Consider the following 126,709-nt stretch of genomic DNA (forward strand, 5'->3'; position numbering starts at 1 on the left):
ATCCGGATGCTATGCAATCATCGTCAAGTACTCCAATCCATCTGCATGTCTGAATATGGATGGGGATGCTCTGCACTGTCCCCATCGGCCGCTGGGTCCTCCACTCTCTCTCTGCTCTGGATCTCTGGATCTCATCTTTCTACTTCCTCTGCAGGTGGCATCATGGGGACTGTCTGGTGACTCCCCTAAGCAACCAGCATCAGACACTAGAAACTTCCAGTCAAGTCTCCTGGTCCCTGATTCCAACCAGACGACCACATCTTCACCCCAGGATGGACTTTAGACCTCAGCAGCAGAGACAGCCATACTTCCTGTGTGACACTGGGGCAACCACGTTTCTCACAGGCCCCCAGGTGGGGCTGAGATGAGAGCAGGCCATCTGAAGGTGCACAAAATAGGCAGGATGGGATGGAGGCCAAGAACATCCCAGTGAAATGGGTGCTCCCAATTTGCATTTGGGAAAGAAGGGCTCCCACCTTTCCCAAGCCCTGCATTTCACATATTTTGCCCCTATTCTACTCTACACTCAACCCCCAACTCTCTGAGTTCCACTCCACATGACCCCGCCCCCATCTTAACTTGCTGTGTCCTCACCCTACTCCACAGATCCCTGCCTCCCGTGCCTTTGCTCCAGGTGAGGCCATACACTTGGCGGAGGCCTATTTGCTGTGGCCATTTTGACCCAGGGAATGTCTGATGTGACCATTTGAAAACACTCTCCACAAAATTGCTCGAAACACTGTTTTATATTAAAAATTCAAAGCAGGCCTAAGTGAAAAAGACAAACAAGGGACAAGGGATGTGGGCCTGATGACTACTGAATGTACTACTTAGTAACAATAATTAAAAACTAAATATTTAATAGTTTGGCTTTCCCCCCAGCTACCTAAAAAAAAGCAAACAAACAAAAAAACTGCCTCTCAGACTAAAATAGCTGCTTCAAGAGCGCCACATCAACATGTGATAAGTTTGCTCACATTGTTACCTTCATCTTCCTACTCCCTGTGTCAATTACAAATGGCTTATGATGCAACTAATGGCCATTATCAAAGGCATAAGGAAAGACATTTAAGACTTCACATCACAAGAAGTCTCCAGACAGATGATTCCCAGCATTGACTCAACTGCTCAACGGGGCTCACAGAGACCCAGCTCCTGTCCGGCTTTCTTCTGCCATCCTTAGCTGCTTGGCTTTTAGTTCTCATTCTCATCACTTCATGGTTGCAAGATGGCTGCCACGGTTCCACGCATCACATCTTCACACAAGGCAGGAAAAAAGGGAAAGGGGCAGTAGTTAAAAGGCTGTTAGAGTGCTAGGTTTCCTGTTTAAGATAGCGTCCCCCATGGCAGCGCAGGCCTGGAAGCTTCTGCAAGCCCTAGCGCTGCTGCCCCGCTTCCTGGTGGCCAGGTCCCGGGCAGTTCAATTAACCTCCAGAAGATGGCTGAGCCTGCAGGAATGCCAGAGCAAGAAACTGATGTCTGATAACAGAGTGACAGTTCAAAGATTCTTTGTAGCAGACACTGCGAATGAAGCTCTTGAGGCCGCTAAGAGACTAAATGCAAAAGAAATTGTTTTAAAAGCCCAGATCTTAGCTGGAGGAAGAGGAAAAGGTGTCTTCAATAGTGGTTTGAAAAGAGGTGTTCATTTAACAAAAGACCCTAATGTTGTGGGACAGCTGGCTAAACAGATGATTGGGTACAATCTAGCGACAAAACAAACTCCAAAAGAAGGTGTGAAAGTTAACAAGGTGATGGTTGCTGAAGCCTTGGACATTTCCAGAGAAACCTACCTGGCAATTCTGATGGACCAGTCCTGCAATGGCCCCATGCTGGTGGGCAGCCCCCAGGAGGGCATCGACATTGAAGAGGTGGCTGCTTCAAACCCAGAGCTCATTTTTAAGGAGCAAATTGACATTTTTGAAGGAATAAAGGACAGCCAAGCTCAGCGGATGGCAGAAAATCTAGGCTTCGTTGGGCCTTTGAAAAGCCAGGCTGCAGATCAAATTACGAAGCTGTATAATCTCTTCCTGAAAATTGATGCTACTCAGGTGGAAGTGAATCCCTTTGGTGAAACTCCAGAAGGACAAGTTGTCTGTTTTGATGCCAAGATAAACTTTGATGACAATGCAGAATTCCAACAAAAAGACATATTTGCTATGGACGACAAATCAGAGAATGAGCCCATTGAAAATGAAGCTGCCAAATATGATCTAAAATACATAGGACTAGATGGGAACATTGCCTGCTTTGTGAATGGTGCTGGGCTCGCCATGGCTACTTGTGATATCATTTTCCTTAATGGTAGGAAGCCAGCCAGCTTCTTGGATCTTGGAGGTGGTGTAAAGGAAGCTCAAGTATATCAAGCATTCACATTGCCCACAGCTGATCCTAAGGTTGAAGCCATCCTTGTCAATATTTTTGGTGGTATCGTCAACTGTGCCATCATTGCCAATGGGATCACCAAAGCCTGCCAGGAGCTAGAACTCAAGGTGCCCCTTGTGGTTTGGCTTGAAGGAACCAACGTCCAAGAGGCCCAGGAAATACTCAACAGCAGACTCCCCATTACTTCAGCCGTTGACCTGGAGGATGCAGCCAAGAAGGCTGTGGCCAGTGTGGCCAAGAAGTGATGTCTTTGTCCTGATCCGATGGAGAAACAAAGCCATTTTTCCATAAAAAGGGATGGTTCATCATTGTGAAAGAAATGGTTATCTCGTTGGGGAGGAAAAGGGGGGGTGAAGGCAAGAATCACTGAAAAATCTTAAATCTGTGTTTTCTGGAATAAGCTATCTAGACAGCCTAAATCTGATTTTAGTCTTTATAAAAATAATATCTCGTATTCTCATACTTTTCTGTCACTGTAAGCCTGCCCAGTAGGCAGTGTTTTGCAGACTTTGGGGAGCGGTCTATGTGACCAAATATTGTGTGTATAGACAGAATTTGAAATCGGGTCCTGCTTCATTTACAAGAATTTTGGTGGGCATCTAATCCTACATAATGAAAAAGAAGAACAGACCATTTAAAAACTCAGACAAGATTATATTTAATATATTAATTACTAAAAAGGCACAAGATTACACTGAACATTAGCTACTAAAAAGGCACTGCCAAGACATTCAAACAAATAGCTATTACACACTGCAGCAGATTTTACAGGTTTCTAATTCCAACATATGTTTGAAAAATCCATGAGTGTTCCAAAATATACTTAATAATGGAAGGTCTGCATTAATATACCATCCATGTGTTTTTACCATTTGGTTTAATATTGAATATACTGTTTACCTCACACTAAAAATAAAACCAGAAACCTTATTTGTGACTTTGGAGTGGAAGCTTCCATTTTTGGGTCAAAAATGAATCCTGATTCTTATGGAAATCTCTGTTATTAAGTCATTTCAAGATGAGACAACACTGAAGATCAAATTGTGTTGGGTATCAGTATCTTCTCTCCTCGTTTATCTCTTACACCTCATCCTCCCAGGATCTACCAGTTGATGGTAGAAAGATGGGAACCTTATCTGAATGTTTTTTTTTTCCATGATGTCCAATTTTGTTGTGGGAAAGGATTTGGATAAAGTTTTTGTTTAAATTTTGGTAGATTTTTATCTATACAAGTTTAAATAAAATTATGTTTTGTAAGTTGTAAAAGAAAAAAAAAAGGCTGTTAGAACTGTCCTGGGAAGAACTGGACCAGAACTAGTGCAGCTGCGGTTGAGATGGAGAGATGATGATTTTGAGATGTATTTAGAAGGTAGAATTGACATGGGTTGATGGTGGTAATGACAAGGAAGATGGTTCTGAGGTTTCTAGCTTGGGTGGTGGTGGTGCCTTTTAATGGAAATAAAGAGTACAGAAAGAGCAGACTTGGTGTAAGGGAAAAAACAATGACCTTGGTGTTTTCGTTTGAGGTTCTCTAGGAACATCCTGAACCAATATTATATAAGAAATTTAAAATATAGATCCACTGCTTATAAAAGAGGTAGATGCTACTAGCTATGTAACTGTAGTAGTATTTGCCACACAGGCGGCAGCTGGGTCCACAGAGGGTGTGTAGGAAGGACGGGGAGCCACAGAACCCTGAAGAGTGGTGGAGAGGTACACGGAGACCTGGAGAGAAAACACCCTAAGGGATTAAGCTTCAAAGAACAGGAAGAGGTCTCCAGTGTTGACCAATCTAGAAACCAAGTAAGGCCAGGCTGTGAAATGCATGCACTGGTTTTGGCAATTAGGTGGTCGATGACCTCATTGGATGCAATTCTTGGGAGGGAGGTACTGATTCTAGTTTACAGTGGTTTGAGGAAACTTAGGCAGTAAGGAAGTGGAGACGTTCAGGAAATGTGCTGGAGGGATGGACATGTGACCAAGTTCTGGCTCAAGAGTCATAAAGTTGGTCTTTCGGGGGCACTTCTAGAAGAGATTTTCCTCTCTGTAAAAGGGAAGGAGAGCCTGTCTAGCATGTTTTTCTGTGTGAGGATGTGATGCCTGGATCCAGGGCAGCCATCTTGTGGCCAGGAGGGGAGACATTACTGATAGACGGAGGCCAGTAGAGCAAGAGCAAGAGGACGGCTGAGCATGGTCCTTGGCCTTCACTGAGCTAATAAATCAACCCTGCAGCCACCTGCCTCCCAACTTCTTTTTAGGTGAGAAAAATAAACCCTCGGCCGGGTGCGGTGGCTCATGCCTATAATCCCAGCACTGTGGGAGGCCGAGGTGGGTGGATTACCTGAGGTCAGGAGTTCGAGACCAGCCTGGCCAACATGGTGAAACCCCGTCTCTACTGAAAATACAAAAATTAGCCGGGTGTGGTGGTGGGCACCTGTAATCCCAGCTACTCGGGAGCCTGAGGCAGGAGAATTGCTTGAACCCGGGAGGTGGAGGTTGCAGTGATCTGAGATCGTGCCACTGCACTCCAGCCTGGGCGACAAGAGTGAAACTCCGTCTCAAAAAATAAAAATAAAAATAAACCTCTGTTGCTTCAGCCACTTTAGCTCTGCTTGTAACTGGAATGTCAAGGACACAGCTCATTAGGTGTGATGAAAATGAACTCTACTGTTGCTCCCATTGGCCCTGGAAACTCTTCAGTGGGGTGATATTCCCCTACTGGATGAAAACTCTGGCAGGTCCATGACTTTTGTCCTCACCCTCAGGTAACAGATAACCCAAAGTCACTTTCCCTAGCCAACAGATTTGCAGTTGTGGAATCAGAATAGTACAAGATGAATAAAAGCCTGAATCTGATTTTGCATCGTGTCTCCGTTCCATCACCAGGCCTGTCTCAGGCCCACAGCCTGAAGTGTAAAGAGGCCATGGCTGGTGTTTCTTTCTTTTTCTGCCTCATGCTTCTTCTCCTTCCACCCAACGCTCACCCCTACGAGGCTGCTAGGGTGTGCTTGATCCCTTAGGGCCAGGGCGTGGGAAAGACAACCGGTAGAGTCTTTCCTAAGTGGGTACTGCTAAAAGCCAGCTGGGGTCTCTGTTGTGACCCAACTGATTTTTTTCTCACGGATACTTCTGCAGGCTCTTAGGAGATTGCTACTCCGGGATTCCCTGCAGGTCTCTTGAGGGGATGCATCTGTCCTGGGGTCTCCTCCCTCAGCCTCACAGGGGTGCTGTGCCCACTTCCCACTTTCTTCTGAGGGGATCCCCTGCCCTCATTGGACTAGCAGCATTTCTCTCCTGAGTGCTGCATGCCAGAGCCGGAGAAGCACTCAGCATCACAGTGGCTGCCTCCAGCATAGGCCTCCTGTCTGGCAGCCACAGGTCTCGATAGCTCTCTCACTTGTCAGTCAAGAAGTAGGTCTCAATGCTCTGTCTGAGACCTGCCTTAAGTTGAGGGCAGTAAAACCTCCATCCTGGGCACCTCAGAAGAAATCTGAAGAAAAAAAACAGTTGAAGAATCTTCTCTTTCCCCTCTCTCAATCCTGAAAAGGGTGAGGAGTTCAGGAACACAGGGAGAGGCCCTCAAACCTGCGCTTTGGAAATTCTACCTATAGTGACTTGGCTTTGAAATGTTATCTTCTGTGTTTTAGCATCTTGGGCAAAACTGGTTTAATCACCCACCTCTGGAATGCTTTTTTTTTTTTTTTTTTTTTTTTTTTTTTTTGAGACAGAGTCTCATTCTGTCCCCCAGGTTGGAGCACAGTGGCACGATCTCAACACATTGCAACCTCTGCCTCCCGGGTTCTAGCAATTTTTGTGCCTCAACCTCCCAAGTATCTGGAATTATAGGCATGAGCCACCATGCCTGGCTAATTTTTTTTTTTTTTTTTTTTTTTGGTAGAGACGGTGTTTCAACATGTTGGCCAGCCCGGTCTTGAACTCCTGACCTCAGATGATTCACCAGCCTCAGCCTCCGAAAGTGCTGGGATTACAGGCGTGAGCCAGCGCACCCGGCCTTGGAATGCTTATTATTGAGAAAAATAAACCTCTATTGTTTTAGCCAGTTTTGGCTCAACATTCTATTACTAGCCACCAAAAGCAGCTGAACTGCTTCACTGTGCTGGGTTGGCTTCATGACTCCCCTGGCACAATAAAGACAAAGCCCATCATTTATGATAGTAAAAAACTGCAGATACCCAACAACAGGAGATGAAACCAATGAAACACATACATGATGGAAAATTGTGCAGGCACTTCAAGTGACAACTTATAGGAAAAAGTTCATATTTTGCTAGATTATATACATGCAGAGCAAAAAGACTAAGAGGAAATATGTAAGAAAGGTAAAATTCAATTTGGTTGAGAAATGGAGTAAACATATATTATATATGCATAGAAAATAGCTGGAAGAATACACAATACACAGATATCAACAGTTGCATCTGGGGAGGGGTCTTGGGGATCTGGGTGGGAAGGAAGGTTACTTCTGAATTTTTCAACCATGTGCACATATTCTTTTTTTTTTTTTTTTTTTTTTTTTTTTTTTTTTGAGATGGAGTCTCACTCTGTCGCCCAGGCTGGAGTGCAATGGTGCAATCTCAGCTCACTGCAAACTCCGCCTCCTGGGTTAAAGCAATTCTCAAGCCTCAGCCTCCCCGAGCAGCTGGGATTACAGGTGCGGGCCACCATGCCTGGCCAATTTTTATATTTTTAGCAGAGACAAGGTTTCGCCACGTTGGCCAGGCTGTTCTCAAACTCCTGACCTCGTGATTCGCCTGCCTCGGCCTCACAAAGTGCCGGGATTCCAGGCGTGAGCCACCGTGCCCGGCATGTGCATATATTCTTTTCTCAACTGAGGAAAGTAGTAGTTTCGTGGGTAGGGTTGGGTGGTGAAGGTTGTTTTTGTTTAAGTTCAACGTTTTTGGAGGGAAAGGGATAATAATGGTTTTCTCTAGGTGGAAGAATTAATGCGGATTTTTATCTTTCTCTGTCTCTTCTATATTTCCCCAAATGTCTCCAAGTCATTTTGTATTACTAAAATAATCAGGAAAAAACCCACAATAAAATGCTCTTCCTTTCCTTGTTCCCTTTCCTTCCAGAATAATTCAGTTTTAAAGCCATTAGCAGTTAGTTGAACAGAGTAAGGCAGGGACCCATGGTGGGAGGGGCTGGTAGCCTAGAGCAGGGTGGCCGAGCTCAGGCATGGGGAGGAGGACACAGGGGAGGGGGTACCCGGCAGAGTCATCAATCCAGAAGGGTGGAAGAGGGCTTCCTTGAATGGGCAGCCTGGAGCATGTGTCAAAGCCAGAGAGGGTGGCAGGGAGGTACATGCACTGGGGCCACCAGCAAGGTTGTCTTAGATCCAAGTAGGGCGAGGCAGTCAGCACTGTTAGTACCCAACCATCACCCACATGGTGGAGATGTGGGCAGCAGAGATGGGAAATTTGTTATACAGAGGGAGTGGAGAAAATGAGTAAATATGTTAGAGACAATGGAAGTCCGTGCTTTCACTGTAGGAGAAAGAAGTTACAAATATGGAAAGGAGAGCTTGAATAAACCCAGAGGTGTTGATTGGTATTGGAGGTATTAGTGCGCACTCATGATTTTCAATATAGACATAGATGCAGAAATCAGCAGAGATTTAAATTTTTATATAAATGCATATAAGTATATAAATAAATACAGACATTGTCTTAGTCAGCTCAGGTTACTATCACAAAATACACTAGATTGGGTGGCTTACACAACAGACATGTATTGCCCATAGTTCTGGAGACTGGGAAGTCCGAGATCAAGATGCTGGCTAGGGCCCTCTTCCTGGCTTGCTCCCTACCTTCACACTGTGTCCTTACATCATGGGACAGAAAGAGAGAATGAGAAAGAGAGACTGCTGCTCTTTTTTTTTTTTTTTTTTTGAGACGAAGTCTTGCTCTGTTGCCCAGGCTGGAGTGCAGTGGTGCAATCTTGGCTCACAGCAATTTCTGCCTCCCAGGTTCAAGCGATTCTCCTGTCTCAGCCTCCCGAGTAGCTGGGATTATAGGCATGTGCCATCATGCCCAGCTAATTTTTTGTATTTTTAGTAGAGACGCGGTTTCACCATTTGGCCAGGCTGGTCTTGAACTCCTGACCTCAAGTGATCCACTTGCCTTGGTCTCCCAGAGTGTTGGGATTACAGGTGTGAGCCACCTCGCCCAGCCATGCCCTCTCTTCTTATAAGGCCACTAATGCCATCATGAAGACCCCACCCTAATAACCTAATTTAACCTTGATTACCTTCCACAAGCCCCATTTCTAAATACTATCACAATTGGGACTAGGGCTTCAACATATGAATTTTGGGGGACTCAAAGATTCAGTCCATAACAGATGTCTATGTATGTACCTGTATCATTACATACTATACACACATACATATATCCATATACAAAATGTATTCCCTACCCTGTCTACTATGACGACCTGGGAGTGGTGATGCCCTAATAGCAGAGCAAACCTAGAATCCAGATCTTGGCTTTAAAATGCAGTTTTCCACCAAATGCAACCCAGGCTCCTTACAAGAACGGTCAGTTCTAGGTCTAGGGCAAGGAAAGTACAACATGAGCCTGGAGCACGTGCTTGCTCAAAGAATAATGAGGACATGGCAAAAGGACACAAAACATTGCTTAAATGAGTTCCCACAGCTGTACAGGGTTCAACTTGTTATTAAAATGAATAATAATCATGGATTACAACCCTTTGAATAAAATAGGAAACAGTGATTCCATACTAATATTAGCAAATAGATGAATAAATTGAAAGTTTGGTGAGAAATGGGAGGTACAACATACTTCTCCACTAAATCCTCATTAATTACTCATGGGGACAAAACATCTTTACAGTGAAGGGGCCTAGAAGACACCTTAATTATCAAAGCAAAATCATCAATAATGGGACAAATGGAAACTGAGCTCTATGTGACAGGATGCAATGAGAACAGTATCATTTCTGTGATGTTCTGGCCAAAGATGGATAACTTGAGTTTAATCACAAAGAAACACCAGATTGTGGGACATTATACAAAATGACTGGCCTATAATCTTCAAAAGTGCCATGATCATGAAAGTCAAGGAAAGATGGGAGGAATTCTTTCATTCAGGAGACAAAAGAGATAACTAAAGGTAACCTGTAATTCTGAACTAGGTCATTTTGCTGCAAAGGCAATTATTGGGACAATTGGTGAAACTTGAGTGGGGTCTAAGGACTGGATGTCAGTAAGACATCTATTTACCTTCCTGATTCTGACAGCTGTATTATGGTTTTGAAGGAGAGCGTCTTTATCTGTAGGAATTACACGTTAGAGTAACTGCATGTGACCGGATATCAGGTTGGCAACTGATGGTTACTCTCAGGTGGTTCAGGAAAAATATAATTCTTTGTACAGAACATCCAACTTTTCACTAAGTTTATGATCAGTTCAAAATTTTTAAAAATTTAAACAAATAAATTGATTTACATATAGAACTGAACATCTCTAAATATATAGTAAACGTTATTACATATTATATTTTTATTTATGCATTAATAATGTATAAATATAAAGTACTAAAACCTGGGAGCAGATCTCAACTTCCTTATGCCCAATGGGAATCTTCAAGCCCCTGAAGTTCCAAAGAGGTTCCAAAGAGAGCGAGCCAGGCCTTGGGAGGCTGCATAACTATAACTGAAGGCTGGGTCCCTCTCTATACCTTCTGACCATCCTATTCTGAGAAGATGGCTTTCAAACATCCTAGAAAACTCAAAATCAGAAATTCTAAATTTCTAATATTCTGTCCCTGGGCTCTCTATTCTGTTCCATTGGTCTATCTGTCTGTTGTTACGGAAGGATCATGCTGTTTTGTTTACCACAGTTTTATATATATTTTGAAATCAGGTAATGTGATACCTCCAGCTTTCTTCTTTCTGTTCAAGATTGCTTTGACTATTTGTGGTCTTTTGGGATCCCATATATATTTCATAAGTGTTTTTTTATTTATGTGAAGAATGTCATAGATATTTTGATTGGTATTTCATTGAATCTGTAGATTGCTTTGAGTAGTATGGACATTTTAACAATAATAATTATTCCAATCCATGAACATGGGATATCTTTCCACTTATTTGTGTCTTGTTCAATCTCATTCATCAGTGGTTTCTAGTTTTCAGTGTACAGATCTTTCACCTCCTTAAGTTTATTCCCAAGTATTTTAATTTTTGGTAGCTATTGTAAATGGAATTTTCTTAATTTCTGTTTCAGATAATTTGCTGTTAGTGTACAGAAACACTGCTAATTGTATAGTGTTCTCATAAATCACTGAAATCCCAGAAATTCTGCTAATTCAGGATCCCAAAGGCATGCCACAGATTGTTTCATGTCCCTGGAAGTGACTTGATGGTTTGGCATCAGACAGAGGAGGGTTTGATTTCCAATTCTACCATTTCTGTACCATTTCTCACCCTTTCAGCACCATTGCCTCTTGTTCCTTCATGTGTCAAGTAAGAAGATGACAGTAGCTTCTTCTTAGGGCTGCAGTGTAGATGAAGTGAGATAATATGTAAAGCCCCTTAGCCCTCTGCCTGGAAAATGACATATTCCATGAAGAGGAACTTGTTCCCTTTATCATTTAGAAGTTCTTTGTAAGTCATATTTCCCTGTTTTGACTCCAGAAATGTGGTCATAATTTCAATAAAAGTGGAAAGTACCTAAAGTCAGCCTGGGCTGGGCTCTGAGGTGTGCTCTTTTTTTAGCCAGGGTGGACTTCAGACTCCAGCAAATTTTATGAGATTAGCTTTATAGCCCAGAGTTCCTCCTAGTGTGGGGTGAGGAGAGAATGGGAAGGGCATGGTGAGGTAAAGGTCAGTATCAGGGAAACTGAAGTCAAAGAAAGCTGTTCAGAAGTGGCAGCATTCTAGTTAGATATCTTTATCCCTTTGCATCGGGGGGGTTTTTGGAAGGTTGTAGTAAACCCAACCATAATCAACACTATTTATTGAACACCAGCTGTCTAGGTACGGCAGATAAGAAAAAGACACACTCCCAGTCCACCAAGTGCTCACAATCTAGGGGCAAAGGAAAATAGCCCCAGTAGATATCTTTTTTTTTTTTTTTTCTTTTTGAGATGGAGTCTCACAGTGTTGTCCAGGCTGGAGTGCAGTGGCACCATCCCAGCTCACTGCAACCTCTGTCTCCCAGGTTCAAGCGATTCTCCTGCCTCAGCCTCAAGAGTAGCTTGGATTATAGGTGCCTGCCACCACACCTGGCTAATTTTTTTTTTAAATAGAGATGGGGTTTCACCATGTTGGCCAGGTTGATCTCAAACTCCTGACCTCAAGTGATCCACTCGCCTTGGCCTCCCAAAGTGCTAGGATTACAGGTGTGAGCCACTGTGCCCAGCCAGATATTTCATTCTCACAGTACCTGGGCTGCTTTGCTCATTGCATTGATTAAACACCACCTACATATGTGCCTGACACTTGGCAAGGTCCTGTGGGAGGACGAGATGAGTGAAAGAGCAAGGGCATGCTCTGGTCACAAGGAACTCACTGTTTACTTCAGGAGCAGACATAAAAGAAACACTTCTCAATAACTAGGAAAAAGGTATTTAGACAGCATTTCTTTACAGAATACAGAGTCAGGAGGAGAAGAACATGAGGGCTTTGCAGAGCTGACATCTGAAAGGGTCTTGAAGGAGAAGAAATGTGATTGCAGGCAGAGGAGGTGTTTGTGTGTCACCTAAGGGCATGAAATAGCAAGGTGGGCTCAGGGCTTGAGGCGTAGAGCATGCAATGGGGGTGGGGGGTGGGAGATGAGGCTGGGGCATTGCATGGACTTCAGTACACTGGGAACCTAGTGGGCTTCACTCAGAAATTCAGACACGACCCTCTGGGCAAGAGAAGCCACTGAAAATTTTAAGAAGTGGAATAAGATGATCTGATTTGCATTTTAGATCACACAGGTAGTTTACATGGTGGATGCATTGGGTATGGGCAAAACTGAAGACCCGGGACCACATAGGAGACTGTTACAACTCTCCTGGGGGGAAATAATGGTGCCCTGAACCAAGGTAGGAAAGAGTAAGGTGGACAAGTTTTGGGTGTCTTTAGAAGGTAGAGTTTGACACGATTAGATGGCACTGGTTAGAAAGAGGGGGAATGGCTTTAAGATTTCTAGCTTGGGTGGGTGAATAAATGGATGGTGTTGGTGCCTTTATGGAATGAGGTAGTGTAGATAGAGCAGATTTGAAGTAAGGGCAAAAAAATGAGGTTGGTTTTATATTTTGAGGTGCTCTAAGGATGTCTATGTAGAGATGAAGGGGAAATAGAAATATGGTCTGTGGCTCAGAAAAGAGGCAGGTACTCACTACATAGAGGCAGTGGAATTAGTCTTAGAGATGATGGCTGAATCACGGGGAGTCTGTGCAAAGGGGGTGAGATGGAGATAATGCAGCCAAAGAAGACTAGAGGGTGGTCAAGAGGTGGCAAGAGAACCAGAGAGCGGCATCAAGGAAATACCCAACAGGCTGGGCGCAGTGACTCACGCCTGTAATCCCAGCACTTTGGGAGGCTGAGGTGGACAGATCACTTGAGGTCAGGAGTTCAAGACCAGCCTGGCCAACATGGCAAAACCCCATCTCTACTAAAAATACAGAAATTAGCGGGGCGTGGTGGCGCGCCTATAATCCCAGCCACTTGGGAGGCTGAGGCAGGAGAATTGTTTGAACCAGGGAGGCAGAGGCTGCAGTGAGCCCCACTGTACTCCAGCCTGGGTGACAGAGTTAGACTCCATCAAAAAAAAAAAAAAAAAGAGAGAGAAAGAAAGAGAGAAAGAGGGAGGGAGAGAGAGAGACAGAGAGAGAGAGAGACAGAGAGAAAGAAAGAAAGAGAGAGAAAGAAAGAAAGAAAGAAAGAAAGAAAGAAAGAAAGAAAGAAAGAAAGAAAGAAAGAAGAGAGAGAGAAAGAAAAAGAGAGAGAGAAAGAAAGGGAGAAAAGAAAGAAGATATCCAAGGGAAGCAAAATGTTTCAGATGGGAGGGAGCACCGCAAAGGGAAATGACTAGAAGTTTAGTAAAAACACAGGCTGTGAAGCATGCACCAGAAGTGCAAATGGGTCCTCGGTGACCCCATTGAGAGAAGTTTTAGGGGAGTGCTGGGGGCTGACACTAGTTTTTAGTGGATTAAGAAATCCTGGGAGAGAGGAGTAGAGACTATTCTTTTAAGAAACGTGATAGTGACAGGGAAGAGAAGGAATAGTGAGCTGAGGAAATGCAGGATCATAAAAGTGGGTTTAGGACAGCAGCAGCTGGACATCTGTGTATGCTGAAATGAACCCACTGGAAAACAGGTGCTGATGAAGGAGGTGCCGGCTCTCAGAAGAGGCAGGAGGCCCAGGTGGGAGTCTGTCTTGGACAGAGGCCTGGAGTGGTATGAAGGAGGGGTGAGCCGAGGGGAGAGCTGAGGCCTGATGAAGTGGGGACCCTAGCCCTCTGCAGAAGGGAAGCTATTCGGCAAGGGGGTGCCAGGGAAGGCAGCGGCTTCCTCAGCACTTGCTGCGGGAAGAAACACTGAAGTCCCAGGCTTCCAGGTAATGCTGTTTTCATCAGCAGAGCCCCGCTGGCCTGAGCTGGAATTCTGACTGAGCAGGTGACATGGGCAAGGGCCGGGGGTGAGGCACAGAGTCTGCTGCGGAAGCATCTGCGGGGTGCAGTAGCCAGTAGAGGCGGCCCCGTGTATGCCTCGGGGCTGGGCGTCCCGCAGAGGGGGTTACTCACTGCTGACTCAGCCCCAGGTGCTCATTTGCATGTTACTCATTTCAAGCCAAAAACACTGGAGCAGGAGTACAGGAGCATCTCATCCCCTTTCCAAACAGAACCACCCCAGGTCTTCCCAGCGCTCCTGCTGCTGTGCCGAGTCTCTCTGACCCAGAAATATTTCTACTTTGGAAGAGTCTACTAAGCTGTGCTGTATAGCTATCTGTGAAATTGAGCTGAAAAATTCAAAGAAACACTCAGAAAATTCATTTTCTCTGTAAGGATATCAAGGTAAGTTTAACATGCCAAGAGCCTGGGCCTTCCCCCTTCCAAATATTATCTTATTTTCACCTGACTTCTCCCCCACCAGAATGTAACCTCCAAGAGGATAGTAACATTGTTTTGTACTCTGTGCCCAGAACAGTGCACGGCATGTAGCAGGTGCTCAATAAATGGATTAAATTCTGTAATCCCAGCACTTTGGGAGGCCGAGGTGGGCAGATCACTTGAGGCCAGGAGTTTGAGACCAGCCTGGCCAACGTGGTGCAACCTCGTCTTTATTAAAAATACAAAAAATTAGCCGGGCATGGTGGTGCCTGCCTGTGGTCCCAGCTACTCAGGAGGCTGAGGCAGGAGAATAGCTTGAACCTGGGAGGCGGAGGTTGCATGAGCAGAGATTGTGCCACTGCACTCCAGCCTGGGCAACAGAGCGAGACTCTGTCTCACATAAATAAACTAATTAATTAATGCATTAAATTATTGAAGGCCCTTGGGCACCCCAGGCCTTCAATAATTTAATGCATTTATTGAGCATCTACGATCTCATCTAACCCCTATAATCCTAGGCAGTTAACAGTTTAGGAAGGGGAGATTCTCAGAGGTGAAACACCACCCCTCCCATCCCCTCATCCTCATTTAATCAAATTGCCAGTAAGGGGAAAGCCCCCGAGTTTCGAGCTGGGCTTCCCACATGTCATGGAGTTCAGAAATGCCTCTATCAGTTTATCAGGTGCTCACTCCTGTGAAACTGATTCATGCTAACGGATTCACTCTGACAAGAATATCCCCGAGAAGAGAAAGCGAATGTAGTGATTTACATTCAAGCATATACAGCTGCCAAGGAGCTGAAACGTTCTGCCCTGTCGGACAGCTCAGTCTGTCCCCAGTAGAAAGAGTTCACTGAGGCTGCCAAGCAGTCGCCAGCTTGGCTTGGAGCCTGCACAGAGTCGATAGCCTCAGGGAGGCCATGAACAAGCTCTGTGAACCAGAAACCCAGAAGACCGAGTGCAGCTGGCCAGGCAGGATCCCCGCCTGCTCTAGGGACACAGCTGCCACTCTCCAGCTCACCCAGAGAGCCAGCCACCGGCCCCCTGCAACCCTCTACCTTCTCTTTTGAGAATGATTGCTTATTGACTGAATGGGTCACCTCCATTCCCTCTCATTCATGGTTTCCATGGACTTTCCTTTTTCTTTTCTTTTTTTTTTTTTTTTTTTGAGACAGAGTCTCACTCTGTTGCCCAGGCTGGAGTGTAGTGGCGTGATCTTGGCTCACTGCAACCTCTTCCTCCCGGGTTCAAGCGATTCCCCCGCCTCAGCCTCTGGAGTAGCTGGGAATACAGGTGCGCGCCACCATGCCCAGTAATTTTTTGTTGTTGTTGTATATTTATTAGAGATGGAGTTTCATCATGTTGGCCAGGCTGGTCTCGAACTCCTGACCTCAAGTGATCCACCCGCCTCGGCCTCCCAAAGTGTTGGGATTACAGGCGTGAGCCACTGTGCCCGGCCTCCATGGATTTTCTTAGTCAATTGTTTGTTGTTGACAAGGCATAGCAGGAAGTCACCTTGCAATTCTGACCATGTTTGGGGACAGCCACCTTTCTGAATCCAAGCATGTCTTTGGGTCTCTGCTTGCTTAAGCCACTGTGTGTGGGGATGTATAAACTTCTACCTGTGGCCTAAGTTTTGGGGTCTTACAGTTCACTGTTCCCGGGAGCTACAAGACCTGGGCATCAAAACACAGAATAAATATGATGAAGGAAGAGAATTCAAAACCACTTTGGGAGGAAACCCCTGGTAGAAGGCTAGGCTAGCACTGTTGCTTGTGACATTGACAGTCCAAGAATCAGAGAAGGATCCAGGCCTCCAAGAGCTTCTTTGGCAAATGGGGTCCCTTACTGCTAGTACAGACCAGAAAGTACATGACTTTATTTTATTTCTACTACTCAGTGGCTTATTTTAAAGCACAACGGGAAAAAAAAAAAAAAGGAAAAGAGAAAAAAAGAAATCCAATTCTCAATGCCTAAGCCAGAGCGGAGTAACCACCAACAAAACAGCTGTTAACATGGCTGACGCATGTTCCTGTTAACTGCTTTAGTCAAGTTAAAGGCCTGGCAAGGGAGAGATTCTGGCTGGCTTAGCAAGGAGAGAGATTTCTGAGGTAGCCACCACAGATGGTAGCAGATGTCACGCAGCCTCAGAGCAGAAGCCACCAGAGACTTCACTGTCTTGGAGCTGAGCAAAAAAGCTGAGAAACACTCAGCCACGTCAACAGCCAATTACACACCTCAAGAATCTCAGGAAGCCAGGGAGTGTGTAAAAGTTTCTATAATTAATTGCTTTCCATTCTCTTTATCCACAAATCTGTCAGCTCATGGCTCTTCAAAAATCAAGGATGCTAGCTTCAGGTATCTCTGCCCTCACCTTGTATGGCCAGCAGCATGAAGATGGAAATGCACAATTTGTAACCACATTATTGATTGCTATAGTCCTAGGATTAAAAGTGATCCCTGACTGACAAGAAGCCAGTTGTTCAATTCCTTCTATTATAGTGTAGGGTAGCGGTCACCCGTAAAGGCTAGAGTCACACAAGCTTGGGGATCCCCCAGTACCTGCTGCCTGATGCTGCTCACTATTTTCCCTCTCTGAACCTCAGTTTCTTCATCTACGAAGCAGAAATAATAGTGCCTGTCTTGTTGGGTGTTGGAATGATTATATTTGATAGTGCAAGTAAAGCACCTGGCACAGTACATTGTACACAGTAAATGTCAAAGAATGCCAGGTATCATCCCAAATCTATGAATGCCCAGAAAGGTGCTGTTTGGTATTGCCATGTTCCTTACATGACCCACAAATTTCTACATCTCATAATCATACCTATTTAGAAAATAACTCTGTATGTGGGGCTGCAGATATTCATAGATTTAATTGCAAATTTTAAAAGGCTATTATTGTTATTAAGACTTTAAGTTACTTTGTCAAATGGTGACTATGGACCTCCTCAAATGTACAAGATAACTTCTTTTTTTTTTAATTCTTTTTTTTTTTTTTTTTTTTTTGAGATGGCAGGGGGGTTCTCACTATGTTGCCTAGGCTGGTCTTGAACTCCTGGGCTCAAGCAATCCTCCCACCTTGGCCTCCCAAAGTGCTGGGATTACAGGCATGAGCCACAGCACCCGGCCCAAAATAATTTCTTACATTAGAAATCCGGTGGGGCATGGCTGCTCATGCCTGTAATCCCAAAACTTTGGGAGGCCAAGGTGGGAGAATCACTTGAGCCCAGGAGTTCAAGACCAGCCTGCACAACAAAGTGAGATCCTGTCTATACAAAAAATAAAATAATTAGCTGGGTATGGTAGCACTCGCCTGTAGTCCCAGCTATTTGGGAGGCTGAGGCGGGAGGATCACTTGAGCCTGGGAGATGAAGGCTGCAATGAGCTATAATGGCACCACTGCACTCCAACCTGGGTAACAAAATGAGACCCTGTCTCAAAAAAGAAAAAATCCATACATTACTCAAAACTGGTAAATACTGCTTTATTCTATAGCACTATGCTTAATGAAGCTTGAAACCAACTAACATAACTTTTCCCCATTTCTTTTTTTTTTTTTTTTTTTTTTTCAGGGAAACACAGAATTGGTAAGGTGTTTTCCCTAATGCAACATTTAGGAATATGCTGGGCTGGACACATATTTCATTCAATCACTTCCATTGTCTGTATTCATCCTCAGACATCAAATGACAAAAGTGTGCAAAATAACAGTTGTTCCCCATAAGATTTCCAAATATTCAGCTATGCTCCATTTTCCAGGGCACAGAATGGGCTACTGTAGTTAAGAATTTTTCTATCATCTGAGAGTTCTAGTTAGTCTGTCTGTACAGGGTGAGTGACCAAAGTAGAAAACTGGTCAGGACATGAAGTGAAGAGGGCTAAAAAGGCAAGATGAGAAAAACAGAGTCGTGAATTCTTCACCAGCCAAGACCTCACGAAAGGCTCGTGTGTCTGGGCTTCCATCCCACCCGCTGATAGAGGCAGTCCCCTCTCAGCCGCGGCGCTGCTTCTGTGGTTTCAGTTACCCGCAGCCCACCAAGATCCAAATATAGCAAATGAAAAATTCCAGAAATAGGCCGGGCGCAGTGGCTCATGCCTGTAATCCCAGCACTTTGGGAGGCCAAGTCGGGTGGATCACCTGAGGTCAGGAGTTCAAGAGCAGCCTGGACAACATGGTGAAACCCCGTCTCTACTAAAAATACAAAAACTAGCCAGACGGAGAGGTGCATGCCAGTAATCCCAGCTACTTGGGAGGCTGAGGCAGGGGAACCGCTTGAACCCGGGACGCGGAGTTTGTAGTGAGCTGAAATCGCACCACTGCACTCCAGCCTGGGTGACAGAGTTGTCTCAAAAAAAAAAGAAAAGAAAAGAAAGGAAAAATTCCAGAAATAAACAATTGGTAAGTTTTCAACTGTGCGCCATTCTGATCTGGCAGTATCCTGTACTGTCGCAACTGGGACCTGAATCCTCCCTTTGTCCAGTGTATTTATACTGTAGACCAAGCTTGTCCAACCCACAGCCCATGGGATGCATGCGGCCCAGGACGGCTCTGAATGCAGCCCAATGCAAATTTGTAAACTTTCTTAACACATTATGAGGTTTTTTGTGATTTTGTTTTAGCTTATCAGCTGTCGTGTTAGTGTATTTTATGCGTGGCCCAAGACAATTCTTCTTCCAATATGGCCCCGGGAAGCCAAAGAATTGGACACCCCTGTAGACGCTTCCCGACTGTGAGTCACTTAGCAGCTGTCTTGGTTATAAGATCAACTGCTTCTGCTCAAGTAATTTTTATTTTACTTTACTACAGTACATGGTCATAATCACTCTATTTTATTATTAGTCATTAATCTCTTACTGTGCCTCATTTATAAACTTTATCATATGTATGTATAAGAAAAATGGTGTATACAGGGCTCAGTTCTATCTGAGGTTTCAGGCATCCCCTGAGGATAAAGGGGGAATATTGTAGGAATAGCGTTGGTATCTGTACTACTGGACTGGTTCATAGGAGTTCACACACTGTGAAATCAAGTGCATTGTAGACACCAAAGCCCCAGACAAACTGGAGACAGTGCACTAAACCGACTGCTGGAGTCAGGCGTCTGCTCCCTCCTGTGCTGCTGCCCTGTGCCCCCCCCGGATTGGCATTGCCCTTGGTGTCTCATTCCAGCTTATGAAGGCTGTGCTTTGTCCTCGCCATCACTTCCCCTTTTTCAACACAAGGACATGTTTGCTAGCATCTTAGCATGACTGTGAATAAACTACTCTTCCTTCTGCCGGGGCTCAAGCAATGGGCCACACATCACCAACTTCCTACGATATATAGAAGACTTGAGATTCATTTAAAAATTGACTACAGCGGGAGAGGAGGATGAATAGATGGAGCACAGGGGATTTTTAGGGAAGGGCAACTATTCTGTGTGATACTGTAATGGGGGATACATGTAGTCATACATTTGTCCAAACCCACAGAATGACAACACCATGAACCCTAAACTATGAACTTTGGATAATGATGTGTGTCAATGCAGGTTTATCAACTGTAACAAGTGCACCATTCTGGTGGGAAATATCGCTAATGTGGAGGGGAAGCTATGCCTGTCTAGGGGCAGGGGTTATAAGGGAAATCTCTGTACCTTCTGCTCAATTTTGCTGTGAACCTGAAAGTGCCCTAAAAAATAAAATCTATTAAAAAAATTGGTCACACACACACATTTGCTACTGAGATGGGCTCCAACAAATGTGAAAATTTAAGAAATCTACCTCTTTATTTAACACCAAAGCTAACATCAAGTGTTTATTTAAAAAAATAATGGCACCTGCTTTGGATTCATTGATGACACCACAATGGGGTGAAGATCTACAGGGAATTTACAATTTTAGGCTGACATGAAACTAAGTAGTAACTCACAAAATGGAAATTCTGCAACAAGCCTCACAATAAACATTTCCAGTTTCTACTTTCAGAGTTGCTAACTACTGCCTAAACATATCTTAAACACAGAGCACGTTTTGTTGAAATATTTCTCTTAGGACAAACACAGTAGACATGCTTTAAATAAATTAAAATTGCAACACATAAATCATTCCTAAAACAATCAAGGTGCATTACTTTCTAGCTTCTTATAAATTAAACTGTACTGATTTCAGGAAACTATAGGTTAGTTCTGTTTCATATCTTTTTTTTTTAGCATCTTATCTAGTTTTGATGTGAATAAGCCAATTTCATTCTTTGCAGTGATTTATCTTTTTAAACCAACTCGTTCCTTTGTGCATGTGCTAACCTTAAAACACCTCTTCATATAAGCCCTGAATTTTAAGTGGTGCCATTTCTTCCTACCCCCAGCCCACTCCTCAGAATTACAGAAATATGTAAAATAGGTTGTTTAATCACACATGTTCATATGAATAAATATATTTAAATGTTTTTCCAAACCAATACAACTATATCTGGATTCACTGCAAAAACATTCCCATTCAATGCAAAATAATTTGGTACAATCCGACCAAAAAAGACAAAAGTAATTAGTTGCCTGAGGGAAGCTAGTTCCTCATTATTACTGAGCCCATAATTAAACCTGATATGCTAGAGAAATGGCAAGGCAATAAACACAGAGTGGGGCAATATTTAAATGAAAACAAGAGTGACAGAGCTGGAAAGAGCGAAAACCACATGAATGCTAATTGACAGAGAAGGATAACAGCCTCACCGGCTGAAATGAAAGACGGAGTTTCGGAAGATTTCCTTCTGTGAATAGCTGACAAGGATCACGCAGGCAAAAATGCTACCGTTCCAAGCTACAAACTTGGGACTAATCCCATGTTCATTGTCCAAACCCAGCAACGGAGTACTTTTTTGCTGTTTCATTATGGATTTCCATTTTTTTTTTTTTTTTTTGGCAGTTGGGGGTGGGGTGTTCTGGTTTAATCATATTCAGAGTTTGAGCTTGAAATAACCAACTCAAGACCCACAGGAGACTATGTCACCAGATAAACCCAGTGCTAGAATCCAATGTCCAGCATCTTCAACCACTCAGGAGTGTTTGCTGAGAGACCAGGTGGTGCTTACCCACCCAACAAGCACTTTCCATCTTTGGGTTTGCCCAAGATGTTTACCATAAATGAAAGGGGTGGGGAAAGGATTATAGTTGACACAAACATAAATTAAATATCCAATTCCAGCATATGTTACAGCTACATCACTATTTTTAATTGTAATATTTCTAAAATGTCATTTAATCTCCTTACACATTGAAGAGAACAAACAGTGGGAGTGTTTATTCCTTAAGAGAGAATAAACTGCAGAGATTAAAAGTTTCCTTCGAGTGTATCATCTTATTAAAAAGTACAAAGTTTCATGAACTTTCAACAAGACTGCAAAATAAATATGCCAGGTAGGTTGAGCCTATCCAAGTGAAAACAAGGTTATTTGACATTTAGTGAGAGTCAATGAAAATATGAATTATTTCAAAGGAATTCATGATCCAGGTAGGAGGATTTAGATCCTACGGTATGTTAGAATAAAGCTAGTTTCTAGCAGATTCTGTTAACAGCTCCAGACTAGAGGGGACGGAGTGTGCTGCTTTCCATTCTCTTCTCTACTTCTGTCACTGGGGAGAAGATACACGGATCACAGGTCTGAGAAGTGTGCATTAAAGCACATTTGCTAGGCTGAGCACTGGAATGGTGTGGGCTGGTGTGAAAATGAAGCCTACGTCTTCTTGGACCCTCCCAGAGCCCTTCACCTCAAGGGTTAGACATCTCTCCTTCTCTAAACTAACAGCAGCACTCAATCCCTGGTGTGTCCGAAGTGGTGCTTGGAAAGATTCACAGATACCAAGAGGGGCCCACCCAGGCCCCAGCTTGATTTAGGAGTGTAAGTTACACTCAGCACTCAGCCCACGCTGAGTCTGATGCCCACAGGTAAAGGGTAATGCTGGCCATCGAAATACAAAAGCTAAAGGAAGCACAACATTCTCTCTGCCTCCCTGCCTTGCACCTGGCCTCCTTATCTGTCTCCCAGACTTGAAAGATCAGTGTATACACATCAACGCGGTAGACCAGGGGGAGTCTGACAATGAAAGGAGAGACAGCCATGAGATCAGGGTGGGACTGGTAAGGGAGCTCTTCTCTGAATCCAAAATACTTTATCACCAAAGATTTCATGAAATGACATTTATTGTTTAAAAAAGCGTGAGTCTGGAATTAGATAGTGGTGATGGTTGAACAAGTTTGTGAATTTACTAAAACCACTCAATTGTACGCTTAAAAAAAAAAGCAAGCTTGAGCTGCCTAAGTCCCGCTCACACACACTGGACTTGTACTAAATGCTCAACGATTCCATTCTCTCAGACTATGGAACATTCTGTCACATTTTTTTCCTTCAGGAGATTTCCCTAAGAAGAGCTGTTTGCAAAATATTGCACTTAATTTGAATCCAGGGGGACCTGATGTCTCCTGGAAGAAAACGTACACTCACATGCCTTCCTGCCTGCAGCAGATGGCGGGAGTGGTGGGACAAGGGGCTCAACAGCAGTTTCCATGAACATTGTTTCCATCTTCCTCTTTGTTATACACACAGAGACACAGATTTAAAGGAAAGTATCATCTGGGCTGAAGGCGGTGAATGGTATCCCCCAAACAGGGATGTGAACTTTTGAATGTTTTCAGCTCAGAGGCAGTATGGTCGTCCTAATACCTCAGGACTTATGTTCAGTGAGATGTTAAGAGACAGGTGGCAACCTTGGCTCAAACACTGGACTTAATTTATTTTATTCTTGCTAGTCTTTCACTTCTCAAAGACGATGCTCTCAATCTTCATCCAGGTGAACTGCTCCCACTAATCTAGCCACCATTCAGTCACACCCTACGTCCTCGTTTCCTCATGCTTTCAGCGTTCCGACACCTCAGTGCACTTGAACTTTAGAGGCTATGGTTCGGTTGTCCTTCAAGGAAAAAACTGCAACATGACCATCATTTGTTTTCATTTCCTGAGTAAGCTTTGCAGTCCCTCACAGACCTGTGAATAAGATGAATCACATAAAGTGAATCATATCCTCCAGGGGGGCTTATCACAATCAAGATTTGCCAAAAAACAGCCAGGCATGGTGGCTTGTGCCTGCAGTCCCGGCTGCTTGGGAGGCTGAGGTGGGAGGATCCCTTGAAGCAAGGAGTTTGCAACCAGCCTGAGCAATATTTAGCAGAGCCCTGTCTCAAAAAAGAAAAAAGATTTGCCAAAACACAAACCTTCAGAGTAGTGCTCACAGGATTCCAAATTAATGTTAAAGTCACAGTCTGATGAGGGATTTGAAAACATTCCTGCACACTCTGAAGGCTGGGCATTTGCTAGCCAGTTGAGACAAAATCAGGTGTTGGTTGCCTGGGTATGAGAAGGTGAAAGCCCCATTCATAAATCCCTATGCCTTCCCATTTAAAGTGTAACAAAACCCCTCAGGTAGACTTGTTGGATAACAGGTGTGTGATAAGATTTCCACGTTACAGGGTCATACACGACTGACTGCTGTGGACACTGAGTACATGACGGGACCTATGGTCCCCTGGAGAGAAGCAGGGTGGATCACACGGGGACCATAGGCCACAGTGTTTAACACTGCCCAAGCCTGTGATTCTTCATTCCCTGAATCATGCATATCCTTGCTTTTTATAGGACTCACAGAAAACAACCATTAGCAATTGTGAAGCTCAATTCTGACAGAGACTTAGGAGAGAGACCTCTTTCTTCAGGATCACCAATTATGCCAAGGTCTCAATATACAGAGGTTTACCACGCTGGGCTGGTCAGGTGGGCAGGAAATCGGTCTGATTAAGGCAGTGAGCAAGGTAGGAGAGCTCTGAAACAGATTCGTGTTAACGAAGTACAAGGACTGAGTTGGCAACTGCTACGGAGTTAAGAGAATTGTAGTTATTTACACCACACAGTCCTAGTTTTTCTTACACACGAGTCCGCACAATCATTCACTGTAAAATTTGGTAGTATGCACAGAGTTTTCTTTAAAATAAAAACTTGAAAGAACTTGAAGGCAGGAACCAGTGGCTTCATCTTGGTATTATCATCCTTTCTATGGCACACAGGATATGGTCCCAGTTTTTACAAAATATAGCAAGAAGAGTCACGGCAAAGAAGGTGCCAAGAATGTGGCAGCGACTCTTCATCATGGGTGAGACGAACTTCGCGATGGTGGACACACACACTAAGATGACAGTCATGAAGGCCAGGATCACGTTGATGCACCTCCCCAGGAGAACTTTAGCATTCACGGTGTCTGTCTGCAGAGCTTGCTGCTCTTGCTGGTGGAGCTCCAGCTTAGAAATGCGAGTCTGGCAGGATTCCAAGGCTTCCTGTGAGCAAGAGGGAGAGCAAGGGTCAAACGGTGTTGGGATGGTGAGCAACACGTGAGTGCTCGCTCAGCTGTACACAAAAGCCCCAGCTCAGAAAGCCCAATGCCCAGGCGGCTGCAAATCCCCAAACCGATGATGATGGTGATAGACAAAGATGTGGAACAAGAATCCCAGGCTCATTTTCTCCTGTTGTTCACGAGTAGAAGAGCATGTGGATACAACCACAAAATACCATAAATGAGGAAGTATGGCTAAGTTTTTTGACTTTACCTGTTTTTTTTGAGATGTAGTCTTGCTCTGTCGCCAGGCTGGAGTGCAGTGGTGCGATCTCAGCTCACTGCAACCTCCGCCTCCTGGGTTCAAGCAACTCTCCTGCCTCAGCCCCCCAAGTAGCTGGGACTACAGGTGCGCACCACCATGTCTGGCTAATTTTTGTATTTTTAGTAGAGATGGGGTTTCGCCATATTGGCAAGGAAGGTCTCGATCTCCTGACCTCGTGATCGGCCCACCTCGGCCTCCCAGAATGCTGGGATTATAGGTGTGAGCCACCATGCCCAGCCGACTTCATCTTTTTTTTTTTTTTTTTTTTTTGAGACAGAGTTTCACTCTGTCACCCAGGCTGGAGTGCAGTGGCGTGATCTCGGCTCACTGCAACCTCTGCCTTCTGGGTTTAAGCAATTCTCCTGCCTCAGCCTCCTGAGTAGCTGGGATTACAGGTGCACGCCACCACGCTTGGCTAATTTTTGTATTTTTAGTAGAGACAGGGTTTTACCATGTTGGCCAGGCTGGTCTCAAACTCCTGACCTCAAGTGATCTGCCTGCCATGGCCTCCCACAGTGGTGGAATTACAGGCGTGAGCCACCATGCCCAGCCTGACTTTACCTATTTTTGAAATAAAGTGATATAAAATATTGGTGCCTGTTGGTGCCATCAGGGACAAAGCAGAGAAGGAGGGAGGTTCCACTTTGTGACTACTCCACCTTTCAGCCAAGGAGTGTGTGGGATCTCCAATGGTCAGTCCTTATTTCCACCGCTCAAAGATTTTTGTCCATCAGTTAGAGATTGGCGGAGGAAGGCGAGAGAAGGGAGGGGAAGGGACTGGGGCTGACTGTGGGGCAACTGTGCTTTCACCTGCTCTCTGAACGCGGTGTTACTCAGGACACCATCCGAGGCTATCTCCCTGGATCTCGTCCATGCCAAGTCTTCAATTACTAAGACACAGATGGCTACAAGTGTATCTCTAGGCCAGTTCTTCTTCTGAGATTGACTCACAGATCTCCATGCCTCTTTGACATCTCCATCAGAGCTTCCTGAAAGCACCTCAAATGCAACACGTACAAATGTGGCTTCATGTATTGCAGCTACCCAACACCTGCAGTCAACCCTCTTCCCTTCCAGTGTCCTTCTTCTCAGAGTACAGCACCATGATCCACCCAGTTCCTCATACCAGAAGCCTAACGGGCATACCCTGATACCCTTCTCATCCAACCCGTCGCCCAGCCACGGAGGCAACATCCAGTTTCTAGCTCAATTGGTCCGGTTCTCTCTCCACCCGGTCAGCACCCCAATCTAAGTCACCGGGATCTCCTGCCTGCAATAACCTTACACGAATTTCCCTATACACTCTTTTGTTCCCCACCCTTACGAATCCATTTTCCACACAGCCACCCAAGCGGTCTTTTAAGGATGCATATTTGGTATCACTCCTTTTCATAAAACCTTTACAATCTTTAATATGGCCTTCTGAGGCCTTGCAAGGCCAGGTTCAGCTCCCTCTCCTCCCTCACTTAATGACTTCATGCCAGCCGCTTGCCCTGTCACAGTACTCTGGCCTTTTCTAAGTTCTTTTTTTCTTTTAAGAGACAGGGTCTCACTCTGTTGCCCAGGCTAGGGTGCAATGGCACAGTCAGAGCTCACTTCAACCTCAACCTCTGGTCTCCTGCCTCCATTCCTCCTGAATGACTGGAATTACAAGTGCGAGCCACCACACACAGCTTTATTCTAAGTTCTGAAAAGGAGCACAGACTCACCTCAGGGCTTCTGCATATTCAGTACACTCTGCCTGAGACATGTGCCTCCCCCACTCCATCCCTTCTTCACCCGTGGATCTCCCACTCATTTTTTAGGTCTCGCCTTGATTGCCACATCCCTGGGGAAGCCTTTCCTGATCCATGAGATGAGATCAAGTCTCCCTTCAGCTCTCCTCCCCAACCACAAGACATACGCTGCCTGAGGACAGGAACTAGCCCATCTTGCATTTGCTGTCCTCTCCAGCACAGAGCCAGCGCCAGGCATGCAGCACGTGCCACACACTGGCTGAATATGAAAGAGACAGCTAGGTGCCAGTAAGAGAATGTGAGGCTTGATGGGTACAGTGGCGCATGCCTGTAATCCCAGCATTCTGGGAGGCCGAGGCGGGTGGATCACTTGAGATCAGGAGTTCAAGACCAGCCTGGCCAATATGGTGAAACCCCCTCTTTACTAAAAAAAAAATACAAAAATTAGCTGGGCATGGTGGCATGCACCTGTAATACCAGCTACTCAGGAGGTTGAGGCAGGAGAATCACTTGAACCCAGGAGGCGGAGGTTGCAGTGAGCCGAGATCACGCCACTACACTCCAGCCCAGGCAACACAGTAAGACGGTCTCAAAAAACAAAAAAAAAAAACAGAATGTGAGGCTTGAGAGAGAAACCTTCAGGCCTGCTGGGTGAAAAGGATCTAACTAGAGGTAGTACAATGTGCCCCTCTCTGTTCTAACTCATTTGCCCATCTGTGTTTGCTCAATTAAAATATAGTCACCTTTTCAGGTTTTAAACAAGAATAATGGCTCCAAGATTGATTTGCTTTTCTTCTGCTGAATAACTCTATGGGCCAAAGAACAGGTTCTCTGTTACTATAGTAACTTCTATTATACTAGGCTACCAACGAAAAGGATAAAACTTCTTCAGATCTTACATTCTAGAAAGTGCTGGCTTTCAGCAATAACAGGCATGTACTAGAAATCATGTGTTCTTTTCAACTACTTGGGTCCAAGGTTTCCTCTATTTTAGGCATAACACAGAAAAGGTGATGGAACAAGACAAAAGACCAACCTTTTAGGAAAATCCATGAATCTTTGATTATAAAATGAATTACGTGTACAAATAGACCGATCTTAGAATTGTCTTACAACTGCTGTCAATTTTTTTTAACCAAAAGAAAAATCCAAGAAAATTAAGGGTGAATTCCAAGGAATTTGAGTCACAGCAGCCAGAGTATTCAGCCCCACAATTTTTGGTACTTCCTTGGGTCCAGTAATTAACTTATTGGGGATGATGACCATAAAAAGGGGTTATCTTGAAACATTTCTAACTGGGAATTCAGGGTTTAAAAAACCACTCAGTTGTTTAAAACAACAAAACCCTGACATCCCTGCAGGCAACAGCCTCCCTGTCTCTGGCAGCCCATTCCCTTTGTGTAACCGTGCCTGTAAGAACAAAACAAATAAGAAAAAATGATGAAGTCAAAAGGCCCAACTGCTAGAAGCCCTGAGGATTGTGGCTACTCCCGGATGTAATAAAAAGAATGGACAGTATTTATTTTTTGACTGTTTACTATGTGCCAGGCAAAGATTTCAATACTTTACATGATTATTCCATTTAATCTTCCTTGACAACCTTTTGAGGTAGAGCTCATTAATATTTCCATTTTATTAAGGAGGAAACTGAGGCACAGAGCACTAACTCATCCAGGGTCACACAGCATAGGTGAGGAGGGCCAGGATTCTAACCAACGTGACAGGGAAGACACTCCAGTCATTCACACAGATGTCCTCTTTACACTTCTGAGTGAGAGATGAAACCAGAAAACGTCGAAATGAACCTCTCTGGATTTTTAAGTTCCCTTTGTGTGGTCCCTCCTTCACCACTAAAATATGTTTGTTAAAACACAGAAGAACAATATTAACCCAAACTATCCCCTAAATAAGAAAACCATGCATTCAGATACCACCCAGTGACACCCGAAACATGCTCTAAAATAGAACGACTTCGTGAAGCAATTGTACTGTTCACTTGGCAACATTTTTATTTGTTTTTTGGAGACAAGGTCTTGCTCTGTCGCCCAGACTGGAGTGCAGTGGTGTGATCACAGCTCACTGCAGCCACAAACTCCTCCCTCGTCGGCCTCTCAAGTAGCTAAGTTTATAGGCATGCCACCATGTCCAGCTATAATAATTAAAAAAAAAATTTTTTTCTAATTATGTTGGCCAGGATGGTCTTGAACTCCTGGCTTCAGATGATCCTTCTACCTCAGCCTCCCAAAGTGCTGCGATTATAGGCATGAGCCACTGCACTCGGCCCACTTGGCAACAATTAACGTTTAAATGGGTTCAAGTTTCTCGAATAAGCCAGTGGTGAAGCAAAGTCTCTTAATCCAGAACAGGGCCAGAAACCTCCCAAGTGTCTTTTGAGATGCGGTCTCTGGGGGCAGAATTTCCCATCAGCTCTGATGTGTTGGTTCCCAGAACTGTCCCAAGTAGGCATCTGGGATTAGCACAGGCTCAGCCCTCAGCAGAGTGGAATAAAAACGTGGCCAGTTGAAACTCCAGGTCACACATTGCAGGATAAAGCACTATCTTTATGTTTAATTTTCTCCCTTGTAAAGTGGGGCTTGGACTTACAGCCTTCAGCCTTCCTAGAGCTGGAGAAAATGACTACTGTCCACAGAGAAAATTCATAAAAATGAAGCTGGGCATTGCTTGAAGAGTACTTTTTTAAGAGACACAGGGCCTCACTCTGTCACCCCCCAGGCTGGAGTGCATTGGCACAATCACTGTAACCTTGAACTCCTGGGCTCAAGCCATCCTCCTACCTCAGACTCCTGAGTTTCTGGGACTACAGGTACACACTGCCACACCCAGCTAATTTAAAAAAAAGTTGTTTTTAGAGATAGAGGGGTCTCACTATGTTGCCCAGGCTGGTCTCAAACTCCTGGCTTCAAGTGATCCTCCTGCCTCAACCTACCAAAGTGCTGGGATTACAGGTGTGAGCCACCAGCCCTGGGCAATTTTTTTTTAAAGGCAATCAAGGAGCCTGGGGTTGTTTCACTACGTGCTAGGATCACATTAGGAAATACTGGAGCACAACTTTGTTTATATTGATCCCATTATCCTTTCCTTCCATCCACCCAGATCCTACCCATTCCTTCCAGTCCCGCCTTCTCTAGGACATTCAATTACATTCCTTCCTTAAGAATGACTTGCAAGACCTTGTTTAGGCCACTTAACCTCTCTGTGCCTCGGTCTCCATATCTGAGAAGTGGGGATAATAACAGAAACTACCTTAAAGTGTTGCTGAGAAGTAAATGGGAAAAAAAGAAACCTGTGAAGTGTTTTGCTAGTATTGAGCACACAGTATGTATCGAAGTGCTTTAATTTCTTACAAATACGAATGCTATTATTAATTAATTAATTAATTTATTCATTTTTTGAGACAGACTCTCACTGTGTCGTCCAGGCTGGAGTGCAATGGCGCGATCTCGGCTCATTGCAACCTCTGCCTCCCGGATTCAAGCAATTCTCCCGCCTCAGCCTCCCGAGTAGCTGGGACTACAGGTGTGTGCCATCACGCCTGGCTAATTTTTTGTATTTTTAGTAGAGACGGGGTTTCACCTTGTTAGCCAGGATGGTCTCAATCTCCTGACCTCGTGACCCAACCGCCTTGGCCTCCCAAAGTGCTGTGAGCCACCGCGCCTGGCCATGTGAATGCTATTATTTTACAGATGAGTGAATAGGCTCAAGTCTTACTCAGGGCCACACAACTGATATGACAGACGTGGGACTGAACGTGGAAATGTTTTGCTACTACATGACTGACTGCTCCCATGGTCCACAGCTTGCTAGACACCACATGGCTAAATTTCTGTGGCTCACAGAGTCCGTGTCGTGTAAATTGGCCAATGTTTGTGCTGTCTTGAGTTCTTTGGCAGTTGCGCTATCCCACACTCTCCACCTAGGCAGTGAGCTGCTTGAAGCCAGAGATTGTCTCCTATTTTTACATTTTACAGTTTTGGTGGTGATGGGCTTGAGGTGGATAATAAATACTTGTTCATTGATTTAGGCATAAAGTATAAAGAATATTGTCTCTTAGCCAGGCACGGTGGCTCACACCTGTAATCCCAGCACTTTGGGAGGCTAAGGTGGGCAGATCACTTGAGGTCAGGAGTTTGAGACCAGCCTGGCCAACATGGTGAAACCCCGTCTCTACTAAAAATACAAAAAAATTAGCCAGGCATGGTGGCATGTGCCTATAGCCCCAGCTACTCAGGAGGCTGAGGCAGAAGAATCGTTTGAACTCGGGAGGCAGAGGTCGCAGTGAGCTGAGATCACCCACTGCACTCCAGCCTGGGCCACAGAGCGAGACTCACCTCAAAAAAAAAAAAAAAAAAAAAAGAAAAAGAAAAAGAAAAAAAAAAGAATATTGTCTTTTTACTTAGTAATGTCTATAACATGAACTAGTGGGGTTAACGTGGTACAGATAAAATGTTTGTGCAGAGAAAACATTTTGTGCCATGTGCCAGAAACCCTCTAGGACTTAGGCATAAACATTTAGACTGTTAAATGAATTAAGGCTCGGGAAGAGCCCAGGCCTGTGTCTAATCACAAAGGGAAAGGTACCTGGATGTCCCGCGAGCGCTCGTAGGCCTGGTAGGCCACCTTCTCCTCAATGCTGGCCAGCTCCTGCTTCAGGTTGGCTGTCTCATGCTGATGCAGGTCCGTCAGGTCATGCAGCTGGTCCTCCAGTCGCTCATACCTTTAAAAGAGAGGAGCCGATTCCCAGTGTGACCTTTCACAGCACATTGTGGAACGATGTCCTTTTTATCTTCCTGCGCCAGTACCTTTTGGCTTGCTCTCATTCCCTGATGGGCTGTTTTTCTAAAAGAGTAAGGCTAGCTGTGGGAATTGAGCTTTTGGATAACACTGAGTCCCAGCTCTGGAAAGATCCAGTCTCTGGGGTCTTGACTCTCTGTCCTTGCCACTGAAGGTGCACACGGGTCAGACTAGCACCTTAGCTAGCTGCAGTGACCTCAAGATAGAGCTCATCAGCTGATGCACTTGCCAGGGCCAGGCAGGAGACAGGGCTCTGTGGGATCCTGCTAAAGGAGGGCCAGGACCTCTGGTGTCTGTGGTGCCTTTTCCCTATTCTGCCCTGACACTGCTGTTGGGGTTCATGGCCAGAGAGCCCACAGGGAAAGCACCATGCTTTTAGTATCACCTTCTACTCTGGGGTCAACTCTACTATTTCCCAGCATGCAAACACGCACTGATTATGGATTTCAGCTCTTGGAACTTAACTGACAATACAAAATTAAGCTTATTACAAATTATAGATGGTTCATCATGCAGTGTTTCAAAATGTCCAAATCTAAAGGAACAGAAGTACAAAGATTCTCATTCCTGTGCCCTGCCCCTCTCACTGAAGATTATTTTTCTCATATTTGAAACCTTAGCTGGGTGCAGTGGCTCACGCCTGTAATCCTAACACTCTGGGAGGCCAAGGCAGGTGGATCACCTGGGGTCAGGAGTTCGAGACCAGTCTGGCCAACATGGTGAAACCCCGTCTCTACTAAAAATACAAAAATTAGCTGGGTGTGGTGGCACGTGCCTATAATCCCAGCTACTCGGGAGGCTGAGATGGGAGAATTGCTTGAACCCAGAAGGTGGAGGCTGCAGTGAGCCCAGATCGCGCCACTGCACTCTAGCCTAGGCGACAGAGCAAGACTCCATCTCAAAACAACAACAACAAACAAAACAAAACAAAACAAAAAATCTTATACTGTGTATTTTGAAACAGGATGTACTGTTTGGAGAAGATGCATTCATTAGACTGGAATGACTTTGATCAACGCCAATTTCAGATGCTTACATAGGTCACCTGACAGAATCATTTTATAAAGAGGACCAAAGAGCTTCATCCAGATTTAATGCTTATTCTCAGGCATGACTTCTCAGATGTCAAATGCTGCTACTGCTGTGAATAAGCCTTTAAAGGTCTCTTCAGTAATACAGGTGGTGACTGTAACACGCGGGTCACAAACGTAACCACAGGACAGATGCAAACAGAAACCGTCCTGAACTCACATAAATAGGGATCTGTAACTTGGGAGAAAATGTGCATCTAGAAAGTGCTATATCCCAGACTATTTCGATAGAACTGACGTTCATACTCTGGAAAAGCTGTGACTTAAAATATAATTCTTGTGTGACAAAGATTCCAAAGATGCATATGGAAAGATTTTTGTTTCATAAAATTGGAGAATTGAAAAGGCCACATTTCTAAATTAATACAGACATAAAATCATACATCAATTATAAAACAATAAGTAAACTAAATTTAAACTTTTAATGTTATAGTATGTAATAGGCATTTTACTATTTTATCTACCTTTTTAGAAGTTAATGTATTATTAACTTTGACTAAAAAACTTTTGAAGTATCTCTTTATTGGAAAAAATGGGGAAAATGACCTTATATTTGGGCTTACACACTTTGTGTTAATAAGTTATAAGCACCTAAAAGCCAGCCTACAAAACATCTACTTTAAAATTACCTAATATAAGCCAAAGGTTTTGAATGTATACTTTAATCTTAAGATGACTTTGGAAAGTTCTTTATTTTACTTTAGAGTAAAAAGTTTAATGAGCAAACTACAGAACATAAAAAAATACATTACATAGGCTGGGTGCAGTGGTTCATGTCTGTAATCCCAGCACTTTGGGAGGACAAGGCGGGCGAATCACCTGAGGTCAGGTGTTTGAGACCAGCCTGGCCAATATGGTGAAACCCCATCTCTACTAAAAATACAAAAATTAGCTGGGCGTGGTGGTGGGTGCGTATAATCCCAGCTACTCGGGAGGCTTAGGCAGGAGGATCGCTTGAAACCAGAAGGCAGAGGTTGCAGTGAGCCAAGATCGCACCACTGCACTCCAGCCTGGGAGAAAGAGTGAAAACTCCATCTCAAACAAACAAACAAACAAACAAACAAACATTACATAAGGACTTCAAGATTGATGTGCCAAATAAGATTAACTTTGTTGGGTAATGAGTAAGTGTGTACTTGACAGTTGTTATGGAGGGAAATCAAATATAGATCTCTGAATTAGCATAATGACACTATAACGGAAGTCTACTGAATCAGCATCTTAAGATGCACGTGAGTTGTTGCCTGTATCCAATAATTTAAGGACCCACACATAAATCCTTCTCTAATTGTCAGCTAAAAGCCACAAATTATAAACTTAGAATCATGAAGGATGGAAATTATTGGGTATCCCTTATCTGAAATGCTTGGGACCAGAAGTGTTTCAGATTTTGATTTTTTTCAGATTTTGGAATATTTGCATATATATACGGAGATACCTCAAAAATGGGACCCAAGTCTAAAGACAAAATTCATTTGTTTCCTATGCATCATATACACATAGCTTGAAGGTAAAAGTGTACCATATTTTAAATAATTTTGTGCCTCAAGTTTGTGTTAAGTATTTATTTGTGGAATTTTCCAGTTGTGGCATTGTGCTGACACTCCAAAAGTTTCAGATTTGGGAACATTCTGGATTTCAGAGTTTTGCATGAGGGATGCATCAATACATTAGGGATGTATTGATTGCTAAACGCCCTTTAATCCATATCCATATTTATTGAAAATGTAACCATAAGGCATTCTTATTTCAAGCAATCTCTCTGCAGTAACTCATCCTTTTAAAAGAATGCCACACCTATCACGTACCCACTAAGTATCCGTGGTAATAAAAAAGTTTTCAAAATGAAAAAATAAAATAACATAAAATAAAAAAATAAATAAATAAAAAATAAAAAACACGCCAATGGAATACTTTGAAATACCTGTATCTTTCCTCTTGCAGGGTCTGAGAAATAAAACCATATTCTCTCTTAAACTGCACCTTCAGTGCCTCGATGTCCTCAGCCAGCTGAGCTTGGGTATCCTTGATCTCCCTCAGTTCCTCCAGGATCACGGCGAGCTTGCCCTGGCTGTCCAGTGTGCTGGCTCCACCAGCCCCAAACGACTGGTTTCCGTTACTGTCGGCCGAGCCTGACGTGCCACTCGAACATTCATCATCACTGCCATACTTGGGTTTGTTCACGATGGTAGCGCTGCCCCCGTAGGCCCTGGCACTCGCCTCTGGCCTAAACTCCTCTAAGGAATTTTTCAAGTGAGCAATGTTGTCGGCGCTGCCAAACTTATTCCGGATCAGGTTGGCAAACTCTCTGGACTTATTGAAAACGAACACAGGTGGAGTAAGTGAGACCCCTGGCATGCCCGATTTGCTGCTCTCCATGCAATGGGGGGCAGTTCGAGATTTCACGTGGGCATCTTTCAAAGAGCGATGTATATCCTTCAGGTGGTCTTTGGAAATGTCCTTTGAGCTCCTAGAGGCTCCATTCTGCTCGATCTCTCTGAGCTTTCGATGATACTGCTCTAACTTCTTCTGCAGCTGGGCGATGGAGTGAGCTGATTTCTGATTCTTCTTCTCAAAGACTTGCTTGATACGTCCCGCCTGCTGCTTGTCTGCGTTGTTCACTAGTTTCAGATACTCCGCAACATTCCCATCGCGCGATGTTTGCTCAATTTTTATCTGCTCTGTTACCTTTAGAATTTTTTGCTTCAGGCTGTCTGCAGTGAGTTTGACCTTGTGGAAGTCCAGGATGCCATCCGGGACATCAAAGTTGAGGTTGGTGTCTGACCCCCCTCGGCGTATGTTCAGGGGCAGGCTTAAGGTATTCATGTCATGACGTTCTACCTGAAAGAGACAGGAAAGAAGCACATTAAAATTTGAAGTCAAAGAGATAATTACTGTGACAGAATCTATGCACATACAAGATACATACATGAAGTCCCAGTTTTTCGAACTACAAGTGTCACGGGATAAAATCCCCCTGCTGTCCCCTCCAGTTGAACATAGAGGCAGCCTGGCTCCTTCCTGCATCCATCTACACTAAGTAGCTGTGAGATTCAGATCTCCCAGGGTATCCACTTTTTTTGTGTAATGAGACTGTAACCTGGCTCCCAGGGTAGAAAACGCAAAATAGAATGAGGTCACCAGTCAGTCCCGGTCTCCCAAAGTGCCCAGGTAACTGGAATGCCTGCCATACCACATTCACTGGGAACTTCACCACTATGGGGAACGCATCCAACTCAGAACTCACTCACTTAATAGAAGGAGAATCTTTTTTTTTTTTTTTTTTTTTTTTTTTTTAAAAAAGAAAGATGGGGAAAAATAGGGAAAAAGATACGAGCAGGTACATCCATCAAACAAGAACATTATTTTCTTAATGGAATCATTAAATAGATGTGATAGAATAATATGGTACAAGATTAACTTTAATAATTGGGTAATACAACAGTATTTAGATATGGAAACAACCTCAAACCACACCACAGTGATATTAAAAAAAAAAAAGGCCGGGGGGTGGGGGCGTGGCGCTGCTGGGCGAGGTGGCTCACACCTATAATCCCAGCACTTTGGGAGGCCCAGGCAGGTGGATCACCTGAAGTCGGGAGTTTGAGACCAGCCTGGCTAACATGGTGAAACCCCATCTCTACTAAAAATACAAAATTAGTTGGGCATGGTGGTGGGCACCTGTAATCCCAGCTACTCGGGAGGCTGAGGCAGGAGAATCACTTGAACCCGGAAGGTGGAGGTTGCAGTGAGCCGAGATCACACCACTGTACTCTATCTAGACTGGGCAACAGAGTGAGACTCTGTCTCAAAAAATAAATAAATAAAATAATGAGAAAACTAAGACCACATAAAATAGTTTTCTCACTCAAGGGCCATTTAGGGAAAAGAACTGCAACGCAGCATTGAGTTTCCTGGTGAAGGGGGTGGCAAGTTTGTGCTCTAAAAGGAAAAGGCAGAAGTAGACCATATCCCAGGGTCTATGGATGCCTCTCATGGGTTGTCTCACTTCACTACCATGCCAGACAAAGAACATGCTAGATTCATAAACATGTAGACACCAAGGGTTAAGGCCAGGATTTGAATCCAAGTCATCCTAACTGTAACCCTCTTTCCATGTCAGGTCACTCCATTGTTGATGTTCCTGGAGGATGAAAAACAGCTCTTTGTAGAGTTCAAACACAATCTACAAACAAGTCTTAAGATCCAAACTGAAGCATCTCATTTGTCAATATCCCTTTGATTAGATTAATGACTTGATATACAGTCTTAATAGAAATCAAATGAGAAGCAAGACAATATTCAGCATGTTACCTTTTTTTTTAAGGAATTAGTGGGCTGACAGCAAAAAAATTAGTAAAAAATTAATGAATCTCCCACTAAGTGATATGGTTTGGATCTGTGTCCCTATCCAAATCTCATGTTCAATTGTAATCCCCAGTGTTGGAGGTGAGGCCTGGTGGGAGGTGATCGAATCATGGGGGCGGATTTCTCATGAATGGTTTAGCAACATCCCTCTGCTGCTGTTCTCATGGTAGTGAGTCCTCCTGAGATTTGGTTGTTTAAAAGTGTGTAGCACCTCCCGTCTCTTGCAGGCATCCTCCTGCTTTCGCCGTGGGAAGTGCCTGCTCCCGCTCTGCCTTCCACCATGAGTAAAAGCTCCCCGCAGCCTCCCCAGAACCAGAGGAAGCCATGCTTCCTGTACACAGCCTGCAGAACCGTGAGCCAATTAAACTTCTTTTCTTATAAATTATCAGGATTCAGGTATTTCTTTATAGCAATGTGAGAACAGACTAATGCTCTAGGTGATCCAGACTTGAATATGGACCATATCCAACAACGGGTATTAACACTTCACCACGTTATAAATCCTGCCCAGTGCTTTATTCCAGAGGAGGGAGCACAGCAGCACAGTGGGACACCATCCTAGATGGGCGGGTCAGGCCTCCTCCACAACTTACAAACATTCGTTAGCATTAGCTCTTAGCCCCTCTCTTCCAATGCACAATTTTGTCATGAAGGAGAGACACTGGTTGCTTTATCTGGCAGAGGAGCACCATATAGGAAAAGCTGGAGGGAAATAAATGCCCAATCACTACAAGACTAGAAAACAGGATATATGAAAAAAGGATAAAGAAGTTGTGACTTCACCTGGTCAAGAGGGAAGGATGGGGATAGGGAATAAAGAAGGTATACAACAATCTTTAAGTCCTAGAGGGTCGACCACAGGAAGCTCAAGGAATCTAGTATCTGTGGCTCATTAGTGGACCCAAACAGGAACAGGTTCAAATTATAGCAACAGAGAATGCATGAAACTTAGAAAATGTTTATTTTGGGCAGATGGGTAATTAATGGTAACTGTACAATCACTGAGGCTAAAAATTTGATTTTGCTGGAGATATTATATCTGATCATGCTACTCTATGTCTTAGAAACTTCCTTTGGCTTCCTAATGGCTACTAAATGAAATAATATAACCTGGCACATCATTTCATTTAGCAGGCATTAGGAAGGACCTTATAGGGCTATAAGGCCCTAGCCCACCTTTCAGGCGTCACCTCACCTGAAGGACCCCTTAAGAATATCTTACAACCTAAATTCCCAGAATGTATATGAATTTTCTATGGATTTTCTCATATGCATGATATTCACAATGCCTGCCACCCATTTACTCATGCTTATCAAAATCCTACGTATTCTTTAAAACCCATTTCAAGGGCCAGGCGCAGTGGCTCACGCCTGTAATCTCAGCACTTTGGGAGGCTGAGGCGGGTGGATCATAAGGTCAGGAGATCGAGACCATCCTGGCTAATACGGTGAAACCCTGTCTCTACTAAAAATACAAAAAAATTAGCCAGGCATGGTGGCACGTGCCTGTAGTCCCAGCTACCCGGGAGGCTGAGGCAGGAGAACTGCTTGAACCCAGGAGGTGGAGGTTGCAGTGAGCCATTGCACTCCAGCCTGAGTGACAGAGCGAGACACCGTCTCAAACAAACAAACAAACAAACAAAACCCATTTCAAATGCCCCTTCTGCCATGAAGCTTTTCCCAGTCCCAGTGGAACACCCCCTCTCCATTCTGTGACATGCCTGTTGCTCTGTGCTTGTCTTGTGGCACTTCCTGACTCCTCCTTTGATCACCACCCATGCACTTTAACCCCCTGCAGACTGCAAGCTCCTTTGGGGAGGCATGATGTCATAGCTGTACCTAACTTGAAGTTCACGTACTTCCCTAGGAGGCTGTCAATAAATGTTTGTCTACTGAACCAAAGTGCCATCATTCTTTATTCCAAGGAGTCTGCCCTGGAATCATTTAAGACACCTTTCCATTGAGCCAAAAAATCACCTCAGAAGTTCTGCTCGCATAGCCCTGACAATTCCAGGTGAAGATGGCTTCCCAATACCTGGATAATAAATCTGGCACCATTTGAAACTGATTCAACTAAACAGAGATTTTTTTCCGAGTATCAATGTGCAACAAGATACACAAATACAAATAAGGACTTTAAAACTTTAATTGAAGCATAATTTATACTCAGAAAAGAGCACATGTAATAAGTACAAAGTGAAATAAGTACTCGATGAATTTTTACAAGCTGAACACATTGTGTGACCAGCAGCCAGTTAAAGAAATAGAACAGAAGCCTCCCTTGTGCCCTCCTTCAATCTCAACGACATCACCTCCACCTCCAGGGGCAACCATGATCCTCACTTCAAACCGCATACATTAGTTTTGCCTGTTGTATACATGTATTCTTCTTGTCATTTTTCACTCAGCACTGTTTGTGAGTTTCATAAGAACTTGGTTTTGCCCTCCTGGAGCTCACAGATAAGACGAGATGAAGTTATTTAAAATCTGGCTGGCATTCTCTATTGAGAAGTCCACAACAACATCTAGAGGTAGAAAGGTTTTCATATTTTACCTTACCAAACCGAGCAGTAAATAAACACCTGTTCTTACTCCTTTAATTCTCAACTGCATCAGGGCTGGTCATCCAATTCTGAGTCTCAAGGCAAAGCCTCATGCTCTCACAGACCTCTCGTTACAGGACAGCCTTGTATGCACAGGAATGTTTATGCACAGATGGCCAAATGACTTTTGGCTTACTTTATGATTTAACAATGCTTTGCATGTTCTCAAGAGTCCAGGTTGGCGAAAGCAACAGCATTTAAAGCCCCAAATCAATCGATCTTACTGCTTGTCAGCAAATCTCAGTTAAAAATGTTTGATGAGGGTATAAAGTTGGAACTATTACTGGGCTGCTCCTTTTGCCCTTTTATAACCCTAGCTAGCACTGCATGGGATAATTGAGAGACAGCTACACCTATCATTGTTAGATGCCTGTAAATTCCCTGAACACAAACTGAAATTACATGTGCGTGCTAAAAGAAAGCTGCCAGTCCTCCACCCTTCGTTTAATCCAGACTTGGCACTGACCCTATACAATACACTATACATTGCAGCTTGGTTTCAGGGTTAGGACGCAGGAAGGACAAAGGTTTCTGGTTATCTAGACTCAGTGTACACTGTGTGGATCAGGACACTGTGTTTCTGTTTGGGCGCTGACATTTACTATGTATGTGTTCTTGGGTAAACTGAGTCACCTCTACGGGCTTCCATTTCTGAATCTATAGAACAAGGAGACAGAACCAGACAATTCAGAACTAATACTGCACAACTCCATCAAGTGTAATCCAAGCTATCATTACTGTGAGACAGTACTGCATCATAAAAAGCCCAAGGGCTCCGGAAACAGACTGCTTTGGTTTCCATCTTGGCACCACTCTTAAGAGCTGTGGGACCTTGGAAAAATGACTTAGCCTCTCTGTGTCTCAGTTTCACTTCTGAAAATGGACATAATGATTCTTCAAAGAGTTGTGAGGAATAAATGAGAAAATGTATGTAAAGTGTTCACCTCTTCAAGTGTGACCTCCTGGCACACTGAATGATTTCAACAAATGTTTGTTACTGTTATCATTCCAATTTCATTCTAAAATGTACCTAAATTCAATTTCATTTAAAAATGTATGTAAAAACTGAAAGGGAAACAAACTCCAAAGTGTTAACAATGCTGACCTTTGCACCGTGGGGTTATGCGGGGTCATTCTTTTGTATTTTCAAGTCTTTTAAAAATAAAATGTACTACTGTTTTGGCAGAAAAGACTTTGCTTTTAAGAATGACTGCTAGCCTCTTTCAATTCTTCCAGAATACTTGGCTGTTATTACTTTAGATGAAAGGCAGATCCGCCTACTGAAACGCCATTCCTCATTGTGTTTTCTTTCCGGCACTGGAGACATTTCCACTGTCACCCCAATGCTCTGGAACAAAGGCTGAGGAAAAGCCTGAGTCCCGGACAGACGTCAAAATCTAACCCTGCACCACCTCTGCAATGAACCAGGCCTCCAGCACAACACACCAAGTTAGCTCACCTTACTCACCGGACACGGGCACAGCAACTCAGTCACCACCAGTGCGGCTTGGACACACTGTGCAGGATTCACGGAAGGCTGTCTCCCAGGACACTCTGTATTAACCCGCTAAAGCTCCAGAGGGAGATGAACCAAAAAGGAAGGGTACCAACACAGAGGCACACCACCCACCCCCCAGCAAACAGAACCAGAATGTAGGGCTCCTGTGGACCCTGGAACGACAGGGACTGAGGCAGGAGTCCTCTGAGGTTCTGGAGGCCACAGAGTAGCCACAATGTGTAGGGATGCAGAGCTATCACAACAATGTGACAGATGACAACGGCCTGCTTAGTCTCAAGGCTGAAGACAATGAACCTTTGCTTAAAGAAAGGCTGTTTGAGCCTCAGGCATTACAAGAAAAGGGTCAGATCCTTCAAATGGGCTGGCATTTCCAAGGCAACAGGTATTTCCAAGTACATGTGAGTGAAGATTTATGCATAGGTCCACAAGGACCTGCACGTTCAATACCTGAAGGCTTTTACAAGTCTTCGTGGCCTTGGTATGTAAGTCAGTATCACTGACATTTTTTACTATTAATCACTTTAGCTGAACTCTATTTCAGGTCTAAAGTCTAGGCCAACCTTGTCCAATCCACGGCCCAGCATGGCTTTGAATGCAGCCCAACACAAATTCGTAAACTTTCTTAAATCGGTATGAGATTTTTTTTTTTTTTTTTTGAGACAGTCTCACTCTGTCACCCAGGTTGGAGTGCAGTGGTGCAATCTCGGCTCACTGCAACCTCCACCTCCTGGGTTCAAGTGATTCTCCTGCCTCAGCCTCCCGAGTAGCTGGAACTAAGGCACATGCCACCACACCCAGCTAATTTTTGTATTTTTAGTAGAGATGGAGTTTCACAATGTTGGCCAGGCTGGTCTCAAACTCCTGACCTCAGGTGATCCGCCCACATCGGCCCCCCAAAGTGCTGGGATTACAGGCATGAGCCACCACGCCTGGCCAGTATGAGGTTGTTGTTTTTTTTTAGCTCATTGGCTATCGTTAGTGTTAGTGTATTTTATGTGTGGCCCAAGACAGTTCTTCTTATTCCAATGTAGCTCAGGGACGCCAAAAGATTGGAAACCCCTGGTCTAGGCTGCTCCTATGATATGCCACCCAGAATGTGCTAGGCTTTGCCATCGTATTAATGTCAAAATCTCAGTGGCTATAAAAGAAAGGCTTATTCCATGCAAATGCTAGAAAGTTGGCTGTGAGTCAGTGAGGGGACCCAGGTTACGGTGGGGCCTCTACCGTCTGGACGTTCTCTAAAAGACAGAGAACTCATTACACTGACCCTACCTAACTTCTAGGGGACAGGGGAGTATAATCCTATTACATGCCCACGAGGTAAAATATCATGTTAGTGACATGTGTAGTACCTTTCTTAATTGTTAAAAACTCTCTGAGGTAGGTTCTACTATTATTACTATTTTATAAACTAGTCACAGAGAAGTTAAGTAAATTGCCTGGGGGCACACAGCCAGTAACCGGCAGAGCCAGGCTGGAAATTCTGGCTGTCTGTCTCCAGTGCCTACCTGCCTAAAAATGACTGAATACTTTTATTGTGAATCAGGCACTGTGCTAAAGATTTTTTAATGCATTCATATATTCTTCACACCAACCCTTTTATGAGAAAACCGAGACTTGTAAAGGGTATGTTTCTTGAAGCCCATGAATAATAAATAGCTTAGGTGGGGCTCAACTCAGGTTTATGAAATATGCAAGACTTAGCAAGATCTGTACCAGCTCAGCCCCAGATCCCGCGAGAACCTCTGCAATGCCCTTAACATGGTCATCCATTGCATGGATAATCTGGGCTTCGTTTAGACTACTCTGTCAGAAAATTCTCCCTCAGGCTGAACTTGAAATAATCGTGGCTGTAACTTTGTGTCCACAGCTCTGGAGCCACATCAGTCAGGTCTGATATAGTCTATAAAATCTATTCTTTTTTTTTTTTTTTTGAGACAGTCTCTCTCTGTCGCCCAGGCTGGAGTGCAGTGTCGCGATCTCCGCTCACTGCAAATTCCAATGTTCAAGTGATTCCCGTCTCAGCCTCCCGAGAAGCTGGGATTACAGGTGAGTGCCACCACGCCCTGCTAATTTTTTTTTTTTTTTTTTTTTTTTTAGAAGAGATGGGGTTTTACTATGTTGGCCAGGCTGGTCTTGTACTCCTGGCTTTAAGTGATCCACTTTGTTCCATATTCTAAAATATAAACAGTGATTTGGGCCAAATAACTTTATGAAGATAAAAAAGCTTACTGCTTGTATTGGAACAATGCCTACGCATTTACAATCACTAAGAGGAGAGAGAGAATGAGATTAAAAACAGAAGATAAAAATAAAAGATAAAGGACCTCTGGAGAAAGAAGCCCTGTCCCTAAGGGCCTAGCAAGTGAGGCCATGTGGGAAAAGGCAAACAGCAGATAAGCCCTGGATCTGCCTGGAGGGAAGGGAGAGTGCCCTTCTCTGTGCTGGCTGATACAGCTGGGAGACCGATGTGGGGCTCAGCATGGCCCCACAGTGGGGTACCTTTGTGTGTTCTCCCAGAAGAACAGGAGCTTTTCTATCAGAAACAAGCGGGGTTGTGTCCTCACGCTTCCGGAGACTGGAGTTGCTCCTGTGTTCTCAGGAGAGGCGGGAGACGGCGCAGGGTCTGAAACATGGGGGACGATGTGCACCCGCAACAAACTACCAACACTGGAGAGGAGCCCCTGGATGTTATCGGGCTCAGCCTAGATGAGTGAGTTTATGTGAAAATGAGAAATGACCGAGAGCTTCAAGGCAGATCACATGCTTATGATCAACATTTAAATATGATCTTGGGAGATGAGGAAGAAACCGCGACTACTATAGAAATTGATGAAGAAACATACGAAGAGATATATAAATCAAGGAAACAGAATATTCCAATGCTCTTTGTCCTGGGAGATGGTCGTGCTGGTTGCCCCTCCATTGACAGCTGGATGAAACAATTTGTCCTGTATGGAAAATACGAGACTTCGTACAGTAGCCTTTCTAAATGTACAAGGCATTCAAAAGAGAAACCTGCATACATTCTGATATTAAGAAATAATTCTGGGGATTCTCCCACTCCTGAAATGAATTGATTTGCAGATAATTCACAACTTCTTAAGCTAAATGGCATTTTAACTTTTCTAAAGCTCTTCAATAAATATGACCACCAAGATGCAGAGCTCTTTTTCAGGACTTGTTTTGCTCTGTTATCCTTACAGACAATTTCTGATTTTTTTTTTTCTTTAAATTAAAATTGGTGTTTCCTCGTAGGAAAAAAAAAAAGAAATATATAAGATACAGTGGCTGGATGCAGTGGCTCACACCTGTAATCTCAGCACTTTGGGAGGGGAGATTGCTTTAGCCCAGGATTTCGAAACCAGCCTGGGCAATATGGTGAAACCCTGTCTCTACCAAAAAAAACAAACCCAAAATTAGCCAGGCATGGTGGCATGCACTTGTAATCCTGACTACTCGGGAGGTTGAGGCACGAGGGTCAAGAGCCTGGGAGGTGGAGGTTGCAGTGAGCATGAATCACGCCACTGCACTCCAGCCTGGCAGCCTGGGCAACAGAGGGAGACCCTGTCTCTAAATAAATAAATATACATATATGAGAGATACCCCTAGCCCATCTCCCTCTTGCTATCCTGGGGTCACACTTGACATGCACTTGCAAAATGTCTAGCCAGAGTCAGTGAACAGGGAAGCTAACTGAACCACCGGATCCCAGCATCCTTGCTAACAGAGCTAACCTATACTAGAAAAATAACTCCAGGGGCTGGATAAGGCTCCTTGTTATCTGTTACTAGAAACATATTACTACCTTCATGGGACACCTACACAGAATATTCAATACCTACATTTGCTAGAAGAAAGCTGCACTTTCCCCCACTGTGTGCTGGAGGGGAAAAATCTTAAGGACCTTCATATGATATCCAGAAGGACATTTTATTAGGAGAGTGTCTTAGTACAGTGTTTGTTCTAACTTGTTTAGACAAGGAACATTTCCTTTCATAGTTCAGGTCTGACAATAGCACACTCTGAACTTTAAATAAGTGCACCGTGTACAGCACGGGAACTGAGTCAATAGTTTTGCCATAAAGGTTTTATTCCTCGCATCCCCCCTTCTTCCTCTCTTGGCATCACTGACAAAAGAAATTCTGTAGCCTCAAGAATCCTATTTCCGGCCGGGCGCAGTGGCTCACACTTGTAATCTAAGTACTTTGGGAGGCTGAGGTGGGTGGATCACTTGAGGTCAGGAGTTTGAGACCAGCCTGGCCTACATGGTGAAACCCTGTCTCTACTAAAAATGCAAAAAAAAATGAGCCGGGTGTGGTGGCAGGTGCCTGTAATCCCAGCTACTCAGGAGGCTGAGGCAGGAGAATCACTTGGACCCCGGAGGCAGAGGCTGCAGTAAGCCAAGATTGCGCCGCTGCAGTAAGCCAAGATTGCGCCACTGCATTTGAGCCTGGACAACAGGCTCCATCTCAAAAAAAAAAAAAAAAAAAAAATTCTATTTCCTGAGAGCAGGTAAAGTAAAATCTCATTACTCTGGAATTAGGGATCATTTGGAACAGGAGCTAGAATACACATATCTTTCATGGCCCAATCCTTTCTCCAGACACTGCAAATTAATAGTGTAAAGGAGATTAGGCAGTGTTTAAGAGTCTCAAAAACAAATTCTTCAAGCATCCTCAAGCACTCACAAACACCTGATACTGTAATTAGAGATAATTATCTTCGGCCAGGCGCGGTGGCTCATGCCTGTAATCCCAACACTCTGGGAGGCTGAGGCGGGCAGATCACCTGAGCTCAGGAGTTCGAGACTAGCCTGGCCAACATGGCAAAACCCCGTCTCTAATAAAAATAGAAAAATTAGTCAGGCATGGTGGCAGGTGCCTGTAATCCCAGCTAATCGAAAGGCTGCGGCAGGAGAATCGCTTGCACCTGGGAGGTGGAGGTTACAGTGAGCAGAGATTGCACCACTGCACTCCAGCCTGGGAGACAGAGCAAGACTCTGTCTCAAAAGAAAAGAAAAAACAAAAAGAGCCAGGCATGGTGGCGGGTGCCTGTAATCCCAGCTACTCAGGAGGCTGAGGCAGGAGAATCACTTGGACCCTGGAGGCAGAGGTTGCAGTGAGCCAAGACTGTGCCACTGCATTCAAGCCTGGACAACAGGCTCCATCTAAAAAAAAAAAAAGAAAAGAAAAGAAAGAAGAAAGAAGAAAGAAGAAGAAGGAAGAAGAAGAAGGAAGAAGAAGGAGAAGGAGAAGGAGAAGGAGAAGAAGAAGAAGAAGAAGAAGAATTCTATTTCCTGAGAGCTGGTAAAGTAAAATCTCGTCACTCTAGAATTAGGGATCATTTGGAACAGGGGCTAGAATACATATATCTTTCATGGCCCAGTCCTTTCTCCAGACACTGCAAATTAATAGTGTAAAGGAGATTAGGCAGTGTTTAAGATTCTGAAAAACAAATTCTTCAAGCATCCTCAAGCACTCACAAACACTTGATACTGTAATTAGAAATAATTATCTTCTCATTAAGCCTCTACCAGGAAACAGTGGTAATCTCCTTTGAGTTACACGCACTTAAAAAATGTATCTTTCTTCAAAACAGCTTATAAATCACACTTCCAATAAATACAAACTAATTCTTTACAAAATTAGTCTGACCTGGTAAAGATTTGTACGTACTAAATCTACGTAAGAATTAAAGGGGGAGAAAGGCCAGATTCAGCAAGAATGTCCCTTGAAAAGTAGAAGGGAAGGCTACAGTGATGAAAATAGACCAACCTTACATGAGCACCAATTGCAAGGCAAGGACAGCCACAGTCCCTGGGGAGGAAACTGTGGAGGGATGTGAGGCAACACCCAAAAAAGGCAACTTCTAAGAGGAGCAGGGAGTCTCTGGGGACCCTGTGTACCTTGAAAACGAGCAAGTTTGGGAAAGGGAAGTGTACATTTATTTAATATCTGCCCCTTACCTCTCCAGGCCTGGGAACTAAGAACCATGCCTTTTAAATTTAAATATATATATATATATATACACACACACACACACAGAGTGAGAGAGAGAGAGGTCTCTCACTCTGTCACCCAGGCTGGAGTGCAGTGATACCATCACTAGCTCACTGCAACCTTGAACTCCTGGGCTCAAGTTATCCTCTCACCCTAACCTCCCAAAGTGTTGGGATTACAGGCATGAGCCACCGTGTCTGGCAGAACCAGGCCTAATTTTAGGACTAAACACAGAACAAATGTCCACTGAAGCTTTTAGTTCCTAACTCAGAAGGAGAGAAGGGGTGAGCAAGAGCTGCTAGGCACTAAACTTAAGGTCTTTTGGGGGCAGTTCTGGAAAATTTCCCATCCATGCTTGTTCATTCCCATAGGTTTCTGGCAGTGTCTGTCAGTAAAACCTCCCCAGGAAGAGGGGAAGCCAGCAAGGAAGGGGATGTGGGAATATCGAGTTTACTCTGGGAGAACCGCCCCCAGGAAAAACGAGTCTCTGAGGCCCTTAGTCAGAGAGCAGAGAAAAGAGGCCAAGCCTGGGAGCAGAGGGTCTGCCTACTGCCCTGCCCTGGCAGCCCAGTCTTCTACATTTCCCATCACATTCATTCACCACCTCACTTACCCCTAAAACACACAGGGTGGGCCTTCTTAGAAGGGACCTGTACTTAGTGTAAGTTTCTAAACGATAGTTACAAATCCAGCACCTGTCTTGCAGAGTCTTTCGGCATCTCCAGCCTGAACGAACTCTATCAGGCCATGCTGTGTTCATTATAGGCACCCTGCACAAAAGGGAAAGTAACTTGTCTCCTAAAGTATAGCTTCCTAGATAAGTAAGTGAATATAACAAGGGTGTGCAGTGTTATCTATCAGATAACAATAATTGTTTCCCTTTTTGCCTCGGATGCTAGGAAATTCAGAATCAAACGTAGAGTAACTGTTAGATCTGGTGATCAGCCTATATGTTTTCCCCTTCTTTTTCGACTTTTGGATATTAGCACTACTCTAACTATATTTTCCATGTGTCTTATCATAATCATAATCTTAGTGGAAAGAGGTGGGTATACTTTAACCTGCTTATTAAGAGGCTAGGTATGTCATCTTGCCCAGAGATGAACACTATACCAGCATTCCTATGTTTAATAGGGGGAATGTGGTCAACCATACCCAGCTCATGAACCTGCACTGCGACTTCCCCATCCCCATTCCTAGAGCATCCAGAGAAAGCCACATAATGGTCACAACTTGGCTCATGTCCTTTGAAAAGTTGCTATGTAAGACTGAGCCAGGAAATAGCGTTTGGTACTGGAGCCCCAAAGTGCATTCCCAAAGCATATGCAAGCCTCATAATTAAATTTTTCTCTGAGGGTGAGGGTTTCATTTATTTTTTGGTAGTATAACAAATACTGGAGGGAAAAACATGTACTGGATGATTTGCAGTATAGAATTTTCTTATAAATGGATCAGAATACTACTAGCTATCAGACAGGGCTTAGAAATAAGTAGCTATTCAAGAGTAGAAGAAAAACTGATCAACAGTCATTTCTTCGCCTTTTGCAATGCTGAAGCTAATTTTGCACAGTTTTATTTTTTCTAATATATGCCAGCAGTATTATCACCAAATGGCAATTAGAACTAAAAAGCTGCCTTTAGTTGTATCAAAATAATATAGCATTCCACTTAAAGAAAAAAAAAATGTCCATGAAAAGTACATTCAATCGATATTTTGGTACAGTATTTCTGGCATAGAAAAACAGCCTTACTTTGAAGTTGTGCTCGGCCTTCAAATGAGGCCCTCAACATAAAAACTGATTTCCTTGGGTTGAATAAAATCATCTTTTCAAAAGATAAATCAGATTATACCCTGTTCTCTCCCAAAGATCTTTAATGTTCCCTAAAGTGTGAAATACTTAACAAAGAATTTAAGGCTCTGTTGATCAGGGTCCTATCCTAGTCATTTTCCAGCAGGTCCATCCATCCTGATGTTTTGAGTACATCTATGTATAGCCCCTAGGGTAAGGCTGGACCTTTATATACACTCTCCTTTAATCCTCATATCTCCATGTCATTAGCTCTGCCTTGCAGATTTGAAAGGGGGAGGCATCAAATAAGTTATGGTGACAGCTAAGAAGACACAGAGCCAGGATTTGTACTAATGTCTAGTTTTTAACCTTCATCTTATTCCATGTGTGTGACGAGCCAGTCACACCTGAACACTGCATGCACTTTGCTATTTCTATGTCTGTTCCTCACCCTAGCATGGTCTCCTTCCCAATTCACCTTTCAAGGACCAAGTCAAACGATGTCTCTTCCACAGAGGTTCTCCCACCCCCACGCCCAGCTAGGATTGACTGCTTCCTTTGTGCTTCTCCCCATTTGCACTGACTCCTCATACAGTGCTTATTCTTCCAAGTATGACAGGTATTTGAATAACACATTTGTTCCTCCAACATTTGGATGCCTCCTTGGAGAGAAGGATCATCTATCATCTACTAGGCCACCTGTGTCTGCTCCACACTCTTTCCTCAATAGGACCTTAGTGCTTATTAAGTGAATCAGTTGTTGACTAGCAGCCAACTAGGGCAGCCAGTTGTTTAGGGACAAGTGGCTGCCCTAGTTGTTTACATTTGCTCAGCTGTTTGCAATGAGATCAAGAAGAACCTGCAACTGAGGTTGTGCTGGGTTGCTTTCAAAACAGACCGAACCACGAATGGTTCATGGCTTGTGACACATGTGAGAGGTCAAATAGGAAACTGATGTTTCATGGCTCTTCACTGCTCCAAGCAGAATATAGGTAATCAATTACCAAATGATAAATATTGCCAGCCATGGTGGCTCATGCCTATAATCCCAGCACTTTGGGAGGCAGAGGCAGGAGGATCACTGGAGCCCAGGAGTTTGAGACCAGCCTGGGCAACACAGTAAGTCACTGTCTCTATTAAAATACATATATATATATATATATATATATATATATATATGTATATAAATTAGCCAGGCCTGCTGGCGTGCCTGTAGTCGCAGCTACTCAGGAGGCTGAGGTGGGAGGACTGATTGAACCCAGGAGTTTGAGGCTGCAGTGAACTATGATTGCTCCCTTGCACTCCAGCCTGGGCGACAAAGCCAGACTCTGTCTCTAAGAAAGAAAAAGAAAAAAAAATTAAGATCTCCCACGTACAGAATATGCAGGTATGATCCTTTCCTCCCTAAGGGACCTTTTCCCTGTAGGGACCGTTGTAATTGTGGCAGACAACTCAGGTGCCTCCTCCTTTGGACACACCCATATGTTCTGACTCAATCCATTATTTGTGATGGCTTAAGGAAGCAGTCTTAAATAATTTCTCAGGCCAGGTGCAGCAGCTCACGCCTGTAATCCCAGCACTCTGGGAGGCTGAGGCAGGTGGATCACCTGAGGTCAGGAGTTCGAGACCAGCCTGGTCCAATATGGCAAAACTCCATCTCTACTAAAAATACAAAAACTAGCCAGGAATGGTGGTGCATGTCTATAATCCCAGCTACTCAGTGGGGCTGAGGCAGGAGAATCGCTTGAACCTGGGAGGCGGAGGTTGCAGTGAGCCAAGATCGCGCCATTGCACTCCAGCCTGGACAACAGAGAGAGGCTCTGTCTCAAAAAATAAATAAATAAATAATAAAAATAAAATAATTTCTCTAATGCACCAGGAAGGTTCTGAAATGTAGTTTCTTGTCACTTAGGAAATCACAATTTGATAGAACATGAACACAGAAATGAAGGAATTCTTTTACCCTCCAAAGTCCAAGAAGGCAACGACTTGTTTAAAGGACACAAGCAGGCCTCAAGAAGAATGGCTCAAGAGAGGACAGAATCTTGCCAGGATCATTCAAGTTTATCAGAAAAGAGAAGCCACCAGTTACTAAAGACTTATCAGCATCAAATAATTTCCTAAATGTTTCCGGTACCTTATTTTATTTTTCCTTTCAAGAATCTGATATTAGAATTAAAACTCCCATCTTCTCAGAAAAGTGACTTACTAGGACTCAAAGCTAATAAGTGGCAGAGCCATGTGATTCCAGCCCAAGTGCACCTGGCTCCAGGAATATCCTACCTTTTCTTGAGCTCTTTCTGTGTACGCCAAACCATTTATCATACATATACCTGTTTCCTTTAACCCCTAAAGCCCCTCAAATCTACTTAGTTTACTCAAATCATTGTGCTACCATTAAATATGCAAATGTGAAAAATATGTATGATAGAGAAACAGAAGAACAAAAACAGACTCCTTCAGACTCCTTGGTGCCACGAGGCAATTACTGGAGATGTTCTCAATTTGGCATTCATAAGTTCTCAATTTTGGCATTCATAAGTAGGAGAAGAAATGACCTTAAATCCCAAGATACCTTGCATAATAAAAAAATGTGGGTTACTTCTGTTTTACCCACTACCAAAGATCCTCAAGGCCAGCTTATACATAAACTCCCTCTTTGGCTAAAGCTCCAGCAGGTTCTACAGTCATTAAATGCTCTGCCGTCAATAAGAGGAGGCTTTCTTCTCCCACAGCCACAGACGTTTAAAGGCTCCAAAGATTCGTGTTTCAGGCAGAGAACAGTCCTCCTCTAAGATCATACTGTTTTGTGATCTGGGATAAAAGAAACGACAAAGAAATAAAACAAATGGTGGGCTGTGATTTTAAAGATAAACACTGTATCATGACCCTTCTTAGAACCTAAGTCTGTATTTGGGTTGGCTGTATCTCCAAAACACAGGCAACAGACTTCCAGGACCCACTCAAAACACTCGCAGCAACCAGGTAGCTCAGACCTCATGGGAAAGCTCTGATTCCAGAGCCATGTATCCTAAATAAAGGTTTGCTTCCAGGGTGGTAGCATAAGTTAGTGGTTAAAGGCACAGATTTCAGAGCCAGACTGCCTAGGTTCAGCACTGCCATGTGAATTGCCTCGTCTTGGGCAAGTTACTTTCTCTATGCTTTGATTTTCTCATCTGTAAAATGAGGACAGCAGTATCTACTAGTTCACAGTGTGACTGTGAGGATTACAGGAATTCATGATAGGGTCTTGTACAGAGTAAGTGCTATAAGTGTTGGCCATGGTTTATTAAACCTAACATACCCCAGATAGGTGGGTTCTTCAGAAGACTCCAGAGCCAAGAACAGTGATGCTGCTGTCACCATCATTAAGCTCTTTCAACAGAAGCCAATCATTGTCCCCGCCGCCCCCACATGCACGGAGTATTTGTGTGTACACAAACTGCTGCTTATCTATGCATCTTGCAGCAGAAAGGAGGGTGGAAAGTGGAGAACAGGGTCTCAAATTCATACCAGAAGGTCCCTTAAGAATCAAGTTTCAATGAACCTGAACAGGAAAGATAATTTTTAAAAGATACCCCCCCCCCCGCCCACACACACACACAAGCCTAAGATACTGCTTTACAGAGTCTTACCTAGTATTTAATTTGACTTGTATAAAGGTACTTTATGTAAAATAACTAAACTTTACATTCTCAACAGCCAGCTCTTAATGCTTTTATAATTGTCATGAGTTTTCTATATTGCTATTTTCAGTAAAACTAGGACTCTGAAGTAAGACCCTAAAGACAGATGTCTAACGTTTTCCACCTCCAAGTCTTTAAGCAAAACAAGAGAAAATCGTATTAGAAAGACATATCTAATGATTATAACTTGCTACTTCCTCTATAAAACCTCCTTAGCCTACTTTTTGAGAGTATTATGGCATGACCAGGCACAGTGGCATGTGCCTGTAGCCCCAGCTACGCAGGAAGCTGAGCCAGGAGGATCGTTTGAGCCCAAGAGTTGGAGGCCAGCCTGGGTAACACAGCAAGACCCCATCTCTAAAAAAAGGAGTGGTGGTGGGGGAAGAGAGAGAGAGGGAGAGAGAGAAAATGAATGAATATGAATTATGCTTGGAAGCTTGTTTTTACAGATATTATGTTGGGGGTTTGGGGACTGGGTTATACTTAATTCCATGACCTTAGGGGTAAACAGCATAATTATTTTATTGATGTTCTCTCTCCTTCATCTCTTCTTTAAAACTGTCACCAAATTCTGGTTTTTTTTTTTTTTTTTTTTTGGCTTGGTGGTTTCTCTCCAGATTGACCCTTCCTTGCTATCCTCAGGGCCATCTATCTTAATCCACATCCTCATTTCCTATCTCACCTATAGCAAGGGCAACAGTTTAACTGGGTTTCCTTGTTTTCAGTGTTCTATTCCTTCCATCTAGTCTATAGGAAGTCATTACACTGATCTTCTAAACTCCCACTTCCATCACACTAAAACACTGCTTAAGATGTTCAACGATTCTTCCTTTAATAAAGAGATTGGATTCCTCCCCTTGCTGGTACTTAAGCCCTGAGTAATTTTTCCTATTCAACTTCCAATGTCTTCCTCCTTCCTTCACCATCCACCAAGTGGATCTCAGCACTGTGGTACATGAACATATTTCTGGACTTTCTGTTTCACCTCAACACTTACACCATTCCCTTCCGGACACAGCATCTCAAGGCCTCTGTCATATCCAAATCCTACCATTCCTTCAAGATCTCTTCCATGAGGCCTTTCCAAAGGACTTCTTCTCCTTCCTGATCCATTTTGGCTCTTATATATACTGTTAGGTGGGTTCCTCTTTGTTTTATCATCTTTGCTGGGTTTTTTACTAGTTACTGAAAGCATTCACTTTCTCAGGTACCATACAACACTCAGCACAGAACGCGCAGTATCACTGAGCAGCAAATACCTATATACGAACCCAATTTCTCTATGTCATAACCCAGTATATTACAAATTCTGAATGAGACATCCAAGAAAGAAATACATGTTTACCAATATATACATACTTATGTATGTGCACATATACATGCACACACCTAATTAAAACAAAAGTTTTGTAAAATACTACTTATCTTTACTACACACAATGTAACTGTATTTACAGCTACCTAATTTTCTGGACAACTGGATATTAGAAATTATAATTACCTTTGTTAATTTTATTATGTAGAAAAAGTCCTTGTTTGCAGATACATATTAGAAACAAAGTGCCCTGGCCGGGCGCGGTGGCTCATGACTGTAATCCCAACACTTTGGGAGGCTGAGGCGGGCAGATCACTTGAGGCCAGGCTTTCGAGACCAGGCTGGCCAACATGGTGAAAGCCCATCTCTACCAAAAATACAAAAATTAGCTGGGCATGATGGTAGATGCCTGTAATCCCAGCTACTCAGGGGATTGCTGAGGCATGAGAATCACTTGAACCTGGGAGGCGGAGATTGCAGTGACCCGAGATCATGCCATTACACTCACTACACTCCAGCCTGGGCAACAGAGTGAGGCTGTGTCTCAAAAAACAAAAAAGAAGGCTGGGCGCAGTGACTCATTCCTGTAATCCCAACATTGTGGGGGGGCGAGGTGGGTGGATCACATGAGGTCAGGAGTTTGAGACCAGCCTGGCCAACCCTATCTCTACTAAAAAATTGGCTGAGCATGGTGGTGCACACCTGTAATGCCAGCTAATTGGGGAGGTTGAGACAGGAGAATTGCTTGAACCCGGGAGGCAGAGGTTGCAGTGAACCAAGATTATGCCACTGCACTCCAGCCTGGGTGACAGAGTGAGACCTGGTCTCAAAAAAAAAAAAAAAAAAAAAAAAAAAAGAGAAGAAAAAAGAAAGGGACCTGGTGTCTGTATATCACTTACTTTTAACAGGTTACAAACACAAACAAAGAAAATAAGAACATTTTAAATTGTTGAATCTGGGTAAGGTAGATGAGTATTTGCTGTGATGTTCCTTCTGCTTTTCCATATAAGAATATAAAGTGATAGTTGTTACTCATCAAATTTATTTCATGACCATAATCCTGTTTGAAAAACAGTGTGTTATAATTAGAAAAAAGACAAGCCACTTGTCCCTGTGTTTGTTAATCATACTTAAGGAAGGCTCTAACATTCTGAAGAACGTTCTGTGGTTACTTCCTGGCCTATAAAGGATTTAATGTTCCATTGCTGAGTCTACTAATCTCTCCTTCAAAATCCTTTCTACAAAACTTCTGTGAATCATTACGACCTTAGCAGAAAGGTATAAGATTAGGGATTGGTTTTTTAGTTGCAGAGATCACAGACTCAGAACTTACCCTAAGACCTCGCATACTGAGAACAATCCTTGTGGTTTTCACAGGGCTTTAAAATAACTAAATCTAGGAACATCAAAAGTTTAAGACAGTGCGCTAAAGCTGAAAGTACCATAGCAAACATGTGCACTGGTTACATTTTCCCCTTCCTTTTCCTTTAAGAATAGGTTTTAATAAAAGACGAAGTTCCATGAACGGTCAGTAACATCTCATTTAATTGACACTAAGGGAAGTATTCTAGATGAGTGAATGAAACTTGTAGATAACTGAAACTCCAAGTCTTGCTAATTAGAGATTTCTAGATTTTCTTCTTTCTTTTAATTTCTTTTAGAGACAAGGTCTTGCTCTGTTGCCCAGGCTGGCTTCCAACTCCGGGGCTCCAGTGATCTTCCTCAGCATCCCAAGTAACCGAGGCTACAGGAGTGCACCATCATGCCCAGGTGGATTTCTAAATTTCCAAGATTGTTTTCCTGTTGACTATGGACATCCACATAATCAAGTTTGAATTGTGACACAGCAACAGTGACCTCAAGAAGACAACTGAACTAGATCACTCGGGGGACCTGGGATCCAATTAACCTTAGGTCCTCGTAAAGAAGCAAGGTGGCTGAACTCTGCAAACTCTAAGGGCCTTGCAGCTCTCATATGCAGCAGTTCTGTTACTATTAGGTCTGTAAGGCTGGCATCCTGCACGCAAAATGCCAATAGCCTTGTTCATAAAATTATTAGCACAGACCAACTGACACAAACTGAGTATTACTCTTTATAATGAATCTTATTTTTTATTTTTTTGAGACAGAGTCTTGCTCTGTCACCCAGGCTGGAGTGCAGTGGCGCAATCTCGGTTCACCGCAACCTCTGCCTCCCAGGCTCAAACAATTCTCATGCCTCAGCTTCCCGAGTACCTGGGATTACAGACGTGCACCACCACGCCTGGCTAATTTTTTTATTTTTAGTAGAGATGGGGTTTTGCCATCTTGTATTTTAGTACAGACGGGGTTTTGCCATCTTGGCCAGGGTGGTCTTGAACTCCTGGCCTCATGTGATCTGCCTGCCTTGGTCTCCCAAAATGCTGGTATTATGGGCATGAGCCATCCCTTTATAATGAATCTTATTTACCAAAATAAAATTTAATAAGCAACAAGTCGTTAAAAACCATATGCAACAAAAGGAATGAAAAATTGTTCAACACACAACCCAGACAAATCTCACGTGTGTAATACTTAATGAAAGAAGCCACACACAAAAATGTGATGGTGTATGATTAGCGTGCTGCGGAGGTGAGAAGAGTGGTTACCCTTTGCGGGGAAGTAGGGGTACGGAGAATGATTCACCAGTAGGTGGCACCAGGGAGCACTGGGGTGCTAACAACATTGATCCAGGTGGCAGTCACTCAGGACATACACATAGGTAAAAATTATCCAACTGTACATTTAAGATGTATACACTTTACTGTAAGTGAAACCTCAAAAAAGTAATAAGATGCAAAAAAACTTAGATAACAAAAATGCAGGAGCTGTCAAAACTATTATCTTTATAGTACCTGTAACATTACAAATGCACAATGAATAAATGTTAACATACAGTATTGCTCAATTCTAGCAAGAAAAAAAACCACTTAAATTTCATTAGCATGTCAACCTGTAATGCATTTTGTCAGCTCTTTAACATTTTTAAAGTTTCCCAAACTTTCATGACACTGTCTCATAAATATTTGTTTTTAGAATACTAAAGAGCCAATGAAAAAGAGCAGAAATCCACACGTGTACTACTAGCAAGGCATTAATATCTGTGGTTTAACTGAATACATCAGATTTAGACATAAAAATATGCAATTTAGAATTCTGCAAAATGCAGCAAAATCCTAATACCATGTTGATCCAGATTGCTAATGCCTTGTTTTATTACATAATAGTCATTTAGAAAGCCAATGTTTCTCAATGAGGCTGAATTTAACTAAAAGCACACAAAGTACAATTAGGGCTTGCTTACTTAGACCAAATTGTTTTTATGATAGCTAATGGAACTGATTAATTTAGGTTGCAAACCAAGCCCCCTAAAATACAGAATTGCTACTTGAAAATGTTTTTCTGGGCATCTTTTGTGAACTAAGTCCTGTGCTGAAAGAACTGGAGTCAGAGAAATATGATAAGCTCTGCCCTAAGAGGTCACTCTTGGGGCAGGGAGGCGTACAGAATTAAAAAATGTAACAAGGCCAGGCACAGTGGCTCACTCCTGTAATCCCAGCACTCTGGGGACCGAGGCAGGAGGATTACTTGAACCCAGCAGTTTGAGACCAGCTAGGGCACAATAGTGAGACCCCATCTCTACCAAAAAAAAAAAAAAAAAATGCTGCGTGTGGTAGTGTCTGTGGTCCCAGCTACTTGAGAGGCTGAGGTGGGAGGATTTCTTGAGCCTAAGAGGTCAAGTCTGCAGTGGGCCATGATTGTGCCATTGCACTTCAGCCTAAGTGACAGAGTGAGACTTCATCTCAAAAAAAAAAAAAAAAAAAAAGAAGTAATAAGTACTATAGGAACCAAGGGGAGGAAATAAGCAGGGGGCTTCAATGAGAAGCTTCTGAGAAGGTGATAATTGACTTAGAGGCAGCTCAAAAATCTGCTGAGAGCCTAGCAAGGAGCACATTGTATCTGCAGAAGGAAAAACTAGAATATGTATTTAGGAAACTAAAAGTTGGAGTGTCTAAAATTGAGAATGGCTAAATGGGTCATTCTAAATCAAGGCATGATTGAGGGCTGGGGTGAAAAAGAGGTGCATGGCAAGCATTCCTAAAGGGAGGCGGCACAAGGCTCAGAAGAACACCGACAACCTGCAACAGGCTCTGCAAACCATGCTAGGCTAGACACCTGACCATGCAGACAAGGGGAAGCCAGGAATTTTAAAGCAGGTGGTGTTTTTATAATCATGAAAATAAAATACGGAGACATAGAGAATTTGGAATATCAAAAAGAAAAGGAGGCTTATCTTAAATACAGATACTGTTTAGGTTCTTATTAATTTTTTAAAAATACAGCACTGTGACTATACTACACAGAGGGATTTTGGATTTAGTTCAGGTCACATAAGAATGGTTCATTCATGAATCTGTGTAATTGGTCATGACATGCGTATACACTTGTTGCATACCAACATTAAGTAAGCGTCTATCTGGGATGCTGGGATCATGTAATTTGGACTTTTCCTTTTTTTAAGCATCATTTGAAGCTAAGGATAGCTGAGTTCTTACCTAAAAGAACACTGTCCATCACATATGGAAAATCAGGCATTTTGCCTCATAAATACACAATTCATAATTTATTCCATCTCCACTCATCTCTCTTCTACAGGCTCAATACTATTCAAACTCCAATTATTATCACAGCCTTGGTACTTTCCATCGGGGGCTAGATAAAGAAGAGCAAAGTTTTCACCTACGATGAACAAAATGGCAGGACTTAAAGATGACTTTCCTGAAGAGTGCAATGCCTTCTGTCTTTTATTTATGGACTGAAAAGAGAAATCCCTCAATGTACACGGCAAATCACATTCCCCTCACTCTAAGCCATACTTACGGAAGACATCCCAGATTCTCCTGAATGCAGGAAAGTACCACGGTTACACCAATCTACTCCGTCAAACCAGGTACTAACTATGACTAAAATTATATGTGGAAAAAAAAAATCCAAATGAGATTAGTAACAGAAAACAAACAAACAAACAAAAAAACAAGTATGTGTGTAGGGGGGTGGATAGAAGGCAGTCTTGAAAGCGTCAATGCTAGACGCTTTTTTTCTCTTTACTGGGAATTGCAATCAACCAAACCATGGGTCTGTACCTGACCTAGAGCCTTTAACAATGCAACAAGACTGTGAGAACTCTCACTCAGGGACACCTGCTCTTAGCCTATTATGGAACTACTGCCTGTGTGCAGAAGTATCATTTGGAAACATGAATTTTATGCTCAAAGGGTAAAATGCCCAAGAGGCTTTACTCATGCCAAGTTCCCTAAGAACCATGGGGCTTCTTTTTGCCTTGGGAAAGGAGGTGAACTTTTTTCTTATTCTTTTTTTTTTTTTTTTGAGACAATCTCGCTCTGTCACCCAGGCTGGAGTGCAGTGGGGTGATCTCAGCTCACTGTAACCTCTGCCTCCCAGGTTCAAGTGATTCTCCTGTCTCAGCCTCCTGAGTATGTGGGACTACAGGTGTACACCACCATGCCTGGCTAATTTTTGTATTTTTAGTAGAGATGGGTATCGGGGGAACCAGCCCCAATATTTCAAAGTAGGTTCTATTTTCCCTAAGTGTCAGCCGGTCTGAGAAATAAAGAGAAAGAGTACAAAGAGAGGAATTTTACAGCTGGGCCTCTGGGGGTGACATCACATATTGGTAGGACCGTGATGACCCCGAGCTGCAAAACCAGCAAGTTTTTATTAGGGATTTTAAAAGGGGAGGGGGTGTACGAACAGGGCGTAGGTCACAAAGATCACATGCTTCAAAGGGCAATAAAGATCACAAGACAAAGGCAAAATTAGAATTACTGATGAGGGTCTATGTCCTGCTGTGCACGTACTGTCTTGATAAACATCTTAACAGGAAACAGGTGAGAGCAGAGAATTGGTCTGACCAAAATTTACCAGGCTGGAATTTCCCAATCCTAGTAAGCCTGAGGGTACTGCAGGAGACCAAGGTGTATTTCAGTCCTTATCTAAATTGCATAAGACAGACACTCCCAGAGTGGCCGTTTACAGACCTCCCCCCAGGAATGCATTCCTTCCGCACGGTATTCCTTGCTGGGAAAATAATTCAGCGATACCCTCTTACTTGCACATCCATTTATAGGCTCTCTGCAAGAAGAAAACTATGGCTCTATTCTGCCTGACCCCGCAGGCAGTCAGAACTTATGGTTATCTTCCCTTATTCCCTGAAAATCACTGTTATTCTGTTCTTTGTCAAGGTGCACTGATTTCATATTGTTCAAACACACGTTTTACAATCTATTGTACAATAGTGGTCCTGAGGTGACATACATTCTCAGCTTATGAAGATAACGGGATTAAGAGATTAAAGACAGGCATAAGAAATTACAAGAGTATTATTACAGAAGTGATAAATGTCCATGAAACCCTCACAATTTATGTTCAGAGATTGCAGTAAAGACAGGCATAAGAAATTATAAAAGTATTAATTTTGGGAACTTATAAATGTCCATGAAATCTTCACAATTTATGTTCTGCCCATGGTTCCAGGCGGTCTCTCCATTCGGGGTCCCTGACTTCCCGCAACAGATGGGGTTTCACCATGTTGGCCAGGCTGGTCTTGAACTGCTGACCTCAAGTGATCTTCCCACCTCAGCCTCCCAAAGTGCTGGGATTACAGGCATGAGCCACCGTGCCCAGCCTGAAAGAAGGTGAACTTAATTAGATGCCAAGGATTGCTAACTACATAACAGTATTTACAATGTGGTACCCTTGATTAATCTGACTCAGTCCACCTACCTTAATCAGCATTTCGAAATGTTAGGGGACCATCTGTTCATGAACTGAGAACATTATGAAGTCTCTCATTCAACTCAGGATATCACCCTGAACTTGATGAACTAAAATTTATTTGATTTCTATACTTTAATGACTCTGATGTCATTCATTGCTTTCAATGTTATGACTGATGTTTTAATAAGGCCATTGTAAATATACCATAAGTACCACAATCTCTGTGTCAGAGAAACACTTTGCTTGATTGCTTTTCTTCCTGGATAAACATGTAGTGAACAATCAGTGAATATATACTTCATATTATAGGATTGACTCAAAGAGTTCAATAATATCTAATCAGAGGCAAGGGTATGTTTATTAAGGGACACATCCTTCAAAGGAATCAAACTTTATATATAAACAGAGGTAAAGTGACAAGCGTAATTAGACAAGAATTAAAAGACAAACAGATTTGGGTAACATCATTTATTTTCCACTTATATAGCATCTTTCATTAAAAATGTCAATAAATCTTTCCAACTGTTCTTGTTCCCACCTAGGATATGATGATCTGAAAGTCTTACACATCTGTTCTGAATTTCACACTCCATAACTGACAGCTATTCAGTCTTTGGGACTCATCACTCAATCTCCCCTCTCCCTTGCCTCCCACATACTCTAACATCAGACCTTTTTGCTCCCTCCAACACCTGACACCTGCCTGGTCTAGGTCTGTTACACTGCACACCTGGACCATGCAGCAATCTAACTCCTCTCTCTCCAGGTTGATCCTCTCAGTGGTCACCACCGTAGACTGGCTACAGGATGAGGTTTAAACTCCTGAAGCCGGAAGCCAAAGTCCTCATTATCTTGACTCAAACCTGTCTCTGTCCAGATCCTGTACTCTCAGCCTCTTAGCTGGACCACATAGTTGGATCCAGGTGAACTCTGTCCAGCTCAAGCAGAGCATGCCAAGGTCATTTTACCTAACTCACTTCACCCTTTATTCAGGAGTGCCACATGTATGTAGACGTTACTGTGCCTTCCACCTCCACCATCTACTCTGCGCCTGTATGTGCACATCAGCATGACAGATGTTTGACACATTTTATTTCTAGTTCTCACCTCATTATACTAGTTATGTTTAGTGTATCAAACATATCAAGGAATTTGGGCCAGGCGCTGTGGCCCATACCTGTAATCCCAGCACTCTGGCTTGAGCCCAGGAGTTCGAGACCAGCCTGGACAACTAAGCAAGACGACCCCTGATGCCCTCCAGTCTCTACAAAAAATTTAAAAATTAGCTGGGTGTGGTGGCATGCACCTGTAGTCTCAGCTACACAGAAGGCTCAGGCAGGAAGATCCCTTGAGCCCAGGAGTTCGAGGTTGCAGTGAGCTATGATCACACCACTACACACCAGCCTGGGTGACAGAGTGAGACTGTTGTCTCCAAAATTAAAAAAAGAAAAAGAAAAAAGAAATCAAGGAATTTGACAAGGTCACAAACTAGGGAGTAGCAAGCCAGGGTTTGAACCCAGGTGTGATTCAACAGCCTGTGTTCTTTCTAAAACCTGGGGCATCCTCATCCCCAGCTCCCTATTTACCAAAACCCAGAGGTTCCTTCAGAGTCTGCTCAATTTCACCTCTCCCACACAGTCACTTCTGATCACCCCAAGTCCAGTAATCAGTGGTTACTCAGAACTTCTGCTGCTCTGACCTCATATTCTTAGCAACTTGATTTTTTGCAGCCCCAGAGCCTCATATTAACAGTCTCTTGAACACAGCAGGCACTCAACTATCTTACCTGAGTGATTTTGCTATTTTCATATTATTTTCTATGGGTAAAATTATGTATCAGGTAAGATAACTTCAGTAACTGAATAAAATCAGTTTCAATAATAAGGGCACATCTATGGTCTCCTAAACTAAGAACAGAGGGCAGGGCTAATTCAACGGCTTACAGATATCAAAGACCCAATCGCTCTCCATTTTTTCACTACACTATCCTCGGGCCATTTGCTTCTGCTCACATGGAGGCAAGAGAGCTACTGTAGTTCCAGAAATCACGTGTAGACAGTTTCTGGCTATAGATGAGGATACTTATCTTCTTTCATATTTTATTAGGAAGGAAAACATTTTCCAGAAGCTCCTCAGGGGTCCCTTTGGCCGGGGCTGAGTCCCATGTCCATGCCCTAGTTGCAAGGGAGGCTGGGGAGGCAGCAGATAACATTTTCGGCCTCCACTCCAGGAACAGGCTCTGCCAGCCAGGGAGAAAGGGAAGGAAAAGAGTGTTTGGAAAGGCACTCCACAGGGTTTGCAAACACCACCTCGAATGGATATTATGCAACGACCTACTCTGTATAAGGAAAACTCCCCCATCCAAATAGATTATCATTAGAAAGCCTTGCTAATCAGGTTACAAACAAATAATCCAGTTACCATAGAGTGTATTTGCACTGGAGGTAGAAGAAAGGGAATCGGAACCTTCTTTAGCCACCAAGTGTAAATACATTCCTTTTCCCCAGTGTTTTGGTTACATATCATAATCTCCTTCACCATCATGATCACCACAAGGAAAGAAGGGCTAGGAAGAAAAAACCATCTAGCCCTTTTGGGCTTCCATATAGTTCTGAAAACACCTTAAGGCAGGCAAAAAAAAAAAAAATTTTTTTTTCAAGAGATATAAAGAACAGAAATGGAGATGAAAATATTTACAAGTCTTCTGCCTCTTTCTCTGATTCTTCTATGCTGCTTCTAAAAAAATGATAGTCTGCCACCCCTACCACCACCACCACCACCAACCACCCCATCTGCTGCCAATTCTGCAAACAGCATAGACATCCATCAATAGAGAACCTCTTTTTAAAATTCTAGTACAATGGGAAATGATGCAGCCACTAAAATGGAAACGGATCTGAATGGGCTACCATGGGAAGCTATTCAATCTAAACTGTTAAGAGAGAAAAGCAAGACGCAGGGCTATGCCTACTGTGCACGCTCATCTGTGCTTAAACGAGGGGTGGAGGGATTTATGATAGATATGTACAATTGTATACTCTATGTGTATGAACATTTCTAGAAGCTGTCTTAAGAACTGTGGATGGTAGTTACCTCTGGGGAATAGGACTGGGAATCTGCAGACACAGATACTTTTTGTTTTATATTATCTTTTTGAGAGAGTAATTCATCTTATTTTCATATTAAAAAAAAATCCCCAGTGCCTGAATTTCAAAGTGAGACTAATATGCAAATACCTGCAAAATTTCATTAGCACACTTAAGATACTTCCTTGTCTCCTCCAGTGACCTATGATTTTACTAACAGTAGCAAAATAAATAATCTATAGGATAGTAGGCATTTTTGTAACTCATCCTAACTGAATTTTGTTTATGTAATTACTTTTAGAAAAGTAACTCCCTACTGAAAAGAGAAATTTTAAATCCCATTTCCCAAGGAAATAAAACCATGGCTTAAAAGGTAGTTCTAAAACAAATTTTATGGGACTAAGCTGGAATTGCCAAGTCATAAATATAAGTTTTCAAGTAAAAGTCCCATTAAAATATTGAATACTAATGTTACATCTTTCTTAAATAACTTCATAAAATGCTGTCTTTTTAAGGGACCAATGCCACTGAAATATTTCTACTGAGAACTGGGTTGCCCAAGGCTCACAGCTTTGAATCTGTATTTCATGGGCAATGATGTTTTCCATAAAGACTCTTCACTGAGAATACTCATACAAGCAGACCATGGCAGTGTATGATAGGCGTATATATACAGTTGTCCCTTGGAATCCATGGGGGATTGGTTCTAGGACCTCCTGCAGATACCAAAATCTGCGAGTGTTCAAGTCCCTGATATAAAATGGTGTAGTATTTGCATATAATCTACATACATCCTCCTGTATACTTTAAATCATCTCCAGATTACTTATAATACCTAATACAATGTAAATGCTTGTAAATAGTTGTATTTTTTAGGGAATAATGACAAAAAAAAAAACACTCGGTACCTGTTCAGTACAGATGCAATTTTTCTTCCTAAATATTTTTGACCCCTGGTTGGTTGAATCCATGAATGTGAAATCCGTGGATGTGGAGGGCCAACTGTATATCCATTCATGGCAACTGAAGGGTCACAGAGTTCATCTAGAGACTGTTTACATATAGTTCATGTGATTCCTGAGGCTAGACTGTTTTACCTGTGATTCTCAGGTTTGGTGTTTTTGTTTGTTTTTTGAGACAGTGTCTTGCTCTATCAACCAGACTGGAGTGCAGTGGTGCAATCACAGCTCACTGCAGCCTTGATCTCCTGGGCTCAACTGATCCCCCTACTTCAGCCTCCTGAGTATCTGGGACTACAGGTGCACACCATCATGCTCGGCTAATTTTTGTATTTTTTTGTAGAGACGAGGTTTCACCATGTTGACCAGGCTGGTCTCGAACTCCTGGGTTTCAAGCAATCCGCCTGCCTTGGCCTCCTAAAGCTGGGATTACAGGCATGAGCCAGCGTGCCCAAATGGTTCTCAAGTTTATTTTATTTATTTTTTTTGAGATGGAGTCTCGCTCTGTCACCAGGCTGGAGTGCAGTGGTGCGATCTCGGCTCACTGCAATCTCCGCCTCCCGAGTCCAAGTGATTCTCCTGCCTCAGCCTCCCGAGTAGCTGAGACTACAGGTGCCCGCCACTACACTCGGCTAATTTTTTGTATTTTTGGTAGAGACGAGGTTTCACCATGTTGGCCAGGCTGGTCACGATCTCTTGACCTTGTGATCCACCCGCCTCGGCCCCCAAAGTGCTGGGATTACAGGCGTGAGCCACCGCACCTGGCCTCAAGTTTTAAAGTTTGGTTTTGTCCTTCAAAAATTGTTTCTACAGCTACAACTACAAAAAAGGAATAATGTTATCTCCTTAAGGTTAAAGTCAGTTTCTCAGAAGACAAAGCAAGACAGAATTACTTGCACTTTTAAAATTTTTTCAGTGGTTCTAGGATTCATTTTAAAATGAAGCAATGCTAAAAGCAGACTGCAAGGTATATTTGCAGTGTTTGATTTTAACTGATTCTTAAAACATTAAAAACTGTTTGGCATTTGAGCATGTGCATCCCCTAGAGACCCAGAAATTCCATTTGTAGGTTAGAGGAGCAAGTGCCCCTGTTAGGAGCACATTGAAAATATACACAGCAGCATCACTTGCAAAAGAAAAACAATAAAAGCAATAACAAAAGACAACCCACAAATAATCCAAAGCCTATGGGCAATAAAATGGAGAGATATATATACACGCACATTGGAGATATATATATATATACACACAATAAAATGGATACACACACACACACACACACACATTGTGTTTATTTGTACAGTGGAATGAAATAAACCAGAACTACAAGAATTAAAATGGGCCAGGCACAATGGCTCCCACCTGTAATCCCAGCACTTTGGGAGGCCGAGGCTGGTGGATCACATAAGCCCAGAGTTCGAGATCAACATGGGTAACATGATGAAATGCTGTCTCTACCAATAATAATAATAATAATAATTAGCCAGGCATGGTGGCACACACGTCTGTAGTTGCAGCTATTTGGAAAGCTGAGGCAAGAGGATGAGCCTGGGAGGTTGAAGCTGCAGTGAGCCAAGATCACGCCACTGCACTCCAGCCTGGGTGACAGAGCGAGACCCCGTCTCAAAAAGAATAAAATGATTAAATCTTAAAAGAAGCAAATCAAAGAACACATACTTTATGAATTCTACTTTATAAAGGTCAAACGCAGGCAAACTCTTTTTTAGGTATGAACACACATGTGATAAAAAGAGAAAAATCTTGAGAATAGTTAAACCTTATGGCAGCGATGACCTCTTGGGGGTGGGAAGGCTTGTGATGTAGGGATGCTCAATCAGGGAAGGTCACAGGGTCAAGTTCATCTCCTCACCCTGGGTATAACGTACAGGGGTGTTTCATGTATTTTTTAATGGAATATCTTCTTTGTATGATATTAGTTTACAAACATTTTAAAATAAAAACTATGGAGTAGGCCGGACGCAGTGGCTCATACCTGTAATCCTAGCACTTCAAGAGGCCGAGATGGGCGGATCACAAGGTCAGGAGATCGAGACCATCCTGGCTGACACGGTGAAACCCCATCTCTACTAAAAATACAAAAAAATTAGCCGGGCATGGTGGTGGGTGCCTGTGGTCCCAGCTACTCGGGAGGCTGAGGCAGGAGAATGGCGTGAACCTGGGAGGCGGAGCTTGTAGTGAGCCGAGGTTGCACCACTGCACTCCAGCCTGGGCGACAGAGTGAGACTCCATCTCCAGAAAAAAAAAAAAAAAAAAACTATGGAGTAAATTACACAGTAAAATAAAATGTGTGTGTGTGTTTGCTTAAGCTGTAGAATGAATGTCTTCTGTCAATCCTATTGCTTTATCTCTGGCTCTATACTTAACTCGTTGGGTAATAATGTTAAAATCTAAATTTGAGACCCTACTTAAATTGTGACCTGGTCTCAAAGGTCCTCGGGTCACCACTGCAATGATCTTCTTGGATCATTATCCTCACTGGTTACACACAGGAATGTGAAGCATGCAGTCAGGAGAAAGCCCTGTAATTGCCCCCAGGCCACAAGTAATCCCCCTGGAAGCAAAAACAACCTCCTCTCCATAAACTGACTAGAAAGGAACAGGTGGGAAGGACAGCAGAGGGGTGGCCAGCATTGTCAGGGTTTCTCCAGAATGGCCTGTCAACCAGGACAAGCCCTGTTCCCACATCTTTTTGAACAGCCTGGCACAGAAAGCAGCTCTGACTGTTTTACAAGCAGCACTCTTGCAGTTTGGGGAGCCATTTTCCCTTTTATTCCAATTGAAACTGTGTGCATCAAGCTCTGTCAACTGTTGCACTCACAGTGTTACGAGGCTATTGCATGATATGCTGTCGGAACAACTGGCCTCTCTGACTTTTTTCTTTTTTTAAACAACAGACAGATTTTTTTTTTTTTTTTTGGTTTGAGACAGAGTCTCACTCTGTCACCCAGGCTCGTGTGCAGTGGCGCGATCTCAGCTCACTGCAACCTCCACCTTCTGGGTTCAAGTAATTCTACCTCAGCCTCCCGAGTAGCTGGGATTACAGACGCTGCTACCACTCCCAGCTAATTTTTGTATTTTAAACAACAGAAATGTAACCTCCAAGACCCAAATGATCAAATGACAAGCAGCAAACTTTTCCAACTTTCCCTCCTCTCCCACCCCCAGGTGTTTTGGTTTCTGAAGACTGGGGATCACTATCAACAATGGGCAAACCTTTGCTACAGAACTGATTAGGACAAAACCACCTGAATTAATAAATGTGTGCAAATATTTTAATGTTCAGGGAAGGAAAGAAAGATTGCATTTTGTGTCAATATAGAGAAGTCTTCTATGACAAAGAGCCACAAGTGAACACAGATTTCCTGTGAGATCAAAGGCTCCCCCAGGCAGAAATCACATGAACCTGAGCCTTCACCACCCTATGGGGAATGAATCCCACACTATGGGGTGTCCAAGCATGGTCCGAGGAGGCCCAGTTCAGACGCACTCTCCATTTCCCCCATGGCTGCTTCCTCTCCCACAGCTCGAGGCAGCCACCACACCCTTCTTCCCCAACGTGGGCTGGGCAGCATCACACAAAGTCAGTTTTACAGAGTTTCAAGTTTCCAGGCAAAGGCAGGATGACTCAAAGATGCCCACTTGTCGAAAGACTAGATATTAAAGTACAAAGTTAGATTCCAACTCAGAGCCTGGTTAGACCCGGGGTTACTTTCGAACTCCCAGGGAGGTGGGAGGAGACCTGGCTCTTCTCCAGCCAGTAGCTGGCACAATCCAACCCAGATATTTGTCCATCTGTTAAATCACTCACACTGGACTGACATTTTTAAAAGGACATAACAATAAGGAGACTGGTGGTTCATTAGGCGTTTAGGCAGTTTAAGTATCTAGAAACCAACTGAGAAATTAGGGAGGGATTTGGGCAAGCACAAAGATAACTATTAAGAGCACAAAGACAAATTGCATTTCTTTCTGGCATCTCCCAGGATATTAAAGACCACAAAGCTCCACAATACATATTTACACACTCTGGCTGAAACGGAAGAGTTGTGAAGAGACTTACCAAGGGCCACACAGCAAACCCAGGAGCAGAGCAGGATCGGCAGCTAGCTCACCCTCCTGCCCGAGGCATTTGAATCTGCAAGGCAGGCAGGCTAGATATTCCAAACAGCACCTACCATATGACTCAGCCTGGACTTTGGAGATACTGCTCACATTATCTCGGGGTATTCCTGTGTTTGTCTCAGAGAAACTCCACGCCCTGCACTGTACCCAATACAAATGTCAGTAATAATGCACCGTATTCAACACATTGCTGTACAAATGGGCTCTTTGTGCAGTCAGCAGAAGAGATCCACATTCTATATCTTTGCAGGGAGGTCGACTAGAAGGGCGCCTGCTATCAATCACCCCGACTCTGGGATTGCAAGAGGACATTCAGTCTGGTACTCTCTCTTTACCAATAAGGAAATGGGCTCGGCTCAACAAACCTTGTTAGGCAGAGCAAATGCCAGCAGTGGACTGGGCACAGTAAACACCAATGTGATGAAGGCAGAGCAAAGGGGCCAGCCAGCACCAAGGGAAGGGAAGTGGCTTAAAGACAGTGAGCAGTCAGGAGACTCTCTGTTGATTCATTCATGAGACAGACACTTGCTGGGTGCCTCCTAGTGTCAGGCGCAGCGAGGCGTGCTGGGGAGGCAAAGGGGCATAGCCGCCTCCTGGCGTAGTGGCCGGGGGAGAGACACAATGACAGCCACTGATAAGTGTCAGGAGAGTACTTGGTGCTAAGCGAGCACTTGGAAGGAGCTGCTAAGGGGGAGATAAGAGGAAAGGGGGAGGGGAAAAAGTCAATGGAAAGCAGAAAGGCTTGTCAGAAGGTGAATCAGTTAGACAGAGAAGTAAAGATTTGGAGGACTTGGTGCAGTTGAAGACTGGGACAGCAGATGGGTCACACCCGGAGGGTCCCACTTAACTCATACAGAGGTGTTTGGGGTTCATCCTGTAGGTCCCTTGGCAGCCGCATAGAGGATTAGGATGATCACATCCTGTTTTAAACAAGTCCTTCTGAGAAAGCAAGATGGAAAATGCATTTCCATGGAGCCAACTGGAGCCTGGAGCCTGCTGCAGCAATCTATGGCAAGAGCTGGTGAAGGCTGGATGTAGGGTGGTCGTGAGAGGTCTATGAAGGAGGTGGAATGAGAGGACTTGCCACCACCTGGATGTGGGGGTGAAGGGACGAGTCAAGGAAAACCCCACTTCTGTTTCATTCCTTCTGGTAGCTAAGCTTATTCACAAGATAGGCAAGAGGAATTTTCAGCCTCAGACATGATAAACTTAAGGTTCCTATGGGACCTTCAAACACAGACGTCCTGATGAACAGAGAGAGAAAGGGACAGAGGAAACAGCACTGGAGCCCATTGGTGACAGCGCCTTAGGCAACTCTCTGAGGAGACAAGCATAGACAACCAGACCTAATCAAATCCCAGCTTCTGCCTCTTAGCAGCTATACGACCTGGGGCAAGTAAATTAACCTTTTTGGGACTCTGGTCTCACCTAAGGAAATTCCTTTTGGGATTTAATGAAATCAGAAAAGGACATGATGTCATGGCAAACAGAAGAGATTTAATATTTTCCTCTTGCCCTTTTGTGATCATATACTGCTTTGTATTATAATTGAGTACTTAACCTTTGCAGCAGATTATAAGTTTTCTTGCTGTCACTCATCTTTAAATCCCTTTTGACCATATTTGTAGGCACAGATTCTCAAATATTTGAATTGCCACAAGTCATATGAAAAACTAAGGCCAGACTGTTCTGGGGGACCAGGGGTTTCCTGCTTTTGACATTAAATAACAAATGCAAAGATCTCAAAATTGCTATGTGGCTTAAGTGGTGTTGATTTAACTCTGTGTTGGGGGTGGGATGGAGAGAAAAGGGCAGTGGGGTTTGGAAAAGAGGGAGAATTTTGTCAGCCTAATAAAGGCTAGTCAAAGCCTACTCTGTGAAAACTCTACTGTAATATTTAAGAGGAAGAGTGTCTATCAAAGTTAATATTGCATAGCCTCTATCCTCTGGCTCAGTTCAAGTAAAGGTCTTAAGTCATGTTAAATAATGAATTCCAGCAAATGGATCTTGCCTTAAACCAAATGTTAAGTCAATAGTACACTCCGTATATGAGACGTATATACTTTCTTTGCTAGGTCATTTTGCTAATTCTAACTCTTAAAATGAATATTTTAAAACTACAATAAGATTTTTAAAACCAGACTGACCAGTAAGGCATACATAATTCAGTTCCACAGAGCTAAGCTTGTTCATTTTTCTTCAGCGTTTGCCTTTAAATTTGGGATCTAACTTGTCTTTACCTATTTTTACGGCTGCCTTCCTAGTCTGAAAATATCTTGGTCACTAGATATTTTGTTTCATCTCCAGCTTAGCTCCTAAAATACATTCAGGATCACTTCTTCCTTCCCCCTTCTTCCCTGGTAGCTTCATATATTCCCATCCATTCACCCATAGCCCAGTTCAGTATACCTACCTCACATTCTGTGTCTCAGTCACAAATATCTTTTTTAAAAACCTGCCCAAGTTTCTAATACAGAATGATGTGGCAACTGCCTCAAAGCTCACTGTTTGGCTCATTTAATCATTTGGATTAAACGTAGACAATGATCCAATTCAGAGCTAATGGTCTTTAGGACTACTCTTATTCCTGGCTGTCTTCAACCTGGGCACATGTGACATGCCTCAAGCATGACCAGTTTGAGAGGACACTTTGGTCCCCAAGGGCCGAGGAAGAACAAGTTCCTCCTCGCTCACATATGTAGTCTGAACCTGAGGTTCTTGATTCTCTAGGATGTTTCTGAACTCTGGGTGGTTCCCATTAAACACACAATACACATCTCCATCCTTCTTAGCCAACCTCTAAGATTTTGACACCCCACTGACATATAGAACCAAGATACCTTCCAGTTCTTCTCTGCCTTGAATAGACTTGAACTTCCCAGCTGTGAATAGACTCAACTTTTTGTCGTGTCTACAAGATGCTCTCCTACCCCACTGCCAATAGGGGGAAAAATGAAAGCAGACAGATGGCCACATTAGATGGAATCTGCCATTGAGGTGGCAACTTCCCCATGGCACCCAGCCCGTGGTCTACTTGAGTTATTCCTCAGACACTGACGAGAGGTGCAGAGTCTCAGGGAGAGACTACTGAGACGTAATCCTTTCCCTTTAAACATGACTTTGACATATGCATTACACACACTTACACACGTCTGACTCCACCATGACTCACACTGGAGGTGGTGTTTAAAATGAACAGCATCTCCGTGCTATTATGATGCTTCACTCAAAATTGCTTTACGGCTTCTACTACAGGAGCAGGTCACATCCAGGAAATGGTTTGCCTGATCTAGAGCAGGATTTTCTCACTATTACCTTATGCCCCAGGGCTGCCTTACTTTCTTCAAAACCCAGATCAGGACCTGCAACCTATGACCCAAAGCACTCTCCTTGTAAATTCAGGATTCCCTACTAAGCCAGTCCCTAGCTTTTTCTCTCTCTGAACTCTTTAAACACCTTTTACATTCTCCTCTTTCTCATAGCTCATGTCATTCCTCCAGGCAGAGGCCCCTGAGTTTCCTGTGGTTAGTAGACATGGATAGCTGCCTGCTGCATCAGACTCAGCTGAGCCCAGGAATCCTTCTGAAAATAAAAGATTTATCCTACAAATTGGTGCAACCTTTGGGAGGACAATGTGTTTGCCTCTATTCTCATTTAAAAGGCACATGCCCTTTGACCTAACAGTTTTGCTTTTGGAAATTTATCTAAATATGGTTATAGAGAAAAATGTACACAAGTTTTCAATACAGTATTACAAAGCAAAAGAAACATGAAAAAACATCATCCTGGGAGGAACTTAAATCGCATATCAATAGGCGACTGGTTAAATAAATAATAGATATGTATATTTTGTGTCAAGACTATTTCTGTAAAGACACATAAGAAACATAACATTGCAGCCAGGCGCAGTAGCTCACGCCTATAGTCCCAACACTTCAGGAGGCCGAGGCAGGTGGATAACCTGAGGTCGGGAGTTCGAGACCAGCTTGACCAACATGGAGAAACCCTGTCTCTACTAAAAATGCAAAATTAGCTGGGCGTGGTGGCGGGTGCATGTAATCACAGCTACTGGGGAGGCTGAGGCAGAAGAATCGCTTGAACCCGGAAGGCGGAGGTTGCGGCGAGCCAAGATAGTGCCATTGCACTCCAGCCTGGGCAACAAAAGCGAGACTGTCTCAAGAAAAAAAAAGAAACATAACATTATTATCATTGCTATCTCTGGGGAAAAGGACAAGAAGCTGGAAAAAGACACTTTAATTTTGCTTTAAGCCCTTTAGTACTGTGGAAATTTTTTTTTTTTAATAATTATTATTTTTTTTTTGAGACAGAGTCTTGCTCTGTCGCCCAGGCTGGAGTGTAATGGCGCGATCTCGGCTCACTGCAACCTTCGCCTCCCAAGTTTAAGCGGTTCTCCTGCCTCAGCCTCCCGAGTAGCTGGGATCACAGGAGCCCACCACCATGCCCAGCTAATTTTTGTATTTTTAGTAGAGACAGGGTTTCACCATGTTGGCCAGGCTAGTCTTGAACTCCTGACCTCAGGTGATCCATCTGCCTCGGCCTCCCAAAGTGCTGGGATTACAGGCATGAGCTACTGTGCAGGGCCTGTGGAATTTTTTTTTTTTCAAATGAATTCACACTTAAGCTACTTAATAGAAAAAAATGTGAACCTTTATCATTTAGAGCTACTAAACACTTCATTAAACAATATCACTTAATCTTTGCTAAACACGAACTAGAAAAACTAGGCACAAATAGAAACTGTATAGACCAGATATACATTAGAATGGGTCTGCTTTAGCAGTTAATGGTTTAATCATTAACCAGGTCAGGGTATTTTTCTCTAAGGCACTTTATGTGTTGCTGACTCTTCTACAATCTAAGTGGCTCAATGTAAACCATTCCCCTTGTGCTAAACATGCGTGTTTATACTTAAAGTCGATTTCACTGAGGAAATTAGGGTAGGGTCAGTTTGTAAGGTTTTGCCCTAAACCTTAAAAAGAACACAAAATCCTTCAGGTCTTAAGCAAGATTGATGCCCAGGCCCTATGAAGGACACATTGAATCTTCTGTATATTTTTTAACAAGCTCCACAGGTAATTTGGATGTGGCTGGCATTGCCTCGTGCACACCTAAAGTAACCATGCTTAGAAAACGCTGTGTTATCCAAAAGAAACACAGCACAGAGAATTCTATGAACAAACTATTGCAGTACTCTAAGATTTTAAAATAAGTAACTTTCTCAAACACTGATATGGGGTTTAGAGTTAACACTGCGGGTAAGCAAACCCACCAGGCTCTCTCAGTTGACACAGCTCTTCTGGCTCCTTCGAGGAAGTGAGGACCAGTATGTGGAAGAGCCTTTGGGGCTGGTGTTTCTCAAGCTACAGCTTCAGGCAATCTCAGGGACAGAACCTGGACTGTGCATCTGACAGCCGCCTTTCTACCTCCCACCTCCACCCCATTCTTATGTCCAAGTAGTTTGAAACTATTGAGCTAGATCAGTATATCCCGAACACCAAATTGTTAAGAGTGGATGGAGCCCCAGTGATCTTTCCCACTCCCCAGACCAGTGAATCAGGAAATCTCTACTGGAGGTTCTGCAGTACCCCAGGTTCTTTATCTAAACAGGAAAGTTAGGAAACACCAATTTAGGTCAAACTCATTTTAAGATAAGGAAATCAAGGCCCAAGAAGTTTAAGTGATTTCACCAAGGACTTATAGCTGATTAATGATAGCTGGGAGCTGTGAAACCTGGTGAGCTAATTCTTCCCTCTTAGACCAATACTGCTTGTTATATTATGTGTAATCATGAGAGCCCCAGTATCTGTGCAGTTTCTGATTCACCAGGAAGAGGCCCCAAGTGATTAATAAAGCCTGAACCCAGGGGCATGTCAGAACGCACCACTGGTTTAAAGGATGACTGACATGGTAAAGTGTCCAACGTCAACCTGCCCTCGGAATTCTTTCACTTTCAGTATCAGTAGGAGAAATATACAATTGTACATTTCATAGAAAAGTAAACCCAGCCCCACACAGTTAACAACCAGGTGAAGCGGGAACACAGGACAATTCAAAGTTTTCGGATCACACCATTTCTTGGTCAAATATTAGTACCTTCAGCAAAAGACCTCTAATTACCACACACTTTTGGTTATGGCAACAGCCTGCTCCTTACTTTTGGGAGAGAGGAGTACTCCACACCCATGGCCTGAAACCAGGATCTCCAAACCCATCAAAGAGAAACATGGATGGGAAACCAAACCCCCCAAGCTTGGAAAGCATCCAGCAAGCTTTAATTCAGGGAGAGTTCAATCGAGATATAATTGCCTCTAATTGGCCCTCCCACACGATCTCACAACATACAGCTATAATCAGTTCCACAAAGAATATGTTATATTTCTTTTCTCCCTTGAAAAGCCAGAATCCTCTCTTGTTAGGTACTTACCATCACTGTTTTGATTTTTGTAAATATACCGAGACATTAAAAAAGGAAGAATGAATGGGTAAAAGCAAAGAAGTAGATGGATTTCTTTTTTAAAATAAGCACTGATCCCTATGACCTTAATGATAACCCAGTGCGATTCAAATCTGTAATGGAGACTGATGTCGACTCAGGAAACCTTTCTAGTCCAGGGCACATGTGATCCAAAAAACACATTCATCTGGTCGGACATTTTCCATACTCTGATTTTTATCTTTCTTGGCATGCTCAACTCTCCTTTAATAAAGTCACAACCCTTTGTTGCCATGGAACCCAATCAGACACGGAGCCTGTTACTATGACTTCCCTGCAGATATAAAAAAAGACCCAGTGACCAAAAGACCAGCTCTTTCTTAAAAAAAAAAAAAAAATTACAAGGCAAAGAGGCTCCAAAAAAACCTCAACACTTCTGTATTTACTGAAGTTTAATCTTTTATGTAGGCTCACCTGAACTCTTCAGCCAAAGCTAGCTCATGTTTCAGCTGGAACTTTCCAAAGAAAATGATTTTACAAATAAATACCTAGGCAAAGAAGGTAAAAAATATTCTTGGGATATCTTACTTTTCTTCTTCTTCTAGGCAAGCTTTCTGAAATTTGAGTAGCTGTTTAGCAAACATGTGTCAATCAGCAGCTGCCAAATTGCAATATTCATTTCCATCAATACTTAATGTTGCCAAGAGCTCATTATTTCTCTGAAAAGAAAAGATATTCTAAACAATACAATCAATCCTGTGTTCTGGACCTGGACTAAATCTGCAGGAAAAAAAAAAAAAATCTGAGACTAAGCAGAGTGGACTGAGCAGAGCTACTTAAGGGAAGAGAATTAACATTTGTTGAGTGCCTACCATGAGCTGGGCACTTTTACGTCATCACGTCAGGACCCTGTAACTGAGGCAATGCCACCTCTGTTTGGCAGATGAGGGACCAAGGCTCAGAAAGCTTAAGTACTTAAGCAGCTTGTTCAAGCTACCAGGCTAGAATGCTGCCTGGCTCCCAAAGCCAGAGCTATTCCTTCATTCAACCAGCACTTATTTCTGCTCTCACAGGTGTTGTACATTTTGTTATGCTTCTTATTCTTCAGGAGCGAATTCACAGCCTGTAAAGCTTGGCTGTAAAGAGAGCACGGTGTCCATCTTTACCGGCACAGGGGCCAGTCTGGCTACACCCACGTACAACTACCACCACGTCTATACAACACCAGCTACCCCTTGGGGGAATCCCGAATAAATGCCCTGGCTACTTGCCTAAGGAAACACGTGTGGGCTAGGCACCCATTACACCCTTCCAGAGGTTGGGCCACGGCCCAGAGCCTTCCAACCCTGGACCTCATGGTGGGGAGGACCAGGAAGCTCTGGGTGGCCTTTTCATGTGCAGTACCATCGGCAAAGTAAAAGTCAAGCCATGCAAACCACAACAGTTTCTCCAACCTGGTTTTGGACAACCAGCTTCAAGAAATGACTAGTAAGAAGGAATGTGGCAAGCCACAAAAGTTATAATTTATATTATTAATTATACCAGCCTCTCAGCTAAAGAAAATTTACCTATTTCATGTACAAAGATTATAACAACTGCTTTCATTAAAAGAAATTTTTAAAATCACCCAAAACTGCAATACGATACCACTTCATACTTACTAGGATGGCTGTAATTAAAAGACAGATAATAATAAGCACTGGTGAGGATGTGGAGAAATCAGAACCCTCATACACTGGTAGTGGGAATATAAACTGGTGCAACCACTTTGGAAAACACTCTGGCAGTTCCTCCAAAGGTTAAACAGAATTACCATATGACCCAGCAACACTCCTTCTAGGTATGTACCCAAGAGAAATAAAAACATATACCCCCACAAAAACTTACACAGAAGTGTTCATAGCAACATTATTCTTCATAGCCAAAAAGTGAAAACAACCCAAATGTCCACCAAATGTCACATATCCATACAATGAAATATTATTCAGCCATGGCCAGGCATGGTGGCTCATGCCTGTAATCCCAGCACTTTGGGAGGCTGAGGCAGGTGGATCGTCTGAGCTCAGGAGTTTGAGACCACCCTGGGAAACATGGTGAAAACCCGTCTCCACTAAAAAACGAAAAAATTAGCCAGGCGTGGTGGCGTACGCCTGTAGTCCCAGCTACTCAGGAGGCTGAGGCACGAGAATCACTTGAGTCTGGGAGGCAGAGGTTGCAGTGAGCCGAGATCACACCACTGCACTCCAGCTTGGGCTACAGTGAGATTCTGTCTCAAAATTAAAAAAAAATATATTGTTCAGCCATAAAAAGAAATAAAGTACTGATTCATGCTACAACATGCGTGAACCTTTTAAGAGAGGGGGAAATGAAGAATAACTGCTAAGGGTATCTTTCTGAGCTGATGAAAATGTTCGAAAATGGGCCAGGTGCGGTGGCTCATGCCTGTAATCCCAGCACTTTGGGAGGCCGAGGCGGGTGGATCACTTGAGGTCAGGAGTTCGAGACCAGCCTGGTCAACATGGTGAAACCTTGTCTCTACTAAAAATACAAAAAATTAGCTGGGTGTGGTGACACACCCCTCCCTCCTTGCCTACTGGGGAGGCTGAGGCAGGAGAATCGCTTGAATCCGGGAGGCCAAGGTTGCAGTGAGCCGAGATTGCACCATTGCATTCCAGCCTGGGCAACAAGAGCGAAACTCCATCTCAAAAAAAAAAAAAAAAATTTTTTTTTTACAGAGGTTTGATTACCTCTGTAAAGACTGTATTTCCAAATAAGGTAATGTTGTGAGGTAGTGGTGGTTAGGACTTCAACATATCTTTTGGTGGGGGACACAGGTCAAACGATAACACTGACTTTAATAGTAAATGGGCTGGGCGTAGTGGCTCATTCCTGTAATTCCAGCACTTTGGGAGGCTGAGGTAGGCAGATCACCTGAACCTGAGGTCAGGAGTTCTAGACCAGTCTGGCCAACACGGTGAAACCCTATCTCTACTAAAAATACAAAAATTAGCCAGGCGTGGTGGTGCACGCTTGTAGTCCCAAATACTCAGGAGGCTGAGGCAGGAGAACGGCTTGAATCTGGGAGATGGAGGTTGCAGTGAGCAGAAATCGTGCCACTGCACTCCAGTCTGGGCAACAGAGCAAGACTCCATCTCAAAAAAAAAAAAAAAAAAGTAAATGATATGGCAGTTCCAGAAGGGCAAATAGTCTCACCGTGAACGAAGGTGTCACCACACACAATTTTTCTAACAGAAAAGTTACGCAAGGGTTGAGGCTTTCCATCATCCAGGAGGCAACAGAAGCATTCCAAATTCCACAGAAAACCTGCCCTGCAGCAGTCACTACTGTACTGACACATGGGGAGCGATCTAGAGCACCAGTAACTTCAGTTAACATTCATTTAAATTATTACCTTTGTATTTTGTACGCATTTGTTTGAGATTTTCATAATAAAATGTTGAGGTAAAAATTTCCTCAGAATGTTGATAAAATCTGCTGTATTAGTCTGTTCTCACACTGCTATAAAGATACTACCCGAGATTGGGTAATTTATAAAGGAAAGAGGTTTAATTGACTCACAGTTCCGCATGGCTGGGGAGGCCTCAGGAAACTTACAAACATGGCGGAAGGGGAAGCAGGCACGTCTTACATGGAGGCAGGCAAGAGAGAACGCATGTGTGAACGCAGAAAAAACTACCATTTATAAAACCATCAGATCTTGTGAGAATTCATTCACTATCACGAGAACAGCATGGGGGAAATCGCCCCCATAATCCAATCACTTCCCTCCCTCGACATGTGGGGATTACAATTTGAGATGAGATTTGGTTGGGGACACAGACAAACCGTATCATCTGCTAACAAAATCTTTATTCTTAAAGAACACCTAAGTAAAAACACCAATTAGCATCTTCAAACAAACATTTTTCACAAGCCAAAAGTAGAGAGAAGATAAATTTTGAAACACAGAAACAAGAGTACATGTCTTCCCTGATTAGACTTATTTAAATTAATGTAGCCAAGGCCTTACAAATCCTTTGATGTATTAAACACTGAACCCTGGGGAAAAAAAGTCCTGCTTTCTGTTGAAATAGTGAACTCAAATATTATACCAATATCAATGCATGAAATTCTTAATGCATTATTTCTTTCCTTTCATGCTTCCTTCCATTTCTCTACCCATTTATTCTGCAATCTCTGCCCACCTCTGGGTAGAGAGGGACAAGTGAGTCACAAGTTACAAGGATGCCACGGCTCATGCAGACTTGGGCACAGGTTGGGTAGAAGAGCACCCAAGCCAGGTATGAACTGAGAAAGGGACTCAGGGACGACCTTGTATTTACGTTATCTTACATAAGCCTTCCACATCCTTATAGGGAAACAATTACACTTAATTTGTTTTTGTTGTTGTTGTTATTGTTTGTTTGTTTGTTTGTTTTGACAGGGTCTTCTTGTTCTGTCGCCTAAGCTGGAGTGCAGTGGTGTGATCTTGGCTGACTGCAACCTCCACCTCCTGGATTCAAACAATTCTCCTGGCTCAGCCTCCTGAGTAGCTGGGACTAAAGGTGTGCACTACCACACCAGGCTAATTTTTGTATTTTTAGTAGAGATGGGGGTTTCACCATGTTGGCCAGGCTGGTCTCGAACTCCTGACCTCAAGTGATCTGCCCACCTCCCAAGATGCTGGGATTACAGGTGTGAGCCACCACACCCAGCCACACTTATGGAAACTGAAGCTCAAATGGGTTAAGCAAACTGGCTAAGATGATTTCATACAGCTTGTAAGAGCCAGGATTTTAAAACCAGGCCTGTTGCCCCCAAAGCCCTGGCACCATGCTGCTTCCTCACTTCACCATGCACAGCTGTCAGCACACTAGGGGAGGGCTTTACCACAGCCTGCATTTAGAAGACCTGACCGCTTCTCATCACCTCCACTATCAACATTCTAGTCCAAGCCACTCTCATCACTCCTACAGGTCTACCTGGGCCAGCCCATGCCCACCTACAATTTCTTTTCAATCCAACAGCCCGGGAGATCCTTGCAAGGCCTCTACTGGCTCAGGAACTGGCCTCCCCACCACCTCTCAGACCCCATGTCCCAGGACTCAACTCCCTGCTCACACTGCCCCAGCCACACAGCCTCCTTGCTGTGCCTCAAACACAACAGGCACACTGCTTTATCAAGGAGTCCATGCATGCTGTTTTCCTGCCCTGGAATGTTCCTCCCTTAGATGGCTGCACAGCTTACTTCCCAGGTCTTTTCTCAATGTTTCCCCTGACAAGAGCTTTCTTTGAGTGTCCTGTTTAAAACTTCTTCCCTCTACCTCCACCTTGGGCCTCCCCAGCCCTCTTGTCTATTTCTCAGCATTGCACTTATCCACATTTAACATACTATATATTTTATGTATAGGTCTGGCTTGTCTGCCTTGCCCTACCAGAATACATATTCCACAAGGGTAGGGATTTTTGTTTTGTTCCCTGAGATGCCTAGCACATAGTAGGTGCTCAATACACATTTACTGAATGAATGTACTGAATTGGGCTGAAAGCCCAATCATTTTAAGTACAATCCACATCTGTATTGCTCATGAATGGACTCTGGCCTGACGTACCACATAGCCCGCTCCTGACTTGGTGGAAGGTTGGGCAATGAAGAGACAATTATCCAACCCAAAGAGCTAAAAGGAGCCCGTTCTTAAATTCAGTGCCATGAAAGGTGCCCGAGTGACTCCTTTTCCATACCACATGTTGTGGAGACATAGGTACCACTAACCTCAATGCTACTCAACCTCAAGGTGTGGTCCTGGGTGAAGGGGACTCCTTGGGCCAGGACATTAGGGGAGGCAAAGAGCAGCCTACCTTTTTGTCTTCTCTGCCCAAAGTGCTCATCAATAAAAAACCCGCCTGGAGGCTTGGGGGCATCTCTGTTTTCCCTGGTGAAGCTCCACCTATCCACAAAAGGGCTCTTTTCTTACACTGACCTTCTCATACTCCCCATCTATGAAACCTCACCAGAGCTACCAATGACAGGCACACGGGTTCAATTCTCCAAGAGGTCTCAGGCAGCAAAGGGTGAACTCTGAACCTGCCTACAGAATGACTGGCAGGAGTGAGCTATTCTAAGCATCGCAGTGTCTGCTGGATGGTGAGGAAACAAGCGCAACAAGGCTGCACAAGGTCAAACAGCAAAAACAGTGCAACAGCGAGATGGACCCTTTCCAAAGGGGAGCCTGTGCTGCAGAAGGTACAATGTCTGCCAGCTCTAAACTCATCCTCATGCTAAGTCCCTTGTGGGTTAGACTGGTGGTGGAGAAATGGGGATGACAAATAATGGGAAAGCCATAAGCGCGTGACTTTTGTAAAATTCTAGGGCACTTAAAGGGTGCCGTTCTGCTCTGAAATTCTACGAAGGGACTAAAATCACTGCAAGATTGCTTCCAAACAGCAAATAAAACCTCACTGAGAGATGGCACTATAATTTCTTGAGTTTGCGTCATTCTGTTTTCTGTAGTTAGAAAAAAGGTGATGGATTTGGGTTACAAAGGCAGTGTTCCACTATAAAAACCTGCTGGTTGCCATGACAATTAACATTCCTGTTCCTCCCTCTTCTGCAGCATCCTTCTTCCATCTGAGTCAAATCAAAGAACCTAGCTATGACGCTCATGATTTAGTATTTCCTCGGCACAAGGATATAAATATATACACACATATACAAAATACTTATCAAAGGCTAATCACAGGTGAACCGAAGCCTTGAAAATTGATACCATCTGTCCTCTACCAACAATGTCCTACAAACAACAAGAGACATCCCTGCAGGAGGGTCCAAGCAGGAAGGGAGGGTGGGCCAGGAAGGCTTAACAGCCAACACCCAGTCCTCCAGTCTAGAGTCTCTCAGGGTGGACTCTGGGGGAGTTCTTCCTTGGGAGGATCCATGAGAAGCCAGGACCCCATGGAGAACTGTCCCTGCCACTCTGCATCATTATTATCTGTCTGTGGGTCTGTCCTCCCCAGCCTGAGCTCCTTGAGGGCAGTGCCCACATCTGACTGATCTCAGGGCCTCGCACAGTGCTGGGCACACCGTGAAGCACCAAGGGTGATGGAGGGCACTCTGGGGTAAAGCAGCCTCCCCTTACATTTTCTACTGAGACCTCACGATCGGGCCTACCCTGCTTCTAATTGGCCCTGTCGGAGAAGAAAGCCAGGGGAGAATTCTAGATCAAAGCTCTGAGGTATGAGCTCGGGACACCTACAGCACAGTGTTGCCATGAGCTCCCATCCCTGGGTCAAAAGTCTTGACCACCAACCCTTCCCCAGACCTGGAGCAAAATTAAGAATAACTTAGAAAATAATAGCATAAATGTGATTTATCTTCTTTTCAGGACAAAGGCTGATCATTCAAATTTCGAATAAGGTTCAAATGGAGACCCTGCTATTTGACTATCATTATCACTCTGTTTAAATTTATTTTAAATAGAAGTTATATATGCCCATTTAACATTTAATTGCAAAATATGCTTGTTTTACAAAAGATATGAAGATACAGGCCAGGCGTGGTGGCTCATGCCTGTAATCCCAACACTTTGGGAGGCTATGGCAGGCAAATCACTTGAGGTCAGGAGTCCGAGACCAGCCTGGCCAACATGGCAAAACCCCGTCTGTACAAAAAATACAAAAATTAGCCAGGCATGGTGGCAGGCTCCTGTAGTCCCAGCTACTTGGGAGGCTGAGACATGAACCCAGGAGGTGGAGGTTGCAGTGAGCCAAGAACGTGTCGCTGCACTCCAGCCTGGGTGATAGAGAGCAAGACTCTGTCCCAAAAAAAAAAAAAAAGAAGATACAAAGATACAGAAAAGGCAGAGGAGGAAAATAAAACCCCCATCATCCCATGACCTGACCTGGAGGTAGCTCGGGCCTACATTTAGGTTTTTATGAGGCCATCCTTGCAGATGTCTGGGTGGTTCTGTCTACTGGTTTAGGGGCACAGGCTCTGGAACGCAGAGCTACCTGGGTTCAGGTTCTAGCCTTTTCACTTAGTGGGATGATCCTGGACAAGTCGCTTAACCCCTGTTTGAGCCTCAGTTCTTCTTTCCTAACAGGAGGATAGTTGTGTCTCTTTCTTGGCACTGCATGAGAGCTGTTTTAACCCAGGTGGAGCCTTGTCATAGTGCTGGCAATGGCACTCCTACCCATTTATGCTAGCTTCATTAATATTCTACTTGTATGTGGCACTTTTTAAACAAAAATGGTACTTTCTGCGTATATCTTGTAAACGTTTTGTGTTTTTGTTTTGTTTTGTTTTGTTTTTGAGGCAAAGTCTCGCTCTGTCGCCCAGGCTGGAGTGCAGTGGCACCAAACTGGCCCGCTGCAATCTCCACCTCCCGGGTTCAAGCGATTCTCGTGCCTTGGCTTCCCAAGTTGCTGGGATTACAGGCACCCGCCATCACACCCAGCTAATTTTTGTATTTTTAGTAGAGACAGGGTTTCACCATACTGGCCAGGCTGGTCTCAAACTCCTGACCTCAAGTGATCTGCCCACCTCCCAGAGTGCTGGGATCCCTTCCAAAGTGCTGGGATTACATGCGTGAGCCACGGTGCCCGGCATAAATGTTTTCAATCAACATAAAAGCATAACCACTTGACATGTCAAAAAATATATTTTTATAACATTGATGGTTTTACTTCTGAAACAAGAGCTCACTTTAGACCAGTTCTTCCTCATCTTTTTAAACGGTTTTCTGCCACAACTGAGAATCATTCCAAAGAAAGCTATGGAACCTCTCCCTAGAAATATGCACGTATGCACACACACACATCAAATCCACAAAGCCTAGGGGATATGGGCTGATTTGTGTACTCTTAAAAATTCATACTGAAATCCTAACCCCCACTACCTCACAATGTAACCGTATTTCAAGATAGGGACTTTAAAGAGGTAATTAGGCTCAAATGAGATCATTAGGGTGGGCCCTAATGCCATTTGACTGATGACCTTATAAGAAGAGAAAATCTGGACACAGACACGTAGAGGGAAAATGATGTGAAGACAGGAGAAAGACGGCCACCTACAAGCCCAGGAGGGAGGCCTGGAACAGCTCTTTCCCTCCTGGTTCTCAGAAGAAACTAGCTCTGCCAACACCTTGATCTCAGACTTCCAGCCTCCAGAACTGCATGAAAATAAATGTATTGTTTAAGCTACCCAGTCTGGGATACTTTGTCAAAGCAGCCCTAGCAAATTATCACATTAGGTTAAGACAACACTGGCCCTAATCTCATGTAATATATATAGCAGTGTTTAATGTATAACCTTTTCTATTCTGAAGTAACAAAACAACATTTAAAAAGTAACAGGATTACAAACTAACCTACTTTCTAACTGTGGAAACTGACGCTCCAAACTTTTCATAATGCTGCAGTAGTAACATGAAAAAACAGGTAAGTTCAGAAAAACAGATGAGGTGTGGGATTTCAGCCTTCTTCATCTCTGTTCATAGATGCATTACTCTTAAAAGTATATTGACACTACTCACGAATAAAAAGGAATGAACTCCTGTTACATGCAACAACATGCAATTGCAAAAGCATTATGCTAAATGAAAGAAGCCACACTCAAAAAGGCTGCGTATCACATGATTCCATTTATACTGCATTATGAAAAAGCAAAACTGTAAGGACAGAAATGAGATCAGTAACTGTCAGGTGCTAAGCAGAGAGAAGGCTGACTATAAAGAGGCGAAAGAGAACTTTCCGGGGTGATAGAAATATTCTACATCTTAATTGAATGTGGGTTATAAGACTGTATGTGTTCTTCAGAATTCATAGGACTGTGCACTTAAAGCAGGAAATTTTACTGTATGTAAATTTATCTCAATAAATATTGACACATTTGCTTTATTAGGCATTAACAAGAATAGAGATGTAAAATTATTGACTAGGTACAAAAACTGCCTAATAGCAAATTCAGAATAACTTTATATTTGCTTTCAGGTAAAATTAAAGTACACAAACTACATACAAATACCATTCAACACCTACATAGACAATCTATCAGCATCATAAAAATTTTCTCTTACAGATATTAAAATGTGGCCTTAAAAAATCACTACTGTAAGTACAGCAGTGATTACAGTACTTGAGAAAGCTCTTTAAGAATGGATGTCAAAGTTGAAGAAGTTCTTTTTTCTTTGCCCTAGCAATGTCACTTCCTGGTATCTCCCCTTAAGAAACTCTCCCACGAGTACAGAGACTGTCCCAGAATCAACCTACCTGTTTGCCATTAGAAGAATGGCTGTAAATACACTCTGGTTTTATTCATGTAGCAAAATAACATACAGCAGTAAAATATGAAAATGAAGTAGGATAAATTATAAAAATACCACATTAGAAAACTGTAATTACAAGGCTGGGCATGGTGTTCCAACACTTTGGGAAGCCGAGGCAGGCAGATCACTTGAGGTCAGGAGTTGAAGACCAGCCTGGCCAACAGGGTGAAACGCCATCTCTACTAAAAATGCAAAATTCGCTGGGCATGGTGGTGCGCACCTGCAGTCCTCGTTACTTGGGAGGCTGAGGCAGGAGAATCACTTGAACCTGAAAGGTGGAAGACGCAGTGGGCCGAGATTGCACCATTGCACTGCAGCCTGGGTGACAGAGTGAGACTGTCTCAAAAAAGAAAAGAAAGAAAAGAAAAGAAAAGAAAAATTGTATTTACAAGAGATGCCATGTATGCAGAATTGTAACCCAAGAATACATATATTTAATTAAATACATGTAATACAATAAATTGTTTATGGATTCATCCAGTGTGTGAAAACACGCAAAGGAATGATACACAGCTTCAGGTTATGGAGGCCTCTGAGGAAGCAGGAAGAGAGAAAGGCATCTAGATAGCTGTTTATGGGACCATTTATTTCTTAAAAACAAGTGACAGAAATTTGATGTAAACATGGCAAAATGTCAACATTCATTAAATCTAGGAGGCAGATATATGGGTATCATAGTTTTAAAATTTTTTTCCATGTTTGAAGCACTTAATAATTCAATTTGTCTGCTTACTATTTAATCACAGAGCCACTTGGTTAATGATTACGGTTTTCTCCAGGCACCAAACATTTGCCCCTCTTTGTGAAACAGTTGCTGTTTCTGATGGGCCATTTCATTACCTTATAATTTTGGAATCTGATGTCACTGCATTTACTTCTACATTAACTTCAACCTTAAATTAACAACCACAGCAATCATAAACTTAGGAAAATTAAAATCCACTGAGAAGTTAATAAGCTTGCTGCCCTAGAAAAATATCTAGGCTCATTTTAGGCTGTTGTGTAAATAAACTAAGAAGCAATTATTTTAAAGAATTATTCACTAACAGTTCGCTGAATGAGTTACTAACAAGTAACTGTGATTTCTGAAATATCCAAAGTATCAGGAAACATTAACATAATCTTTGTATTCAGATTTGGTATTCTTTGTTTTTCAATAGTACATATATATTATTCTTTTTGTTTTTTATTTTTTTTTTTTTTGAGACAGAGTCTCGCTCTGTTGCCCAGGCTGGAGTACAATGGTGTGACCTCAGCTCACTGCAACCTCCGCCTCCCGGGTTCAAACGATTTTCCCTAACTCAGCATCTCAAGTAGCTGAGATTACAGGTGCCCGCCATCACCAGCTAATGTTTTGTATTTTTAGTAGAGATGAGGTTTCACCGTGTTGGCCAGGCTGGTCTCGAACTCCTGACCTCAGGCAATCCGCCCGGCTGGGCCTCCCAAAGTGCTGGGATTACAGGCATGAACCACCGTGCCTGGCCCAGTATATGTATTATTCTTATTTATCTATCTGTTACCATTCTAATTACCCCAAACATGCAAAAAATTATTTAAGAAATGAGGGTTGGGAAGGATCAACATTTAATTTAAAGAAAGCCACAAGAATGCAAGACTATTTCATCCATTTCCTATTTGGCCAAAAAAACAAAAGTTTAAAAAAAAAAAGTCTGTTGGAATGGTAGGCTCACTTTGCAAAACTGTCCTTAAACAGCAACAAGTCTCAAGACCTCTCATTTTAAGTCTTTCTTTAAAAATAAGAGCTTCATTTGAGCCCTGAGTACTTCAAAAACTTTCTTGGTATTAGATCATTTTAAACAGCCAGAGTGCGAGTCAAACTTCTCAATAGTTGAATTTAATGTGCTCCCACCTACCCAAACAATAAAAGCATTTCTAGGTGGTAGAAACAGATGCTGATTTTGCATAAGTAAGTGTCCCTACTGCTCCCCAGGTAGGGCATAAATGAGCCACCTGAATGAAAGAGACTCACTTTAATTTTGGTGCCCACATGCCTAACAGACACCAATTCTGTGAATGCCTCTAAATTGCCCAGCACATGAGGTAAGCTTTGGCTGGCTTTATGCAACACATAGTACTTGATAATTTGCTTAAGTCAGGAGGCTTCTACAAGCATGGTGCCTTTCCCAAATGAAAGCACATGTAAATAGCATATTCATTCCACTCTTAATATGCTCTTGAATCAGGTTATAAAATGTTAAGTGTTAGTTTCTGGGCACAGCCCAGTTTTAACCTCCTTCTGTGTCAGATGCAGAGATACAAGGCAGGTGGACCGTTCAATAATTAACACAAGCGCATCTAGTGATATTTAGGAAGGCACAGGAGTAACATACAAGTAAGAATTAAGCCAAATAAGGAAACAGATCGTTACCTACAAATCAGAAATCTTGTTATATTCGCCATCCTAACATAAGTGACAAACCAACTTAAATTTCCCAGTACAGATCCCAGCACAAGGATATTAAATATGTTTATTAAATAGGAGGAATGTGCAGGCTTGAAAGCAGTCTGGGGCTAACAAAGCAGAAGCAGTAGTCCTGTGACCTGCAGAACACAAAGTTAGGCTGGGTTCCTGCTCTTCCATCTCCCGAGCTGCGAGCTGCGATGGTGTGTCACAAATTACTTAAGGTGGCAACAGTGGTTTGGGAAGCAACAATACACATTCTATGTACCATAACAGTGTTTGCAAACTGTAGAAGGGCAGGATTTTATAACATTAAGTCGAATTTGATGAGAGGTAACACTTAGTTCAAAAGAGAATTAAAAGCAAAATTTTAAAACACACACGCACAAAACTTTGCTATCTTTTCCTCTCAGCCTTTTGGTCTTTCCTTACTGTAAATAATACTGGAGTTATGCCTGTTTTTGTGTGTGTATGTGGGTTTTTTTTTTTTTTTTTTTTTTTGAGACGGAGTCTGGCTCTGTTGCCCAGGCTGGATGGAGTGCAGTGGCACGATCTTGGCTCACTGCAACCTCCGCCTCCCAGGTTCGAGCAATTCTGTCTCAGCCTTCCGAGTAGCTGGGATTACAGGTGCCCGCCACCATGCCCAGCTAATTTTTTTGTATTTTTAGTAGAGACAGGGTTTCACCATGTTGGTCAGGCTGGTCTGGAACTCCTGACCTCAAGTGATCCACCTGCCTCGGCCTCCCAAAGTGCTGGGATTACATGCATAAGCCACTGAGCCTGGCCTCAAAATGTTCATTTCAAATCCCTGAGGGGAGAGGTTGGGAAGGGAAGAGGAAGAGGACTATCAATCCAGAATAAGTGTGGCAGAATTACAACCTTCTGTGTTCGACAGATTTAAAACTCATGGAAAAAGTAGACATTTATAAAAACAAAACTTGATACATATGAACAGCGGTATATTTTTAAAGACAGGTAACAATGCAAAAAATTGCCCTGGGATAACTGTATAGACATCTGAAAAGGAATTGAATAATTCTAACTCATTCAAAGATTCAAATATACAAAAATAAAAATCATAAAATATATTAGGAGAACATGGGCATGTGGGCTTTTAAAAAATCTCAAAGTACAAAGGCCATTCTAAGAATGATACAAACCTATAAACCAGAAAATGTGTAGATTTCTTCATGGCAAAATATGGTTAGTATTTATTCAGCGCTTGCTATCCACTAGCTCTATGCTCAGCACACACCAAACATATAATTCAGGGCAACAGGCAGAATTCTAAGATGATTCCCACGATGGTACCCTCCCACAAGCAAGACTTTTGAACATGATGGAATTTCACTCCTATGGCTACATTATGTTATATGGAAAAATAAAGGAATTTTGCAGACATAATTAAGGCCCCTAATCAGTTGATTTTAATTAATCAAAAGGGAGAGTGCCTAGGTGGGCCTAAACTAATCAGGTGAACTCCTTAAAAGAGGATCTAGAAGTAAAAGACAAAATGCAACAAAGATGCTGTTCATTGGCCCTGAAGAAACAAACTGTCGTGCTATGGAACATGCCCTGTGGCAGAAAACAGTGAACAGCCTCTGGCGGCTGAGGGCCTCAGGTCTACAGTTGCAAGAAACCTAATCTTGTAAATATCCAGTGAGCTTGGGAAAGGATCCCAAGCTTAAGAAGAGATTGCAGTCCTGGTTGACACCTTGATTTCAGGCTGATGACACACTTGGCAGATGATGCAGTTAAGCTGCAGCTGGACTCCAGGCCTATGGAAACTCTGAGATAATTAAATGGGTGTTGTTTTTTGAAGTTGCTCAGTTTATGGTACTTTGTTACACAACAGTTAAAAAAAAAATAGAGTCAGGAATGACAAGCTGGGAAAAATGTACTTGCAAAGCAATTAATTTAATTAGTAGAAAACCAATACAAATCTATGTAAAAGACCAACAGCCAATAGATAAATGGCAAGAACATACATATAAACAGCTCATAAACACAGACAAATGTCTTTTTAGTCTATGAAAATATGATCTATTGTACTATAGTTACATAAAATGCAATCATTGGGAGAAGCTGGGTGAGGGGTACATGGGACATCTCTGTACTATTTTGTGCAAATTTCTGTAGAGCTGTAATTATTTCAAAATAAAAATTTTAAAAATATGACCAACCTCATCCATACCAGGAAAGATATACATTGAAATGGGCTAGGAGTTTTCACCTATCAGATTGGCAAGGATCAAAACAGTTGAAAACATGCTGTGTCCGAAGCGATGTGGGTAAAGGCATGTTCACACATTAATGATAGTTACACAAAGTTTACCAGTGTTGTTCAGTGCTGCATCCTTAGCTCCCAGTGTTCAACACAGAGTAGGTGCAGTGTTCAGCGTGGTAATATCATAATTTAAAATGCACATGCCCTTTGGCTGAGTAATTAGATGCTTGTGAATTTAGCCTGCTAACATATTCCTCACATGTGCAAAAATAAGTAATGACCAAAGACTGGAAGCAATATACCTGTCCTTTAATAAGAAAATGGTTAAATAAATGATGGTATAGCCATACATGGGGATCCTGTGCAGCAATTAAAACAAGGCAAATTAATCTGAATTGATATGGATCAAGAGTAGAATAAGCTTTCCAGCTTCTCAAGTCCCACAGTACAATTTCACAACATACACACATTCACTCATTCAGTCAATATTTACAAAGCTCCAACTATGTCCAATGCTCCATGCCTAGAAAAAAGAACACAACTATCTCCATGAGAGAGGATGGGGCAGGTACCCACAGGCACAGAGGGAGGCATGGGAGTCCACAAAGAAAGGAGACCGGAGTTCAAGGACCAAGAGTGGGTGAAAAGCAAAGGTCAGATGAGAGACTCTGGGTGTCTAAGAAGCTGGGCTTCTGTCCTATTGAAGAATTTGAAGCAAAACATTGACAAGACACTACGCAAAATATACACTCAATGTAAAAATAAAAGAGTGATCTAGCTGGAGAAGGTCATAATCTGGGGACCATCTCTGATGTCACTAGAGGTGTCTTAAGGTATCTCAACTTGAGCACTTAAGCTGAGTCACGTGGGACATGCTCTTTCCCCCATGCCTGAATATGTGCTCATATTAAAAACATGAGGACAGCATGAGGTCCTCTTGCACCATGCCATCTTATGGGGTGGATTCAAAGGAGACATTTGCCACCTCTTCCTCCTCTGGAGAAATATCTATAAGCACCCCTCTCAAGCATCTTCACATGCATCCCTCGACCATATCCTTTCACCCATTCTGCATTCAACATGTAGGATGGAATGGAAGCAGCACACTCTTCCTTGTATTTCTTCCATCTTCCTTCCTGTCTCCCGTGCTTTCTAGTGGGGCTTTCAGGCACTTTGCCTGATGCCAATACATAGAGTCTGAACAGCTCTTACTGAATGGGCTTCATATTGTCAGATAAATTAAATCTATGCCAACCAGTGATTCAGCTGCAAATAGAGGCCACCTGTTCCAATTAGTGAGATTAAAATAGTACCCTGCTGACTATCTGAAGCCAAGTTCAGGCTTTCTGGATGATCACAACATCTTGACAAAGACAGAGAAAAGGGACTTTTGGCCCCAACACAGAATTGAACACACTGGAGTAAATATATTTAGGTGCTGAAGCACAGCTTTCACTAAAGGCATTCTTTATTTTTGGACAAGTGCTTATACTGAAATTTCTGTGGAAGGCTGCAGCTCAAGACACCATTTAATTTCCTTCCATTACAACAAGCCTACATACACATCTTAATTAGGTTCAACTTTACTTTAGAAAAACATGTAACTCAAATTTCTTCTCCACCCACTATCTGTCCTTGCCTGAAATTCCCAAAGAATTCATATTTTCTGGATGTTCCACTCTTCGGCCTATCGTCATCCATTACCTCAGTTTCTCCCAGGTCATGGTCGTCAGAAGACTAAAGAGGAAATAATACAGAGAGAAGCAAGCTCAGCTCATTTCCAAGCTCCTTCAAGTATTTCCACCTAGATGAGACTGCCTTTGACTTATCAGATTGGGCTTCTGTTCATCCCAGTAACAATCATTTATATTGAATTAAATCAATTGATGAGGCCGAGTATGGTGGCTCACTCCTATAATCCCAGCACTTTGGGAGGGTGAGGCAGGTGGATCACTTGAGGCCAGGAGTTTGAGACCATCTCAGCCAAAATGGCGAAACCCCATCTCTACCAAAAATACAAAAAAATTAGCTGGCATGGTGGTGGGCACCTGTAGTTCCAGCTACTGGGGAGGCTGAGGCAGAATTGCTTGAACCTGGGAGGCGGAGGCTGCAGTGAGCCAAGACTGCACCACTACACTCCAGCCTGGGCAACAGAACGAGACTCTATCTCATAAATAAATAAGTAAATAAATAAATTGATGAGTACCTCATTTGGTATACAAGGATTTAAGATAGATTACAGGAAACACATATATGTAAACACACACACACACACACACACACACACACACACACATTGAAACCAGGCCAGAAAAAAATATAAATTAGAAAAGGAAGCCAAAATCAAGAGGTAAGAAAAAAAAAAAAAAAAGAAGAAGAAAAGAAAAAGAAGCAGGCTATAAAAATCTCACTCGGTTCTGCTGAAATTTGGATCTGGGTTCCTGTTGGCCAAAATAAAAAAGGAAAACACTCACTAACTCAAATTTTCACAACCCATGAGTGGGAAAAATGTTTCTAAGCATCTTCTAGACCATGGGTCTAAAGATAAATATTTCATGAAGGAACGAAAGGAGATGATACATTAAGACCAGGGTTTTCCTAGATGATTCTGAATTATTTTAGGTGACATAAGACAAAAGCATTAAATAACATAGAATCACAGTGAGCGAGTTATTTCCTTTTCAATCCTCAATCCAATTCAGTTGATTCAGTCCAGGAAAAGTCTTTGGTGCTAAAAACTTTCTAACATTGCTCCAACACTTGCTAACTAGTTTTGTTGAGACAGGGTCTCGCCATCACCCAGGTTGGAGTGCACTGATGCAATCAAGGCTCACTGCAGCCTCACCCCTCCCACCTCACCCCTCCCAGGGCTCAGGTGATCCTCCCACCTCAGCCTCCTGAGTAGCTGAGAGCATATGTATGCATCACCAAGTCCAGCTAATTTTTGTATCTTTTGTAGAGATGGGGTTTGGCCATGTTGCTCAGGCTGGTCTCAAACTCCTGGGCTTAAGCAATCCACCCACCTTGGCCTCCCACAGTGCTGGGAATACAGGCGTGAGCCACCACACCCAGTGCTAATCTACTTCTTAATCTGCTGCTGGGAGGCCTCAAACTCAGAAGATATATAGCTAGAATAATGACACTGATACTTTGAAAATAAATGTAAGTTTTAAGGAGATAACTGATTTAGAAATATCAAGCAAATAACAGTGCAGGTGGTATGAGGCTGTGTGTCGTAGATGTGGGAATGACTGAACTTTGGGAAACTGCGGTAGACCACGAATGACTCAAACTCAGAACAACAAATGTTGTAATGGGTTTCCCAACACCGCTTCTAATGGCTGCTCACAAAGCCGCTAAGTGAAAGAGCTGACGTTCAAGTTTCACTCCAGAGTCCATTTCCTGATGCTTCACTCTGTTGCTCAAATCCAGAGGTAAGCTTAAGAGAGGGATGTTGGGGGCAACGAGGAAAAGACAGATGATCGACATTTAAGAAGTAAACCATTGGGGCCAGGTGCAGTGGCTCATGCCTGTAATCCCAGCACTTTGGGAGGCCAAGGCAGGCAGATCACCTGAGGTCAGGAGTTTGAGACCAGCCTGGTCAACATGGTGAAACCCTGTCTCTACTAAAAATACAAAAATTATCTGGACATGATGGTATGTGCCTGTAATCCCAGCTACTCAGGAGGCTGAGGCAGGAGAATTGCTTGAACCTGGGAGGCAGAGGTTGCAGTCAGCCAAGATGGCACCACTGCACTCCAGCCTGGGTGACAGACCCAGACCCTGTCTCAAAAAAAAAAAGAAAAGAAAAGAAATAAACCACTGGATGCCTGGGTAGGGTGGGGGATTGAGGGAGCAGCTCAGGCATCTGGTTTGCTGACTGGCTGTATGGGAAAAGTATAATATTAACCAGGAATAGAAGGGCGGTTCAAAGAATGAATCTGATATACAGACTTTGAGGTGCCTGTGGAACAAGAGGTAGGTGGAAGTGTCTCATAGGATACAGTAAAAGCCACATTTTACTCCCCGGCTGGGCTCTCAAATTGGCGTGTAAGGCAGAAGTCACACGGGCTTTTTCTAGGGGGACGCTTCACTGGGTATTGCACCAGACATGCTGTCTCTCCATGGGCCATCGGACTCAAGTCCTGTCTTTCCCCTAGTGTTGGAGCAGATAATTGTTTCTTTGGTCAAGGACTAGGTGAAGTTTTAGGCTTGGGTTTAAGGGTTGTGTTATATTGTATGCAAATTTTATATATTGAAAACACTCGGTGCTAGAAGAGACCCTTAAGGCGAGACTCACAGAACGGAGAGCTTTGGAGACCAGGGCAGACTTGGGTTGAATTCTAAGTCAAACGCACAGATGATGAGCTCCATGGCTTATGCATCTGGCATACTTTTTTCCCCAATATCCCACCCCAACAAGTGGAAGGTCAGGACATGGATGAACTCTTCATTTTGCAAAACTTTATACTGAAAAAATGAAGACACTAAGAGGAACCACAAAAAATATATATATATTTATATATATATTAGCAACAATACAGTGCAAAGTAGTTTGATACATGAATTGTCACCCCTCTTTTCCCCAGTGCCCCCCAAAAACCTGTAAATAAATTCAGAAGAAGAATGGCCTAACATCGTGTCATTCAAATTCACTTTTTTAACCTAGAAAAGTCACAAAAACTTAAATTTGTTCATACCTACTGAAAATAATTTTAAATTCTCATTCCACCCCTATAACTTAGCAATTAATTTGGTATTTAAAAATTATGTAAAGCAATCCTTTTTAAAGACAGAAGATGGTATAATGGTTAGTCCCAATCAGTCTGTATTAATTACATAATTTTACTGGTTACAGTCTGGCTGGTGTCATTTTCTGCTTCTGCAAATGGAATGGTCTGGAGTTAATAATGTCTAAATTCCCTTCCAGTTCTACCATGGTAAAACCTTGAGTCTAACTTTCCAACCCTCTGCCTTCGTACCTTTAATTCAGTCAAGCCAGGGTTCCACAGGGAGTTCTGGTGTGGACACCGGGCTATGTTTTCTAGTTGCTTTAAACTGCCCTTTGTAATGTTTTTAGTTGGCACAGTCTCCTCGAATGCCTTTAAGACCTGAGGAAGATACAGGTTTACAATCAGCCATTTAAAATGTGGCTTCCTCAGGGGACCGGCACTAAATGGGATGCATTTCAGGAAGCAATCCTTGAAAAGATCTGGTCTCTGGAGAGAACTCAAAGTGTTGGAAATCACACCCACGGTCTCTGCTCAATTGCAGCTCCTGCAATGGCCAGACAGCTACACCACTGTTACATACTGTTATTATTCTTCCTCTCCCATCTGAACATTAACCGAGCATTTAGCAGGTGCTGGCACTCAACAGTGCTTTACACGTACTACACCGTTTAATTCTCACAACAGTCCTCCAAGGGAAGTACTGTGACAACCCTTGTAAAAACCTAACTTTGGTACCATGCGGCAGGGTACACTATAGAAAGTCAACCGGGCCGGGCGCAGTGCCTCATGCCTGTAATCCCAGCACTTTGGGAGGCCGAGGCAGGCGGATCACGAGGTCAGGAGATCGAGACCATCCTGGCCAACATAGTGAAACCCCGTCTCTACTAAAATACAAAAAAATCAGCTGGGAGTGGTGGCGTGCACCTGTAGTCCCAGCTACTCGGGAGGCTGAGACAGGGGAATCACTTGAACCTGAGCAGCGGAGGTTGCAGTGAGCCGAGATTGCACCACTGCACTCCAGCCTGGTGAAAGAGCAAGACTCTGTCTAAAAAAAAAAGAAAGTCAACCGAGGCACATAACTCCAAGACTGGCACTCTTAACCACTCCAGTGCACTCCCCCAAAGTGTGATGTTCTGCAGGGGACACAAGAAGGCATGGTTTAATATTACAAGAGCCTTCACAGAAAGATCACCAGGTAGGTGACTGATGACATGGCTCAAAAGAAGGTGTGAACCCACAGGCCAGTCATGAGGATCTACTGAGGAGACACGTTTGCAGGCATGTCTTGAACTCCATGTTCACAAGGAAGCACCACCTTCACCTTGCTATTCAACAGTCCATCCTCAGGAGACCAAACATCAGGCAAAAACACGGTTCTTTAATGATCTTAAATCATGAGCTTATTTGACAGCCTTTAAGACTTCAAACTACTAGCAAAATTCTCATATCCTAGGCATTAAAGTTCATGAACTATCATTCTGTATCATTCATTCACATGTTTACTGGGAATATATGACTACGTGCAAAAGACTGGCAATGTGCATGTCATAAGAATTAGAGCACACAATTAGGGTAAGTGCCCAGCAGATGCTGTACACATCCTTCCCCAGGCACCCAACTAGTTTAGAAAGACTGGGCTGCTCTCCAGTGTTCGCCACGGAGGCAGACAGGGAAGTGGTAAAGAATCAAGCTCTGGAGTTGAGACATACACAGGTTCAAACCCTAGCTCTACCATAGTTTCCTAATAGCCACAAGATCTTAGAGAAACTAATAATCTGTCTGGGCCTCAGCCTCCCCATCTGTAAAATGGAAAAGTGGGATATTGTGGAAGACCAAGGAGATCATGTATTTGAAGTGCTTCATGTTGCCTGGTGTACAGTAAGCACTCAGTACACATTAACTATTATTGTGACTGCATTCTTCCTTTCACCTATGTTCTTTTTACCTCCTTACAGAGGAATAATCCACAAATATACTATGGTTCCTTTCAGGCAGCACCCCTCCCAAGTCGACGGAAGCAGTTGGCCTATGCACAAATCATATATCCTGATGTTCTCTTTCGAAGGAATGAAAAGTCCTCATTCTGATTCACAGTACAGTGATTCATGGTTCTCTTCCTCTTCTCTTGTCACCCTCCTCCCCTCCACTGAAAACATGAAAACACAATTAAGAAACCACAGGGCTGAAAGCTGCAGACTCTTCTAAGTCAAGCTGCGGGCATTTTCCAAGTAGGACTAGGTTGATTTCTGACCTTAGCAGCAGTCCTGGAGATGCCGGCAGAGGGTCTGAAGCAAAATACACCCTGAGATCCAACTTGGTAGCAGCTGTCTTGGTGATCTCTACAGCGGATGTGACAGGCGGGTGAGCTGGTGGTGGCCGGCAGTTCCTTCTCCTCTAAAGGAAAAGCCTGCAACAAAGTACAGCTCGAAAAACACACACCGCATCACTTTGCTCATCCTAAATGTAAGAAAAACCTGGCTTGAGACACTCACCATTATTCATTCTCTTTAAGAGGCTCTTTAGAACAAAACAAATCACCGGTGAAAACGATATCTGTGTACTACTCAACTTACCACTTCACCGGGTCAGTGTCCTCCAGGACAGAGGTCAGTTTCCACTCCCCCTATTTCCTGCCCAGGGAGTAAGCATGTGATCATCAACTTACTACATCACTGCCCAACCAGTTCCACTGTGAGAAGGGCTACAGCATCCTCTTCTTCACTGCCTTTGGTCATTACTCATCATGTAATTGTAGATGGATTTCCAAACCACAGAACACTTGAAGATATACTACAGGTGGCACTCACGCTTGACACAAGTTTTACTTCAGATGTTAGAGATTTCTGCATGTATTATCATCATGTTCTCCTGTACAAGACAGGGGTATTGTCCGGAACCACAAGAATAAATGAGATACACCCACCAGATATTAAGTTTCCACAGAGACCAGACTGTTTCATTTACCATTGTATTCCTGATGCCTAGATCAGCAGCCAGCACACAGAAGGTGCTCAGTAAGTATTTTTTGAATAAACGAAGCATCTTGCTCTCAAAGTGCCAATGTCTATAGTTTATAAATACATGTAAGCATTAAACATATAAACAGTCAATGTCATGAGAAACATGACGCAAGGAGGCACAAAATGCTAGCAATGCTAGAAAAGTCTATACTTTTCACAAAATTAGCAGCCTTTCCGTTTCTAAGCTCACAAATCCCTCTTTCATATAGTACAGGTCCCCTATTCAAAATGCTTGGAACTAGAAGTGTTTCAGATTTCAGATTTTGGAATTTGTTTTGTTTAGTTTTGTTTCGGAGATGGAGTCTCCCTCTGTTGCCCAGGCTGGAGTGCAATGGCACAATCCTGGCTCACTGCAACCTCTGCCTCCCAGGTTCAAGCGATTCTCCTGCCTCAGCCTCCCTAGTAGCTGGGATTACAGGCACCTGCCACCATGCCGAGCTAATTTTTTTGTATTTTTAGTAGAGACCGGATTTTACCATGTTGGCCAAGCTGGTCTCAAACTCCTGAACTCAAGTGATCTACCCACCTGGCTTCCCAAAGTGTTAGAATTACAGGCATGAGCCACCATGCCCGGCCTAGGAATCTTTGTATTATACTTACTGGTTGAGCATTCCAAATAGAAATATCTGAAATCAGAAATGCTCCTGTAAGCATTTCCTTTGAGCGTCATGTTGACGCTCAAAAAGTTTTGGATTTTGGCTTTTGGATTGAGATGCTCGGCCTATAGTAAAAGTGGTTAACATCTATTGATTTCTTATTGTGCACCCGGCATGGAGTTAAACATTTTATAGACATTACTGAATTTATTCCTCAAAACACCCCTATTATGTAGAAGTAGGAACTAAGGCTTAGAGTGATTACAGGATCCAAGATTACACTGGTAGCAAACAGCACTGGTACAAGATCTGTATTCTGGGGACTATCCTAATGCAAATGGTTCTGTAGGGAAAATAATATGGTCCTTGCATGCAGGATGGAACAGAAGTTGGTGAAGGTCATAAGTGACTAAGGTGGGGGATGATTGGGAGATATGGAAGAAACCAATTCCAGAGAAATGTCAGAGAAAGGTGCGGTGGTATTGCTAATAGGTTAGAGAGATGGGGGAGGGCAGGCACTCAAGATGACTAGCAGTTCTGATTAGTAGTGGCACCAACAAAATAGAAAAAAATTATTAACCTGACATATAGACAAATACAGCTTTTTCACCCAGTGAGAGAACATAAATTTAAAAAAATTTTTTTAAATAGCTAATATTTGAAAGCACACACCTTTTTTTTTTTTTTTTTTTTTTTTGAGAGGAAGTCTCACTCTTGTCCCCCAGGCTGGAGTGCAATGGCACGATCTCAGCTCTCTGCAATCTCCGCCTCCCGGGTTCAAGAGATTCTCCTGCCTCAGCCTTCCGAGTAGCTGGGATTACAGGCACCTGCCACCATGCCTGGTTAATTTTTGTATTTTTAGTAGAGACAGGGTTTCAACATGTTGGCCAGGTTGGTCTTGAACTCCTGACCTCAGGTGATCCACCTGCCTCGGCCTCCCAAAGTCCTGGGATTACAGGCGTGAGCCACCGTGCCTGGCTTTTTTTTTTTTTTTTAAAAAACAAATACTTTCTTATTTAAGACACACAATCACTCCCAGAAGAGTGGAGTATTACCTCTTTTACAGATGGGAAACTGGAGGCTCAGAAAGGCTATTTAGGACCTTGCCCCAGTGGTCACCCAGTTAAGAAGCTCGAAGAGCCAGAATACAACCCACGTAGGTCCAGAGCCCCAGCTGTCCACCACTATACTCAAGTGGCTGGAGAGGGCATTTTAGAACACTTAAAATGAAAACCAACTAAAAGAAAACCTAATTCACACATCATTAATAAAAGCCAGTTACTGTATAGAAAGCAGACGGCCTGTATTCTTAAAAAGATGATAGGCTTTAACTATCTAGGGCATGAAAAAAAAGTAGGAGTCTAATTATGGATGCTCTTTCTTCTAAAGTAGAGAGATATGTGCATCAAGTTAACAAGCACCATTTCTGAGTTTTACAAAGATGAAGTTTTAAAATGTGAATGATCCTGACTTGTCAGCTTAGCAACAATCACAGAATTCATTACTTACATTTTCACTAAGGGGGGAGGGGTTATCTAGGTCAGTCCACCTAGATGTAAAAATAGATTTCTGCAATGTTGAAAGAGTACACTGCCTCATTATTATTCCAGTCTCAAAGGCTGAAATAAGCCCAGCAAGACAGACCATGTAGTTTCCCTGTTATCTCAACAGGTATTGATTTTGAATTTAAAAAATGACCATTCAGTAACTAAGAACTTCATCTCATGGAGTCTTTGCCCACTTCTAGGCAGAAACTCCATATCCCTGAAAGATTAGTCGACTCTTCCCATGACCCCCTAGTTCTCATTGGCATTTTTAGGGGAGCTAATTCACCAAATGAGTTCATAAAAGGGTTCTTTTTAAATCCTATACTAGTTTCCTCCCAAGGAGATGGTGACATCAAGAAATTAGCACTCGATGTCTTCCTCTCGCATCACATACGTTCTGGGTGTCAGGAAAACATATCTTTACAGCTGCATCCAAGTGAGTTCCACAATACAGGAGCTACGATCATTTAAATGGATGAATACTTTCTGCACAGTAAAATTGTTGCTTTCCCTTCATTACAACAGACTTATTGTAGCCTCAGGACAGACTTGAAATTACATCAACCCTGCTTGAGAAAAGTTATTATTATGAGTTTACAAAAATTTCACTAGTTCTACCTATTCCTCGCTGTCTCAACAATAAAAAACCTAAAAGCAGATAGCTGAGAAGTTTCAACTGGGACCTCAAGAAGTCCAGCATCACTGTAGTAGAATTTGTGATTACGGTCTGCTGAAGTTCTAGCCCTTCTCTGATTTCCTCTCTTCACTAGATCTGACTGGCCCAATGTGCTAATTTACGATAATCCGCACATATAATGTCTAACTCAGTTTTAATACACAGCTTATTTAAAAATCGGGTATCTCCATGCTAACAATACAAGGCAGCAGGTACAATAACATTGTCAGTAGAATTGTTTTATTTATTTATTTATTTATTTATTTATTTATTTAAAGACAGAGTCTCGCTCTGTGCCCAGGCTGACGCGATCTCGGTTCACTGCAACCTCCGCCTCCCGGGTTCAAGTGATTCTCCGCCTCACCCTCCCGAGTAGCTGGGATTACAGGCGCCCACCACCACGCCCGGCTAATTTTTGTATTTTTAGTAGAGACAGGGTTTCACCATCTCGGCCAGGCTGGTCTTGAACTCCTGACCTGGTGATCCACCTATCTCGGCCTCTCAAAGTGGTGGGATTACAGGCATGAGCCACCGCCCCCGGCCCGTCAGCAGAATTTTAAAGAAAATCAAGAAATCACATAAGGTTTTGACCTTTTAATAGAAAAGACTGGCGTAGACAGGCAACAGTGGCAGATGCGGCAGAAACACTCTGCAGTTACCTTACACAATTGCTTTACCACATTCCACCTAAGCAGTTGAGGCACAAACTTTATCACCACCATTTTACAGGTTATGAAGAGTGAGTTTTGTAAAGTTGCATGAGTTTTGCCAAACCACTTAAATGAGTTGACAATGAGCCATCCATCCCGCTAAGATTACTAATCTTGTTTACACAAAGAAGATCACAGTTGTGACAAGAAAAAACAAGCTTTCACATTTCAAGTCTGCAATATTAACTTTACAGAATCCTCTCAATTACAAATGCATTCGAAGATGATCTCCTTTTCTTCATAGTTCTGTTAACTAGCATTACAGCTATCCAAGAAGAAATGTCTACCTGTGGGTAAGCACATTTCTTCAATGTTTATTCCAAATGGAGTTTCTGGTTATTTTCACAGCAAACTGTTACGAAACTTATACACAAAGTGCAAAAACAAGAGAATTGTAAGATTGAGATGAGTGCATGAGGTATTATTCCACCAAATATATTCAATCTGTAAAAACTCAAATCATCCTTCCAAAATGATTAACAGATGCTAAAGGAAAAAGGGAAAGCGGGCAAATAAACCAGAGACTCATTGCTTCACTTCTGGGGCAATCGATTACTACTTCAAATTATGAGTGAAGACCAAAATCCTGCACAAAGGGCCGCGACACAACCCCGTCACTATTGCTACTATTTCCATCCAGTTGGTCTCTCGATCTTGGAAGTGGCAGGCCAGAATCTGAGCCCGGCTCTCCCTCCGTGAACTTTACACAGAGGCTGACACCCAAATCCCCAGTTCTCGGACAAGCGAGTAAGTAGTTGGCGGAGCAAAGAACAACTCCAGGTGCCTCCTGCCAGAACAGATGCCAGCGTGGAGGAGGTGCTTTGTTAAATGGCACTTCAATCAGCCCTGGGGAGAACGGGTTACAGAGCCTCACATCCAGCCTCGACGATTCAACAGCCCGGGAGGGCAAAGGTATTCACCGGGGAGGGCGAAGGCTTCCTCTCCCAGGACAGACCCGCGCTTGGGCTGCGGCCTCCGTCTTTATTTTGAAGCCCTACAGGGCTCGTCTCTGCAGCAGGCTCAGAATGAGCTATTTTCGCCCACAGCCAAAATCAGCAACAGCAAATTACACTGCAAACAATGGCGAGGGCGCCTGCTCGGCTCGGCTCGAAACTCCGGAGAGGCAGCGCAAAGATTCTGACTTTTCACTTGGGCAGAGCCCGTCCGCCGCCTCCCCGCGCTCCGGCTGCGCACCGCGCTCGGGTTCCGGCCACACGCCCCGAGGACAGGGAGACAGGGCGGCCGCCGGGACGTTCGGCGGGGAGGGCACCGTCACACCCAGGGCGAGACCCCGGAGACCTGGAGACGCGGGGCCGCGGGTGGCCGGGTGGCGGGATTCCCTCGCGGAGCGGCGGGCGCTCCCTGGCGGGGAGGACAGCAGAGCGCGGGCCGTCGGGGAACCGGGCGTCCCGCATAGCGCGCGGGGACCTGGGCGCCGTGAGGGGCAGGCGGACCTGGGATCCCAGAACCGCAGCCTGGGCTCCGACGCCCCCGACGCCCACCCTTTTAGCTCGGAGGATCGGGGAGGCACGGACCTCCGGCGGCAGCGGAGGGCGGCGGCGAAACGCCGGGGGCGCGTGGGTTAGCACTGAGCCGCCGCCCCAGCCCGCCTCGCCCCCGGGCCCGCGCGCACCCGCCGCCCCCCAGCCCGCTGCGCTCACCCGGCTCTTGCAGCGGTGGTGCCGGCCGGGGTACGAGTAGGTCCGGTCCACGGTGAGCGCCGTGTCGCTGCCCGGCATCTCCGCGCTCCGGCCGCGAACTTTCCCGTCTTCTGGGGCTGCCGCGCCGCGAGCCACCGGCTGTGCTCGGGATCACCCTGGGAGCCGCGGGCGAGGGGGCGGCGCGGCTGCTGCAGCTGTTGCCTCTGGTGCCAACACCCGCGCGGCCGCCCTGCGCCGCCGCCGCCGCGGGGTGGGGGAGGCGGGGCAGGAGGCGAGAGTCTCCTCCCCCTTCCCTTCTCCCCGCCTCTCCCGCGCCCCGCAGCCGCCTGGACCCCCCACCCACCCCCGACCCGGGAGGCAATGTCTTCGCCTCCCTCCCTGGCTGAAAGTTGATTCCATCCCCTCCCACACAGCCCTCTTTCTCCCCAAAAGATAAGCGACATCCACACTACACTATCTGTTGACTTATTTTATATATAAAAGGTGACTGTTACTGCAAGAAGTTGACACTTGCCTTAAATGCCTCTTTTTATGTTATTCTCCATTCAACAGGCACTTACTGGGCAGCTGCCATGTACCAGACGCTGGACTAGAGACCAGAGATTTAAAGTAAAAAAATGAAATAAAATAAAAACTCCCCCCGACCATGATTGCCCTGAGCATAGAGCATACTTCCACTTAAACTAAGATCCTACTGTGTTGTGTATTTTAATTTTGCATATCTGGCTCACCTTTATGTTTCTTTCTTTTTTTTTTTTTTTTGAGACTGAGTCTCGCTCTGTCACCCAGGCTGGAGTGCAGTGGCGCAATCTCGGCTCACTGCAAGCTCCGCCTCCCGGGTTCACGCCATTCTCCTGCCTCAGCCTCCCAAGTAGCTGGGACTACAGGCGCCTGCCACCACACCCAGCTAAATTTTTTTGTATTTTTAGTAGAGACGGGATTTCACCATGTTAGCCAGGATGGTCTCGATCTCCCGACCTCGTGATCCACCTGCCCTAGCCTCCCAAAGTGCTGGGATTACAGGCGTGAGCCACTGTGCCCAGCTTACCTTTATGTTTTAAGCTACTTGGAAGTCAGGATATCTTTTCATTTTAGTATTCCCCATTCCCAGTCATCAGTCCCTGCCCACAAGGAATTTGGAGTTTAGAAGAGGAAGGACCATTGGTGAACAATTTAAATATCAGTAACCCCAAACAAAATTCAAAACACCTGTTCTGGCTCTGTAGGGTGTACAGTGGGAGACTGGGCTGAAATATTTAAAGTGCAGCTGTTCCAGAGAGGACCTGGAGCCCAGTGTGACCAGTCCAGGGGGAGGGAAGGATTTCCCTCATAGGGTTCAAAGGGGACGGTAGAGCAGGCTGAAGAAAACTTTGGAGCCCCTAAAATCAGAGGTACATTTGGGAAAACCTCAAGTCATCAGTTTTGGGGAGTGTCCTCAGGAACAGGAAGACATGATGGAAAAGAAGGCAGAGACCATGCAGAATCTTCGTTCAAGGGTAAGAAGTTCAGCCTTATTCTGTGGGAACTGGGTAGCTGTTGGAAATTCTTGAACAGGGAAATGATAGCATGGGAATGGAAGTTTAAGGAGAAGGTATATCTGACATCAGGGTGAAGCAGCGATTGAAGATGGGCAAAACACACTGGCTTCTTAGAAGGCCACTGTAAAGACAGAATAGCCTAATTATCCTTCAGAAGGAGACTAAGTAAATAAATGATGGTACATCATCCAATAGAATATTAGGTAACTGGAATAGAAATGAGGCAGCCCTCTATGAATAGCTTTGGAAGCAAATCTAACATACATGGTTCAGTGGAAAAAAAGCAATGTGCAGGATAATATATATGGCATTCCACCATTTATGTAAAAACAATATATGTTATGTGCTTCTACATGCACGACATATATCTGGGAGGATAAATAAGAAACTAGGGAAACAGACAAGAAATTGATGCCAAGAGAGGGGAACCAGGTAGCTAGAAGGCAGAGATGGAGAGAGATCTAATTTTCACTGTGTATACTTTTGAAACTTGAATGTTTATACTGTGGGCATATATTAACTATTCAGAAAGTAAAATTTTTTAAAAAATGTTTTTTAGAGATAGGGTATCTGTTGCCCAGGCTGGGGTGCAGTGGCACAATCATAGCTCACTGCAGCCTCAAATTCTTGGTCTCAAGGGATCCTCCCACTTCAGTTTCCCAAGTAGCTAGAACTACAGGTGTGTGCCACCATTTCTGGCTAATTTTAAAAATATATTTTTTTGTAGAGAAAGGGTTAAAACTAACTTAAGAAGAAATTGAAAGTCCCATGTAGTCCTTAAGCCATTCAAAAAATTAAATCAACACTTTTAAAAATACCCATCTACCACTACCCCAACACACAACTATACTAGACCCAGAGAGTTTTTCAGGTAAGTTCTTTGAAAGAAGAGAAATACCAAACGCTGGGGTGTGTGTGTGTGTGTGTGTGTGTGTGTGTGTGTGTTGGAGGGAGATTTTAGCTAGGGTGGCTAGAGAAGTCCTCCATGATAAGGTGACCTTGAGCAGAGACTTGGGAAATGAGGAAGCCAGAAGTATAGACATTGAAAATTTCCAGCAGACAAACAGAAAGTCAAGGGCCCTGAACATTTCGGGAGTGTTCAAGGAAGAGCAAGGAGGCCAGTGTTCACTGGAAAGAGATGAGGTCAGAGACATTTCAGAGGGCCAGATCATATATGGACTTTCATTCTATTTTAAGAACTTTAATTTTAGGCAGGGCGTGGTGGCTCACGCCTGTAATCCCAGCACTTCAGGAGGCTGAGGTGGGCCGATCACCTGAGGTCAGCAGTTCAAGATCAGCCTGACCAACATGGAGAAAATCTGTTTCTACCAAAAATACAAAATTAGCCGGACATGGTGGCGCATGCCTGTAATCCCAGCTACTCAGGAGTCTGAGACAGGAGAATCGCTTGAACTCAGGAGGCAGAGGTTGTAGTGAGCCAAGATCATGCCATTGCACTCCAGCCTGGGCAACAAAAGCAAAACTCTGACTCAAAGAAAAAAAAAAAAGAAAAGAAAGAACTTTAATTTTGGGGAATATGGGAAGATTTGGAAATTTTTGAGCAAAGGAGTGGCATGATCTACCTTTTCACTTGGATGAAAATAAAATTGATCTCTACCTCACAGCATAAACAAAAACCAATACCAGATAAAGGAAAAATAAAGAAAAAAAATTAGCTGGACATGGTGGCTTGCACCTGTAATCCCAGCTGTTCAGGAGGCTGAAGCAAGAGGTTCACTTGAGGCCAGGAATTCAGCCTGGGCAACAGAGCAAGACCTGTCTCTAAAAAAATTAAAAATTAAAAAAAAAAAACAGATTAAAGACTTAAAGTGGAAAAAACACAACTTAAAATTGTCAGAAGAAAATGAAAGAATATCATTATTATCATCTCAAGTAAAAAAAAAAACAAGACACAAAAAGCATAAACCACAAAGGTTTGACATTAAAAAAATTAAACTTCTGCTTATGAAAATAAACAATAAAGTAAAAAAATAAGCCACAGACCAAACTCCAGCTAAAAAAAAAAATCAATATGGACAAATTTCACAAACAATACTGAGAAACAAAAAAAGCAAGCCACAAAAAATTACTTGCAGTAAGATTCATGTAGGCTGTGTGGTAGCTCATGTCTATAATCCCAGCACTTTAGGAGGCTGAGGTGGGAGGATCACTTGAGCCCAGGAGTTCGAGACCAGCCTGGGCAATATAGTGAGACCTTGTCTCCACAAAAAAAAAAAAAAAAAGATTCATGTAAAGTTTTTGTTTGGTTGGTTTTTTTGTTTGTTTGTTTTTGGTTTTGAGACAGAGTCTCACTCTGTCGCCCAGGCTGGAGTGCAGTGGCACGATCACAGCTCACTACAACCTCTGGCTCCCAAGTTAAAGTGATTCTCATGCCTCGGCCTCCTGAGTATCTGGATTGCAGGTGTGCACCACCATGCCCGGCTAATTTTTGTGTTTTTAGTAGACATGGGGTTTCACCATGTTGGCCAGGCTGGTCTTGAACTCCTTGCCTCAAGTTCAAGTGATCCACCCGCCTCACCCTCCCAAAGTGCTGGATTGCAGGCGTGAGCCACCACGCCCAGCCTTCCTGTAAAGTTTAAGAAAAGCAAGAGGATAATAAACACAAATTTCAGGACAGTATCTCTGGTGGGGAGATGAAGAAGGCTTCAATAGAAAAGGGGTACACAATTATAAATATATAATGCTCTTTAACAAATGACTGTTGGTACACTGGATGTACATTCATTCATACATACACACAATAGTGAAGAATAATTTAAAATTTTAAAGGTAACAGAGTCTCAAAGGAACAGATATGGTGATATCCTTAATTCTGGAATTCAAATCACCAGTTAGGGGTACCTTCTCAAATAAATAAACATAATAGCACTTTACGTGTGAATAAACTCAGAGAGGCCCTGACAAACCAGGGTTGGGCTTTGCTTGGGGGTACCAACAGGCATCTACTTTCCATTTCTATTACTGTCTTGATGTTTCTTAGAATTCCATCCTGGAATGCTGACCCTCAATGAGAAGGATAAATTAAAACTTTATTAGGCTCATTTAAATGTCAATTAACAAAGGATGTTCTTTTTTAGATCATTTAAATTTATTTCATAAGCTAGTTGCCCAAAAGCTGCTCTGCTGGGCACTCATACAAAATTATTTTTTAAAAATATACAAATTAAATAGCAGAAGAGCAAGCTCCCCAGAACAGAAAGAAAACAAGCAGTGCTGATCACCATCTGGGTCTCCTTTTGGGAGGCAGAACCCAAGGGGAAAATAGACCACATCCCCTCCTTTGGACGCAATGCCAATGCCTAGGGTTTTGTCAGCCCTGGAGAGAGAGAGAGAGGGAGAGCGCAGGTGCAAATTCCTCCTGTCAATGTAAGAATTCTGTGCTTTTGATACCTCCAAGAGCCTCTCTCTGCAGAAAGTATGGAAAATATCGCACTGTTAAAATAACAAATGCAGTCAGAACAATAAGAAATACAAAGGTTCATACCTAAGGTGTGAAATAAGAATTTACTTGCAAACTATAAGGAAGGAGCACAACAAGACAGCAGATGCTAAAAGCACCAAAGAAGAGACCAGGTCATTTGAGCTGTAATAGTTTAAAGTTTGGAGTGAAAGGCCTATGGAAAGAGGTAGGACTACACTTGACTTTTGTAGTGCGTGTTTGTTGTTTCAGCCTGCCCAGGATCCCACCCCTTATTCTGAAGACAGTACCTAGGTTTTCTATTGGGACCTACCCTACTCCTACTTTTAATCCAAATGGCTTAGATAAGGTGGACCATTCCCATCCTTGGATCTAGAGAGTGGCATGTCATCCAGCCTTGGCCAGTCAGAGTCACTGTGGCTTGTGCAGGGATGGGCACATGAGCTAATCAGAGCAGATGAGAGTCATCCCCAGACTTTTGTCAGAACTGCTGGGAAAGCCTATGCCCTTCCAGTGGGCATTGCTAAGCTGGTACAATGCAAGCCTGATGCTGTAGTGGACATCCTTCCACCATATAAAGACAGCCTCCCTGGGAAAGCAGAGCCATGAAACGGAGAAAGACTTCTTACTAAATCCTTAGAGCACTAGATCCAGCATTTTCCATCTGCTATCGCTGCATGACAAACCACCTTAAAATGCTTTGGCTTGGCCAGGTGCAGTGGCTCACGCCTGTAATCCCAGCACTTTGTGAGGCAGAGGTGAGTGGATCACCTGAGGTCAGGAGTTCGAGACCAGCCTGACCAACATGGTGAAACCCCATCTCTACTAAAAATACAAAAATTAGCTGGGAGTGGTAATGGGCACCTGTAATCCCAGCTACTCAGGAGGCTGAGGCAGGAGAATTGCTTGAACCCGGGAGGCGGAGGTTGCAGTGAGCCAAGATCACGCCACTGTACTCTAGCCTGGATGACAGAGCGAGACTCCATCTCAAAAAAAAAAAAAAAAAAGGTGTTGGCTTACAACAATAACTACCTCTCATTAGCTCATGATTCTGCAATCTGGGCAGGCCTCCAAGGGAGGTGAGGTGGCTTTTCTCTGTTCCATGTGGCACTGGGGGGGGGGGGGTAGGGTGTCCAAGATGGCTTCATTCATATGAGTGACATTATTATATATATATATACATTGGTTTTCACCCATGGTTCCTGGCTTATAATTACCAATGCCCCTGTAATAGTCTCTTGTCATGATTTTGGGGCACTTTAGATCCCAGAAGCCAGCCTCAGAAGCCTTATCCTACCCTTGTTCCAGCTGCTCTTTTCTCTCCTGAAGGAAGGAATCTTCCCCCGCCTTTCTGTCATGCAGCTGGCCATGAAGAAATTCTCTGACCTACCTTGTCTGACTGTAGGACATAAGGTTCATTTTAGAAGGGGTCCTGCTCCATACCCTGGAGGAAAGAATGCTGCACAGAGAAGCCAAGAAGAATCTGAACAGACAGGCCTTGCTGGGTCTCGCCACTCAGTCTCTTAGTACTAGATCATATACCCTTTTGTCCAGTCACATTTCTACATGGTTGTCAATCATGCCCACCCAGTGACGTCTCCATAAAAGGCCGAAGAGTACAGGGTTCAGGGGGCTTCTGGATAGCTGGACATCTATGGAGGGTGGTGTACTCAGGGAAGACACAGAAGCCCTGCGCTCCTTCCCCTACCTCGTCCCATGCATCTCTTCATCTGTATCCTTTCTGATATCCTTTATACTAAACCGGTAAATGTAAAATATAAGGTTCCCTGAGTTCTGTGTGCTGCTCTAGCAAATTAATCAAACCCAAAGAGGGGGTCATGGGAACCCCAACATGAAGCCGGTTGGCCCGAAGTTCTGAAGGCCTGGGCTTGTGACTGGCATTTGAAGGGCAGTCTTGGGGACTCTGCCTTCAAACTGTGGGGTCTGACGCTATCTCCAGGTAGAGGTGGAGGACACCCAGCTGGTGTCCAGAACTGATTGCTTGCTTGGTGTGTGGGGAAACCCCTCTCCCATATTTGGTCACAGAAGTCTTCTGTGTTTATTGTTTTTGTAGTGTGAGAACAGAGGAAAAACATAGTTTGAGTTGATTTTTCTACAAACAACGTGTCAGCACCTATAAGACTTAGGGTGGCTGGAATGGTGGGGGCTGGCCGGGCCTCTGTCTTTATTTTTATATGTTTATAGTTTTTTAAAAAACTTTTTATCTTACTCTGTCACCTGGGCTGGAGTGTGATGGCATGACCATAGCTCACGGCAGCCTCAAACACCCAGATTCAAGCTATCCTGCCACCTCATTCTCCTGAGTAGCTGGGACTACAGGTGCATCAGCACGCCTGTCTATTTTTTGTAGCGACAGGGTCTTGCTGTGTGCCTAGGCTGATCTTAACTCCTGGCCTCTCCCACCTCAGCCTCCCAAAGCTGGGATTATAGGCATGAGCCACTGTAGCCGGCCTGTTTATACTTTTTTAAATACTTTTTTTTATAGTCTCTCATCTCTCCATCAGGGTAGTTGGATTTTTTTACATGGTGGCTGCCTTCTAACACAGCAAAAACAAAAGCTGCCAAATCTCCTAAGGCCTAGCCTAGAACTGGCAGATTATCACTTCCATCACATTCTACTGGTCAAGGCAAGTCAAAAGTCCAGCTCAGACTCCAGGGGAGGAGAAACGGGGTCTACCTGTTGAGGGAAGGAGTGATGTGCACATAGATGGGAGAAATTGCTGACTGCCATTTTGGCAGCCAATCCACCACACCAGCCTTGCCTAGACCACCTTTTCAGTGATATGAAGCAATGGATTCCTCTTTTTGCTCAAGCCCGTTAGAGATGGGGTTTCTGACTCCTGCAACCCAAAGAATCCTGTCTGATGCAACATTCAATGCAGGGTATGGGCAGAAAGAAGACAAGGAAAAGGGCAGCATTTCAAGAGAAGGCAAGAACTTTGAACAGCACAAATAAAGGGAGAATCAACAGAGGATTCTAGTGGGGGCACCAAGGACTCTAGAGTTTTCTCAGGCCACTAGCTTGAGTCTTCTGTGGTCAGTCCACACCAGATTACCTGTGAACTGCTCAACTATTTACAGTCTGGACTAATTATTTCAATACAAAGGTTATAATACATTATATTCTTTAAATATTTCATGTGATAATTTCTATGCTTCCCCCCTACACACACTAGAGTATAGGTTACCTGAAGGAAAGGACTGTACTTTCCAGGTACATGTAGGTATTCTGGACAGTTCTTAACATAGTATTCAATAAATGTTTGCTGAGTGAATGAGATCAACATTATTAAATGTCTACTTATTTCCTAGGCATTGGGGTTTTAAAAAATGACTCCGACATAAGCAAAAACTAGTGTCTGTTCCTAAGGGGTTGGAATGGGTAATAGGAAAGGATGAAAATTCACTGAATGATGGATGTTACCAATTTTCAGCTACTAAGTAGTTAATGACATTTGTGAATTCTCCCGTCATTTATTGAGCACCTTTGGTGTGACAGCCTCTGCTCTTGGTGCTGAGAATATAGAAATGAGTAAGACATCCAGAAGGGACAGCCCATCTAGACAGTGAGGCAGACACCTCCAAAAACGTTGCTGTAGATGCCAGGATAGTTATGTGCTTGGCATGGTAGTAGGACAAAGGAAGGAGGTGGTCTCCTCATGCAGCTCACTTCCTTAGATGTTTCAGTCCTATGGTCATCACAGCAGGGAGAAGGAGAGACAAGGAAAGCCAGATGTTGAAAACAAAAGTACAAGCCTCTTGTAAAGGAAAGGAAAATGTATTTCTTTTCATATTCCAGTTTGATTTAATAGTGCAGGGAAGTGTTCCCTTTGGGGGAAAGAGTCATAAGACAAAAAGTACAACAAGCTTCCCTCTGCAAGGATATAAGAACAGAGCAAAAGGAAGAATAAATCAGGTTTTTAAAATGTATTCTTCTAGCTTGAGGTGAACACATGCTGATCAGCTCTACATATCTATATTACAGATAGATAGATAGAAATGCTTATGTTGCGGATCAGCAGCTTTCTGGCCTGATGCAAACATGGATCTCTAATTCTAACTACCTGGTTTATAGCCAACTAAAAATGACCACACTCTTAACATCTACATTTAATTTCTAACATACCATGTTCTATGTGACTGCAAATAAACAATCACTGCTACTTATTTAGTATTAGCAATTATCTGGCACAGAAGCCCGAAACTTCCACTTGGCAAGATTTTGATTAAAAACAGGAAAGTAGACAGACTCAATTGAAACTCTGCAGGCTAGGGAACTTGCCTTTGAATATTCCTTTTTTTAGCAAATGCAACAATTCCATGCTATTGATTTCTCAAGAGCAATGAGAAAATTCTCCAGGCTGCCTTCAAGTGTCCTGGGAGATGGTCTTCAACATGTGCCTTGCCTGCAGACTTGAGGCTACATAAAGAAGTACAAAAATGTATTTTACTTCATCAAAAGTAAACGCTTTTGCTTCTCAAAAAACTCTGATAAGAGGATAAAAAGACAAGATACAGATGGGAAGAAAATATTTACAAAACCAAACATATAACAAGTGATGAGTACCTAGAATGTATAAAGAATTCTCAAAACTCTATAGTAAAAAATAAACAATCCTTGGCCCGGCGCAGTGGCTCATATGTGCAATCCTAGCACTTTGGGAGGCCAAGGTGGCAGATCACTTGAGATCAGGAGTTCAAAATCAGCCTGGCCCATATGGTGAAGCCCCGTCTCTACTAAAAATACAAAAAAAATTAGTGGGGCGTGGTGGCGGGTGCCTGTAATCTCAGCTGCTTGCGAGGCCTAGGCAGGAGAATCACTTGAACCCGGGAGGCGGAGATTGCAGTGAGCCGAGATGGCGGCACTGTACTCCAGCCTGGGAGACAGAGCAAGACTCCATCTCAAATAACAATAAAAATAAAAATAAATCCAATTTAAAAATGAGCAAAACATAGGAACAGACATTTCACTGAAGAGAATATACTAATGGCAAATAAACACATGAAAAGATGTTAAATGTCATTAGCTATTAGGGAAATGCAAATTAAAACCACAATGAGATGTTACTGCTCACTTATCAGAATGGCTACAATAAAAACGAGTTATAACACATATTGCTGGCAAGGATGTGGAGAAACTACATAAATCATACATTGCTGGTAGGAATGTAAAATGGTTCAGCCTCTCTGGAAAGCAGTTTGACAGTTTTTTATAAAACTAAAACATGCAAATCTCCCATCTGACCCAGCAACTGCACTCTCAGGCATTTATCCCAGAAAGAAAACATGTTCAAACAGAAACCTATACACAAATATTCATAGCAGCTTTATTCGTAATTGCCAAAACCTGGTAGCAGCACCATGTCCTTCAACATGTGAATGGTTAAACAACTGTGGTACATCCATACCATGGAATATGACTCAACAATAAAAAGGAACAAACTATTTGATATGCATCCTTTTTTTTTTTGAGATGAAGTCTCGCTCTTTCTCCCAGGCTGGGGTGCAGTGGCACAATCTCAGCTCACTGCAACCTCCGCCTCCCAATTCTCCTGCCTCAGCTTCCCAAATAGCTGGGATTGCAGGTGCCTGCCATCACACCCAGCTAATTGTTGTATTTTTAGTAGAGACAGGGTTTCACCATGTTGGCCAGGCTAGTCTCAAACTCCTGACCTCAAGTGATCTGCCCACCTCGGCCTCCCAAAGTGCTGGGATTACAGGCATGAGCCACCGCACCCGGCCCCACTTACATAGCATTCTTGAAATGATAAAACTATAGAAAAGGAGAAGAGATGAGTGGGTACCAGGCTCTAGGAACGGGAGGGGGTAGTTGCAGGAGGGAGGTGGGTGTGTTTATAAAAAGGCAGCACCAAGGATCCTGTGGGGATGGAACTGTTCTGTATCTTGAGAGTGGTGGTGGATAGAATTGCACAGGACTAAATACACACATGCACACACGCAAACAAGTACTGGGGAAATCTGAATGAGATTGATGGATTGCACCAATGTTAATGTGATATTTGTACTGAAGTTTGACAAGATACTACCATGGGAGACACAGATACTACCACTGGGGGACAGGTAAAGTGTACAGAGTTCCTCAGAAGTATTCCTTACAAGTGCATGTGAATCTACAACAATCTCAAAATTAAAAGTTTACTTAAAAATGTGTTTTAAGGCCAGGCATGGTGGCGCACGCCTGTAATCCCACCACTTTGGGAAGCCAAGATGGGCAGATCAGTTGAGGCCAGGAGTTCGAGAACAGCCTGGCCAACATGGCAAAACTTTGTCTCTACTAAAAAGACAAAAACTAGCCAGGCGTGGTGGTGGGTGCCTGTAATCCCAGCTACTCAGGAGTCTGAGGAAGGAGACCTGCTTGAACCCACGAGGTGGAGGTAGCAGTGAGCTGAGATCGTGCCACTGCACACCAGTCTAGGTGACAGAGACTCTGCATCAAAAAAAAAAATTAAATTAAATTTAGATGCAACTGTAGTCATTTTCACAGAAAAAACTGGGTTTTGGGAGGAGGGGAACAACACAAGCAGGAGTGAACTTTTTCTCTGAAGAAGTTGTTCACAGAATATTCTACCAGGTTATGGCCCTTTGCTGCACCAGAGGAGTTGACCAGCTGTGGAAACTGAGGGCAAACAAAGACTGTAGGTGGTGCTCATTAATATGACCACACATGTCAGTACCTGGCCACAGTGCATGCTGTGTCTCAACCACACAAGTTCAGGGCCAACGGCAATGTCCATTATCCTTGGCCCATCAGTGTGGAGCAAAGCACCTGGCACAAAGCAGTGATTCTACAAGGTTTTTATGGAATAAATAATGGATAATTAAGTCCTGATTTGGTTGGAAGAACATATTAACGTTCATAGATTTGGTTCAGGTTCAAAACAATTCATTATATGAGTTGTTTAGTAAAAGGTTACATAGCAAGTTTGAGTAGAGAATTTTGCAAATTCCTTTGAGAGGTGGAGGCGGGCGGATCACTTGAGGTCAGGAGTTTGAGATCAGCCCAGCCAACATGGTGAAACCCTGTCTCTACAAAAACACAAAAATTAGCCAGGCATGGTGGCACACACCTGTAGTCCCAGCACTTTGGAGGGCTGTGGCATGTGGATTACATGGGGCCAGGAGTTTGAGACCAGCCTGGCCAACATGGCAAAACCCTGTATCTACAAAAAATATAAAAATTAGCTGAGTGTAGTGATGCACACCTGTAATCCCAGCTATTTGGGTAGCTCAGGCATGAGAATTGCTTGAACCCTGGAGGCAGAGGTTGCAGTGGGCCGAGATCATGCCACTGCACTCCAGCCTGGGCGACAGAGCGAGACTCTATCTCAAAAAAAAAAAAAAGAAAAGGAAATTTTGCAAATTCATGTGCTTTGCTTTGCTCCATGTTTTATGATTCCTATATTGGTTTGAGTCTTTACTTTATATCATGCACACACAGATTATAATATAAGTGGTTTGCTATTTCTAACCTCTTGACTCTACCACTTGGAAAGAGTTTCACTCTCTGATTATCGTGTATGACTACTGGCTATTTGCTACTGCAGTTTTCCAGAAGTCTACAACAGGGTTAGAAAACAAACATAGATAAAAATGCCTTACTTTTTACTAGGCACGAAATGTTCCATTCAGTTAAACCTGTAACTGGACTTGTGATGCTTGGGTTCCTACTTCACACAACCACAGAGAAAGCAGTTCTCTGGGGATCTCTAGCTGACTCCATTCTATGCACGGCTAGCCCAGGAGAATTGTCTTTCATTAAGCACATACTGAATCTGAAGGATGAGCTAGCTACACTCCAGGAACATATCGTCCGTGAATTCACTTTGCATTTTATCAACTCACTTTGCAGGATAAGGAAAGTGGGAAATGAAACTGCCAGAAAAATCTGATGTGATGTTGTTTTTAAACAGTCCAAGTCACAGTCCTTTCAAAAGAGGATGCTGCTTGCTGAAGCCTTCCTTGTCCACTCCAGTCCACACTGTTATCTCTCTCCCTTCTCTGAATTCTGACAGTATCTGTTGCTTAAATCACTCACATAAACATTCAATTGTAAATGATCTTGTGCTGTTACAGGGAGGCGGTATGGTGTACTGGAGGCAGACTGCTTGGATTCACATCTTGGCGCTGCTCCTTACGAGCTCTAAAGCCTTGGTTCTCACATTCATAAGCTAAGGATAACAATAGTACCCACCTCATACTGTTGTTGAGGATTAAATGATGTAATATATGTAAAGCACTTATAAATAAGAGCTCGATAAATGTCTGCACAAACAAAACAAAACCTAAAGTCTGTCTTCACGTGGTATCTCTTTCTCCTTACCAGTAAGACTTCAGTAAGGATGTATGCTGTTATCCTGGAAAGTGTCCTAGTAAGGTGGAGGATGCATTTTGATGCCGTATGTCATCATCACAAATTTTGTGAATAGGATTAGGATGAAAGTAGGAGCCTGTGGACAAGCTCTGGACCCCGGCCATCCCTCCCTCTCTGCCTCTGCTTGTGCTGTTCCTACCACTGCAGAGTCTGCAAACTTGCACAAGTGACAAGGGCACACTTCCTCCTTTTACACTAACCTCCAGCTCCTTTCATTCCCAAGGCCGTAGCTCCCATGTAGAATACACAGAGTCTTTTTGCTGGTACACTTTGACCAAAATATTCTACTTCTAGGAAGCTATGCTAAAGAAATAATAGGCTGGGTGTGGTGGCTCACGCCTGTAATCCCAGCACTTTGGGAGGCCGAGGCAGGTGGATCACGAGGTCAGGAGTTCAAGACCAGCCTGGCCAAGATGGTATAACCCCGTCTCTACTAAAAATACAGAAAATTAGCCAGGCCTGGTGGCACGCACCTATAACCCAGCTACTCTGGAGGCTGAGGCAGAGAATTGCTTAATACCTGGAGGGGCGGAGGTTGCAGTGAGCCGAGATTGTGCCACTGCTGTCCAGCCTGGCAAACAGGGCAAGACTCTGTCTCAAAAAAAAGAAAAGAAATAATACAGGAAAATACAGAAAAACTTTTACACACAAACATCACACATTTTGTCATTCTGAAAAAATTAAAACAATTCAAAGGATTATTTATTATGAAAAATCATGGACTGATTATATAAATTATGATATATTCATAAAAAATGCAGTGCAGCTATTGACAATTATACTTAGGAAGAATATGTAATCATATGAAGAAATGTTTCTGTAATGATATTATAAAAATTATAACAGGCCGGGCATGGTGGCTCACGCCTGTAATCCCAGCACTTTGGGAGACTGCGGTGGGCGGATCACAAGCTCAGGAGATCGAGACCATCCCAGCTAACATGGTGAAACCCCATCTCTACTAAAAATACAAAAAAATTAGTCGGGCATGGTGGCAGGCACCTGTAGTCCCAGCTACTTGGGAGGCTGAGGCAGGAGAATGGCGTGAACCTGGGAGGCGGAGCTTGCAGTGAGAGGAGATTGCACCACTGCACTCTAGCCTGGGTGACAGAGCGAGACTCTGTCTCAAAAAAAAAAAAAAAAATTATAATAAAAAATCAGTATAACTCTACAAGACTGACAAAAATAGAAAAGTATTATGATACTTAGTGCTGGTAATGATCTGGAGTAGCAGGAACCCTCATGCCCAGCCACTCCATTCCTCAGTATATATCTATCCCGGAGGCCACACATCAACCAGGACACACGTACAAGAACATTCACAGTGGTAACAGTCCCTATCTAGAAACAACCCAATTGTCATTCCACAACAGAATGGATAAAGAAATTGTTGTACAGTTATTTCACAATTAAGGTCAGTCATTTGTTGCCAAAAATCAAATGTTCCATGTGAAAATGCTAACAGGGAGCCTGTTATCTTAACTCATTTTGCAAAGTAGGGTTTTTCTGTTATGTGTATCAAACCTAATACTGACTGCTACAGAGCCTAACAAAATGCCCCATGCAAAGTATCACAAATGTCGATATCTTCTGTCCCACCCCACCCCCGGAAAATATTCAGGGCAAAATGGTCAACAGAAGTCCAAAATATTTTGCTACTGAAGAGTAAGAGAAACATCTTTCTCCATTTCTTCTGTGTCTTCCTATAGCATCTCTATAGGACTTTGCACAGAGCCAGTAAATTGCAATAGTTATTTATTTTGCCTACGTCTTCTGCACCAGACACTGTCAATACATCAACTGAGTTACTGCCAAACTCTTGCCCCCCCATCTCTATGATGGAAGGTGCTATGATTTTCCCAATATCCGGAGTAGCAACCAGGACATCTGAATAGATCAAGTGATTTGACCAAAGGTACTCAGCTAATAAATGGCAAAATTATTGTCCAAATTCCAGGTCTAAGCTTATTTACTAGGTGCATATCCTTGGATGAGCTCTTTAATCTTTATAAGCCTCAGTTTCCTCAATTGTAGAATGGAATTTGCAATTGTAGAATTGCAATTGTAGAATGGAATTGCAGATGGAATTCTAAAAATTATACCCATTAAACGATAACTATCTCTTGACTAAAAGTCAAGGCTGGCACTGCTGAGAATATGAACAGGGAAGAATCTCAGTGCATCTGCAGAGTACACTGTTGCAGGTTCCCTCTCAAAACATTTAACTTAAATGAGCCTGACTTGTCCTCATTCCCTGTCCAGCCTTTCCCTGCTTCTCCATAACAGTTTAACACACATCCACTATTACTAATATTCCCATGAAGATGATTTCTACATTCTAAGCCTCTTGTTTCCTGTTCTTCCCATGAAGAAAGAAAACGAAGCTTTTGAAATTCAAAATTATATCATCATGACTTTACCCTTTATCTGAAGGCTCCTTGTAAATCTTTTCCATCATTTCTAAGCACTTCTAGATTTTCAGTTTTGCATGTCAAGTTTCACAAAATTAGAAGTCAATTCTCCTATCACGTTGGAAGTGAAGGTTCAATTTCCTGCGAGTATTTAGAAGTCCTCACTGTCCTAGCTGACAGTTTTGAAAGGTATTCTATAGTTCTGTTATTTCTCACTGCTTCTTCCTACATCAGCTGTGGCTGATGCACTCCCAGTTAATATTTCTGACATTCTATTGATTTTCTTCCATTAGAAGGAATATCTTTCACAAAAGGAGAAGAATGCTATACAAGGCACAAGATTTAAAGTATGTAATATAATACCATGGAGTGTAGGATACCCAGCAGGCAAGTACACCCACTAACATGCATGTACACACACATACAAAGGAATTAGTAGAAGTTATCAGGGGCCAGGTACAGTGGCTCACACCTGTAATCCTAGCTCTCTGGGAGGCCAAGGCAGGCGGATCACTTCGGCCAACGCAGGCGGATCACTTCAGCCCAGGAGTTCAAGACCAGCCTGGGCAACATGGCAAAACCCCATCTCTCCAGAAAAATACAAAAAGTTAGCCGGACATGGTGGCTCGCGCCTGTAGTCCCAGCTACTCGGGAGGCTGGGGTGGGAGGATGGCTTGGGCCCTGGAGGTCAAAGCTGCAGTGAGCTGAGATGGCGCCACTACACTCCAGCCTAGGTGACAGAACAAGACCCTGTCTCAAAAAAAAAAAAAAAAAAAAAAAAAGTTATCAGGAAATCAAGAATATAACATGTAGGTTTTTCAGAACATTAGCAGGATTTGGTCATTTGGAGTTTACAACAACAACAAGCTTCCTTTTCAATTGCTAAAAGGAACTGAGGTAACGGAAAAAACAAATACAAGATCCAAGAAGATGCTGACCAATTTATAGAGCTCTATTTTGAATTTCTGCTTCAATGAAAGAGACAGAAAATCCATAAATTTCATTGCTGCTTCTTGACACTCACGATTGCAAAACCATTCTCTGGATAAAGCTCTACTGAGATGGGGCTTTTCCCATTGTCCATTGTTTACCTCTAATCCTTTTACAAAGGGAATCGTACTTTCCACAATCCAAAAATGTCAGAATGTTTTACATATAACCAATTAGAAGACAGATGATTAGAATATGGATTATTCATAAAACCCCAGCCCAGGACCTATTTAAACTACTATGCTTTAAATATTTTCCCTCATTTAGATATCAAGATGAAGTGTACAATAAATGATTGTCTGAATCTGCATACTGAATACAGTAGATGCTGGTCACATGAGCGCACCGAGGACTCGAAATGTACCTATTGTGACTGAGGAACTGAGTTTTAAATCTTACTTAATTTTAATTAATTTACACCTTAAAGACAGTACAAACAAAAGAAGGTAAAATATCTCATAAATATTCTATACTGACTACATGTCAATATGAATCACAGAGCCCATGTTTAATTATCAAAATGTCAAAACACAGAGACTGACAAGTATTCTTCACATCTCATTATATAAAATGAGCCAAACATGAGCTAAACATACAAATACTAGTACTATACATGGCTCTGGGAGGGATCCCAAGGGATCTCTCAGGTTTAAATTAATCCTCCTTCCCTGGTAGCATCTTATGTATAGCTTTAGCATCATACTTACCACAGTCTAATTTATGTGAAGTAAATTGTACGTACGTCTACCACGCCTCCCTTTAGTAGACTGTAATCTTTTTAAAATAGAGGACTTACTTGCTCATTCTAAAAATCCATCAGTCCCCAGCATGGTTGTTATATTGGAAATCCTTCCATAAATGTTTGAGGATTTAAATACAGTGTGTACTAATATTTTTTAAACATTCGTTTTTCTATAAAAGCAAGCCTAAAACTAATATTAAGGTCATACTCATGGAGGAAAAGATGCAGTATCAAACAAATGTCAGTTTTCCCTAAAAGTCAATCAATAAATGAAACACAATCCAGTAAAAAAGGATTTTTCCAAAAACTTGACAAGCTTATTTTAAAATTTGATGGAAGAGGCCAGGCACAGTGGCTCACGCCTATAATCCCAGCACTTTGGGAGGCCAAGGCAGGTGGATCGCTTGAGGCCAGGAGTTGGAGACCAGCCTGGCCAACATGGTGAAACCCTGTCTCTACCAAAAATACAAAAAAGTTAACTGGGTGTGGTGGCACGCGCCTGTAGTCCCAGCTACTTTTCAGTGAGCCGAGATCATGCCACTGCACTCTAGCCTGGGCGACAGAGCAAGACCCTGCCTCATTAAAAAAAAAAAAAAAAAAAAAAAAATCAGCGTAAGAGGGGCCAGGCGTGGTGGCTCATGCCTGTAATCTCAGCCCGTTGGGAGGCCAAGATTATTGGATTGCTTGAGACCAAGAGTTACAGACCATCCTCGGCAACATGGCTAAATCCATCTCTACGAAAAAAAAAAAAAAAAGCTGGGCATGTGGGCATGGTGGCACTGCACGCCTGTAGTCCCAGCTACTTGGGGAGGCTGAGGTGGGAGGATCGCTTGAGCCCAGGAGGTGGAGGTTGCAGTGAGCCAAGATCGGGCCACTGCACTCCAGCCTGGGTGACAGACCGAGACCTTGTCTCAAAAATAATAAGCAAACAAAATGAAAAATAAAATTCAATGGATGAAAAAATACAACTTGGGGGAAAAATATGGGGAGTAGGGGCAGACAGAGTGAGCTCTCCCTACCAGGTAGCCAGACATTTTATTGGCAATAGTTCAGGTGATTAGGAATTGGCACAGAGACCCAGGAAGAGAGAGCTCAGAAACAGGCTCATGCACATATGAAAGCACAATCTAGGATGGAGGTGGCATCAGAAATCAATGTGGAAAGGAAATAATTGGTAGTTCATATTGAAAAGAGTGAAACTGCAGTAGATCCCTGAATACCAAACCAAAATTTAAAATGCAGGTGCAATTGTTTCATCTCAGAACATTCTTGGTTTTTTTGCTGTTGCTGTTTTTGCTTGTTTTGCTTTTTTTGAGACGGAGCCTCACTCTGTTGCCCAGGCTGGAGGGCAGTAGAGCAATCTCTGCTCATTGCAACCTCCACCTCCGGGGTTCAAGCGATTCTCCTGCCTCAGCCTCCTGAGTAGCTGGGATTACAGGTGCCCACCACCATGCCCGGCTAATTTTTGTATTACAGGTGCACACTGCCACCCCCAGCTAATTTTTGTATTTTTTGTAGAGACGGGGGTTTCACCATGTTGCCCAAGCTGGTCTAAAACTCCCGATCTCAACTGATCTGCCCGCCTCAGCCTCCCAAAGTGCTGGGATTACAGGCGTGAGTCACTGTGCCCAGCCCACATTTTCTATTATTGATAATTCATTGGGAATTCTAGATGGACTGTATAATACATAAATTATACATTGATATCCATTGTTCCTACTTGATCAATAAATAGGAATAAATTAAGAACAATAAAAGGAACAAATGATTTTTAAGAAACTATCTTGAAGAGGCCTACACCACAGGGTACAAAAACACATTTTTTTCCTTCTTTAAAGTACTGAATCAAGCAAAAGTCCCTTATGGCTTTATAAAGGTCACACTTTTAGAATGGAGCTGGAGGCCATCAAATATACAGAGGGACTCCATGACTGTGCAAAGTACTTCTAAAGACTTCTTTGAAGCTAACTCTATAAAGCTGAAACCAAAATCCAGCCAAACAATGACTGCTCTGGTGCTGTTAACAGCACCTCTCCACTCATCTCCATCTGGGCTGTTAACCGAGCGCAGCTTGGCTTTATCTTAATTCACCCGGATCGAAGCGGGTTAATTCTCAGCGTAACCCCATGCATCAGACATTCCTAGCATTCAACATCAGCATGAACACAGCTCTCTGAATGCCACATAGTTTCCTTACACTTCCGTATGCCTGAACCTGTGGTCCAAATTTTTCCCTGACTTCAAAGGAGGTCAAAATCCCAAAACTGGGCTTTGATGGGGAAAAAATGTTCCAAAGACGTCATACACCTAGAACATGTTTCACACACGTGCTAGATCATCTCTCCAGAGAGTTTATTTCCTGCTTGAAAGTGGTTTCACCTGTTTTTCTAGGTCTCCTTCTTGGATTCTCCTGTTTGATGCTGCGGCGATCTCATAACAGAAATGTGATATTGCTATAACTATTTGTATTACTTTGCTCAGGCTGCCATAGCAAAATACCACAGACTCGGGGGCTTAAACAACAGAAGTTTATTTTCTCACAGTTCCAGAGGCTAGAAGTCTAAGACCAAGGTGCCAGCAGGGTTGGTTTCTCTGAGGCCTCTCCCTTTGGTTTGCAGACAGCTGCCTTCTTGCTGTGTCCTCACATGGTCATCCCTGGTGTCTCTCAGTGTGTCCAGGTTTCCACTTCTTCGGTTTTTTTTGTTTTGTTTTGTTTTGTTTTGTTTTTTGAGAAGGAGTCTCACTCTGTGACCCAGGCTGGAGTGCAGTGGCACAACCTTGGCTCACTGCAACCTCCGCCTCCCGGGTTCAAGCGATTCTCGTGCCTCAGCCTCCTGAGTAGCTCGGATTACAGGCTCATGCCACCACGCCCGGCTAATTTTTGTATTTTTAGTAGAGATGGGTTTTCACCATGTTGCCCAGGCTGGTCTGGAACTCTTAACCTCAGGTGATCCGCCCAGGTGGATTACAGAGGCGTGAGCCACCATGCCTGGCTGGTTTCCTCCTCTTACAGGGACATCAGATAGATCAGAACCCAGCCTAATGGCGTTGCTCTAACTTCATTACCTCTTTAAGGGTCCTATCTCCAAATGCAGTCACATTCTGAAGTACTAGGGTCTAGGGCTTCAACATACCAATGTTACAGGGGCACAGTTCAGTCCCTGACACCACTCATGCGATGATGAACTTGGCAAATGTATGGAAGCAGCTGTGCCTGGAGATAAGGGGGAATAGCAGCTGGGGAATGAGAGAGTAGGGATCTTGAAACCTACAAAGAAACTCCACATTCCTGGGAAAATAAAGCCCTGATTTCCTTTGTTGAAATCTGCTCATTTTGATTAGGTACTTTCTTAAACCCCTACTTTAATTTTGCATAGAGATAGAGCTACATAAAAATTTCCATCCAAAGAGATAACTAAAGAGGTAATGACCCATAGAATGTCTTTAACAGCTCTTCCTAGTATGCAGTCTTCTTTTCTTAAGAACAGCTACAATTCTCAATATGCCATTTCTCTGCATAAAGTATATGTGCACAGCCTGTGATATATGAATAGAAAGGGAGAGTGTGGGGAGAGGAACAGAGGAGATGAGGGAACAAAGGAAGGCAGTGAATGGAGATTTTTAAAGAAAGAAGTTCAGTGTGAAAAATACACACAAACTCCTGAGAGGTAGGAATGTACTGCAAAGATGCTTCTCTGAATGAGAAGCCAGGGCAGGCCCAACCAAGTGAATTTCTGGTATGAAAAGAGGTACCAGGAAGGAAAAAGAAGTATAAAGTTTTTAATAAGACCAAGTGATTCAGTTTTGAAATGAGATATAATCTAACTTAAAGGACTTGGGAGACAAGTGAGAACGTGGAGTTATCAGTGGAGACAGTACCATAGCAGCTGGGGGCAGAAAGTTCTGCCTTTGTCTGTGGGTTTTGCAGGTCAAATAAACAGTATCCCCAAAGATTCAAACCTGAGGCTTGCAAAGGACTCTCCAGTTCCAGATTCTGGTGTTAAAAGTCTGTATCATGCCTAAATAAATATATTTAAAGAGCTGTGGCCAAAGATGTGGTTTTATAATTACATATTGATTTATATTGGATTTCTTGGTTGGCTGCAGAGTTTGGAATCTTTCCAGCATTACTTTCTTGCCAATTTCTAGGTAGCTTATAGCAATTTCAAAGTACCTCCAATTATACATTTTCAACAGATGGGATTATTAAATGCTTAGTGCAAACAATGATCCATAGATGTGTTACCACCCACCAGTAGACAAAGCCGAGCTTCTCTCTGCTCCACTCTCATTCCAATAAATATTTACATCCTTCCATTTACTCATTTCAAGACTGTAGGATATGGAATTTCATTGCTCTTTTAAGGTGAGTGCAAGAAATTGTTAATGGTTTCTGGATTTTCCAATTAACTTGCTCTCAGAAGAATTTATCTTTAGTATAAATAACAGAATGGTTCATGGTCTGTAGATATTTTCATCTACACATCCAAGTATGGTATCAATTTTTAAGTAGGAAACTTTTTTTTTTTAAGCATTTATACTTTTAAAGCCTAGACTGTAGAACTTTTCAGAACAAGGTGTGTGGTTCAGCCTTCTTTTTCAGATGAGGAAACTTGAGGCACAGATATGTAAAATGGCTTGCTACTTGGTAGCAGAGCTGAAGGAATAGGCAGTAGAAGAGGGAGAAGAGACTCTGCAGTTCGTGTGGGCACCTGCTGGGTGGCCAGGTTCTCATCTTTGTGGCTTCACAAACACACACCTTGCAGCCAGCATCCTTGTCACAAACTCAGGCTAGCAAGGCTGAGACGGAGACAGGTTAGGACAGTGGCCCGCTGTCATTCACAGTAAGTGATTTAAACCCAAGTCTGTCTGATACCCCAGACCAACCCTTTTCCATTTCCCTACACTGTTCCCTAAACAGAACCAAGTTATATTATTGAGTTTAAAACTGATATTTATAATGGCATTAGATAAAGTTAGATTCAATAGCTTCTCCAAACCCTAGGTTTATTTTCTAGTATTCAATCTCTGAATTGTTATTGGTTTCTGTTTTGGCAGCATAACTGACATTTACTTAAGAAAATATGAATTAATACATATTTAGGTGTAAATCAAGTGAAAGCCTAGCTGTTTGACCTTAATTAATCATTAATGGAAAAAATTCCCTCATCCTTTGAGCCTTTCTATTTTGAATGCAATTATTTAAATGAAAATGTAGGGCAGTCCTCTTTACCATGTCTTACCCGAATAGGAAATTCACGGAGTGTATCTCATACGTCCATCCCCAGTGTTCACGGTGAGAGACATGAAAAGGTACAAGAATCAGTCAGCTAGTAAGTGATTCAAACTCAAGACCACCTGACACCCGAAACCAAGCCTTTTTATTATCTAACGTTTCCCAGGTAAAGGAAGAAATACATACAAGGATGTATAGAATGCACCTTTAAGACATTATCAAGCATATTCAGATGTAAAAGCTTCTTAGAACCTTGTGCACTGGTATTCAATTTCTGTGAAGCTATTCGTTAGAAATAGTTTTACTTAGCAGAGAGAAAAAAATTATAGTTATTTTATATAGTTAGGTAATTAATTACTCACCCACAGCTAAACTCGCTGCCAAACACAGGTGGACCACAGGGCTATGAGGCCTAATGCTTCACACCTATTAACCCAAAATGCAGTGGACACAAAGGGCATCCTTAACCCCCATATGGTAATTCTGAACTGCACGAG

At 43.2% G+C, this 126,709-nt stretch overlaps 1 protein-coding gene, 1 long non-coding RNA gene, 2 other non-coding genes and 2 pseudogenes across 5 annotated transcripts, besides 14 other annotated features; 4 read left to right on the forward strand and 2 right to left on the reverse strand.

Moving 5' to 3' along the window:
- SUCLG2P2 (SUCLG2 pseudogene 2) lies at positions 1,311-3,646 on the forward strand (annotated as a pseudogene).
- Positions 13,882-14,508: an enhancer, noted in NCBI's record as "H3K27ac-H3K4me1 hESC enhancer chr12:94954567-94955193 (GRCh37/hg19 assembly coordinates)". NCBI's record gives its function as "activates a minimal SCP1, AML or CMV promoter by ChIP-STARR-seq in naive H9 embryonic stem cells {active_cell/tissue: H9 hESC(naive)}" and the evidence as "EXISTENCE:reporter gene assay evidence [ECO:0000049][PMID:30033119]".
- Positions 14,308-14,417: an enhancer, noted in NCBI's record as "active region_6786". NCBI's record gives its function as "activates an Ori minimal core promoter by ATAC-STARR-seq in GM12878 lymphoblastoid cells {active_cell/tissue: GM12878}" and the evidence as "EXISTENCE:reporter gene assay evidence [ECO:0000049][PMID:35858748]".
- On the forward strand, positions 14,880-14,950 carry MIR5700 (microRNA 5700). Its single transcript, NR_049885.1, has one exon. It is a non-coding gene; the product is annotated as a microRNA 5700 (primary transcript).
- Positions 16,458-16,527: an enhancer, noted in NCBI's record as "active region_6787". NCBI's record gives its function as "activates an Ori minimal core promoter by ATAC-STARR-seq in GM12878 lymphoblastoid cells {active_cell/tissue: GM12878}" and the evidence as "EXISTENCE:reporter gene assay evidence [ECO:0000049][PMID:35858748]".
- On the reverse strand, positions 20,213-103,648 carry TMCC3 (transmembrane and coiled-coil domain family 3). 2 transcript variants are annotated; one of them, NM_020698.4, is made up of 4 exons: positions 103,444-103,648; positions 34,713-35,629; positions 31,485-31,620; positions 20,213-24,828 (listed from the first exon to the last, which is right to left on the reverse strand). In NM_020698.4, exons 1-4 carry the CDS (start codon positions 103,519-103,521, stop codon positions 24,526-24,528), a joined length of 1,434 nt encoding a protein of 477 aa, NP_065749.3. In that variant the 5' UTR covers positions 103,522-103,648; the 3' UTR covers positions 20,213-24,525. The 2 variants fall into 2 exon arrangements, with proteins under 2 accessions (NP_065749.3, NP_001287965.1); NM_001301036.2 differs by lacking the exon at positions 103,444-103,648 and adding an exon at positions 69,014-69,092.
- Positions 24,322-24,443, reverse strand: MIR7844 (microRNA 7844). The gene has a single exon (NR_106998.1). It is a non-coding gene; the product is annotated as a microRNA 7844 (primary transcript).
- On the forward strand, positions 43,870-44,536 carry LSM3P2 (LSM3 homolog, U6 small nuclear RNA and mRNA degradation associated pseudogene 2; annotated as a pseudogene).
- Positions 67,007-67,237: a silencer, noted in NCBI's record as "fragment chr12:95007692-95007922 (GRCh37/hg19 assembly coordinates)". NCBI's record gives its function as "represses an EF-1alpha promoter that drives an FKBP-Casp9 reporter gene in an ReSE screen in K562 erythroleukemia cells {active_cell/tissue: K562}" and the evidence as "EXISTENCE:reporter gene assay evidence [ECO:0000049][PMID:32094911]".
- Positions 67,007-67,755: a biological region, named in NCBI's record as "NANOG-H3K27ac-H3K4me1 hESC enhancer GRCh37_chr12:95007851-95008440".
- Positions 67,166-67,755: an enhancer, noted in NCBI's record as "NANOG-H3K27ac-H3K4me1 hESC enhancer chr12:95007851-95008440 (GRCh37/hg19 assembly coordinates)". NCBI's record gives its function as "activates a minimal SCP1, AML or CMV promoter by ChIP-STARR-seq in naive H9 embryonic stem cells {active_cell/tissue: H9 hESC(naive)}" and the evidence as "EXISTENCE:reporter gene assay evidence [ECO:0000049][PMID:30033119]".
- Positions 69,830-70,329: an enhancer, noted in NCBI's record as "H3K4me1 hESC enhancer chr12:95010515-95011014 (GRCh37/hg19 assembly coordinates)". NCBI's record gives its function as "activates a minimal SCP1, AML or CMV promoter by ChIP-STARR-seq in naive H9 embryonic stem cells {active_cell/tissue: H9 hESC(naive)}" and the evidence as "EXISTENCE:reporter gene assay evidence [ECO:0000049][PMID:30033119]".
- Positions 74,354-74,473: an enhancer, noted in NCBI's record as "active region_6788". NCBI's record gives its function as "activates an Ori minimal core promoter by ATAC-STARR-seq in GM12878 lymphoblastoid cells {active_cell/tissue: GM12878}" and the evidence as "EXISTENCE:reporter gene assay evidence [ECO:0000049][PMID:35858748]".
- Positions 74,814-75,133: an enhancer, noted in NCBI's record as "active region_6789". NCBI's record gives its function as "activates an Ori minimal core promoter by ATAC-STARR-seq in GM12878 lymphoblastoid cells {active_cell/tissue: GM12878}" and the evidence as "EXISTENCE:reporter gene assay evidence [ECO:0000049][PMID:35858748]".
- Positions 93,617-93,696: an enhancer, noted in NCBI's record as "active region_6790". NCBI's record gives its function as "activates an Ori minimal core promoter by ATAC-STARR-seq in GM12878 lymphoblastoid cells {active_cell/tissue: GM12878}" and the evidence as "EXISTENCE:reporter gene assay evidence [ECO:0000049][PMID:35858748]".
- LOC105369914 (uncharacterized) lies at positions 99,529-104,093 on the forward strand. Its single transcript, XR_945225.4, has 2 exons — positions 99,529-102,694; positions 103,996-104,093. It is a non-coding gene; the product is annotated as an uncharacterized LOC105369914 (long non-coding RNA).
- Positions 102,892-103,021: a silencer, noted in NCBI's record as "silent region_4728". NCBI's record gives its function as "represses an Ori minimal core promoter by ATAC-STARR-seq in GM12878 lymphoblastoid cells {active_cell/tissue: GM12878}" and the evidence as "EXISTENCE:reporter gene assay evidence [ECO:0000049][PMID:35858748]".
- Positions 103,100-103,815: an enhancer, noted in NCBI's record as "H3K27ac-H3K4me1 hESC enhancer chr12:95043785-95044500 (GRCh37/hg19 assembly coordinates)". NCBI's record gives its function as "activates a minimal SCP1, AML or CMV promoter by ChIP-STARR-seq in naive H9 embryonic stem cells {active_cell/tissue: H9 hESC(naive)}" and the evidence as "EXISTENCE:reporter gene assay evidence [ECO:0000049][PMID:30033119]".
- Positions 103,112-103,581: a silencer, noted in NCBI's record as "silent region_4729". NCBI's record gives its function as "represses an Ori minimal core promoter by ATAC-STARR-seq in GM12878 lymphoblastoid cells {active_cell/tissue: GM12878}" and the evidence as "EXISTENCE:reporter gene assay evidence [ECO:0000049][PMID:35858748]".
- Positions 103,602-103,771: a silencer, noted in NCBI's record as "silent region_4730". NCBI's record gives its function as "represses an Ori minimal core promoter by ATAC-STARR-seq in GM12878 lymphoblastoid cells {active_cell/tissue: GM12878}" and the evidence as "EXISTENCE:reporter gene assay evidence [ECO:0000049][PMID:35858748]".
- Positions 104,094-126,709: the final 22,616 nt, after the last annotated feature.

Source organism: Homo sapiens, chromosome 12, assembly GCF_000001405.40.
Source record: "Homo sapiens chromosome 12, GRCh38.p14 Primary Assembly".
Lineage (NCBI taxonomy): Eukaryota > Metazoa > Chordata > Mammalia > Primates > Hominidae > Homo > Homo sapiens.

Excerpts from the sequence above, each read along its gene's own strand:
- TMCC3 (NM_020698.4), bottom strand. The coding sequence starts at position 103,521 with ATGCCGGGCAGCGACACGGCGCTCACCGTGGACCGGACCTACTCGTAC. Across the intron at positions 31,621-34,712 it reads CTGCAAGAGGAAAGATACAG|GTATGAGCGACTGGAGGACC; the intron begins GTATTTCAAAGT and ends TCTCTTTTAAAG. Across the intron at positions 24,829-31,484 it reads AGCGCTCGCGGGACATCCAG|GAAGCCTTGGAATCCTGCCA; the intron begins GTACCTTTCCCT and ends TCTTGCTCACAG.